At 31.9% G+C, this 108,235-nt stretch overlaps 1 protein-coding gene across 3 annotated transcripts; it reads right to left on the bottom strand.

Annotated features, from left to right (window-relative positions):
- Positions 1–489: 489 nt before the first annotated feature.
- On the bottom strand, positions 490–63,346 carry LOC129807449 (myc protein). Of its 3 annotated transcripts, XM_055856734.1 has the most exons (4): positions 40,273–40,537; positions 39,501–40,196; positions 31,678–32,798; positions 490–5,916 (listed from the first exon to the last, which is right to left on the bottom strand). In XM_055856734.1, the coding sequence occupies exons 3-4, from the start codon at positions 32,687–32,689 to the stop codon at positions 5,216–5,218; spliced, it is 1,713 nt and encodes a 570-aa protein (XP_055712709.1). In that variant the 5' UTR covers positions 32,690–32,798; positions 39,501–40,196; positions 40,273–40,537; the 3' UTR covers positions 490–5,215. The 3 variants fall into 3 exon arrangements, with proteins under 3 accessions (XP_055712709.1, XP_055712708.1, XP_055712707.1); XM_055856733.1 differs by lacking the exons at positions 39,501–40,196; positions 40,273–40,537 and adding an exon at positions 63,291–63,346; XM_055856732.1 differs by having other exon boundaries at positions 39,501–40,537.
- Positions 63,347–108,235: the final 44,889 nt, after the last annotated feature.

Raw genomic sequence — 108,235 nt, 5'->3', positions numbered from 1 at the left:
GAATTATTTCAAGAAAACAAGAAATTTAACGTCTTGAAATCTTAAAATATTGGTTCCAGAATTGCAAATCTTGATATCCACACGGTTTGTGTCTTGGATATACGATTCCAAGACATTTGACAGATTTGACATCTTGATTTTGATTTTTTGATTTCAGAATACCAAAATCTTGAAATTTTCTTGATCTTGATCTTGGTCTCAGAATTGAGGCCCATATCCAAAATAATATTGTATGTCTGGAAATCTTGCTTGCGGGATGCCTTTTAGGCTCTCTATGGAATGCTGTGCCAGTATCAACTATTAAAGTACTCACCTTGATTTTTACCACTTAAATATTGGGCATACTTACATTGCCTGTCTTTATGCTTACCATGCGTGATTAAAAATTTGAATACACTCCAGAGGCCTAGAGCTAAAGTAGACATTATCAAAATCGAACCAAAGCGAACAAGAACAAAGTGAATCATGATGAAAATAAAAAGCATGATCTTTCTTCCGTTTTACAAATGTATTTTCTTCTCACGGTTTTATAATTCAATATTACAGGAACTAAAAAGAAGAATACAAAAAATTCTGTATTTTCAATTTTTTCTCGTTTTTTTCTTTTGCTCTTTTTTTTTGTAAATTTCAATTTCACTATTTTTCTATTTCTTCTAATTTTTTTACTTTGTTTTTTTCTCTTTCTTTTTATTCAATATATATAAATTGTGAAAAAATATAAAATAAGTAAATATGTATTCATTTGTATTTTTTTTATTAACTCCAACAATCTATTATTTTTCTCATTCTTCATGTTTTTTTATATATATCTAAATAATTGTTTTGAAAAAAGAGTCAAGTTCCTTTTTAGTTGCTTCGTCACGCTTTTTCATTTTTTTTTTTCAATATATTTGTAAATCGTTCATTTTTTTCTTGCATGTTTTTTTTTTTTCTTAAAAAGCAGTATTTTTGTCAATTAATTGGCGACAAGAATATCAGTGTTAAGACTGCAACTGTTTTTTTTTGTTGTTTTTATTTTGAATTATTTAAAAATTTAAATATATTTCTTACATTACTCTTTTCAGCTTGTAGTCAATATTAGAAAAAAAAATCTTAATCTAAATATGCGTATAATTATTTGCATTGTATATTTTTTATCATTACTAAAAAAAAATAATAATTCTTAAATGTTTACACTAAAATTACTTAATATTCCAGGTACTTTTGATAACAGATGTTTATTTTTAAGAATTTTTTTCTCTTTTTTTTCGTCTCTTAAATTGTTCAATCTTTTTGCAGTTCCATTTGCGTCTTTATTTTCTCTTGGTTTTCTTTTTTTGCATTTATGTTGCATTTTTTTGTGTGGGGAAATTTGTGAAAAACTGTATGGATAAAAAATTGTCCTTTGTTTTCTCTATTTTCCTTTTAACTATTTTTTTTTTGTGTTATTCATCTTAAAAATGTTGAATAAAGCGAGGCAGTAATTTTTCTACACACGGCACATGGTTGCATATTTTATTTCGTGTTTATCATTTTCTTTTTTATTTTTTGTGTTATTTAATGTTGTTTTTTTTAATATGTTTTAAAATTACTATTTTGGTATTAGAAACTACTATTTCTTTACTCTTATTTAACACTTTTTTGTCGCCAATTAAATTTTGAGGGGTTTTTCGTTTTTAACTCTTTTTCTCGGCTTTATTTTTCTTTTTTCATTTTTTATTTACTTATGGTAAAACGCCTGAATCGTTGCTTAGGCAGAAAAATGCTATTGTTCATGTTTATTATGTTGTTTTTTTTGTTTAATATATAATTGTAGTAAAGGTAAAGAACACGAAGGAACGAATGTTGCGGAGGAATTCAATGATGTTTTTTTTTTATTATTTTGAAATACAAAATATGGGATGAATGTTTCAAGATTCTCCTGATTTAAAGCCAAAAAAAAAATTACAGTTTACCTTTTTCAACAAGAACTCAAACTTGGTCCCAATTTAAACCGAAACGAAACAGCGTTATACCATAGAAGTCATCAGTTTCTTCAAATTTTTGGTTTCTGTTGTATAGTCAAAATTGCATTAATTTTTTTTCATCTATTTTCTTTTCATATAAATGTATTTATTTAATTCACATAAAATTCCTAAATAGAATTACATAAAAATCAAAATCCTACTTAATATTAGTGAAAAAGAAAACGTTTGAAAATTAAAAAAAAAAAACGTCAAAGAAAAAATTCAAAGTTTCTTTTCCATTTCCTCGAATTTCATAAAGAAAACACATTTATGTCGATCTAAGTTTTTTTTTATTATTTCATCGCTATAATCAAGTTAATTCAATAAAAAATAGTAAGTAAAAATAATCACAATAAAAAAATTCAACTCAATTTTTTAAAATTTCTTCACCTACTTAAAAATATATATAGAATAAAAAATTCACCTTCATTATAAGTGTTATAAAATTAATAGAAGGGGGAGAAACGATGACATAGGGTAAGTGTGCCAAATTTCGGCATAGTTGCATGCAAGCGCCAATGTCTCAAGTTTTAAATGTAATATCTTTAATAGAAATTGATTTTTTCCATTCGTTCTATTTAAGGAGTGTCGCTTAGAACCTTGTAGACAGTTTATCGTCTATATTTGCTCTAAAATCATTCTTAATACATTTTAAAATGAATAAAAATGTAAACAAAGCTTTGGTGCCCTATTTCGGCCACCTTCATTCTCATAGTTTTTGCGCCATCTCGTTTGCCGAAGCTACATTTTTTGTTATTCTTTTGCATTGTATAATTTCTGGATTATGTAAAAACTAAAAATTCATGGAAATTTGAGGAACAAAAAAGGTGGTCGGAATTGCAAGCTGGCCAGAATTTGGCACACTTACCCTACTAATGAGCATAATATTTTATTTTAGCATGAAAAATTAAAAAAAATCAATGAAAGAATTAGTTCATTGACCAAAAAAAGGTATTTTCCAAATAAAATTTATCATTCAACGTAACTGCAAATGCAATAAAAAATGTGGCACTATTTTTACATTTTCTTTTTTTTTCATCTTTAGATTTCAAATCAACGAAAAAAAGTTAGAAAACAGGAAACAATTCAGCATTTTGAAAATGTGTGAAGTTTTTTTTAGCAATCTTAAATTTATAGAATTTCTATCAAATTTTTAATTCTTTTTTTTTTTAAATCCAATTCAAGGTATTTTTTTTAAATCTCTATCACTATTAAAATTTTCAATGTTTTTTTTTTAATTACATATCAACTACTTGTGTTTTTCTAAAAATGTCTCCCATTATTTTCAGCATTCTCAAAATTGTGTTTATCACTATAAATTTAATATTTTTTCGTTTTTACTTCCTAAGATAGTTTCTTTTATCTCTCTGTTTTATAATTCATTACCACCTTTTGTAAAAAAGCAAAACTATATATTTTTTTCTCAATAAAATATAATAATATTTGGTTTCAGCAAATAAGCAAAAAGTATAAAATAAAAATTAAGCAATTAAAAAATCGCTTAGTGGAAACATTTTTTCGTTAAAAAACATATTTTACCAATTTGAATTATTTTTCAGCATTGTGAGACAAAAAAGAACAACTAAATGTATATGTTTTTTTTTTAATTGAAAAAAAGAAAAGAAATATTAAATGCATTTGCTTTTTCTTAATTTACTTTCCCAGAAAAAAAATAAAACTCACTAATACCTAGTGAAATATACAGGATTCATGTTGTGTTAAAATATGTTTTTATCTCTTGTTTATATTTGATGATTATTAATTTTCTTTTAAAATTACTATCATTTCCAATTTCAAATATCATTTTTTTTTTCTTGTCAAAAAAGTGATAATAATTCACGATAATACCTACACTTCATCCAATTAAATTTTCTTTCAATTACTAATTAGCAAAAAGTTATTTTTCTTTTTTTTTCATCTTAAATATCTCTCTAAATTAATTCATTCCTTTTTTTTCTTCAGCAAATATTTACAAAGGATCTATATTTCTTCTATTCCAAATTCTGTTTATCTTTCTATTTATCATTGAAAAAATATACATTTTATGCAAAATATACTAAAATTCTAAAAATTGTTGTGTATGCAAAGAAAAATTTATCAATTTTATACTCTTTTTCTTTCTTTATATAGTGTCCTATCTAAGAAATATATTTACAAAAATCTACTTCAATGAGAATTTTTCTTCCTTTAACTCTTTCTCCAATATTCTTTAAAATTTTCTCTTTCTTTTCAAAATTCTATTTTTTTTTTAATAATATATTCTATACATTTAGAAATTGTCTTTTATCAGTAATGAAGTATATAATAGTTAATTAGAAAAAGAATAAAGTCTTTTCCGTAAATATATGTTTGCAATTTTTCTTTTTTAAATATTTAAATATTTGATTTTTATCTTGTCTATATTGTATTATTTTTTTTTTTCATTTAGAAAAAAAAACAGCGTCTCTGCAGTTGAAAAGAAATAAGTTATTTAAGAAAGAAAACTTCTTTCTTAAAAATAAATTGGCACTTCTATTTAAAAAAAAAATGTGTCCAAAAATCCATTTTTTTCTCATCCATCAATTTGTTTTTTCACCTAGTTATCTCCTATCTAAAAAAAAATTATTATTCATCACGTTTGTTTGCCTATCAATCTTAAAATATCAAAGTTCTAAATGAAAAAAAAAACTTTGGACACAAATATCTTGTCTAAAATATCTCCGATCTTCATTATTTATTCTTTTTATTAGTGAAGCAAAAATATTTATTTCAGAACGAAAAAAAAACTTCTTGCAAATAAATTTTCCTTCACTACCTCCCCTAAATAGCTTTTTAAAACTTTTCTCTCTCTTTAAAATGTGTTTTCCTCACCTAATAAAATATTTACATAATATTCTTATTTTTCATATTTTTTTTTTTATAATCAATGAATAGAAATTACTTTTCTTTTATAAGGTATAAATGCTATAATATTTCTATATTTACAACCCAAAATTAGTTTTTTTTTATATTCTTTTTGCTTAAAATTAAGTAGAGATCAATAAAACGTTCCTTGACGAACGTGCGCGGTTTAAAACCATTATAGAGATATGGTTTAGCAATATAATGTCTCATTAGGTTGTTGAGAGACAAATTTTTATATATGAGTTAACTCTCTCTTCTAACTCAAGCCTTCAATCCCGAATGCCAAAAAGAAAACCCCCAAGAAAAAAGTTTGAGAGAAAAGAAAATTCTCATACCTTATTTTTTTCTTAGTAGGCGTATTCAGGAACGGGGACATTGCTAGATGTCAGATGGCCCTTGATGGCTCTCAAGCGATTCTGAATATTGGTATGATGTCTCTTGAGGTTGTTTAATCGTTCATTCTCATTGTACAATTGCGTACAGAGAATGGCGGCTTCGCGCAAAATATTAACTTTGGGCGCTCTCTCATTGTCCCTGAGACTTGGGATTTGAGATTTCAGAGCCTCAAACAGATTCTTCAGCCCTATCCGCCTCTGACGTTCCATATCATTGTGCAAATTTCTCTTCTCAATTGAATCCTGCTCACAGAGATCTGTGCCCTTTGTGCTCTTGGAGCTCGACACACGTCCCTTCTTACCCTTGTGCTTTTTCGATGCCGGTCCATCCAATTTGGATCCAGACCTCTTGCGACCCCCATCATTCTTACCCTTTCTCACATTCTGTCCCTTGTACCCAGCCCCAGATCTTGTGGTCTGGACAGTGCCATACGGACTGGCTGATGGTACTCCATGGGACATTTTCGTGCGGGCAGAAATATGTGCTTGAGCCTCTACGCCATTCACACGCCTAGGCGGGATGGTTTTGAGACCACGTGGAGTTGTTTTGACTATCCGGTCGGATATTGTGGTCTGTATTGTGCGTCGATCCCTAGCACTCGGATTCGTTGGCAATGTCTTATCACCCACGGAAACAACATCGATTTCCTCTTCTGTAACGACAAGATAACAAAAAAAATCCATTGAGCACTATTATATAACTCTAATGGACCACAGGGGTCTATTGATCAAGAATTTGGAATGCTCTGGCTCTTCAGTCTTATACAAATAATGTTTCAATATAAAATAGAAACTAACACAGTTAGACTATAGATACATAGGGGAAGTGTGCCAAATTTCGGCCAGCTTGCAATTTCGTCCACCTTTTTTGTTCCTAGAATTTCCATGAACTTTTAGATTTTACGTACTCTAGAGATTATACAATGCAAAAGAATAACAAAAAATGTAGCTACGACAAACGAGATGACGTGAAAAAGGCATTTGAAGAATTCCCGAAGGGCAAGAAACTAGGAGAATGAAAGTGGCCGAAATAGGGCACCAAAGCTATGTATACATTTTTATTCATTTTAAAATGTATTAAGAATGATTTTAGAGTAAATAAAGACGGTAAACTCTTTACAAGGGGTTCCATGCAACACTCTTTCAGAAAAAAGAATAAAAAAAAATCAATATGAATTAAAAATATTGCATTTCAAACTTAGGACTTCGGTGCTTAATATACAACTATGCCGAAATTAGGCACACTTAGGGTAAGTGTGCCTAATTTCGGCATAGTTGCATGCAAGCGTCAAAGTCTCAAGTTTGAAATGTAATATTTTAAATACAAATTGATATTTTTATTCTTTCTTTTGTAAGAGTGTTGCTTGGAACCTTGTAAAGAGTTTACCGTCTTTATTTACTCTAAAATCATTCTTAATACATCTTAAAATGGGTAAAAATATAGAAATAGCTATATTTTTCGGCCTATTATTTCGACCTATTTCGGCCACCTTCATTCTCATAGTTCCTTGCCCTTCGAAAATTTTTCCAATATCTTTTTCACATCATCTCGTTTGTCGAAGCTACATTTTTTGTTATTCTTTTTCATTGTATAATCTCTAGAGTATGTAAAAACTAAAAATTCATGGAAATTCGAGGAACAAAAAAGGTGGCCGAAATTGCAAGCTGGCCGGAATTTGGCACACTTACCCTACCCTACTATTTTTAATTTTATTTTTTAGCTGAGATTCTTTACAATCTCAGCTTTTTCTTGTTTGTAATTGTTTTTTTCTCTTGCAATTGTGAGTTTAAAGATTAACAATATGGCGATTTGAGCTATGCTTATCATGTATAGAGTGGTGATGTGAAATTATTGAAGAAGGGGCGAGGGACTCCAGAAATGATCATTTCCCTATTATACATTATTGAAAAAGTGAGTAGTTTGAAAAAGTTGAGTGTAAATAAGATATTTACACTAAAAGCTATAATTCATGCGAGCAACACTAATGTCAACGATGGACCTTAAGGCTCAACAGGAGCAATTCAGACTACAATAGGTTATTATTATTACTCGTATCGAGATATTTTGTTGCAATATAGTCACATATAAATATATGTTATATTGTTATTATATCCCATGTTGGAAGAATCTGCCAAGTCCATTTGTAGATCATCCCAGTAGGGGACTTCTGTGGCCGATTTGACAATGCCATATGACAAATTGCGTTCGAATATCAGGAAAGCTCTTTTGAAAATGACAATCTCAGAAGTCATATATTTTAGATTTCTGACAATTCAAATGTCAATGAATTTCATCAAAACAAATCAAACAAATTGGACTGTATTTACGTCATATCATTAAGAGATTTCATTAAAAAAAATCAATAAATTGCATTTTCAAATTCATGTGATATGAGAAAAAAACTTCGATTGGCATTCTCAGGTTTCGAACTCACGTATGACAATGCCACAAAAATTACAAAATTCAAGAATGTGAATATTGATTTCATGAAATTTTCCTGATCTAAAAGATGAGCTGGAGCTATTACAATTAAATTTTTTCTTGATTCACCCCAAAAATGTGAACCAAAATTCGATAGGCAGATGCCAGATTTTATCATTATTTAATGAGTATTAAAAATCTCACTTTAAAATACAGTTTTAATCACCATTCGTGGAGATTATTAAAGATTCTGCCGTGACAGTATGTAAAAAGATAAAAAAAAAGAAAATGTCTCTTGTGAAGGTACACAGTATCGCTGATAATATTAATTTTGAACAAGAGATCACTGCCATATGATCAGGTACCATTGGAATGAAATATGGTGAAAAGAGAATGGAATTTTCGGGACATCTCTTTGATTTTTTTTTTCATTCAGTCCCTTTACATTTCAGTAACCCCCTTAATTGAGTTCATGCCAAGCTTCTCTTTTTGGTCAATAATCACTTGCCAGACGCCCAACAATTTAGCAAATTTTTATCTCGAGGCTCTTCCCTCTCTCTCTCTCGCTTTACCTCATCCCATTTTAGGGAGTTTGATAATCAAGCCATGCACACCAGAAAAGTCAATCGATGGTGAAAGAGTTGATGATGACAAGATCGTCTTTTAGGAAGAGTTCATGTATCTCTTGTCGTCCCATTGAAAAGGTTTCAAGAAAAAAAGGGAGAGAGAAGTTTAAATAAGACAAGACTAAGAAAGATATAAAGAAAACAAAAAAAAACTAAAGAATCCAAGAGCCTGGAGCATCAATTTTTTCGCAAATCAATAAGTGAGCTCCAGCCCGAAAAATGCGAAATCTCCGATGTTAAAAAGACGTTTTCATGATCGTTCGATCACCTTTCACTCATGGTTGGGACTTTAAACAATTTTTGCTTCCATTTTTCGCCACAACACTAATTTTTTCTTATGTTATTTCTTTTGCACTTTATATACTCTTTTCGCAAATTTTTGAACCATCTCTCTCTCTCTCTTTCCATCACACATTATAACATTCATTATAATACACAGAGAATATTCCATTGAGAAACATGATCATCACGATATTGCGGAGGATCACCAAGTGCGAGATCGATGGAGGATGATTTTGTGAAAAATGGCACGAAAGTAGCTTTGGGAAGATCAAGTGAATCAGTCATTCTTTCGACATGTTCTTTCACCCATTTGGCGCACATTCCTTGACCAAAGAACCCATCTACCAGCAAACTGCCCAAAAACTTGTTCGTTAAATTGGAATGAATCTGGGAATGGAATGTGGGGCCGTCAACTCTGGTAATCTCTTCTCTCCCTCCTTCTCAGCTCTTCTTTTTTTCCAGCCTGACTTTTTAAATGTTTTACGTAGAGGTATATCAACGAAAACAAAACAAAAAAAAATTAATGTAATCCAGCACAAGTAAATTTCCACTGTTGCACGTGGAAAATAATACGGGACTTGTTTTATAAATTCTCCAATTCTTTCTTTTTCTCTCTTTTACTGGATTTCCTGGTAAAAATTTAAAATGGCAAGAAAAGAGAAATTCAGGATTTTTTTCTTTGAATTCTATAAAAGTAAACCTCTGTTTAACCTTACAGACGAATTCAATATTTTTAATTTTATTTTCTTAAATAAATATATAAGATATTGCAAAGTATTTCTTTAATCCTTGTAGTATATTTTTATCATTTTTAGAAAGTTTTGTGAAGTTAGTCTTTCTTCTGACAGTTCAAGTCAGCTGTGTAAAGTTTCTTTTAACTGTTTCTTCTCATATTTCATTTTACATTATTTTTCATTTATTTATTTATTTTATTCACATATTATGCCTAATGCCCAACGCATAATAACTTTTGTTTTGTAAACATGTTTTTGATATTTAAATAAGAGTGAATGAAACCGAGATCTAGTCATTTCGCTCTCTCTCATAGAAAATTTTAAAAACATGTTTACAAACAAAAGTTATTGTGCGTTGGGCATTACATTCTTTCCTCATGAATTTTCTTTTTAAAACTTTTAAAACATTGTAAGGTTTACGAATAAAGTTGTTAACAAAAGACGGTAGCGTGTTTAAACATTTAAACGGTTTATGGATAATTTGAAGGTTTAAAGAAAATTACCTTGGATTTAGGTAGGGAAAGGCATTCAGGCTTCACCGGTTTCGCACAGACTCTAGCTTCGAACATTTCATATTTCCCCATATTCCTTTAATGAATTTAATCTATTTTTTTTTAGAAAATATGCAATTTAACGTAGGCTATTAAAATATATTACCATTAGGTCAGATTCATTGAAGCAATATGAGAGAAATATGAAGTGTTCGAAGCCAGAGTATGTGCGAAGCTTTAAAGCCTTCCCCTAAAAGGAACAACATTTTGACCGTGCTAGAGGAGCGCAACATTTTACAAATAATGCAGCTTTTTGCTTATTACGTCCACCGCCGTCTTAGCATTGGTATCCAACTATCAGATTAAAAACGATAGCTGTTTTGTAGCTTTATAAACCAAACAATTTTATCAAACAAGATTTAAAAAATTGCATCCGCCTGTTACACGTGATTGCAGTGAAAATATGCAGCTTTTTAAAATTCTCAAAACGGATAACAAAGTATTTCCTCTCACTACAAAAGACCCCAAATACATCACCATAAGAATTTCTATACCCATCTTTCACTTCTTTGACTTTAATTTTCGGTATTTGCACACAAACACAACATGATGAGGTGAATTTAAAAAGAAATAATAATAAAGTAATGGGGAGAACCTGAAGCAGCAAAAAAAAAATTAAGCAAAAAAAAGAAGAAGATGAAACCAGAGACTTCAGAAACTGTTCACCGGCCGGAATTTGGATGGTGAAAGGTCTCCAAAAAATTCACTGTGTAGAGATAAATAATAAAAAGAAAAATAAAGTCCGGTGTTGTGCGAAAGAGATAATAATACTGGGAAAGTGTGCAAGATATTCGTCCCGATTGCCAACTCATTGGATGATATTGCATGTGAGAAGAAATTTCAAGTTTGCAACATTACACCTTTTTCCATTCACAACAAAAATTTCATATCTTTCCTCTTCTTGTTTTTTTTTTCCATCGCATATACGCAATTTTCTTATAGTCCAGGATATTTTACATCTCTTTTTAAATACCTTTAGAGAAGACATCATTCTTACATTAAAAGATTTTGTGTATCCCACCACCCAGAAGATCTTAAACTCTTTCACTTTACTTGTTCACCTCTTTTCTTTTCTTCTCACTTGATAATCCACCCAGCTCACATCCGGGAAATTGTTGAGGAAATTTTATAGCATTTCTTCTTTTATTTCAGATCCTATACAAGAGTTAGAGGCAAAATATAAAGAAAAAAAAAGTCTGGTAATTTCACCAAAGAAATTCTTCATAGTCACCTTGACACATTCTTCTATCCGGATGTTCAAATGAGAATTTCCTCAAGCAATTCAACAGAGTCGATTTCACTCAGTATCTCTTGTCTTTTTCGTTAATTAATTACCAATGGCTTCAACATCAGCAGAACCAACAACATAAAAAAAGCCTCCCAAAATCAAGGCTTGTGCACACACAAAAAAAGCTGATTAAAAGAATATTGCAATCTCAATTAATTATGCTCTTTAATTAAAATCATTTCTACGTTCACCTCCTCGTCTCTTTCCAAGCTCTTTACACCATCTCGCTCCCACACTCGAAAAAATATGTATATGTGTGTATATTTTGAAAATGTACATTTTTCATGAGTTTGTATCAGTTTTTAATGTTGTTAGCTTTGATTATCATTTGAAGCACTGTGACTGCTTGAAACCAGTTACTCACTTGGCAACGAACTTTGCACACAAGAAATATTCTCAGCCAGACCGCTTCTGTGTCTTCAAGAAGACAGACCTCCCGTCTGTGTGAATATACTCCCGAAAAAAAAACCCACAGAAAAAAGTGCTCCCCCCCCACCAGAATTTATGCCAAAGTGTTATTAATGAAATTGCGAAACTAGCTGATTTTTCTTTGTGGGTGGCAAGAAATTTCTTCCTCCCAGGCATAAAAGAACAGAAAAAGAAACAAAAAAAAAAGAAACACATTCGCAATCTTATCTCTCAATTAATAGAGTAACAGAAAATAGGTATAGCCTAGGCTTTTATGGACAACTAAACATTTCACACAGTTCTAAAAGGCCTATAGGGGAAGGCTTTTAGGCTTCGCTCACACTCTGACGAAATCGGTGTAAACATTACCCTTTTTAGGTGTATTAAGGGTTAAATTAACCCTTTTTCATGTTAATTTTACCCGTAAAAAGGTGTAAAATTAACATTAAAAGTACTAAATTATTATATTTAAATATTTTCTATAGCACAGTTTCATTATATAGTTAATTTTGCTCCAAATAAAGCGAAAATCCATTCATATTCACAAATTTTAATTTATTAATTTCTCAGAAAAATTAAAAGTGTTCCTTTTCATCATCGAATTTTTCATCGATCGATCATGTTTTCCAATAAAAAGCATAATAAAGTGACTGTTGTTTATTCATTTTGTTTAACATTTATGCCATATTTCTGGCTAATTTTAGTTAAATTAAGTGCTAACCTTTATTGTTAACGGTACGTAAAGTTTTCAAATGAAATAATTACCTATTTCGTGAAAAAAAGGGTTTTTCTGAAGTGTCTGCAAATGCTTCAATAGGAGACTCCGGAAATATGATTTTTTTTGGAGATTTTCTTATTATTTTAGATGAAAGACAAGAAAAGATCAGGAATAAGAACAAATCCTGCACTCAACATCAACTCTACAAGGTTTTGGAAGCCTTTCGTCGCGGTTTCAGTTACACTGTTTGTCTCCAATTAGAAACTTTCTCTTGTCTGCATTGGGATTAATTTGTTTCCAATAGAAGCATTTTACGCTCGCGTATTTTTCTTGTATTGAAGAAGTTTTCAAATTATATCTAAAGAATTTTCACTAAACAGTAACATTCTAGAAGAGTCAAGGAGTAAATTTATGTAATTCTCTTCAGAAAAAATATGAACTTAATGTGTTAAATCTTCTGTCAAAGTTAAAACGTCTGGAAATGGTTTTGAATTAGGACATTTACCCTAAGTCTAGTAAAATTATCAGTTTTCAAACTTCAGGCACTTATTCTACTTTATTTTGAATCCTTTTTCTTGTGTAAAAGAAAAAAAATTATTTATCATTTATCTTTTCTTCAAATAAAAAAATATTTATAAAAAGAATAAAAACTCAAATTATGTCATCCAAACATCCCTGGCTGCCTCTATAGTCAGTACCAAAGAAGAATGATCCATGTACTGATTGGAATATTCTTTATGGTCAAAATCCGAGTGACTGTTGATCGCATTTTCCAATTCGCATTGTTGTTGAAATAATATCAATGTTCGTGGTACATGGGGACTTGAGAAAAATTGAGAAATAAATCACAACACGTCAATTAATCATTCTCTCATCACAATCAATGAATGAACTTGAGTTTCTACGAGGAAAATTGTTCTCTCAATTTTCATCTGTGATTTTCTCTCCTCATTTCACAATATGCGCCATACAGTTGAAGAATATAAGCATTAGAACGTCGTTAATAACGTATCGGACCGGCAAAGAGAATGTCATTGACCCATTTTTTAGTAATTTCATGTTTTTATATATATTCTCTACATTTTTTTTCATCTTACTATATATTACCTTCATTAGTTATTATTTTGTAAAAATAAATAGACACACGAATAATGTTTCATTGTAAATATTCCCATCTTATATACCCATTTTATCATTACATAACAATGCAAAAATCATGCTACAAATTCCATCAAATGCCACGAATGCAAGGTAACTTTTTCAAATAGTCATTATCAAAATGATATTTTTTTTTGAATATTTATATCTTTTTAGACATTACTAGAACAACTTTTGAAAAAAAAAAATTACGTATCTTTTGCCACCTCTTGCCATATGTGTATATATATACCGAAATTTGCCATTTTAAGTGACCGATAAAAGAGAGCGCGAGAGGAAAAAATTCCGCATAGCAACACCCAGAGCATTTCAATACTCCACCAGACATTAATTTTATTCTCATTATCAATGGGGCCACATACACCATCACCAGAAATCACTCACACACGACGCCCAGTGGCCCCAAAGAGTGAGCCAGAGCAATATTGTTACCTACTCCTCGTCTCTTACGAGAGGAACACGTGTACACCCCAATAAATGTGTAATGTTGGAGTATAAAATATCTCCCACCAAGAGATTTTCTCAGCTTCTTTTTTTTTACGTCTTGGTTGCTTTTTTTCTGTACTATATGGGGCCTCAACTACAATCTCCACTATTTTCTAATATACAATTTGCAATAAATCCACACGTATACACACATATACAATTACTATAATCCGGCTAATCTCGCGAATATCTCATTCTCTCTTTCTCTCTCTCACCCACAGAGCTACAGACGCCGGTATAATTTTATAAACTCAGCAAGAGACAGTTCAAAGCATATCAGATAACAGCATCCGTTAAGATCAGGTACTTTTAATGAAAAAAAAAATCCAAGTTCTTTCAGATGTACTGAATAGGTATTTAGAACGATGTCCCATCCAATTAATTTTGCAAAGATAAACAAGACATTATCAAAACTTCAGGTTTTCTAAATTTTAAAATTTTCCGCCATCTTGAAAATACTCATTTTCTATTGGTAGATTATTCTGGCAAGTAGGTAGACTGAGAGAAATCCGAAAAAGTTAAAATAACATTCCGAAAATGTTAATTTTACCCTGCAGTATTGATCCAAAATCGGTGTGAATGTTACCCTTTTTAGATGTATTGGGGGTTAAAGTTACCCCTTCTCATGTTAATTTTACCCTTAAAAAGGTGTAAAGTTAACATTAAAAAATGTTGAAATTTTTTTACACCTAAAAAGTGTTAAAATTATGAGGAAAAAAAGTTAATCGCACCCTTTTTTTTCTCAGTGTACTAAGAAAAGAAGTCAAGTGAATCTGGATTTGCCTGATAGCACACTACATAAAGGCCCTCCGGGTTTTAGTTAAATTTTCAAAAATATTATTGACATTCCGAGAGAGAGCAGAGTAGTTGAGAAAAGCAGCGTTTTCAGCACGACTGGTCAGCAGTTCTTGAACAAAAAGTGCTAATCAAATATATGAAAATAGCACTGCCTCACAAGTGTGTCATTTTATGGTTTAGAATTCAGCTGAATTGAAATGGATTAGAATTTGGTACTCGCTGTTATTATTATTAATCGTATCGAGATATACAAGGTAATTATTTAAACAATGTCAATTCTCGTAGTTGAAGAATCTGCTAGCAATCTGCTTCCGGAGTTTTGGGCGAAGGCGATGCATTGTTATTATTACATGTGAAAATTCTCTAAATCAGACATTCAGATCTTTGCACCGGGCGGGATTCGAACTTACAACTGTGAGAGTCGAGTCAGAGATCTCATCCGACCAAGAACCAGCGCTCTTGCCTATTGCGTCACTGAGATCCCCAAGTGCTTGCTGTGAAGGAACTTTTTTTTATTTACTTAGCTCCTTTCCACAAAGCTGTGGGACAATTTCCAATATTATGCCAGTTAAAAACGACTCATGCTCTATTAGTTCATGTTATAAATCCCCTTTAATTACGCTGAATACGAAGTGGATTATGGCAATCCTTCAAAATGTGAAACAACAATGAGATTATATTAATAGAAAAAAGGCAATTTCACTTTTTAATTGACATACAATCTATTAGTTTCAATCTGACCCAATTTTGAGGATTTACTTATCTTAAAAGTCCGGATTAAATGTCAACAAAGCATTATTTGGGTGGAATCGAGAATAATTTCAAGCAGTGTTTTATACATGGATATAATATAGGCCTCAGGCTGTAATATTTAACTCTCTTACTCTCTCAAGATACATTTTCCTCTCTCTCAAAAGTTTGATTTCGCAGATAATAATTTTTTTTTCACCTCTATCCAATTCATGTTTTAACAGCAGCCTTTAATAAAAGTTTAAAGAAAAAAAAATCACCAATAAATTGCATAATTTGTGCAGAAACTTATATACGTTATAATAACGTGGAAGGGGAGAATGCATAAAAAAGAAATATCCAAGAACAAAATCCGCAGATTGAGTGTTTTTTTTAATTGTTTTTGAGAGTAATGTTAAGGTAACTTGAGAGCAAGAGACCTTTGACTTAATACACCTCAAATTTCCCCACATCTGGACGACAATAAAAATCATGTGAAAGATTAAAAGGCATGATCATAAATCATTTTTAAAACAAGGTGGAACTGAATCAATTTTAGATGGTCAATTATTATAGCGTGTGATTTGTATAATTAATCCACTAGTCATTTTAATGTTTATATCCCTTAATATAAACTTCTCACAATATTTATTCCCTTTCAATCTATTTTTCTTTTTATTTTAACATCCGGAATTTGGCCTTTTTCTAACTTTTTATTGAGAAAATTTTCCATGTGGGAAAATATAGATTACAATCTGAGACAAGTGACACAGTAGAAATGATCACAGATTGAAATGCAAAATAAACATAAACAGAAATTTTATATTATATGCACGCTGAATCAATAAAGTGAAATCGAATTATATCGGCACTTTCTTTCACACGATCATACACCCATATCCACTGTCTCACCCATTCTCTCCATGGTGATCCAAATACAGGAATTCATCATCATAAATTGTGAATGATCGAAGAAAAAAAAAGAGGTGTGTGATTAATGAGTGAAAAATTGTGGAATTCCTTTGGACACCTTCCTCTTGATAAGATAAAACAAAATTCCCGCAACTTCACCGAAAGCATGACAGAAAGCAATGTGATGATGAAAATTGTATTAATTGATAGTAAAGTCAATTTATACATCATTTTTTTTATGTAATAGAGTTCCCATTTTTTTACTTTACTTTTTCTGCCTTTCTGTAACCATCTCAAAAATTTTGTACTCACACTATATATCTTGGCTATATTACAAGAATGTACTTGATAATTTCTTTTTATTTCTTTCCTCTCTTATCATTTCAATTTTTTTTGTCAGCACTTATGCTTTTTTTTTTTTTGAAACTTTTTCCCGGCATTTCTCTCCCATTATCTCTACGCGAAGCTACACCGGGCGCCTATTATGTAAGACTGAACTGGTCATAAGTGTGAAAAATTAGGTCACATATCTCTATCTCAGTCATTCTCGCTGGTATTTGCCATTCATTGATACAAAGCACATGAGTATAATGCCTCAGCAATAATTCAATTAGGAGATATTAATTTCGAAGGGGATTTCTCGACTCAAATTCTTTACCTTTTTTTTCATGAAAATCTAATATTTCAGATAGTTCGAAGCTTTAACCCTCGATATTCCTTATGAAAAACTTGAAAAACTTTATCATCATTCATTTTATCACCAATTTTATTTACTATCTGATTTTACTCATTTTTAGCACATCGGAAAAATACGAATATTGAGTATTTTTGCTAGTTTTCTCACCAAGAAAAGACATTCGGAGATCGGTTTCGAAGAACTTCCTGTTCGAATTTCAAAGTGTCTTGAGTGTTAATTTGTGAGTCTTCACTTTGTCGTGAGGAAAAATAAGCAAAGAGGCGTATAACATTCCTCTACTAATATAATTTTCTGTAAAATTAGTTAATAACTTTTTTTTAAACGTTCTTAGCGCGGTATTTCATAAATTCAAGTATCAACAATATTTTATAAATGAACTGAATGGGCCCAAACAGAAGTAGATTTGGATTCTCCAAAAGTGTCTTGGATAAAAGGTAAATGGAACTCTATTTGCACAAAAAGTCGTTGAAGTTCGAAGACTTAAAATTCAATTTCGAATTTTCATATTAAATTTTCGAATAAGGTGGGAAAATTTATCAAATATCACACCAAAAAGCTGGCAAAAGAGTTACTCAGTGATTACGGAGTGATTAAATACTGGGGCAAGAACAGTAAACGTCGTTGTTCTGTCTTTTTCCTCACAACAATGTGAAGACCGTCATATTTTGACACTTGAGCACTTCGAAATTCGAACAGGATGTAACTTCCGCCACCTTCCGAAAGTATTAAGAAGTAAGAATGGTCCAACTGGATCCCAAAAAGAAATTCTCGTTTTGGGATCTTCAAATAAATTTGCGAATTTTTCAAGATCTACTTCTGTACGGAAGGAATGGGTGCAAATACAAGTGAAGTCTCATTTTACAACAGTGTCTTGTATATTGGAATTGGAGAACAGTGGCGCGTAACAGGCGCTAGTGGCGACGGGTCCTGAGTAGCGCCGGTTAAGTAAGTAAGTAGTAAGTAAGTCTTGTATAAAGATAAATGGAACTCTATTTGCACAAAATGTCGTTGATGTTCGAAGAATTCAAGCTCAGTTTCGACTTTCCATACTTAATTTTCGCATAAAGTGGGAAAAATTTATGCACTAAAAATCTGCGAAAGTGTTACTCAGTGGATTTGGAGTGGGACAGGAATTTGACCGATTTGATATCAATGGCTACAATTGCTACAAAAGATTTTCAGTTTTAGCAGAGACACACATAGAAATTTTCCAAGATTCAACGGTGCATTTCGAAATACCGCTTTTTAAACGGAACCTTAATTAAAATAAACAACATAGCGTGAAAAAGTTAAATGATAAGTAAGAGCTAAACAGTCTTTATGTCATATGGAACACTCTAACCATCCTTTTCATTGGAATTTATCACAAGCGCCGGATAACCACTAAAGTGATAAGAATGTCAATCAAGTTATTTATAAAATTTCCTACCATTTAATAAATTAAAAATATTTCCCGCCCTTTTGCACCTTTTTTATTTCCATTTTTTTTTATTTCTCTGTTGCAATAAAATCTTAAGTGTTTCCTTCCTGTGTCATTTTCTCGAGTGCATAGTACACAAATTTATTTACATATACCCCTCCGCCCCCTCAAACATTCAATGTTGTCTTTTTTTTTTGTTATTATGTCCACGACAGCCAGAAGGAAATAGAATATATTTGTATAGAGTCAGAAAAGATCGAAAGAAGAGAATGAAAGGAGACTAAAAAAAATCACTTCATTCATCTGCAAAATTATGCTAATTTATTCAGACCGTGTCATTTGCGGGATAAACAGGTATTCCTTCCCTCATATATACAATGCATTAGAGTTCCCATATACATATTTTTTTTCTTATTTTCTTAATTTCAACATATATAAAATTGTGTGAGAAAAATCCCTTAATTACAAAATACAACCCCTCCATTTCCCTTTTGTCCCCTATTACATACAGCGGAATGTATTTCATGCCAATATCGATTTTTACTTCCGTAATTGGAAATCCATTGGTGGTACAATTGACAGAAAAAAAAGTTACCCATAATTTTGTTCCGATATATGGAAAATAATTGAAAGGATATATAGAATAAAGAGAAGAAATCCCCTTGTCTGACCATGACCCCGTGCAAGAGAAATTGAATGCGGGTCATTTATTTTGGTGGGAAGAAAAATTATTATGACGTGTGATCCTCTTTTGATTGAGTTGCAAAAAAAAATATATATATACACTTAGTCATAAATGAAAGAGTAAGGAAAAAATAAATAAACAATATGAAGAAGAAAAAAAAACATAGAAAAAGAAGATTCATCTGTCTCGTCTCCGTCTCTCCCGGCACTTCATATATATATAAAAATATGTTGTGCAGAAGTGTCGAAAAGCGCGACAAATAGTAACACAAGTCTTTGGATGAATGAGTGAGAAAAAAAATAATTATGCAAAAGTATTATAACAACACTAAAGCACAATATTTCAACATTCATCGAGCATAAAATTTAACCTCCAGACAGAAAACTTTCACTACACCATGCAGAGACCTTCCATTCTTATTTGAAATATTATTTATTTATATATATATATATAGATATATTACACATATAGCACATATATATTTAATAATAAAAAGGCTTTGAAAAAGTGCAAAGGTGTGTGAAAGCATTTAAAAAAATCCACACAAGAAATTAATTTAAAAAAAAGAAAAGTTTTTTTGTAAAATTTTATACTCTAAGAAACCTTCATTCAATCAATTAACAGTATAAGTGATAAAAAAAAATTGCAATAAATCAATTTTTAACAAGGAAATCCACTATTGAGACGATAATATCGATATCTTTCTTTCTCTTGCTTCTACTGCTTCTTCTTCTTCTTTCCATCTCATATTCACCTCTGACACTTTTATTGCTCTTTTCTCTCTATTCCCAATCTTTTGCATTTTCTTATGGTCAAATTACTTCATAAGTGAGGTGCTACATGGCATAGAAGTGTTGTGTGGTGCAAATATGGGAAAAAAAGAGGCAATATTGATTGATGGTGAAATGTAAGAAGCGTGAGAAAATTGCAATTTTTTTTTCACCATCAACAGATCCATTAATGTGTGGTATGCAATTTTAACACCATCATTACCATCTTCTATAACATTAATATTTAAAAAGCGAAAAAAATATCGCACTACGCTAATTTTAGATATTCCAAGTAAAAACAACAATTAAATTGGAAGACGAGTATTAGTTCCTCGAATAAGTTTCAGCCGTTAAGAAGTTTAATTAACCCTCTAACGGGTAAGACCGCCTCCAGGCGGTCTTCACAAAAATCACATTTACAGCGACAATAAAGGTTTTATTTATTTAAAAGTGCTATAGTGTCCTCGGTAATAGTCTTATAAACATCTCTTGAAAGTTTGAACTCATTTTGACTCTTAGTTTTGTTGCTATTCCCAGTATTGTGTGACAGATCAGAGAAAAAGCAACAAAAAATATTTGTGCAAAAAAACTCATTTCCAATTTCCATAAAAATACCGATTTAAAGTTATCTGACTAAAATAAATTTATTTTTTACTGAAAGATATGTCATTCTACTTTGTATATTTCATTTGAAAAATTTGAAAAAACTAAAAATGTGAATTTTAGAAGCAAAAAGAGTTTCAAAAAAAATTTATATTTTCTCACTTAGCGCCTAAACTAAAAGAGATAATGAAGAATGGATGGTTTTTTCGACTTTTTTGGATCATAATTATCCTAGAAAACATTATTTTAGAACTTTTCTTCGCATAACAAAGAAAACACCGTTAGAGGGTTAAGATGTGATGCAACTATCCAGGGTGAACTGCCTTCTAGCGGAGATATTGAAAAAATCTGTATTACTTAACTAATCTTATGCTAAGCGCACAATAACTTTTGTTTGTAAACATGTTTTCAAAATTGCATGAGAGAAAGCGAGATAACTAGATCTACATTGCATTCACTCTCATTGAAGAGTCAAAACATGATTACAAAACAAAAGTTATTGTGCGCTGGGCATTATCCTACGGTTAGCGAAATAGTCCAAAAAATGTTTTTTCCCGGTGCAGCGGCTGTGCAGTAATTTCCAAAACCAAGATCTCATTGATGAATATAGTATTGACAGCGTTGATTTGTCCCATAAAATTAATTAATAATTGAAAGCCTTTCCCTATCTGGTAATTCTACTAGAATTAAGTTATTTCACCATAAAACGGGTCATTGGCATACCCAGTTCCAAATTTCAGAATATTATCTATTCGCTTATTATAATTAAATAATCATGTCGATATTAGAAACTAATAGTCTTGCCCGATGAACTTTATATTTATTTTAATTTTTAATTACAAAATTGTAAATTTTACACACCATCTTTAAATACTGTTCGATGAATTCAAATATCTTCAATCCAGATTTTACGGCTGAAAACTTCTATATATACACGAATTGTACAAAATACCATCCAAATTTTGCTCAGTGTAATAATTTATAATTGTCAACTTCTTTTTAGTAATTCGCTCACGCCGATGGTATGAAGTATAATAAAAAATAAAATAAAACTAAGAACAGTCGACGTCAAACTCTGAGAACATTGAACTGAATCAGAATAGAAGGCAGTGAACGTAAGCAAAAATAAGCAAGAATTAAACATTTTTTAAAGCTCATATATGAGAAACCAATAAAGATTTTCTAGAATTATACATTTGGTGAGAAATAGAAGTCAGTGCAAAAAAAAAAACCTCCTGAATATACAAAAAGAAAAATATAAGTTCTATATGTAATAAAAATGTTCTAAGAGATATATTCGCGAATGTCTATGTGTGTAAATTTTGACCAAAAAAAAAACAAAATAATAATAATACACACCGGCAAAAGAGATCATCGAACGGACATTTTGCGGTCACATTGCCATTACTCCAAAATATTTTAAGCATATACAATGAAGTTTTTTTTTCTTGTGCTTAGTTTTGTATATGTATTAAGCTGTGCTGTCTCTCGCAAACACACAAAATTGCCAAAAGAATCAAAACACGTGTATGGATAAATTTAATGCTAGAAAATCACAGAAAAGTATAACCATGTAAGTGATTGTTGCGATTGTTGTATTTTTTGGTGTATAACTTATAAGGAGGTCGATAAACCGTTCAAAGTCATTCTATGTTGTCTCTTTTCTTCTTCATTCACTGCCTCTATATTTCCATTTTTGTTATCTTTTTTTTTTATTTCGCAGGACTATATTTAGCCTTTAAAACTTTAACCTTTATTTATTCGTTTGTTTATTTATTCTCAATCTCAACGTCGAATGATTGACAATCGAATGTTTTCGAAATTTGAAAATGTTAACTCTAGCAACATCTAGCGACAAAATAGAAAAAAATCTATGTTCAAAAGAGTTCATTACGCTTTTTACAAAATCCACAAATAAAAACAAAACTTTTTGGCACTTTCACACCCAAATATATAGGTCTATTTGGCTTTCATTACCTATTACATGATTCAATTAGCAAAACAAACTTTAAAGAAAAACAAATAATGTGCGGAAGAGTAAGAATGGGGATGAAGAACATGAGTATAATATCGCAATTAATGTGATAAAAATTTTCAATTTTCATCCCTGAAAATGGCAAAATGTCAAAAGATGCTCGAGTCAAATTCTATTCTTTTTTTTTTGTTTTCGAAACAAAATTAACCATGCTAGTAGGCCAGTAAACGCCCTCTACGTCCTGTTTCTTTTTTTTTTTTTTACTAAATTGGTCGCCCAAAATAAAACTTTCCCTGCCCAAAGTTTGTATTCCAGACGAAAGGGTGCAAATTAGCGAGGGTTGAGAAATCTTGATTATAATTCTATTTTGTTGAAAATTGGTATGTCAATGCCTTTGGTAACACCACCATATATATATATATATATATTTCGAAAGAGAGATATCATGGAAAAATCATTTCGATATTGTCTGGATGTGAGTGCGAGAAAGAACGAAAACATAATACACCACAGATGGGGGGATGAAAATCCCGAAAAGGAACAATTCAAACTGCGCCAGACATGTCTCGGATCCACCAGATGCACCCCCCTTACACCGTCTGTCCCTGTAGCGCCCAAGAGAAAAGAGGCGACCCAACCCCGTCATTAGACCCCTAACCCAACACCCAGACAGTATGCGTGTGTCTATTGGTGGTGTTGAGAATATTTTGGGAAGCACTGGAAATGTCGGCGGCAGGGTGGACTGTACGCTCTCAAGGTCTCCTCTTTGCCAAAATTGACAGAGAGAAAAAAAAAAAACGAAGAACGGACAAGGAGAGGAAACATGGGAAAATTCCTCAATCATCTCATTCGCACTCATTGATTTTCTCTTGCAAATTTCACACCCTTATGAAAAGCTACTTTTTTTTCTATTCCATCTCTATCAATTTATACCTCTGTCTTTGTTACACTTTCAACAAGAGAAATAAAATCCTCTTTACCCATCTTCCCAGGCTATACAAAAACCGCATCTTCTTCATCTTGCGCCAGACAGTTTCCGCGACGCCGCGTCGGTTTTGCACACAAGGAGTTCATATATACATATGTATATGTAGTATACATAAAACCCACGAAAAAGATTTCTTCTTTTCCACGCCAATCTCTCTCTCCTTATAACTTGGCAGACAGTGCGAAAGAGACCTAAGAGAAGAAAAGCCCCAAGTGATTCACGCAAGTAACGAAAAATGGAGACTCTGCAGAAACGGAAGAGCAAGTGAGACAACGGGAAGTGTCCAGGAGAAGCGCAGACGATATAGCATGGGAAACATAATGTAACAAGCGACTACATAAATTCTATTAAATATTCTGGCGAATGACCTTGGATATATTGCAAACACGTGGAATACAATTCTAACCGGTTGTTCCTAACTTGGCACCTTTGTTCCTCTCTTCTTCTATACATTTTTCGCCAGCTCTCCTTTTTCACCTATTGTCTTCTTCACAACTTCCTTGCGCGACCGTGGAAAAAAAAGTCGCTCACAGGAGTATAACTCAAAAGAATACACATTGCAAAATTGATAGCACAAAAAAAAAATAAAGATTTCTCTAAAAGATTCTATACCTCCCCGAAAATACCAAGAGAAAGATAGGATATACAAAAGAATTTTTAAAAACAGTAGGGTGAGTAAGGGTTGAAACGTCTGGAACCTTACCCCATTTTTTCTTCGTTCAAAAACCTTTAAAAACGAATCCCCCTGGGCATTGTCTCTCCCTCTTTCGCGAAAATTTAACTATTCAATTGCGTGCCAAAAAAAAACGCAAATTTTAATACGAATGGGAAATCAGACACAGCCATACTTCAAAATAATTTCCCATAAATTTTGTAAATAACACCAAAGACTTCTCTCAAAGCAAATCATCTATATACACAGCCTACAACTCATATGTCCTTTGTGAGTTTATTGCTTTTGCAAATAGACGCGTTTATTTAAGCATCTTTCAAAAACAAAAAAAATCTCGCACAGAGGAAATTTACACAGTGACACAACCCATAAATCAATTCAACAAGTCTTTTCTTGCCATAATCACAAAAGAAAGCGTTCTTGAACGCACTTATAGACAACCTAAGAATTAATTAAATTCTAGAGGACACCCTTACCCATCCTATAGGGAAAAATGCCCATGCTTCGTAAGATCCAAAGCTTCATAAGGACTCCGCAATATATTTCAAAAACTAGACACTTTCCCCTAGTTTTTAAAAAAAAATCGGTGCGATTAGTCATATTCATTCACTGAGAAAAAAAAACAGGGGTGCGATTAACTTTTTTTCCTCATAATTTTAACACTTTTTAGGTGTAAAAATATACCAACATTTTTTAATGTTAATTTTACACCTTTTTACGGGTAAAATTAACATGAAAAAGGATAACTTTAACCCCTAATACGCCTAAAAAGGGTAATATTTACACCGATTTCGGATCAATAATGCAAGGTAAAACTAACATTTCTGGAATGTTATTTTAACTTTTTCGGATTTCTCTCAGTGTTCAGAAACATAGGAAAAATTTAGTCATTACGAAGATTGGGATTGTACGAAGCATAAGCTGAGCACTTTCCTCTACACAGAAAAAAATATTTTGTAAAAATGTTCGTAAATATTTGTGAATTCCTATGAGGGAGTTACGAAATTCTCGTGAATCGTATAACCCACAAACTAGGTTCATAAAAGTTTGTACTTTTTTCACAAACATTGCTCGTAACATGATCATTTGACGAAATTTTTTGTACTTTAACAAACATTTGTTCGTAAATGTTCGTAAACACACAAAAAATGTTCGTAAAATTTGGTCATTTGTTCGTAAAATGTTCGACAGAAAAACAAACATTTACGAACAAATGACGAAATTTTACTAAATTTTTTTGTGTGTTTACGAACATTTACGAACAAATGTTTGTAAAAGTACAAAAAATGCTCGTCAAATGATCATGTTACGAAAAATGTTTGTGAAAAAAAGTACAAACTTTTACGAACATGTTTGTGGGTTATACAATTCACGAGCATTTCGTAACTAACCCATAGGAATTCACAAACATTTACGAATATTTCTACAAAATATTTTTTCTGTGTACTAGAGTTAATCCTTTACAGTTCAAAAATTATACAAAGTACGATTATTTTCCGTTTTTAGTTAAACGTCTTACTTAAATCTCCGCATACCTTCATGTGAATAAATTACTGCATTATTGTGCATTTTTGCAATTTTTATACTACTCTTCATTCTTATTTTCTCTCTCTCTGGATTTTTTTCCTATTCATTCCTTTTATGCGCCATATATTCGAAGTATGCACCTTTTGTGGATAAATAATAATAAAAAAAATGTCTATTTGTTATTATTCATAAACCACTGTGCGCACAAGTCTAGGCAATGGTTTAAGAAGAGAGATATGCTATTTAAAAGTCGTGAAAAATTCCACGATGGTTACTCCTTTTCATCTTTTATTTATTTCAATAAAGAATAATTGAACGATTCCCACTGTTCTTTGTTGCAATATATTTTTTTGAGAAGATCTCTAAACCACATTCGCGTCACTAAACATATTTTGTGATTTATACACAACGTAAATTTTCATTGAAAGATTTTCGCACTAAATTGAATTCTATTGGGTGATGTTGTGGTTTGTTTTTTTTTCTATCAATGCTTCCCGCAACTTCAATTTAGTATCAACATCGATATTTTGTGCTTTGTAAACTCTTTCACGTGTTTCAACGAACGAAGAAAAACTATATATGTATATATATATAAGAAAACTAAAAGATCGCCTAATGGGAATTTCAAGAAAATTTGCAGTGAGAAATATCTCAAGGACCCAAAAATAAGTCTTGAAGTACGGAAATCAGTTGAAGAAATGCGTGCGTGCATCACTTGGATAATCTATTTTAGATGAAATAACACACAACACACTTCTGAAACTCTGGCGAGTGTCTGGCCAGAAACATTGTCATTAACCATATAGTTTGCAATCCATCACAAAAAAAAAACGTATCCAAAAGAAGATAATAAAACAGGCAGAAATTCTCTTTTAATTTTTTTTTTACAAATGGAAATCAGAATTTCGATTGCTAATTTATTGTATTTGTCGTATTAGTTTTCGTAATTCGAAAAGGTAATTTTAAGACAGCATAATTTTAACAAACATCGAAGCTTCTTTGAACTTCAAAGATGACCATTGAATTTTACTGGTTTAGGTGTGTAAAACGGTTTTTAAACTTAACATTTTCATCCTGTAACACCTTTGTTTTTTAATAGCCGAAAGTTTTTTTTTTTAGGAAAATTTGACTTCGGAATTTGTATTAAGGGCAATTCTTCAAACAATTCTTGAAGATTTATTAGAAGTAACTTAGATTGGGCTTTAAACCCTAGTCCAAAGATCACATAACACGAGTTCAAAACAGAATTATGCCCTAGACACTTTTACGACTTTAATTGAAAGACGGCTAAACGTAATTACAATCAAAACTATGATTAGATTACATTTCCATCAGTTACTGATTAAACCGACTAAACCGTCTCTCGGCTTGAGCCGAGAAATGGCTTAGTTATTGGGGAACAAGTAGGAATTTAGTTAAATCATGTTTTGATTACAATCACGTTAAGTCGTCTCTCGGATTAAGTCGTAAGTGTGTCTAGGGCAGAGGTGTGCAAGAAACCGTTGAAACCGAATTTACGTCAAAAGAAACATGTACGTCTATGGTCAAAACGCTACTATAACAAACTTATTTTGACGTTAATTCGGTTTCAACAGTTTCTTGCACACCTCTGGTCTAGGGCAATAGATACCTTTGCTCAAAGTGAAGACGCATTTTTATTTGATAAGTTCGTAAAGTGATTCATAATTCCCTGTTCAAAATTTCGAAAATATCTCGAGTTTAGTCTTCACTTTGTGATTAGGAAAATCAAAGGTACTAAATTCGTAATATTCCTTAAGTATCTCTTTTAGCAACTTTTCAGTGCAACTTTCCTCATAAATTTGAGAGAAAATTTAGTTCGAAAATTTTATATTTAATTTCTTCTTCTTCATCTATTTTATGTTTTGGCTGTCGTTTCACTTAGCCAAGATATTCAGTATGATTTTTTCGAATAGCAATGACCTATATGTGCAACTTCTGCCAGTTAGCCGAGACACTTTCATACATGAATCTCCAACTGGGTTCAATTACAAATTAAGCATTATTCACATAAGTATCATTCAAAACTTAAGTCCGAAAAATATTTAGGTCTTATTCCTTTCGCCGATTGACTAGAGAACTTTGAAAGCTTCGAAAGCTTTAAAGCTCTAGCTCAGGCAATTAAAGAATGCAATTATTAATGTAAAATATTTTGTTAAATTGAATAATTAAATAAATATGCTTAATGCTCTGAAATTAATTAAATGATCACAATAATAGCATAAAAACGAACATAAAAACTTATAAAACATATAAGTGAACAACCATCAACTCTGTCTACTAAGGACGACTCTCACAGAGAGTGCATATTTTGAAAATTTGTCTTGCAAATGAACACCACGCTGACGCAAAAAATAAAAAAAAAAAAACAAAAGACAAAAAAAAAAAAACAAAAACAGAAAGGCAAAACGCGACATGTAGAATGTCTCATTTCTTATTCTATCCACTGTAATTTCTTCAACTTCTCATCCCATACTACAAATGCCATTGAAGTCAGAAGTTGGAGAAGAGGAAGAATTATCGTCTGGGCTCCCTATTTTTACCTCCCTTTTGCACGCGTTCTTAATATATATATATAGTTTGGGTTGCGCGCTATCTTCTCTGTCATACACTCAGCCGATATAGTAGCGCAAAAATTTCATACACAAGACACATTTTATATAGCCACATCAGCTATATAACTGCAAAGTGCGAAAAATTTCCCGCCAAAGATTTTGCATTGCGCAAGCGTTCTTCAAATGACGCGACCGCGCCTAATGACGTCATTCAATTCACATTAATTCACTCTCTCAACATTTTCTCAGAGACATACTATTAATACATCATATATACATTATTATTACTATCATTTTGCCGCAGATATATATTCCCCACTGCTGCAACCGACATTCTCATAGAAATTTTTTTCGTTGTTGTTACCGGAATTGTCCTGATCGAAAAAAAAGACACAGAGAAGAGATCTTGGCGTGATAAAAATGATTTTCAGAACATCTTGTGAAATTCTTATGCTGGAAAATTTTCAACACCTACGCACAGCGCACAAGAATCCTTTTTTCCCCACCGAAAAAAACCTACACGTGTGACTCATGCTGGTCAAACTTTTATCCGTCATCTCTAACCGCCGCCCAAAAGTCGCCCAGTCAGAATTACACAGCGTTGTGAAATTCTGTTCTGAGTGATTCTATGATAATAATAAAACCCCCCAAAAAAAAACTAGCCCGGTTCCGAGAATTTTTCCGAAGGGTGGGTCAGGGTAATTTTGACTGTGCAAAAAGAAAAAAAATGAATACTCACTCTTTTTTTTTCATAGGCCTTATCTTAATTTTCAGTCAATTTATCTGTCTGTAAAAAAAGGAACCTGTCCAGTAGACCCTAGATCACTTCTTACCCCATTTAAAATTCAACCCCTACTCCTCCTCTACCCTACCCAAAATGGTTCTGAAGAAAATTTAGCGCGTCGCTTGAATATCGATTTTGGCTCGAATTCCTCTCGTCGGCGTTCAATTTTTTAGCAGTGTGGTGTATGTATTGTGCTGAATACTCGTCTCTTTTGCCGGTCGCCAATTTCCAGGCATTATTCTTTCATCTCTTTCTCATAATACACCTTTTCCTTCTCACAAAACCCCAACACACATACACTTTGATATTTTCCAAAGTGCTGCCCATGGATATATATATATATATATACAATTTCCTTCCATTCATATATACAGTACCGGCATTCGATTTAAAATCACTATACACGCGCATGAGCTTCCAAAAAAGCTCTCTTATACACACATACATTCTCCCCAAAATGCGCGTGTGGTACTATTTGAAAGAAAAAAAAAGTATGATGTTGGAGACTCTCAATGTACATCAATATGATGTAGGTTCAAGGCCCTTTTGGCTCAAACCAAAAAGGCGGGAAACGCGTGTTAACAGTGCTGAACACTAAGAATGGGACACACCGGGTTGACTTGATTGGCAAGGAAGAAGATAGGAATATAAGTAAAAAACTTGCTGATATAACTCATAATAGCCCCTTGGAATTTCTAAAATTTTTCGAAATTCGCTTTTCCGAAAAAAATTTATTTCAGATGCTAAACCGATCCATAACCGATTTTGAACTTTTAATTTTGGGTCTCAAGTACTAAATCATTAGTCCAATAATGAAGTATTTTTCCTCCAAAAATTCTTTGACAATTGTTTTCTTGAACGAAATCATATCTCGGAAATACGAAAATCGTAAAGTTCAAAAAATCTATATGAATTACCGATTTTTATTAAGAATGACCACCTAGGGGGGTAGGAAGGCCATTTCGATCCCTCAGAATAAGACCCGAACAACTCGTTTTTTTGCAAAAATCGTTTTTTTCGCTTTTCGGGTACTCCTTGACACCCTCTACTTCCCCTGTGAATATTATACCGGAAAATAAATTATTCCCAAAGTTATAGCGCCGTTTCTAAAAAAGCAAAATCACACTCATTTTTCAATTTAGTCAGGATAAAAGCCGCATAACTCGACCGTGTGACGTCATCATTTTGCTTGTCAACAGTATCCCGGCTGATTTCACGACAATAGATAAGCTATTATTTGGCTGCAAATATGTATAGTCTTCAATTTGGTAATAACTAGTTAATAACTAATATAGTTAATAATAGTTAATAACTTTTCTATAAAATTAAAAGAAATGGATCAAAAACTAAAAAGTGGAAATTGAATACGAAATAGGCGTAAAATGCTAGCATTTTTTATCTGGAGTTTGACAGCTGTAATGGACATTTGAATGGCTTTTATTATATAAAGACCAAAGAAAATTTCACGATTTAATCCAGAATATAAATTTTTCGAATATTGCAATTATTTATCAAGTATTACTAATATCTTGATATTTTTGAGGTTCTCGAGTATTGCAAGTGTTGCAAAAACTGGATAAAAGCGATAAAATGCTAAATTTTATGCAGCTAACTTCTCCTTGTTAACTTTTAATAGGTTTTGTTGCTTGAAAATTGATTTGAAATAATAACAAGAAATATGTGAAAAATGAAAATAATAAAAATTAAATAATATAAGACCTATAGTTGGTGTAGTTACCCGTCCTGGGACCCTACTTCAGTGAAACACTTCCTCTAGGTTTGATAATTATATCTTTTTATTAATCAATTTTCACATGAAAGTCTCCTACATGTTCTTTCGGATAATTAGCCGCCATTCCACACTTCACTTCTTCTTCTTCTTCCTCTTCATGTTCCCCATCCTACACAAACACCAACTGATCGACATCTCCCCTCACTACAGTTTCCACAGGGGGAATTCTGTAATTGTCGTGGAACTGTCATGCGTGAGTTTGAAACCTGTCAATGCCAATCGAACTTTTGTTCTCATATCACATGCGTTCGAAAGTGTAATTAATTGATTTTTTAAAATGCGTTGAAAAAATTACTTAGTACAATTAGTATACAGTGATAGTGATGTGTATGGGAAATGATATCGAAACAATTTTGACAAGTGATGCGTGACCAGCCGGGTCTTTTGGCAGAGTGGGAAAACTTGAGTTGTTCGGGTCTTATCCTGAGCTTTTAATATGACAGCTCAGGAAAAATATGTTACAACTCGAAAAATATTGTAATAGTTATTAAAATACACATTATTTTGTGAAAATTTTATGGAATTAAGATAGCTATTATCGAATCCCTTCGTTTGATGTACAATATTAGGCAAGTGAAGTTAAATTAATTGATTTATTAGCAAATGCAAATCTCAGCTTTAAATCGCTCTCTTGTAAAGTTGGCCATTTGCGAGTTGTTCGGTTTATATTCTGAGGGATCGATTTATATGTGATTGCTATTAACTTCAGAGTTCGAGCAATTGAAATGCAGAGACATTGTCTCTTCAGGAAAGGTAGATAAAAAAAAAATAATTGGAAATAAAAAAAAATATATAGAAATCATGATGTCACTCACCGGAATCGGAAGGTGTCTGCACGCCCAAGCCGCTCAGATCGATACTCCGTGTGTAGCAATGATCACTGTGAGCCTCAACAATACCACTGGTGGAACCAGCTGAGTGTGATCCTGTGCTGGAAATCGATGACTGTGAAGATGAAATGGGTGATGAGACCATGGGGGGTGACACTTGACACGACTCCTGACGACTCATCGATGCAATAATGTCATCGTGATCTGTGTCTATGGCACTATCTTCAGCCTCCTCCTCTTCATCCTCTTCCTCTTCATAGTCTGACAATGTTTTGATATCCGTCAGCAAATCCGACAATGAATTGGACCTATAAGTTCCCATGAGAGCCTTCAAATTTTCACTCTTGCCATCTGATGTATCCTCAAGATGTTCCTTCAGCATTGTGATATATTTGACATCATCGTCAGAACTTGAGAGGTTCCACTTGTTAGATCCCATTGTACAAGCAGCCAAATCAAAGGTATGCTTAAATTCTGGCGGATCACTGTCAAGACTGAGGGGTGTATCGGGTCTAAGAATGTCACATTGCTTCTTAGTGCAACTTCTACTAACACTTGACATCATAGGACTCTTCTTGTTCTGCTGATTGTAACGCAAAAGTGAACTACCAGCCGGGATATTGTGGGATGATGTATTCTTAATCAATGTTTTAGGCTTATCTTCAATTGGTTCAGTTTTAACAGCTGTTGCCGATGTACTATGATTTCCCGGACATTTATCCTTGTCCGAGTGATCACCACATTGACCCGACCACATACAATCATGATTGTGCAACAATTGATGCTTCAATGACTGTGACAAAAGTGGTGATGGAGGTCTTAAAGAGAAAGAGGTCTCTAGTGGCCCATAGAACATACTTTCTGTATCCTGCACTGACGCCATAAACTCTGACGTTGGCAGATCCAACATATTGTACTCCCATTCAAATTCATGGGGTTGGTACGATGGTGTGTACAATTCTGTATCGTCCAACATGTTTTCTACTTTAACGGGCATATCTTTGCAGGAAATAATCCTTTTCAGATTTTTTTTATTTTTAAAATTTTATTTTCAGTTTTGGTAAAATACCAGTGAAACCGTTTAGTATTCAACTCTATACGTTGTCCTGGAATGACACCAAAAGGAAAAGGAAAAACTAATGTAAAGAATTGTTTTCGAGATTTTACCATCATACGAGCTTAGTTAAAATTCCGCTAGGGGAAGTTGCAATTTCAATTCTGATTTTCTCATTTTTTTCTAAGCATCTACGAGATCTACGATTTTCTTTCACATCATTCAATATATACATAAAACTTGTTTGACTTATTTGTTTATGAAATATTTTCCAGGAAATCTTTTATTATTAAAGGCGCCATCTGCACTCTATGTACACATATCAAATACAAATATTACCAATAAGAACAGGAAATATTCTGTTTTTTTTTTTTTGCACAAATATATATTTACAATTTGTACATATACAGCTTAAATGCTGTATCAAAATGACTAAGAACGAATCATCAATTCTAATGATTGTGTCTCACAAGTTCTCCGGAGAAGAAAAAAATAAAACCACCCATTCTGTTGATTACTCATCCAACAGACATTCTGCAGGTTCCAAAAATCATCTCTATATTCCCGTTCTTCAATTAATCAGTCATTTCAGAACCATTAAAGTGTCTTTTTCTGCGTATCCCTCTTTTCCATGAAATCCAATTTATACATTCACGAAAAATCTCTCAACTTGTTTATTATTCCAGAAACATTCGTATTTCCAAAAATTCCAAGAAAAAGAATGTGAAAAAAAGAGCGAATGGGTCAACAATATTACTGCAACCAATATTTGCATATTCAGTGAAACTCAGTGCTTCATGTTTCACACAAAAAAAAACGCAGCTATTCAGTTGAATTTTTTTTTTTGACAAATTCTTATTGTAAATTTTTTGCTAAGTGACCAATGAAAGCAGGATGGGAGGTGCACAAAAATTATGAGCAACGCACAACTACTTCTGTTTTGCAAACATGTGATCGACATTTCATAATGACGAGGAGTAGTGAAATCTAGTTCTAGTCATCTCTCTCACTCTAACAGGCAGTTTCGAAAACATGTTTTCGAAATTACATACGAAAGTAAGCGAGATGACTATAGATGTAGATTTTCACATTGTAGAAATGTCAAAGGTGGTTTTATAAAACAAAAGTTATTGTGCGTTGAGCATTAGATAAGCTTTTCGATATCCGACTGACAGCTGTCAAGACGGTTGATGAATTCAATTTTTTTAAGTACAGTTTCTCTGTGAATTGAAGTGATATTTTCATATTATCGAAGTACTTTAGTACATAATTGTAATACAAAGTGAAATGTAAACAGACCAAGAAGGAAGTTTTGTTGTTTTAAAAGAAAAAATAAATTAAAAGTACAAATTCATAAATAACATAATAAACACAAAATGGAAAACCCATTGACAAAATTCAAAAACTCTAAATGTCATTTTATTCCCCAATCAGGCGGATACCGAAGACATCTGAGTGTAATTGTCGTCAGCGCCACTTGCGGCAGAAAACAATGCCCTCACGTGGAGAAAAAAAGTATAAAGTCCTATAAATTTCCGACAATTTGCTTTTACTCATTTAAGATATGCAAAACAATAAATATTATTATTATTCATCGTTATACATTTTTTTACTTATCTTTCGCCCTTTGATATGACAAAACAGAATCAAAACAAAAATAAAAGTTAGCACGATATACAAATGCAAGTTTTCAGATATTGAAAAACAAACAGTGCAAGTGAGATGTAAAATGAGTAGGAGAATATTATCCGGTTTCGCCCATACTCTGGCTTCGAACACTTCGTATTTTTTGATATTTCTTTAATAAATCGTTCCTATGTTTTCAGGAAATGTGTAACTAGCTACCAAAGATAGGTCATATTCATTAAAATAATGTATGAAAAATATCATCAAGTGTTTGAAGCCAAAGGGTGTGTGAAGCATAAAAGTCTTCCCCTAATGTGATATAAATTCCCGTTTCCGTACCGGCCAAATACTAATGATTTTATAGATATATAATCGTTGTATTTTTCACATAGATTGATCTGTACTCGATTGTATGAGTTGGCATATATACGGCCTACTGACCCAGGGTTTCTGCCGTTTACACTCAGTCTCCGCATTAAGTCCTTCGGGATTATGCACCTGACGGAATTATGCACATACCTTTATGAAAATTTGCCTACCCTTGGGAGTCATTTTATGAAATCATTTTTGAAATACGCCTGAATGTATACTAAGTTTCGGCGCAGGAAATTTAAAAACACTGTGCCCTTTTTCAAAATAAAACTTTAATTTCTTATATTAAGAAATTAAATGAAGAAAAAGTACTGTTTGTTAATGCATTTCTATTAAACAGTTGAATTTTTTTGTTTAAACTACTTTTACTCCGCGCGAAATTCGTTCTACGCTCTACGGCCGATTTATTTCAAAGAAAGACCCTGGAGGTCTGCAAATTTTCCCGATGCGCAATGCCATTTCGCGAGTTTTTTTTTCGGTCCTGAAAATGTGCATAATGCCGGGATCTAGTGTATCTGGTGAGGCCGGTAGTGGTAAGACGACTACAGACCCAACCACAAAACAAATTTTGGCATAATAAAAATCTTATCTTAAATATCGTTATATGGTTTGGATATGTAACAGCACCATAAGGAAATTCCCTTAATTATGACATTTAATTCTCACAGAAAGTAAACTATTTTGCAAATTTAGCACTTACTAATGAATATTTGAGTCATTTCTCATAAAAATATTGCATTGTATCATGCAAATACTCAATAATACTAAAGATTTTAATTTAAAACTGTCTACTCGTGAATTCTAAGAATGCCCCCCTATGGGTGCATTACAAAATCCCAAATGCCAAGGTTACTTTCCAACTAAATTTTTAATAAGATCTATTTTGTGAAATGATTGAAAACCCGTTAGAAATTCCACGAATTCCTCTATAGTGAATTGTCAAAAAATTTTCTGTCTTTTCTCAACACACAGTTACGGCAAAAAGGCCACTCAATCAACTACACTAACCAGCGTCAATTAATTCTGAGAAATTAGCTTTGAATGAAGAAAAAGTTTTCGCGAAACATTGGCACGAATTTAAAAAAAAAAAAAAGATGCCAACACTTAGGTGTGCAGATTTGTAAAAGAGATCGCTTTCAAATTTACCAGGGAGGAGCGAACATTGTTACAGAAAACCATATATACTGAGATGTATCAAAACTCCCGTCTACAATTTCCTTCCACGAATTCTTTTTATCACACCGCGTCTCTGGTGCAGCAAAAAAAATCAGATTAGATTTAAATAATAAAACAAAAAATAAACTATATGTATAACTTATAATTTAAGTTAATATACCTCAAGTCTAGTCGTCTTTTTATCTCCATTCCTCTCCTTTAACGAGTTGCAAAAATTTTTTCCCCTTGGCCATCAATGAGATGGGAAAAAAAGCGACGTAGAGAAGATTTAAGCGATTTGAGAAGATGTTAGCAAAAAAAAATAAAACTCGAAGTTGACTAGAGGTCTTTCTCCTCCAAAGGTGAAATACTCTTAAGAGAGGCCAATGATGACCAGAAAAAAAAATAAGAGCCAGACACTAACGAAATATTGAATCTATACATCAAAGTCTGTCAATTTTGGGTATAATACACCTTGTCATTTTTCCTGAGAAAATCTTATGAGAAACTCAAATGAGATTAAAAGAAAAATCATCTCTCTATCTCTCCTCCTTCGACCAATTAATAATGCTTCACTCCTCTCACCAATTTATTCAAGTTAATTTTCTATTAAAATCTTTCCAAAATTATTTTACATCTCGATAACTCCTCATGTTACTTGTTGAGTGTCATTTTCTCTCTTTCATCTCATCAATTTGGATAATTTCATTAAACCCGCCCCTATTCCAGTGTTCTTGCATGGCATCAACATAAATGGAAAACAAACCACGAGAAACCCACATGTGAAATCCCACCACCACCCATGGCAAACATACTCTGCAATGTGGGTGATTTCCCAAAAGAGAAATTATCAAAAGACAACATATTTATTCCACATAAAATAACTTCTCCTTTATTATTTCCTTCATCTAACCCATTCCTCTCCCTTTTTCCCCCCACAAAACAAATTCATCAATATTTTTCGTAAAAAAAAAAATTGGCACATGCATCCAAAATAGCATGCAACCCGAAAAAGAAAAAAACATGAAGAAAACCATCAACATCAAACATCATGTTACATACACTCAACACAAGAAAGTCATAATCTCAAGTACAGTGCGAGATCACGGTCTGATTAATTTAATTTAATTAAGTCACATCATGTTTTATTTGAGGGGGGCTATTTAGACATATCATTTTTGCCAGGAGGTGCTATACCCAGAGAACATCAAAAACCTTACACCATCATCCATCTCTCAAAAGAAAAAGACAAACTCAGAGACCCAGGTTTATTATTGTGGATAAAAAGAGAGAAAACGGATTAAGCCAGAGATAACGATTAAAACTGGCAAAATTGTAAAGTTTTAAAAGCCACATAATATAGTAGGAAGAAGTAATGGTGTTACTTGCCCGGAAACTGTAATTAAGTCATAAAAAAAAAATCCTACCATATAATAATTGTATTAATATCCTCCAAAAAAAGAGACGAGTCTGGTAAACTTTTTTTTAATCAATTTTTTGAGATTTAGCAATACTTAGTCTAGACTGATTTAAGTATTAACCGAAAAATAGCTTATCGTAAATAGAGTCCAAGCCGTCGCTCGGCTAATCATCAGGTCTGCACAGAGACAGACCCTACAACAGTCTTTGGACTAGATGTTTAGCCCATTTCCCAAAGATCTCAAATTTCTAGACAAGAAAGACATTATGTTTTTTTTTTTAATTATCTGATAGATTTCAAAAATTTTGTCCAATGAAAAAAAGTCATATGTTATGTCATGACGATTAAGCTTAAGTCTGAAGGTCGTATAACCATCCTAATTTAATAACACCTAAAATTTTGTCTAATACAATTTCTGGTTTAGGGCTATAAACGCTATAATGGTGCAGAGGGACATTTTGGAATTTAAAAAATATTAAGTTAAGCAATCTGAGAAAGATATAATTAAATGTTTAAATCATGCTTACACAGCTCTGTTATCCTTAATTAAAATATTAATATTATCTATTTTTCAAGAAATATTAAAACTAGCTATTTTCAAACCAGCTATTATGAAATGTATAATCACAAATGGTGATAGATAACTCATATTTATTAAAAAAAAATGTCAGAAAAATTTGAAATGTTTGAAACCACAGTGTGTGCGAAGCCTGAAAACCTTCCCCTACTAGCGCCGAATTTTATTAAATTAATATAAACATACTATTTGCAAAATAAGTAAAGATAAAATTTTTCGTGTGATTTCTCATTAAATCATTAATGTAATATTCGTTTCAAAGTTCTATGTCAACATCTTTTAATCTCTACAGTCCTTCTATAAAAATATTTTTCAATACAACCTAAATGTCTTATTAATTTTTTTTCTTAGAAAATTACATGAGTCAATGGAAATCATTGATTATTTTAAATCCCACCTTTAATGAATAGTCTGCGCGTTAACTTGACAGCACAAGATCCAAGAAGAAAAAAAAGTCTCCAACCCACGATCAATTTGGAGAAGAAGTCAAAAAAAAAGAGCCTATCAAATCTTTCCATCTGGAGCAGGATCTTGAATATTTTCACCACAAAGCTTGATGGGTAGTTGACGTTGCAACCGAAAAAAAACCGTCTCAGATAATTTATGCGGATTACATATTGGCAAAAATTCAGACAGTTACTTTTTTCATGTATCTTTCATTAGAGAAAGGCACATGAAATTTTTTTCTTGTTCCATCTTCAACGATCATCATCTTGTGGTTTTGGCTGAGATGAAAAAAAAAACCGGAAAAAAATGTCCAAGAATTTTTAACTGTTGCTTGGGCTTAAATAGGCCGGTTGGAAAGGAAGTCTGATTCTTGACATCGTTTAGAGAGAGACAACAAGACAATAAAAAAGTCTCCACATCCTTTTAAGTAATCAACCAGATGTCAGGAAAAATTGAACTGATGAAATTTTTTTTCGTGAATCTATCACTGAGGGAGTATGAGAAAAATCCCATGAGTTTCTCATAATATTCTTCATCTTTGGTCACTCACCCTTCTTCCTATTCTGGGGGCCTTAACACATGCGCATATCAAAAATCGCGAAAATTTCTCCCTTTGCGGCATTTTTTTGCCCATTTAGACACTATTGAAATTTGTCTCCTACCATACCACTTTTCCTCATCTTAAGATCATATTTTAGAATTTTGAAGAAAAAAAAATGACATTTTGAGCCCCCTTTTGACATGGAATTCCAGCTGAGGTACCTAATATTATGTACTTTATAGAATAGCAAAGTGGAAACTGGCGAACAAGGCACAATCACTGAATCTCTCTGAGAAGTCTCACACTCTATCTCATTCTTCGGCATTTTATAAATGACTAATCGTAAGTGTGTGAAATACATTCACCTGTGCAATATAAAAGACTTCAGCACACAGGTAAATTCAAAATTGCCACGTTAAATTGCACACGACAGCAACAATTTCAGAATTAACCATTAGTCACTCTTTGCTGTGCCCAGAATTCTATGTCATGCTCATACATTTTTTTGCACATCTAACCTCTCGTATAACTCTCCATGAGAAAAATCTCCAAAAAAAAGAAACTAATTTTCTGCTAAATTAATTGGCAATTGAAATTTTTCAAAATTTGACATTACCTGATTAAAAAGGTAGTTTTTTTTTGAACAATTCCCAATTGTTCTCCAAGTAAACTTGTTTTAATAAAAAACTTAGCACTTTTTTCCAACCCAGATAGTATGGTTGAAAATTTTTAAAATAAAAGTTTCAATTATTAAAAAATAAAAAATTAAACTTTTTCTTGTCCTATTTCGTATTGCAAGTGAACTTCTTATTCACCAACAACCAAAATCAAGTGTCACTTTTTTTTATTTTAGTAAATCCGTCTAAATATTTTGCAGTGATTAGTCACTTGTTTTGTGTGAAATGTACAATTGCTTTTCACTATTGATTTGCACTTTTTATCGTAATTCACTGCAATTGTGGCCACTTTGCTAGGCATATCAAGAACTTTGCCGCCCAAAGTGCTGGAGAATGTCTGTATTCCGCCCAGTTTCAGTTAGTTTTTTTTTCTTTCAGATTTTTATTCTCTCACTCTGTGACATATGCACTCACGAAAAAACAAACTTTATCCTTTGCTTCCTTTTGTCTCTAACCGCAAAATTTTGCAGGATTTTTTTGGCGGTATTTTTGCTTCTCAAAACTTGAACTGAGAATGTCTCCAAAAATAAAAGAATCTGTTAAAATCACTACAACTGTCCAGAACTTTTACTTTGAATAGATGCTTATCCAGTTTTGTTTTTTATCTTGTTTCTCAAAATCACTTTTCAAAGGTCCTAAGTTTTTCAGGAAAATAAAAAAAAACTAAAAAAGCCGTAGAAAACTTTTCGTAATTAGAATCTCACAATTGACCTTATTCGATGACGTTTCGAGAATCGACACTGCAGATTTTTCATTTGTCGGTAAACTACCAAATTTTCTTGGTCACTACTGCGAAGAATCTATCCGATGAGCAAATTTGATGTGCAATAAAATAATTTTTTTTTCTTTAGCCACTTCCCAAATTATTCACAAATAGGGAAAAATGGGCACGTTTCGGGGAGCAACCACCAAAATTCGTCCTTTCAATTTGCGGTCTGAAATGCGACTGAGTAACGAGACGATACCGAATAAACGATTTTGAGAAAATTCACTAGCTTGGAGTTGAACTCAAAGCCGCTGCTCTCTAAAAACCCAACACACACACAAAACCGCTCGAGCACGTCATCTTTCTGTCTCATTCACTCTGCTGTGTCTACCAAGTATCTCTTGCACGCGACATCTATATTTATATACAGCGGAGAAGAGCAGTATATTTCCACTTGATATTAAATTCCAATTCCCACATATATCTCTCCGGTAATACAAACGCTCTCCTCATATTGCCATCTCCCTTAGACCTTACCGCCAAAATATCCACTCCCATGCATTACTCTCTCACAAGTGCCGGTATCGGCGCCACACGATATGTGTGGGAAAGAGACAAATGTACCTTACTCATCCTTATTCATACACAACCTACATACTTGTGTGTGTATAGTGGCGGAGGCAATACACTATCAGACTACAAGGCGTAGCCGGCATTGATAGAACTTTTCACAATCATCTTTTTGACCAAAAACCTTTCTAAAACCACAAAAATTTCCTTTAAACGTCAAAATCAATTCATAAAAGCTCATTTTGGAGCACTTTTGACAGCTGTCTCGATCATTTTTCCACATTTTCTCCTATTTCACCATCCTACTACTTCACCAACACAATCCCATCATTACCGCTCGTGTGGGAAAATCGTTCTACGGTGCCGCCATATGTCAGCCGGCAAATTGTATATAAATAATTATTTTAGCACACATATACAGATTTCGATGGAAAAATTCTCAGAGAGCTTTTGACAGTAAATTTGAAAGGAGAGATAAAGGCAAGTACTTTGGCATGAAAGAGACAACAACAATCCAACACGCTTTTTTTCGAAGCTCCCCTGAAGTAAATAAAATTAAACGAAGAGTAGCCGGCATTTTACTTACGAAACTATTCTCTTCTTCTCTTATTCCCCTATCACCTCCACGCTCCACCCGCTAACTCAAAAAAAAAACTTTTATCTCTCAGAGACAAACTAATTTGTGGATTGTGAGAACTTTCTGTATTGGCAAGTGTCATGAAAAAAAAGAATTAAAGATTATCACACAACAAATTAATAAGATACGACAGATTAGTGATAATAATTTTGTCGTCTATCTCTTCAATTGCTTTAGTATAAAAAAAAAAAGATTTGAAGTGCATGAAAAATCCAACACATGCCGCTATTTTATTGCTGAAACATCAACAAAATACAATGTTGAATGGAAAATGAAATACAATTTAGTCGAGAGAAATATAAGATTGCTTCCTAGATTTTCCGCATTAGATCAACATTCAAGCTAAAGACGCAAAATGTAGTCCGTAATCAGACACGAGTTGAAACCCAGAAAATCTTTTCAGATTCCCAAGTACAAACATCAATGTATGTGAAATTTTCCCGCCAAAATATACATATGTATATAATTTTCAGGATAATGCCATTTCAAAGGACATTTCATGTTTATCAGAAAACCGTTTTAATCACTTCGGTAAAAGTTTCGTTTTTCGAAAACTTCTTCTCCGCGTATCATTAAAAGGAAATTCTACGAAAAATGTTGAAAGTTGTTTGAAGTTCATGCATTTGGATCTTTGGATGATATTTTAGTTTAGTTAATTGATTCCTACAGTCAACAATGGCAACTTAAGGGGTTACGTGATGCAAAAAAACAAAAAAAAACACCATGTTCTCTGTGCTTTTTTCAACATAATAAATATTTTAATCTAAAGTTGTTAATTTTCATTAAAAAAATCTTAAAAAATCAGCCGTTGAGACCTGATTTTCGGTTTTTTTTTTTGAATAAAAAATATACTTTAGTAAACCGTTCTTGTCGGTCAAAATGAACAAAACTGCCTCGACGCGATTCTTTACTCCCAAAATTCAACCACAATCGAATTTTCACACATTCCGGATTGCAAGCAGCCCGAGTTGCACGCATTTCGAGGTCGCCTGTAAAGAATCTCAACTACCATAAGCTTATCTGGGCTTATCACTGGTCATTTTCTATTTTAAATATTCTGAGTGGGGAAGACCAACAAAAGAAAAAAAAGTTCATTCAAATACAAACACTACAGAGACAGTCCGGTCCATTTGAATATTATAAAGGCCCAAATATACTCAGGCTGATAAATTTTTACTGCTAAATTTTACAGGCTAAATATTCTGAAGGATCAGCCTGAATCTATTTGGGACCTAAGGATCGGGGTACAGTGGGTTATGCCGGCTTCAGACTGGAGGTTTAGCCCAGTTCCCGAAGGACTCAAAAATCTAAATAAAAAGCAATTTAATTTGATTTTTTCAAAATCTAATGAATCATTTGCCCTTATAATTCAATCCTAAACAACAATTTTCTAAAAAATCCTGCCTGAAAAGGAATTAGGGGAGTTAAGCCAGATGGCTAAGTCTTAGGTCTGAAGCCCGCCTTAGTGTAGAGACGGACGGGCCTTACGACTTAAGCCGAGAGATGACTTAATGGAAAATGATAGAAATACAGTTTAACCATTATTTCGAATAAAATTACGCTAAGTCGTCTCTCGGCTAATCCTCAAGTCTGTCAAGGCCTTTACAAAGATCTCGATCTCAGATACAATATATACTAAAATTTCATCGAAATCACTTCATAAACACTGAGATCGATCGATGCCATATGGGTTGAGTTATTGAGAAAACAAAATTGGTGTTTAACCTTTGCCGAAAACCGCTTGTCGATATCTCTTTCCGTTCTCTCTCCAGAGATTCGAATCGATTTTTGGCGCATTCGTGATCTATGAATGTCAAAACGTCTAAATTTAAATTAAAAAAATATTTTTTTTAAAATAAAATTTCTTTCAATGCGTAGAGACCATCAAATGAGAAAACAAAAGGAAAAAGAAATAACTGGAGGTAAAAGAGTTATTGTGTAACAAGTTACTCATTTGTACTTAAAGCATTAAAGAAAGGGTCCTTTTTTCAATCCAAATCATGATTAGGGGGAAGTGGGGCACCTTTAAAAGTGGGGTACCTTTGAAATTGGGATTTTTCACCTGCACAAACAGATTGAGAAGCTAAATTACATATACGACATAGCTCAGTTAAACTTATGTATAGGAGAAAAATCCTAATTTCAAAGGTGCCCCACTTTTAAAAGTGCCCCACTTCCCCCTAACGTAAAAACCTAAGAATTGTTTTACAAGTGACTAAGTTTAACTGGATGGCGTTTACATTGAAAAAATACATGGCGCTTATTTTAAACACTGTTATCTCTCCATTTTTTTATAAAAAAAATCAGACAATGCTACATTTTATTGCAGCTATAGAAGATTTGCTCAATTCGCAGAAATGGAATTATCAGATTTTTTCGGCTTTTGTCACTCTAAATCTATCTAAATTAATTACAATTGAGATCGTCTCGTGCGTAATTTTCCAAAGAGGTGATAACACTCAATTCAAAGGCACTGACTGTTGCTTTGGTAACAGTTCAAAGGTCATCAGACCTAATACAAGGTGAATTTTAAGAAAATTCAACCTTTCTTATTTTAATTTTTTAATAAAAAAATTTCTAATACTAATAAGAGTTCATTGCGCTACAGGCTTTCATGGAGGAAAAAATACACCCATCGTTATTGTGTGAACATAAAATATTGATATGTAATGAAGGAGGAAAGACTTTTAGAACATTAGCTATGTATTATACAAAATTGTAACGCCTTAAGATGAAAAATGTAATAAAGAAAAGATTAAACTTCTTATTTATATTAAGTATGTATGAATAGTCAAACTGTTAAAGGACAATAACTTCGCATTCTATAGACAATTTTATTTGTTATGCTTTTGTTTATTTGTAAATAGAATATTCAAAAAAATATTTTCCTAAAATTATTTTAGCAACCCTAATGCTCAGCGCACAATAACTTTTGTTTTGTAAACATGCTCTTGACATTTCAGTGAGAGTGAATGAAATCTAGATCTAGTCATCTCACTCACTCTCATTGAAAATATTGAAAACATGTTTACAAACAGAAATTATTGTGCGCTGGGCATAACCGTGGTATCATATTTGATCATTAAAATTCTTATACCATTACAAATCAGATTTTCAGGAAAATTTCATGAAATCAAAATTCACATCTCTTTCTCTCTCAAAAGCTTTATATGCCTGTCATTCTTTCGCACTCTTGCTCTTTTTTTGAACATCACAACAAAATAAATTTAGTTAATCCAATTTTGAGACCGTAAAGCCGTAATCTGATACTTCTCAATATGATTTCGATTGGAGCTTTCATGGCACCTAGTTCCCAATCCCAAACCTCTTTCCAAAACAAAAACAAATTTCATTGTGCGTTGGGCATAAGAGTCGGATAGACTTCTGCAAATAATTTTAGAAAAAAAACAGAAGTGAATTTCGACTTAATGAAATTTTCCTAATCTAAAACGTGTGCCTCAGTCATTACTGATTACTATATTGGTTTTGGTTCATTATTTTAAAAAGATTTTTGCAAGTTAAAATACGAATAATTCATCTGTAAACTAGATAAAATTATATGTATATAATAAAATATTAGAATTATTTTATCAAAACTTTTACACACACGACATAAAATGATTTTTGTTCATAACATTTCAAAATTTTATTAGTCCAACAAGACTCGGTCTATTCATGTAATTTGTTTTAATTATTAATCTTGGTCATACTATGTTAATTATACTTGAACGAATTAAAACCACGAGTTTAATAGCTATCTATATATATAAAAGTTTCAAATTAATGCTAAGAAGTACATATCTCACTAAAACTTCTGTATATACATATCTATTTAGTATGAACTTTAAAAGAAAAAATTGAAAATAAACCAACATTCACAACACTGTTCACACAATACTGATAACATTGTCTAGAAAGTACATGTGGGAATATTTTATATTCTAGTCTCCAAAATCTCGGCCTCAAGAAAATAAACTAAATTCGAAAAATCACTTATTTGGTAAAGAAAATACTGAAGTGAGGAAAAAAAGTACAAAATTTTCTCTATTGCTTAAGACGCTGAATGAAACACATTCACAGCTTTAATTTTCCCGCATTGGGGAAAATCGATAAGAAGCACTCCACCCTTCGACCGCCTAGATCCTCTCACAGCCTTCTTTTGGTCGGGCCTCAACCCCGTTTTTCCTACCAATCCTCACGTGCACATTGTATACGAAAATTTGGGATTTTAGTGTGTGTGCCCGAAAAGTGATCTGTATTGGTTCCACCTAAAGACCCAATCGAAAATTAACAAAAAAAAAATATCTTCTTAAAATATTTAATCACAATATTTTCTATAGATTAATCTCTATAAATTTTGAAAAATTTATTTTGGTAATTGTGTATTTTTTCTGAAGTGCTAGAATTTTAATTCTTCTTTAGACAAGCTTACGAAAAGCAGAGGTGTGAAGTTACTCCCGGAGTACAAAGTCACTTGCAGTTATCTTAAGGACGATAGGGACATCGGTTTCCCAAAAAAACTTTTTTTCCTGCGGCCTTCTAAAGTTAAGTTTTACTCAAAAACATCGGAAAAAGTGATTTTTTGCGATCCTCGATTTTTGACCCTCTCGTCCTTAAAGGGTTAACAATAATTTTCTGTTTTAATTGTTCTAATTTATAAATTTAAGCAGATTTTGTCTTCCAGATTTGATTATTCTTCACAATCAAATTAATTTAAGTTTTAAGATTGAATCTATTTCCCAAGTATTGATATGGTATGACGTAGGGTAGACAATTTAACTAAGGTTTCGTATTATTTCTTTCAAAATGACACTCTACTGAGATTTTACTTGATTCTTTTTACATTATTAAAAAGTTATTAAAAGGGATTAAAATACTAAGACATTCGAAAAATGTAAGTAATCATATCTCACCTAATGTCGATATGTACGCCGCATATTGATAGTTCTTTGTAACATTCAAGAAGTGATTACGTATATAAAAATTGACTATATAGGATCTTAGTTTATACTCAAAGTTAGCGTTCTATTTCTTTTTATCTGTCCAAATTACAATTCCTTTTTTATTAATTCGTTGTAGGAATATGTAATCATAATGAATGGTAGAGTCTGTAGTAGTCAGACGTCGCTCTGCTCCATGATGTAGCAACAGAAGCCTGCAGCAGAAAAAGGAGAGAGAACTCACGAGAATGCCGGCTAATGTTCTCCCCGTCTGCCAGACGATGCTGAGAGGATGACGGAGTTGAGATGGAAGGGGGGTTGATGGGTGGCTGAGAGTTGACTCGGGAGAATTATTCCAAAGGATGTAGGGGGTTCTAGTACGTCGCAGGACACCCACCTCGGGACAGATTTGGCGCATTCTGACTGCGTCTACATCACTGTATGAGGCAAAAGCAATATATTTGGCGCGCGATTTTCATGCCTTGGTGGAAAATTTTTCTTCTCTTATACGATGATATGGCTTTCAAGACATTGAAGATGATTTTTTTCTTTACCGCCATGTGTCCCCCTCTGTCCCATGGCAAGCCATTCAATATCAATCTCTCTCCCCACAACAAATGTGGTGTATGTCAAAAGGGCGAAACATCAAATATTCCATAATATATCCCCGAAAGGCCATCCTTATCCTCGAATTTTAGGGGAGAAGGTTCTTTTGCCTTTCCACCTCCAACGTCATCAAAATAACACATGAAACCCAACATTTATAGGGGAACCACAATAAAAGAAAATAATCCTAAATCTCTTATTCATAGCACTATTCACGTACAACTTTTTTTCTTTATTCATGTCCTTTTACAATTAAATGTGCTTTTTTTCTTCGCCAAATCCATCATATTCCTCCTTCCTTAGCTACCAAGAAAAATCACATCTTCCTAGTAAAATGCAAAGTTTAGTGTTACAGGGATTAAATCCCAAAATGCATTAATATATTCTGTCTACGTGGTCTAGGTACATCTTATAAGTCGTTTTCCTGCTCAACTCCTCAGGTAGTGTCTTAAGGGTTGGAGTTAAGGTGAGAAATATTGTGTGCAATAATGCGAAACCTCGTAAAAACGTCTTCACTTAGGTAAAAATTTCTCAACTGAAAATTATTGTCATAATCATTAAGAGAAATTACTCAGACTTTAACGAACTTTTTTTTTTAATGTCCAAGTAACGGACAGAAAAGAAAATAATTAAAAATATGTCAGCTTTTAAAATCACGATTTTTATTTTAATCAGTATTTCAGTGCTAAAGCACCTCCCCAAAGTGTCGCTTGAATCTACAATTGTCGTAAGTTAACGATCACTTAAATCAACAATTCTTTTATAGTTTGTGTATCTCTATATGGTTACAAGAATTGGTGATAAAGATGATGCTTACGGCAATTGCTGATCCCTGGAACTTTAGGTACAGATGAGGCGTTTATAAATTAATTTTAGTTTGAACTTTACTATTTTTCGTCTACAAAATTGATAAAGATCCGTTAAAAATTGACAATTTATGCAGAAACCAACTAAATACTTCAAATTAAATGGATGAAAGAGCAGAGAATTTGATAAATTTGATAGACCAATCGAATACGTTAAGATCTCACTTGATTATCTAATATCATAAGAGATCGGAAAATATCAAATGCGATTTCGTCGTTGCAAGTATCTTCTAAACTAAATTATTAATTTATACAATTACAATGAGACTGGTGGAAATAATAATGTCTAACACGGTGATATTTTTGCAATGTCCTTTGAATGTAATACCTTTTTTGACTACCTCTTTTGTAAGAATATTAATAGACGATATAATTCTTATATACTTTAGGCCTTTGCTTGAAACATTCTCATTAACAGTCTGTCAAATCAAAATCAACTGAGTTTGGGACAAATCTATCAAAAATAGTTTTAGGGACGCAAACTATGAAACTGAATGTGGTGATTTATTTAGTCATTAATAATCTCTTATTTCATGTCATTATTCTAATTTCACAACTCAGAGAGAGGAGTCAGTAATATACGAATTTTATTAAAGCATTTGAGCTTTTTGACGTCACACTGTTTGCCCGTTTGTTCCGTCTCTCTATCCGGGTGTTGTCAGCTCTAGAGGCCAAAGGGTTAGAGATAGAGACTTGGGACATTCGAAGGACCCCCGCCCCCCATAGGTCGACACTGTGACCATTAACATTCTCTTAATTTACCACTCCTCCCACCCCACCAAAACCATATTTCTTTTGGGATTGCTAGATAACGTGTCGTGCGATTGTTTTTATTTTTGGAAATATTTTAGTGATTACCCAGGGTGCATTTCGCCCTTTCACAAAAATACCGCAAAATCATTCCAAATAACGGTTTTTCAAGGTCAAAAGTTTAAGTCTCTTAGAGAGTGCATTTTTCAACCAAATGGTTTCATGTTTGGGCTCGTTGGGAAATGTCTTGGAATTCTTGACAATCTTGAACCAATTTAAATCGGTTATAAGCCGGTAATGAACCGCTTCATAACCGATAACTAATTCTTATCGGAAATTCAATTTATATTACTCCCAAAGTCTTTTGGGAAATATCATTTTGAGAGATGTCGCATCATTTATCGGTAAACGATAAATGATGCTAAAGTATTTTTGAGGTAGCATCTAAGTCACAAGTTCGGGCACTTCGTACAGCCTGGGATGCTTTGCCATCCCTTTTAAACTACTAAGCTACTATTTTAAAGATAAAATTACTTTCTCATAGATATTATTACCCTATTTTTTGAGTAGTTTTACTAAAAATAGGTACACTGAGGGAAATGGATCTGGGAGCCGGGGTTAGAAAGAGGTGTTGAATATGCACCATGGCAATCGGGGTTTAGATTTACACCAAAAGAGCGAGAAAAAAGTGAAATTCACACCAACTTTAGTTTAGAAAAATTAACTCCGCCAAGTGTTATATCCACACTGTTCATACAATTTGTGAAAAGACACACAAAAATGTAATTTTTGTCAATCAAAAAAGGCGTGATCATGTTTTATATGAATTTAGTACACTTTTATTTCATTATGATATGAAATAATTATAAAAAATATATTTTTAAAGAATATAATTCGCTATAGAAGATTTAAACCCCATCGAGTGCAAAATTTACACTGCTAGCAACAAAAATAAAAAAGTACAAGACGGGTGTGATAAGTATACTTAACAAGTGGTTTTTGAACACTTCATTGGGGTTGTTGAAGAAAACGACGCCAATAATTTTTCGCATTCTTAATATTTGGTTAGTCTATCCAGAGTGTCTATCTGAAAAAGTGCTGTGTGTCCGTGAAGGTTTTTCCCTGGTGATTTTATGGAAATATTGTCTTTTAGAGGACAAATTTCTACATGAAAAGGACGGTAAGTGTGTGAATTTCTTTAAGACGTGGTGAAAAAAGTGAAATGTGTGCCAAAAAACAGAAAAAAAATTGTTTTCTATAAAAATGTTGATTTTGTGCTGCTTGTAACATTTTTATTTCTGTGTGTCTTTTTTTAATTATTGAACGTTATTTATTAAGTTATACGAGAAAAATGTATTATTTTGATTATCAAAATCTGCTAAAAATTAGGTGTGATTCGTACATAATCACATTATATCTCTTTTTTTAATATTGTCTTCGTAGATTGAAGATAAAATTGTTGCAAGAGAAAGCATGTACAGTGAGTGTCAATAGTTTGTTGCCTAATGGATGTTTGAGAAATCAAGTGAAAAAAATGATAGAAAAAAATACTTTTCCAAATTTTTCTTTTTGCAGATGAGTTCCTTGTAATCCGTAGATATTATTTATAGTTTTCAAAAAAAATAATTAATTTTATTTCATATCAAAAATAATTGTTTTCCAAAAGTTGGTCATTTTTGAAAAATCAAAAGTTTGTTGCCTCATTAAAAAAACTAATTCAAAATGGTGAAAACGTGCAACCAACTTTATGTAAACCGGTTACATTTTGAGCTTATGTCATTTGATAGGCAAATGGTGGATTTGTACATTTTTAAGGCTGTCAATGGTAAATATATAGGTGTAAGAGTGATGATAAATAACAAGAAATAATCAGTTTTTTGATAATTCATAATTTAGGTTATAATGGCAAATTACAAAAAGTTGAAAGGTGGGATATTGTCCAGAGATACTGCTGGAAGGAATCGGCGTCGCTTAATTGCCAAATTTTATGGAAATTCATGAAAAGTTATACATAAAATGGTCAAATATTATAGTTATGAAGCACGAGTACATCTGAAAAACGCTACTGGTAGACCCAGGGTTTCGACTCAGAAAGTCGATAACCGCATTCTAGGTATCTCTGATAGTAACCCCATGATGTTTGCTTCAAAAATTCAGAGTCGGCTGGTTACAGACGGCATCCAGGCTTCAAAACCAACCGCAATTTAATGAAAGTGGTAAGAATAATTACTTGGTTTGCAGGTTTCCATTGGTAAACAAAACCAATCTGGTTAAAAGGTTGTAAATTCACTTGGAACATGCTAAAAACGTAAAAATACAACCTCTTACGCAGTTTGGTTTTGCTTACCAATGGAATCTTGCGAGCCAAGTACCTATTCTTATATTTTCTTTCATTTTGAGTTTGATTTTCGAAGCATTTGAAGCCTGTATGCCTTCTGTAACCAGCCGACTTTGAATTTTTGAAGCAAACATCATGGGATTACTATCAGAGATACCTAGAATGCGGTTATCGACTTTCTGAGTCGAAACCCTGGTTCTACCAGTAGCGTTTTTCAGATGTACTCGTGCTGCATAACTATAATATTTGACCATTTTATGTATAACTTTTCATGAATTTCCATAAAATTTGGCAATTAAGCGACGCCGATTCCTTCCAGCAGTATCTCTGGACAATATCCCATCTTTCAGCTTTTTGTAATTTGCCATTATAACCTAAATTATGAATTATCAAAAAACTGATTATTTCTTGTTATTTATCATCACTCTTACACCTATATATTTAACATTTACAGCCTTAAAAATGTACAAATCCACCATTTGCCTATCAAATGACATAAGCTCAAAATGTAACCGGTTTACATAAAGTTGGTTGCACGTTTTCACCATTTTGAATTAGTTTTTTTAATGAGGCAACAAACTTTTGATTTTTCAAAAATGACCAACTTTTGGAAAACAATTATTTTTGATATGAAATAAAATTAATTATTTTTTTTTGAAAACTATAAATAATATCTACGGATTACAAGGAACTCATCTGCAAAAAGAAAAATTTGGAAAAGTATTTTTTTCTATCATTTTTTTCACTTGATTTCTCAAACATCCATTAGGCAACAAACTATTGACACTCACTGTATGTTGCGAATGCTAAGCCTAAGAAATCTACCGCTTTTGGAACTAAATCTCATTACAAGCAGCATATAGTATCTGAATTTTTCACGATATCTTTATAGTTTTGTTATTGGTTACTTCTCATAAAATTGTTTGAACTTTATTTACAGTTTTGATGAAAATATACCCTGTTCGAGAGGTTTTTTTTTATCGGAAAATGATGAGATGTTTACCTCTACATAAAACAATATAATGCAGAGAATGGATTTAGAATCCTCGTCGTAGATATTGACATCGATATGCTGAAGCTGCTGCGACTGCGGGATACACTCTACTTTTGAAAAGTTCTGGTATGTGATACGTTTTTTTTTCAATTTCGTTTCTAACTGTTTGTCTTTCCTATATTTTTTTTAGTTGAGCATTTTATTTTATTTTAATATAGTTTTTTTTTTAATTTTGAATTTGAATTTTGTTTTCCAGAGTCAAGGAACATTGTAAGTCTTAATGGTTTGCGTAGGCTTTTACCTATGATGGTCTTTTCGTGACTAAAAATGGCATTAAGAAAAAGAGAACTATTGTGTACTCTCCGGAATGGCAAATTCTACGCACGCCAGTCTTAAACGACCTCTACAGGATCTTGCAGCAGTGACTAAAGATAACTAATGTTCTATTAATCAGCTGGAGAATAAGTAAGATTTTAAATTGTTTTCTTTGTGTAACTTTAGAACAACATTCTTTTAAATTATACTTATAATCAAAATTACTTTTTTTTAATTATAAATTTAATAACATTTGCATACAAAGAGCAAACATAAGGATATAAATTATTCAAATGTGCATAAGAAAATAGTGGTCACAATGAAAAGGTCTTTTAAAGTTTTCAATTAAAATTCAAAGTTTTGTTTTTATTATTATTACTAAATACTTTAAATTCTTAATATACTGATAGTTTGAAAACGAGATTCTATGGCAAAATTTTATTCGTATGATCAAATAAGTTTACTAAAAAACATGTCACTTTATTATAAATTTAATATTATATTTCGTGAAAGGTCTTTGTACAACCCCTAAAAAAGACATTTTTGAGTAATTTCTTACAAAACATAGTTTCTTAAAATATTTGGAATAAAATGAGTTATTTAAAAAGCCTTAAATTTTTGAAACAAACAGGGGAATCTGTAAAAATAAGTAATCCGTCCCCATGAAAAAAAAACGAGAAGATGAGAAAAGGATTTCTGGAAAATATTATATAATAAGTTTCCAAAATTACTGTTAAAACAAAAGTGTATAAGGAAATGAAGTATCAGATGTATTTATATAATACTACTCATATTATGTTATAAAAAAATGATTCAAGATAAATTAAAGAATCTTTAAACCAACTACAGTTTTTTAATGGGATGAATGGAGAATGTGCACCTCGAATAAAAAGGAGTAATATGTGCATTTGAAGAGGTTTGTATATTTTAAATATCATTAGTGTGAAAATAAAAAAATAAATCGGGTGTAAAATTCACACCCGATGGGGTTTAATTTTTCTACTCAATCTTTTTAACCCCCGCCTATTACTAAATTTACTACCGGAGAGGTTTGGTTGATTCAGGGTTAGAATTTGGTGTGAAAAATAACCCCCGATTTGTGCATATTTCACACCCGTATTTCTCTCAGTGTAGGGTCGAAGGAACGTATTTAATGTATCAAATAAAATTCAAATATTGTGACGATTTTTTTATATTTTGCTTTTTCTATAAGGATATGTGTTAAAATTTGATATCACAAATGACAGAAAATAGGGTGCCATTAGGTCATGAATCGATTTCTTAAAGTGGAAATTGCTGTTCCTTTGACCCTATATAGATGACAAGTTGATCTGATTGTAGATAAGCTCAGCACTTTATAATTTTATCGGACATAAACTAAATTAGTTAAAAAATAATCAAAAGATTTCTTATTACGTGTTACAAAAATTAGTTTACTAGAGAACCTCCACGGATTAGAAGATTTTCAGAGAATTGTTACATTTTGATAAAAATTTCAAATTAAATTTATGTATAATTGGATTATACGAGCTTCTAAGAGACTTTATATTTTATTATATGGCCCCTACATACGGGAGAAACGTATGTCTATATTTGGCCTATTTACAAACGTAGGTAATTTGCTTCAACATGGACATAAATTTCTCTAGTGTGTAGCAGTGAATAGAAAAACGAAAAATATCGTATAGGGTAAAGTGATATAAGTTGGACATAGTGTTACAAGTTGGACAATTCGCCGGTACAATTTGGACACGGTTTTTTTCTTGATAAATACAGTACAAAATTTGTTTTTAAGCACAAGGAACCAAATTATAAAACTAAAGCATTAAAAATATACAAATAAAAATGAAATACTAAATTTATCAAGAAAAAAAGCCCTGTCCAAATTGTACCATTGTCCAACTTCTACCACTTTACCCTAGATTCATGAATATTTTATTTGATTTATGTGGCTTTATCATAAATTAAAACATTTAATATTATGTATCAAGTTTTTGCGACTAAAGCACCCCTGGCGTATGGTTATGTGAAATTTAAATGTTCTAAATCTGAAAGTTTTTTTTTTGTATTTTGTGAGAACTTTTACTGGTGTCCAATGTGATATAATTTAGTTTCATACAACCAATATGGAGTAATTTTGGATTACATGGGAACTGCAAGCTACCATCATCTAGGTGAATGAGGTGAATTCTAATTTTATAGATTCTTAGGAATCACCTAATTTTGATATATTTGGAATAGCTCTATTTAAGACTATAATTTTTGTCTTTTTCGTCCTAATCAAATTGCACCAAAGCAGTCACATGACAATAGTTAAGAGGAAGAAAATTCTTGCTCATTAATAGTTTTATTGACAATGCATAAAGCCCATAAAGCTTATGTTGTCATGAACATGTTATAATGTAAATACATGACTTTTGAACTTCATCTAAAGTTTTAATAATACTTAACATCTACGTAACACATTTAATTTGAAGACTTTTAGACATTATTAGGGAAAATAGATTTTTTTTTCTGAAGTGGAAGCTGCATAAATTTTCCATTCACGTTGTATCTACGTCAAGGGACATACATAGCTATGTCACTATGAGAGAAAATGGGGGAAAAAAACGGAGAATCGCTGCCTCCATACTTTGGAAAATCTATGAAAACTGGGAGATGTGAACTTCCTCACTTTACACTGCGTGGGCAAATACGACTTTGAAGACTTTGAATGTGGGGTAAAATCGTCTCGATTTACTTTGTTGGTGCCATACGAGTGAACAATAAGTGTGAAAGTTGTAGGTGGATGGTGAAATTACACAATTTTCTTCTTCCCTCAAGAAAAGAGAGACATGCTATAAATAGGACAATAATCTTGAATGAAAATTGTATCTTATTTTGTCCTAAGAATTTCTCCATTAACCTCTTTTGTATACATTATATCTTTAGACGTAATAGTGTTTCAATGTTTTTACCAATTTAAGAAAAAAAGAAATAAAATTATAAAGTGTAAAAATACAAAACATTTCAGATAATTCTTGATTAATTTTACGCTTATGAATATTGCAGAAGGCTCAATAAGCACTTCTGTAAATAATCTCAAGCAGAATTTCAGCAAGAGCAACATATAAAATTCTCTTTCAGATGATGGAACCCCTATTGAATAAAATTGCTGCACATATTGATAAGCAATTTCCGGGTCACGCAGTGCAATTAGATTTGTAACCCACGCATGCAATTGGGCGTGGGTGTAATTTGGTTTATATTTTCTCTGCGCACTTTTACGACACATTTTCTGCACAGATTTCTCACTTTCTGTCTCCCTCATCCTTTTCTGGATAAATTTCTTCAGTGTTTTCAGCATAGAACTGTGCCACAACCCTCATAGCGCATAAGAAATCGATGGCTAATGTGGGAGGATAACTTTTAACTTAACGATACCATATGGTGTCTTTTTCATCAACAATTAATATGTTATTGGGAAGATGATATACAGCAGAAAGTTTCAAACAATATCACAATTTGTGGTTTAATTTGGATTCCTTTTCTTCTTGCATTTTATCATTTCATACAGGCAAACCTTCTTTAATCAAACACCATCAAAAAAGGAAAAATATTCCCCTTGAAATGAAAAATCCAGAAATGAAAATTGTTTAATGCACAAGAATGAATTTAATATTTATTAATATTTTATAAAATATTGCTCTACAACAACAACAAATGAGGAAAGTATTACTGTATTTTCTCCATTTACTCGTGCTACTTTCACCCCCTTCAATTTGCCCTTAACACTCCCCACACAAAAAAAATCGAAGGAATAAAAACCAATAAAATTTCCCCTTTTCAGGAAGTTTGTATTTCGTCAATTTTAAATGAATCTACATCCACCTTACCTCATTCAGATCGTTCCTCGTAAAACCTAAATTAATTTTGACACAACAAATGCATTCGTAAAAAAGCCTCAATTATTAATAAATACTGTTATTAGTTGAAGTATGGGGTATAAAACAGAAAAAAATATACTATTAAAATTGCCCTCCCTCTTCTCTAAGACATTGCTTATTAATCGAGTTGAGTATACGCTAAATAAAAACATAATAAATTATAAACAGAAGCAAACTGGCGACACCTCTTTATTTGTGTAAATATGTTGTTTCCACCCTTTAACACATCTATATAAATTTCCTCATTACCGTCTAATTAATGTAAACAAGATAGCGCCTGATCCCTGCATTTAGAAGGCGGCAACACATTAGGTACATATTTTACTATTAGCAGCTTTTTTATTGTCTGTAATCATAGTTTTTTTTTTAAATTATTCAAATATTTTCTACTTTTAATTTTCACAATTATGCCCAACGCACAATAACTTTTGTTTTGTAAACATGTTTTTGACATTTCAATGAGAGTGAGTGATATCTAGATCTAGTCATCTCGCTCATTCTCATGGGAAGTTTTGAAAACATGTTTACAAACAAAAGTTATTGTGCGCTGGTCGTTAGGCTTAAAATATCCCGTATAAGCCTTAAATAAAAAGAAATAGGGTAACATAATTAAAGTCAACTAATTAAAAAAGTTAAATAGTTTTCCGTTTATTTAATCTCCTCAGACCCCACAAGCACAATTTCCTTTGATTTTTTTCTAGAAACTGTGAAAAAGAAAAAAAAAGAAAAATTTTGACATATTGTTTTAATCGTTTTAATAGTATGCATATTTTCTGTCCGTGTTCTAACTGCAAGTGAGAATTATGTAACACCTCGATTTTGTCACAATATATTGACTTCAAATAAGTTTTTAGAAAATGATATTATATACACTTCGTAAAATTATTAAAATATATTGCGCTATACGCAATTTTTTTGAATAATATATTTTAGTTAGAATCTTAAAAAGGACAGATAATCCTAACCGGCTTATGTAGGTGAGATTCTTAACGTGAGCTAACTCGGAGTGCATGCAAATTCGATTTAGAGCTGAAGTTGGGAGACGCCATTCAGTTATCTTGAATCAAATTCGTGAAATTATACAAATTTTGTATTTAAACCAAAATATCAAGGATTTGGATGAACTGGCACAAAAGTGATATATGGGTGAAATGTAGACCAGAATGTTCTCTATAATTTTGCCGTAGAACTTGAACTTATCGATTACTCAGAAGTCAAGATAAGCGAGGTTTTTTGTTTCTTAATTTGTTTTTTCATCCAGAGTGCCCCAAGTAGTCATTTGTTGAACTTCAACTATATCAAAGAATTGTTGTATTTTGCGGGACTTTCCATTTAAACCCCTATTTTAAGTGTCTTGGTGGAGTAGAGGCAGTCAAATTGGCATCTGAGTGATTTCAAAGCGTTATTATTGGAAAAATCAATTTTTTCACACTTAAACGGCAAAATCGGAGTGATAGCGTAGTCTGAGTGGAAAATGATGTATGGACGAAATGTAGAGACAAATGTGGTCTACAATTATGTTGAAGTAATCATCAAAATCGGTTCAGCGACAGTCGAGATAATTGAGGTTATGTGATATTGAAATTGGTTTTTCGACTGTGGCGCCCCTGGTGTTGGTCCCACGAAGTTCAAATATTCTAGAAAGTTGTAGCATTTGGTGAGATCTTTCGTTTAAGCATTCATTCATCAAAATCGGTCACATAGAACCGGAGATATGATTTTTTGAATTTCGTGAACTTTGACCCCTCATATCTCCGGTTCTGTTTTAACCACAGCGCGCATACGCACCATTTTGGAAACGTCCTAGACTGGACTACAACATACTAAAATTTCATTAACTTGCACAATGCCGTTTTTGAGAAAAGTGACTTTGAATTTCGATGAATTTTGACGCTATCACAGCGCCACCTGTGGTGACTTTTTGAACTTCCATCTGAAAGTGCTCATTGAGACGAAACCAAAAAGGTAAAATTTAGGTCGCTATGTTAGTTAGAACCGGAGATAGAGGCCGGTCAATGTTCGAACTTTGACCCCTTATAGCTCGGGTCAGGGGTTTTAGATCGACTTAAGGTTTTTTTTGTTTGATAGGTATAATCAACGGCTACAACATACTAAATTTTCAGCCCGATGCACAATGGAATTTTTGAGTTATTTAACTTTTAAGATTTAAAAATTTTCTTTTAAAAAAAAGCGCCCCTAGCGGTGGTTTTATGAACTTGCGATGTTAGAAGGGGAAGTGGTATTTCACGAGAGCTTTCCAAAAAGCCCTCACTTTTTAAATTCTGACAATTAGAACCGGAGTAATGGCCATTTTAAGAAATTTTTTTTGGACCCTTATAGCTCGGGTCAGGAGGGTCGTGGGACCTTAAGTTTGGTATTGATGGAAAGCTCTAAGGCCCAGCTATAACATACTAAAATTTGAGTCCGCTGAATGCCATAGGGGCGGAGCTATTGAGAAAACAAAAAAAGGGGGGTCTTCAAAATGGCGGAAGGAGGGGTGGGGGGTGGGGGGTCAATGCACCATGTTGCAATTTTCACCCGATATATAACCTTTGCCGAAAACCGCAAGTCGATATCTTTTTTAGTTTAGGAGCTATTAAGCTCCAAAGAGCGGCCGGCCGGCCGGCCGGCCGGGAACGTAAAATAGCCACATATATAATATATTCGTGATCAGGAAGTGGCGAAACACATTTTGGCCAAGTTTGAGGTCGATCGGACGACATGAAATTTTGTTAGGATTATAGTAGGTGAGATTGTTAAGAATCTCACCTAATATAGAATGAAAGATTAACAAAAACAGAGATTGTAAAGAATCTCAGCTAAAATCATTACGAACTGATTTAGATAAAGTTGATTTTAAATCGAATATCGATTTCCTTTGTAGGCTCAAATACGTTTTAGGAATATGAATAAATAATTCAATTTTAATAAATCTTTAAAAATTAAAGAATTCAATTTTTCCTTTAACGAATTCAAATGCTAATTAAACGTATCAATTTTAATTTTTATATTTCAGCTTTTGTAATTGATCTCTCGGCGTCCGTCATCGTCGTATAATTCCATCACAAGTTGCATATTCAAATACTTTTGGATAATAAATATAAGACATTCATACTAACAGAACCTATTGAAAGATAAGGTAGCCTAGCTATTGATGACTGTTGGGATTCAATAAAATTTAATTTATCAAAAATTAAAGGTATTATTAAATGGTTTAACACGTCAAAGCGATTAAAATTATGTTACTCTGATAGATAATTGCAATGATTCTGAAGTTGCTGAAAGTCTGGAATTCTGGACAGTTTCGTTTTCATGCCAGTTTTATAAAGAAAGATACTACGTTCATTCCAAAAGCATATAAAATTTGTCGAAAGATGAAACTAACCCTTTCTTAAACTGTTCCATCTTCTCTTACCGTCCTTGTAGATGAATGGTAAATCTAATTTAATACATGATTTTGAACAATTCACAAAATCTTTTTCATATTTTCATTCCATTTCCTTTTACTACTATGCGAGAGAAATATTTCATGACATGTTGAAATGGAAGGACATTTTAATTAAAAAATATTTGACGCAGAATACAGCTCATTTTTCTTCTTGACGGTTATAAAATGTCACTTTCTTTTATATTTTATGGTTATTTGTTTTAACGTTAACAATAAGTACATTTCCGTCAACATTCATTTAAACATACGAGTGCATTTTCCACATTCTTTTTTTACTGTACACGTGTAGATAATGAAAATTCCAATTACCACCCTGAGTGAGAGAAAGGATAATATTGCAAATACATTATAATACAAATTATTTTGCGGTTAAGTTCTCAGAAGCAACAGTGTGTAATTCTTTTTCCATTGAGACTTTATTAAGTTAAATAAATTATTTAAAATTACACCTGAGTGAAAGAGAAAAATTGACACTGTAAAAATGTGCCTCGGGCCACCATTTCACCCAAATTCGTCTCTGATTGCACTTGATCTTCTCAAGAAATTCCAAACCTTGATATTACTTTTGCAGAGTAAAATTTTTCTTGAAGTGAAATTATTTAGTTTCTATGCGGATATATTTCACATTTTTGAGTCTGTTTCGCTGTATAACAGATAAATTACAAAATCATTTATTTGCCAATTTTTTTATGCTGATATATACCCAACATTTAATTTCTCATGTGTGTATAGTATACTTCTTTTTGTTCCATCCCGCCACATTTTGCCATTGAAGTTAAATTGATAGCAAAATGAGCATCTATCTTTCTTCGTGAATGAGCCTTTTGGAAAAAAAAGATCTCCATCAAAAATAAGAAAAAAAAGTATTATGAAATGTTCTGGACACAATCACTGAACACAATTCTCACACAACTCAAGCCAACAGGCATGTGAAGATCTTTTTTGGCCAAAAGAAATCAAGGAAATGCCTCTTGCTCATTCATTTTTTTGTTCATCCTCTGTTATCCCAGAAGCAAAAAAAAAAAACAGAATCCAGAGAAATTGACCAATGAGAGAGGCAAAAAAGCGCAAAAAGAAAGATCGTGAAATTTTGCGATTTAGAGTTCATCTTGTGAGGTCAATAATTGTCTACGTGTGTGTATCTGGAAGTTGATTTTTTTTTTCGACAATGCTTCTTCCTCGCGAAATTCATTATGACTTGCAAGAGGGTGATTATGGACTGGGAGATATGAAAGGCAAGAAGAGAGGTGTGGATTCAGGCTCTGATGGCACGAGGGCAATAGACGATCAGCATGTGGTCGATTCATGGATGATGATGATAATGCGGGAGAGCCCATTAAAATATCTTTACACATGTTTCCTCTAACAAGTTTAAAATCTTTTCATCCATCAACATTGTAGCACTGTCATGCAGAAGTTTGGCCACTATTACCACCAAAATTCTACTATGATAGGCACTTGCCCTCATCTTTCATTGAGAGTTCAAAGGACTTTAAAAACTAAAAATAATAATAACGCGGCACGACTTAGCATAGTGGGACTAGGTCTTCTCGTAAGTGAAATTTCTAGGGAGATAGGGTCGCGCATGCCGAGCTCTGTGCAAAATTATGCGTAGTGAAACTCACTGGATAGTATTGTAAGTACCTCCAATGCCAAAGAAATGTTTCGTTACTTAAAGGGGAGTCGAACCCGGGACATTTACATAATAGAGCTAGTACTCTAGTACTAAATTTCTTACTTAAGCCTAAACCTATTAGTATTAAAAATATCTAAATTGTAACAATCATAACTAGGGGAAGATCTTGAAGTCTCGTATTGTTGCACCTGAGTAAAAGTTAATTTTTTTTTCTAAGTTACTAAAAGAATCTAATCCATTAGACATATTGCCTAATTTATTTTAATATTGATTTTAAAACGCATGATACATCTGACAAAACGTTTGAAGCAAGTTTGTCAAAGTTCCATCCAAAACCCGATGTGCAAAATTTTTGTATACGCCGAAAATGAAGCGTTTATGAGTGGGAAATCATAGTTGAAAGCTTCGTAAAAATCGGCACTAGATTTTAGTTTACTTCTAGAGGAAAATAAGGATTTCCAGGGATTTTGTGAGGTGGAATTACGAAAGTAATAAGAAATTGTTTTCTTTCTTTTTATGTAAAATTGATTCGGCTTATGCGAATTCGTATTACGTATAATGTATATACGTATTACGTATAACGTATAATACGTATGTACTCGTATAACGACATTCGATAAAAAATCATGAAACTTTGATATCATTTTCTGTACGAAGCTGCACAAGCTTCCTCTACTTGATAGAAAATCAAGAAATGATGATTGTAAATGTTATAGGACAAAAACTTAAATTAAGTAAAAAAAATAATTTGATTAGTATAAAATTAAATTTCGTTAAAAACAATTAAAATTAGTCGGTAAAACCTGCGGTGCACTTTTGATCAGGAAAATTTCATGAAATTAAAATGCAAATCTCTTTCGTTCTCAAATATTTAGAATATGTTTATCCCACTCTTTAGTATTCTTCTTCTTTTAACATCACAACAAAATCGATTTATTTCAGTCCAATTTTGAGTGCGAAAGAGTGGATTGAACATGCACAAAACGTTTAAGAAAGAAAATTATGCGAATTTCGATTTCATACATTTTTTTCTGAAATGATGTATACCATGGGCATAAAAATTTGAATATTATCAGGAAAAATTATTATTATTTTTAGTAAAAAACTGTCATATTTATAAAAAGAGATCAAATTTATATAATTAATGAATAAAATAGTTGAAGGTAAGGTAAAGTGAAAACCAGTTTATATTTCAATAACCAAAACTTGAAAGAAAATTTACTTGTTTTTAAAATTTTAAATTAAGTATTGCTGAAATTTGGTTTTATGCTGACCAAATCTTTTCTTAGTACCATGTTCTTTAATACCATTTTCAGTGGCAAAGAATTTCCATTTTTATTTTAGTATAGTCATGTTTTATATCAAATTTGTGATAATTTAATAAAATTTGGAAAGGTTGTACAGTACAGACAAGTACACAGAGTCTTACGTTGTAAGCAAAAAGATACAGGTAATGTATAGAAGTTTACAGATTTTAGATTTTCGTTATATCAATTGATAGTTCGAAACTTTTCGATAAGTGATTAAAGAAGATTTATAAAAGGTAAAAAAGGTCTATTATTTATATTGGAGTAAAGTGGTTTCAGACATTTGTATTGTCTTGGAACGGAATTTCAGTTTTAATAAAATTGAAAAATACAGTAAGCATTATGAAGCTAACGTAAACATAACATAACGTAAAATAATATAAGACGTTGGAATATTATTATTTTTTAATATTATATTAAAGTTCACCGTGTAGGTTCAATGAGAAACTGTCCCGAAAAAGAGGTTTAAACTAAAACATTTAAATCCCTTTCTATTCTTTTTAGCCACAATTCTTTTTAACCTTAGCTTCTGTAGACCGGTTTATTTTAATTTGTCGATCACAGATCAGAAAAGAAGCCACGTATAATTTAATTTGATTTTTTCTTTCAATTTCAAATTTAATCAGCAGATATTCTTGACGGAGAGATTATAACTTTACTAATTCTAATTTAGAAAGAGCTTTAACTTACGAAAATTAGGTCACGCCCCCAAGATGATTCGTCAAATTCAACTGGAAACAGTGCTGAAAACAGAAGAAAAAATATAATGAAATAAATGCAGAACGAACTAAATTTTGATGGATACCAAATATCTATAAAATTAATTACATTTACAAAAATAAATAAATTAAATTATATTTCAGTAACTTGAGAGCAAAAACAAATATACACTTAGGGAAAAGTAGTCTCCCTTCGAACGTTCATACCTTCGAATAATGTGAATTTTCTTTAAGTTTTCCTAAGAGATTTAAACATTTCTATGAAAGCTTATTATCAATTAGTGATAATTATGGGACGATCATCTGGAAATCGCTTAGGAAAAGTAAAAGAAATTCACATTATTCGAAGGCATGAACGTTCGAAGGGAGAGTACTTTCCTCTACATACTATTAGCCGCATCTAGAAAATATTTCTCTAATTACGTGCTTTAACTTTTTTTTTATTAAACAACAAATTCGCTAGGGGTGTGGCTAATTTTTTATATGTGGGGCTTTTCCGTTTAAACGAAAATTTATGTATTAAGTACTTCTCTCCTCTCGAACGCCGCTTGGAGAGGCATCGATTCCCTGTATGAACGTTCTAATGCTAAAAACTGATATGCACCTAAGGGCCTAAATAGACTATATCTAATCCTCGAGAAAAATTATTATCCTGTAAAATTTGCCAAGAAAGTTTATAATCATGCTTATGTTCATCAGTTAAATTTTTCTTTTCTTAAATTTCCTTTACTTAATCTTTTATTGCGAATATTGTAGAGATTAAATATTATCGAGAATCAGCCTCAGTCTATTTGGGCCCTAAGCAAAGGTATCAAAGCGAGGGTAATGTCATTAGAAAGAATGCTGAAAAACATTCTTACAATCCTCAGCAGCCAAAATCATTCCTTATGGCGCTGGCACACCTTTTCAATTGAGTGAATTTCAATCGATTAAAATTTTACCTCTTACTCTATCAAAGTGAAATAAGATATATGTGTCTCTTTCTGTCAAATGAAAATTGAAATTTAATTTTAAATTCAAATTTCAAATTTAAATTTCATTAGACAGAAAGCGACACCTATATCTGATTTCACTTTGAAAGAGTAAGAGGTAAAATTTCAATCGATTGAAATTCACTCAATTGAAAAGGTGTGTCAGCACCATTAAAACTCATTTCAACACTAAACCTACCGACCGTTTTTGGTGATTTTTCCCAATGCGGTCGGACAAATGACAAATCACGGTAGGTAGGATACTCAACAAATTTTTTCTTGGAAAAGAGGAAAAAAATTAAAATTTTAACACTGAAAAATATATTACACTAATTTTAAAAAATTAATAAAGTTTGATAGCGGCATTGCATCGTTTAAATATGTGTTAATTTCAAAATGTTTTTACACCGGTTAATTTGACCGGTCTTGGTAGGTTTAGTGTTAAGGGCCTTGGTATATTTAATCCGCATTTGGATCTGGCATCTGATTATTATTATCGCTTTCTTTATAATAGCTTTTCACATGTAAATTACAAGGAAATTAATTCAATAGGCAAACACAGTAATTTCAATATGATAACATTACGTACATACAGGCTTTAAGTACAATAGTTTAGTAAATTTATCCAATATAAGAATGCATGTGCATAAAGTTACATAATGAAGAACTTTAATTTGTAATATTTTGGGATGTTCTGCTCATATTTCGAATATTTTAAAACGAGATACTATAATATTAATTTTGACACTCACATGATATTGATGACATTTTTTATTGTGACTTCAATTTTGACGAATTTCATGCAATATCAGGGGAAGTCAAAAAAAAACCAGAGATTATTCTCCCATTGAACTCTCAAAATTGTAAATCACGTGTTTCTGTAGACTGATAACTTTTCTAATAATAAAACCATAATTGAAAATCATCATCCGCAAAAATGTTATAGATTTCATTTAGACTTAGTTCCCAACAACTGAAAAGGAAATTTTCGAAATTTTCCAAAATAAATACAGATATACAATAATAAACATATTACAGATAAATTCAAAAACAGCACTGATGTAAATGCTCAGAATTATCTTTAAATTTTCAGTCAAAATTTGGTGTTTTTCCAATATTATTTTCTACAAAATTTCCAATATGGCATTATAAAGTCGTATCAATAAGTTTTCCATCGAAAATAGTTCGGGCATTAAAGTCAAATAACTTGCTAATGTTACGTATTAATTATGTGAGATGAAAATTTTATATTGTGATTTGATAGTCTGATATAACTATAAAATATATGTGAATTGTATAAAATTTTATTATTACGTTTGTAATTAAGTGGCAAAATCAGTGTCAATAAATGTCTCAAATGGATTTAAGCTTGAATAATATGAATAAGTTAGGAATTAAAGAAAAAATATTATATTTGATATAGAGAGTAATAAAACTGAATAATTTAGGTAATTTAAATGCTCGATTTTTTCAACCCGCATCAAGCACAAGGGAATAAAAACGTAAAGTAAAAGAAAATCGTAAAAGATCTCAACTTTGAACCTCCTACGTCTTATTTTTTTTATTTGTGTTGAAAAATACATTTTTAATGTGAATTCTCAGTATAGAATGAAAAGAATGCGAAGTATTAAAAAAAAATTGTTTATCGTCGTATGAAATGATTGTTTTGTATGTCATTTTTGCAATATTGCGAAATATTCTGTGAATAATTGATTTAGTGGGTTTTCGGTCTATCTCTCTTCTTGGGGTACTAATTGCGTCACAATCTTCCTTTGCGTCTCGGCGGGTTCACAATTAAGTAGGGGCCAGCAATTGAATAGACGACGACAATCAAGACGAAAGTGTGTGAGTGATAAAAAGGTTCAAGCACCAAGTTCAAGGACACCATTATAGCGCCAATTCACTCTTATTTTTTTCTCTCCATTTCTCACTCTTTCCTCCTCTTGTAATTCTTCGTAAGAAGTCTAATGGTGGGGTGAAACCTTACGAAAAAAAAATCACATTATGTTGTAGTTTATTCGCGAATAACTCACACACAATGAACTCAGGTGAGAATGAAGTTCGTGATTTCGTGAGGATGAGGAAGAAAATCTCGCATGAGCGAAAGAGGTGTTATAATGGCTAAATTTTTTTACGAGAATGTGAAAGAGGTCCATGAATTTTCTTGTTGTTAAAGGTCCAATAACAGATTAAATAAAATAGTATGACAGTATAGGAGCGATAGGAGTGTAGATTAATTAAGCAGTTCGATTAAGTTATGATCCACGAATAGAGTTCAAGACCCATTTATACAGAATTTTGACGGCCGAATTCTGACATTTTAGGTTAAAATGGGGTGGTAATTTAGAATATTTTCTAAATTAGAATTTCGAGATTTCCTCATTGTTTCAGATGGGCTCTTTCGTAGTACTCTTTCGTAGTATTTTTCATCTTTTCGCCTATCTAAAACAAAGAAAAAATTTCAAAATTCTAAATTAGAAATGATTCCAAATCACTTCATTTTATCCTATCTATTCTATTACATCTTCTGTCAAAAATACGAATTACTTAATTTAATTTTATTGTTAATGCCGTATGTGACTTCTGTTTCAACAAAATGGTATGCAAAGTATTAGGTATTATCAACTGCCTTACGAGATCCTCAACACTATTATTTACAATAGGGGGAAGTGGGGCACCTTTGAATTGGAGAAGCTTTAAAAATGGGTTTATTTTTCTTATTTTTATACGGAACTAGACCTTACCGTGATATAATTTAGCTTTACAAACCCATTGTGAAGATAAATTGCATTATGATGCCATAATTTCTTTTAAAAAATAGGAGAAAAACAATTTTTAAAGGTACCCCAATTCAAAAGTGTCCCACTTCCCCCTATACTGGAGTTCCTACTGGAAAGAGTTTCGCTCAAGAAGTAACTTAGTGATATGAATTGACTAGTGAATACACCAAAAAAAGGGACAGATCTGAAAAATAGACAAATTATTATGTTGTAAACGTTATTCTTTTCATAATTTACTTTGTCATTATCTTAAGGTAGTGCAAAGTAACCTGACAGCGTTCCTTAATGAAAGTTCTGAAATCTGTCCAAACTGAATTAACATGAAATTCACTAATCCAGTTAATGAGCTCCTTTATTTCTTCAGGAAAAAGAATGATAACAATAATTTTGCTAAAAACTTGACAAATTCCCACGAACACAAGAGAAGATCCGACAACAACCATAACATTATCTCCATGTGTCTCATAAAATGCATTGAGAACCAGAGAAATCAGAAAAAATACCATTATTCCAGGAGCAAGATAGATTCGAATGAGAAATGTTTTGATTTTCAAATTCGATTTGACTTGCAAGATTTTCAGAATTAGAAATATAATTTTCTGAAATTTCAAGTAATTTAATTGAAAATCTTCTAAAGCAATTTTGGAATCTTTTTGAGACATGTTCCAATTTTAAAGAACAGAATCAAACCAACACTTGTAGATTTTTCTTGAAAACTAAATGTGCTTGATTTGATATTAAGAAATTCAAACTTAATTGATTTTTTCATCATAAAATATTTACATGGAACAAAATTTATTCTTGAGACATATATTTTGAATAGGTAAAGTTGTTTTCTAAAACCCACTGAAAAACCATAGCATACAACTAAAGAAAAATTGTACTTTCAGGCGATCTGCTATGTCTAATGCACTTTATTCAATAAAGTCTTAAACATAGTATAATAAACTTTTATATTAGGGCGTATTTTGTGAAAAACTGAACCACACTTTATTTAACTTTCTTGGGTGTGAGAAACTCTTGCATGGAAAAATCAATCAGTGGAAAACTTATTAATCGTCGAAAAGGATTTTGGGGGATTTTCCAAATTTTACATACAAAACATTAAATGAATGATTTTTTTAAATAAAAAAATCAATAAAATCCTTAAGTCGACAAAATTCAGTCGTTTAAATTACCACAAAATGCATTTTTACTATAAATTGATTCATAAAAATTTTCCAATAACCTTTATGAAGTTTGCTGTCTTCTAGAGTTTTAATGTTTTGGAAGATGAATATAACCAACGAACGGATCATATTGGTAGATTGGATGATGATGTGGACTAAAAGTAGTCCTAAGCATCGTTTATGGCTTATCGAAAGGAGTACCTAAATATTATAGTTTATTTTTTTTTAATTTCATGGAGCCTAACATTAAAGATATTTTTTCGAAATTTTTAGAGAAACTTATTTTTTTCATCTCGATGGATAACTTTGGCAATTTATAAGCGATTTTTAGACTAGAGGTCTAGCATAAATCCTGGATAGCAAATAACTTAACTCCTTTCATGAAGAATATAACGGATTAACTTAATACACAAGTCTAAGTTAAAATTTTCCAAAAAACAAAATCTTAAATAATAAGAAATTAAGTCATACATGATTAGGGTGTTAGGTCTTAAAGTTTGTGTGATGTAGACTTCATGTATACTACAACGTTGAAATTGAATTTCAGTTTAGTACCATTCTAGTGGATACCCGGTGATCAAGATCAAGGTTTGATAACTAGAACTCTGAACACAACCGATTATAGGATCAAACAGCTAAATCAAAATCTAATCTAATGCTATGAAGTGTAATCAAGACAACTATGTTCTTAATGACGACAGACGCAATTCTATTAAAGTTTATCCAGAGAACGACCTACACGCTAAAAAAATGAAAAATTTATTTCAAAAGTGCTTTTGTGATATGTTATGTAAATTATTCAATTCTTCGTTTGTGAAAAAAGTTTTAGTTAATGTGAGTTAATTGTTTTTTCATTGACTTTAAACAATGAAAACTAATTTAGTACCGTCGTTGCGGGTGACTTTGCACTCGGGGGGTGACTTTGCACTCTGCTGTCCGTAAGACTTTCATAAATTCTAGCACTTATTGATACACAGAGAAAAATTTTGAGTTAGAAAAAATTAAGAAACGTGGTTTTGAATCAAGAGTACAAGAATTTCAAACTATTTTCCCCTATAATTGAGATATTTTGCGCTTGAATTTCTCTAAAAGAGTATGATAGTTTAAAAAATAGAATAATTTGTGCTTAATAATAGGAGAACAGTGGGTTTGAATTTAGCGAATCGCAGTTTTGAACACTGCTAGAGCATACAGAAGTTTTAAAGTTAGAAGGTCATTGTTTTGATTTTAGAGTATAGAGAGGATTCGAGTTAAGACTATTGTGGTTTTGATTTTAGCGAAATCATGGTTTCAAAATAAGAGTATAGCAGTTTTGAATTCTATTAGACTATTATGGTCTTGATTTTAGAGTATCATGGCTTTGATTTTAGAGTATCATGGCTTTGATTTTAGTGTATTGTGGTTTTGATTTTAGAGTATTGTGGTCTTAATTTTAGAGTACTGTTGTTTTGATTTTAGGAACTTATGGTTTTGATTTTAGAAACTTATGGGTTTGATTTTAGAGTATTGTGGTTTTGATTTTAGAAACTTATGGGTTTGATTTTAGAAACTTATGGTTTTGATTTTAGAGTATTGTGGTTTTAATTTTAGAGTATTGTGGTTTTGATTTTAGAGTATTGTGGTTTTGATTTTAGAAACTTATGGGTTTGATTTTAGAAACTTATGGGTTTGATTTTAGAAACTCATGGTTTTGATTTTAGAGTATTGTGGTTTTAATTTTAGAGTATTGTGGTTTTGATTTTAGAATCTTATGGTTTTGATTTTAGAGTATCATGGTTTTGATTTTAGAAACTCATGGGTTTGATTTTCGAAACTTATGGGTTTGATTTTAAAAAAACCTATGGTTTTGATTTTAGAATATCATGGTTTTGATTTTAGAAACTTATGGGTTTGATTTTAGAAACTTATGGGTTTGATTTTAGGGTATTGTGGTTTTAATTTTAGAGTATTGTGGTTTCGATTTTAGAAACTCATGGGTTTGATTTTAGAAACTTATGGTTTTGATTTTAGAGTATTGTGGTTTTAATTTTAGAGTATTGTGGTTTTGATTTTAGAAACTTATGGTTTTGATTTTAGAGTATCATGGTTTTGATTTTAGAAACTTATGGGTTTGATTTTAGAAACTTATGGTTTTGATTTTAGAGTATTGCGGTTTTGATTTTAGAAACTTATGGGTTTGATTTTAGAAACTTATGGTTTTGATTTTAGAGTATTGTGGTTTTGATTTTAGAAACTTATGGGTTTGATTTTAGAAACTTATGGGTTTGATTTTAGAAACTCATGGTTTTGATTTTAGAGTATTGTGGTTTTGATTTTAGAGTGTTGTGGTTTTGATTTTAGAAACTTATGGGTTTGATTTTAGAAACTTATGGGTTTGATTAGAAACTCATGGTTTGATTTTAGAGTATTGTGGTTTTAATTTTAGAGTGTTGTGGTTTTGATTTTAGAAACTTATGGGTTTGATTTTAGAAACTTATGGTTTTGATTTTAGAGTATTGTGGTTTTGATTTTAGAAACTTATGGGTTTGATTTTAGAAACTTATGGTTTTGATTTTAGAGTATTGTGGTTTTGATTTTAGAAACTTATGGGTTTGATTTTAGAAACTTATGGTTTTGATTTTAGAGTATTGTGGTTTTGATTTTAGAAACTTATGGGTTTGATTTTAGAAACTTATGGTTTTGATTTTAGAGTATTGTGGTTTTGATTTTAGAAACTTATGGGTTTGATTTTAGAAACTTATGGGTTTGATTTTAGAAACTCATGGTTTTGATTTTAGAGTATTGTGGTTTTGATTTTAGAAACTTATGGGTTTGATTTTAGAAACTTATGGGTTTGATTTTAGAAACTTATGGGTTTGATTTTAGAAACTTATGGTTTTGATTTTAGAGTATTGTGGTTTTGATTTTAGAAACTTATGGGTTTGATTTTAGAAACTTATGGTTTTGATTTTAGAGTATCATTGTTTTGATTTTAGAAACTTATGGGTTTGATTTTAGAAACTTATGGTTTTGATTTTAGAGTATTGTGGTTTTGATTTTAGAAACTTATGGGTTTGATTTTAGAAACTTATGGGTTTGATTTTGGAAACTCATGGTTTTGATTTAAGAGTATTGTGGTTTTGATTTTAGAAACTTATGGGTTTGATTTTAGAAACTTATGGGTTTGATTTTAGAAACTTATGGGTTTGATTTTAGAAACTTATGGTTTTGATTTTAGAGTATCATGGTTTTGATTTTAGAGTATTGTGGTTTTAATTTTAGAGTATTGTGGTTTTGATTTTAGAAACTTATGGGTTTGATTTTAGAGTATTGTGGTTTTGATTTTAGAAACTTATGGGTTTGATTTTAGAAACCTATGGGTTTGATTTTAGAGTATTGTGGTTTTAATTTTAGAGTATTGTGGTTTTGATTTTAGAAACTTATGGTTTTGATTTTAGAGTATCATGTTTTTGATTTTAGAGTATTGAGGATTTGATTTTAGAGTTTCATGGTTTTGACTTTAAACTCTAAAATCAAAATCATGATACTCTAAAATCAAAACCATGGTACTCTAAAATCAAAACCACAATACTCTAAAATCAAAACCATGACACTCTAAAATCAAAACCGCGATACTCTAAAATCAAAACCATAAGTTTCTAAAATCAAAACCATAAGTTCCTTAAATCAAAACCACAATACTCTAAAATCAAAACCATAAGTTTCTAAAATCACACCCATAAGTTTCTAAAATCAAAACCACGATACTCTAAAATCAAAACCACAATACTCTAAAATCAAAACCATAAGTTTCTAAAATCAAAACCACAATACTCTAAAATCAAAACCACGATACTCTAAAATCAAAACCACAATACTCTAAAATCAAAACCACAATACTCTAAAATCAAAACCACGATACTCTAAAATCAAAACCACAATACTCTAAAATCAAACCCATAAGTTTCTAAAATCAAAACCACAATATTCTAAAATCAAAACCACGATACTCTAAAATCAAAACCACAATACTCTAAAATCAAAACCATAAGTTTCTAAAATCAAAACCATAAGTTTCTAAAATCAAAACCATAAGTTTCTAAAATCAAAACCACAATACTCTAAAATCAAAACCACGATACTCTAAAATCAAAACCACAATACTCTAAAATCAAAGCCATAAGTTTCTAAAATCAAACCCATAAGTTTCTAAAATCAAAACCACGATACTCTAAAATCAAAACCACAATACTCTAAAATCAAAACCACGATACTCTAAAATTAAAACCACAATACTCTAAAATCAAAACCATAAGTTTCTAAAATCAAAACCATAAGTTTCTAAAATCAAAACCACAATACTCTAAAATCAAAACCACGATACTCTAAAATCAAAACCACAATACTCTAAAATCAAAGCCATAAGTTTCTAAAATCAAACCCATAAGTTTCTAAAATCAAAACCACGATACTCTAAAATCAAAACCACAATATTCTAAAATCAAAACCACGATACTCTAAAATCAAAACCACAATACTCTAAAATCAAAACCATAAGTTTCTAAAATCAAAACCATAAGTTTCTAAAATCAAAACCACAATACTCTAAAATCAAAACCACGATACTCTAAAATCAAAACCACAATACTCTAAAATCAAAGCCATAAGTTTCTAAAATCAAACCCATAAGTTTCTAAAATCAAAACCACGATACTCTAAAATCAAAACCACAATACTCTAAAATCAAAACCATAAGTTTCTAAAATCAAACCCATAAGTTTCTAAAATCAAAACCACGATACTCTAAAATAAAAACCATGATGCTCTAAAATCAAAACCGCAATACTCTAAAATCAAACCCATAATTTTCTAAAATCAAAACCACGATACTCTAAAATCAAAACCACAATACTCTAAAATCAAAACCATAAGTTTCTAAAATCAAAACCACGACACTCTAAAATCAAAACCACAATACTCTAAAATCAAAACCATAAGTTTCTAAAATCAAACCCATAATTTTCTAAAATCAAAACCACGATACTCTAAAATCAAAACCACAATACTCTAAAATCAAAACCATAAGTTTCTAAAATCAAACCCATAAGTTTCTAAAATCAAAACCACGATACTCTAAAATCAAAACCGCAATACTCTAAAATCAAACCCATAAGTTTCTAAAATCAAAACCACGATACTCTAAAATCAAAACCACAATACTCTAAAATCAAAACCATAAGTTTCTAAAATCAAAACCATAAGTTCCTAAAATCAAAACCACAATACTCTAAAATCAAACCCATAAGTTTCTAAAATCAAAACCACGATACTCTAAAATCAAAACCACAATACTCTTGAATCAAAACCATAAGTTTCTAAAATCAAAACCACGATACTCTAAAATCAAAACCGCAATACTCTAAAATCAAACCCATAAGTTTCTAAAATCAAAACCACAATATTCTAAAATCAAAACCACGATACTCTAAAATCAAAACCACAATACTCTAAAATCAAAACCACAATACTCTAAAATCAAAACCACGATACTCTAAAATCAAAACCACAATACTCTAAAATCAAACCCATAAGTTTCTAAAATCAAAACCACAATATTCTAAAATCAAAACCACAATACTCTAAAATCAAAACCATGAGTTTCTAAAATCAAACCCATAAGTTTCTAAAATCAAACCCATAAGTTTCTAAAATCAAAACCACAATACTCTAAAATCAAAACCACGATACTCTAAAATCAAAACCACAATACTCTAAAATCAAAACCATAAGTTTCTAAAATCAAACCCATAAGTTTCTAAAATCAAAACCACAATACTCTAAAATCAAAACCATAAGTTTCTAAAATCAAAACCACAATACTCTAAAATCAAAACCATAATGCTCTAAAATCAAAACCGCAATACTCTAAAATCAAACCCATAAGTTTCTAAAATCAAAACCACGATACTCTAAAATCAAAACCGCAATACTCTAAAATCCAACCCATAAGTTTCTAAAATCAAAACCATAAGTTTCTAAAATCAAAACCATAAGTTTCTAAAAATCAAAACCACAATATTCTAAAATCAAAACCACGATACTCTAAAATCAAAACCACAATACTCTAAAATCAAACCCATAAGTTTCTAAAATCAAAATCACGATACTCTAAAATCAAAACCACAATACTCTAAAATCAAAACCATAAGTTTCTAAAATCAAAACCATGATACTCTAAAATCAAAACCACGATACTCTAAAATCAAAACCACAATACTCTAAAATCAAAACCATAAGTTTCTAAAATCAAACCCATAAGTTTCTAAAATTAAAACCATAAGTTTCTAAAATCAAAACCATGGTACTCTAAAATCAAAACCATGGTACTCTAAAATCAAAACCACAATACTCTAAAATCAAAACCACAATGCTCTAAAATCAAAACCACGATACTCTAAAATCAAAACCACAATGCTGTAGAATCATCACCACAATAGTCTAAAATCAAATCCCCAATACTCTAAAAGAATTCAAAACCACAATAGACCAACATCAAAACCAAAGTACTCTAAAAGCAAGACAATAATATTCTAAAATCAAAACCATATTAGTCTTAAATATTTCAGATTAAGCAACATACTTCAGTGGAGATGAATTCCGATTGGAAAAGTTTATATAAAATATCGAAATAAGACAGACTATGAGAGGTTCTAAGCCTTGATACTCTAAAATCAAAACCATTATACTCTTAAATATTTCAGATTAAGCAACATACTTCAGTGGAGGTAAATTCCGATTGGCAAAGTTCATATAGAAAATTGAAATGAAAGATGCATATGAGAGTTTCATGGAAGTGAATACGCGCGCATCATATGCATCACGTGGAAAAAGGTAAAGAATGAAATATATAACATTCACAAAAAAAACCTCAAATTGCCTTGATTCAAAACCTCAGAATACTCTACTTTCAGAACCACCAAACTCGACAATCAACACAGCAAACACTCCAAAATCAAAACCATGGTACTCTAAAATCAAAACCATGGTACTCTAAAATCAAAACCACAATACTCTAAAATCAAAACCATAAGTTTCTAAAATCAAACCCATAAGTTTTTAAAATTAAGACCACAATACTCTAAAATCAAAACCATAAGTTTCTAAAATCAAAACCACAATACTCTAAAATCAAAACCACAATACTCTAAAATTAAAACCACAATACTCTAAAATCAAAACCATAAGTTTCTAAAATCAAACCCATAAGTTTCTAAAATCAAACCCATAAGTTTCTAAAATCAAAACCATGATACTCTAAAATCAAACCCATAAGTTTCTAAAATCAAACCCATAAGTTTCTAAAATCAAACCCATAAGTTTCTAAAATCAAAACCACAATACTCTAAAGTCAAAACCATAAGTTTCTAAAATCAAAACCACAATACTCTAAAATCAAAACCATAAGTTTCTAAAATCAAACCCATAAGTTTCTAAAATCAAACCCATAAGTTTCTAAAATCAAAACCATGATACTCTAAAATCAAACCCATAAGTTTCTAAAATCAAACCCATAAGTTTCTAAAATCAAAACTACAATACTCTAAAATCAAACCCATAAGTTTCTAAAATCAAACCCATAAGTTTCTAAAATCAAAACCATGATACTCTAAAATCAAACCCATAAGTTTCTAAAATCAAACCCATAAGTTTCTAAAATCAAAACCACAATGCTCTAAAATCAAAACCACAATGCTCTAAAATCAAAACCACAATACTCTAAAATCAAAACCATGATACTCTAAAATCAAAACCATTTTTGCTACAAATTCAAAACTATTTTTCTCTAAATTTAAGAGTAAAAGAGTCTAGATTCAAAGATACTGAATTTCAAAACCATCGTACTCTAAAATTTAAGAAAATGCTCTTATAGAAATTTTTTCTTAATTTAAGCAACATTTAAGCAAAAAATTGCTTGGAGCAAAATCGAAGCCTTATTTAGAGTATTTTTTTCTTGAATCTAGAGGGTAATTTTTCTCTGTGTAGTCTTCGCCGATCCGGTCTACCATGTCAAAGTATATAGGGATATGTTATGTACCAAGTAAGGTACAATGATCCTCAAAAGGATACTTGTAGTTTCAGTAACAGTCAATGAAATGCAAATATAGGTATTTTGTCAAAAACCGACTCCGTGAAAAAGTTATCTGAAGGTGCAATTCCAAAATCGATTTCAGAGTAGCAAATTGCCCAAATCCAATCTAAATTTATCTGGCTAGAATAATCCACTTCGATTTTGTTGATTATTTTTATTAAAATATTTTTTTCCCTATTATCTTCATAAGACCGCATGATTTATGTTATAAAATTGCATATAATGGTCTTTCTAAAGCTTTATTATTGAAGTATTTGGCTAAAAATTATCCAATTTTGTGGGAACTTAAGATAAAATGACCGAGATCTACAAGATGGTATGGTCGCCATCTTGATTTGACGTTTCTGTCCGCCATTTTGAATAACTGTCAAAACAAAAGTCTCATCTGATTGAGCTGAAATTTTAGTATGTTGTAGCTGATGCCAAGGCCTTTTCAGAACATATATAAAATCCGACCTAGGTCAAGTGGTTGTCTGGATATAGGAGCTCAAAGTTCAAAATTTTGACATTTTCATGAATACAGAACTACAGGGAGCTTCTTTTATCAAAACCATCACAAAAAAGACAGCGATATCGTTAGGCGATGAGATCTAACAAACAAACAAAAAGAAAAGTAATGTTTTTGTTTATAACAGCGCATTATTTGAGAATCTTATAAACTGTTTTCGCAAAGATGAAAAATAAAAAAAAAATATTAAATGCACTTTTCGTTTATTTTTTTTAATTATGTTAGAGTAAATAAATATATAAAATTAAAGACTCAACTATTTTTAATGGTTACTGATGCATTTCGTTTAGGTTTCAAATATTGAAGATTAAAAAATAAAGAGCGCCAAAATATGAGTATTACAAAATTTTAAACTTTGAGCCTCTGTATCAAGGTAAATACCTGACGTAGATTGGAACATAGATACGTTTTAGAAAGGTCTTGACATCAGCTAGAACATACTAAAATTTCAACCAAATCGGACCAGTTTTAGGGTTTGACAGTTATTCAAAATGGCGGACAGAAACGTCAAATCAAGATGGCGACCACGTCATCTTGTAGATCTCGTGCATCTTACCCTTAGATGTGAAGATCTTCATTGTCGTTTATTATCAGAAATTGTTGATTTTTTAAAATTTATTAAAAAGTGCAAAGTCACCCGCACCTTATCCCCAGTGCAAGCCTTTTTTCTTGATTTTTTTAAACATAGTAAAATTTTATAAAATTAATGTTAGTGGCACGAAATCCATTCATTAACAACTGAACACAAATAATTTTATCCATTCACCCCCCTCCCTTCACTTTAACTGTCCATTTTTAGAGGGTAAAGTTGAAAAATAGCGAAAAAACGTGCAAAGTCACCCGCAACGACGGTAAACAACAAAATAATGTCAATTTGCAGTTAAAAAGTTGGAAATTTCGTAGTTGAGAAACTATTTCACAATTATTGAATTGGTCATCATAAATGGTTATCATATCATGAACATTGGCTAGGTATTGATAAAATTGAAAATAAAAGTACAATTTTAATTATTTTTATTGTGAAATAGAGAAATCTGTTACGTAATTTTATAGACCAGTAAAATAGACTACTTATTAGATGCATATTGAGGCTATATTCAATATTTTTTGAATAGATTATTTTAATAAAAGAGATGAAAATAATAATTTTAAGCATTATATCGTTAAAGAAGAATGATTAACAAGAAAATACTTTTCATAAATTTTTTTTATGGGGATAAATAACATCCTTGTGTGTTATGAATGAGACTGCACAAATATGGAAAATGATATTGCAACGTAGTATTTTGTTTTTTTGGAAAAATCCCCATTGTTTAAACAGAAAGTAAGTGCGACACAGAAAAGTAAATAATGATACAAAATCTTATCAATTTCTTTGTAATCTGAAATGATGAAAATAAAAACATCAAATACACCAATAACGTCTCATTTTCCTACCCTTTGCCACTTGTCCTCAAGCAAAAATAACAACAATAAACATTTCCAAATAGCATCCTAATCAGGTGTCTTGCTTTGTTGATAATACTATGAAGCTTTTATTTTCTACGTCCCTCTTGTGCTGTATACTCAACCTTACTTCGTACTATATACTATGTCAGTAAATGAGATAGTAAACAAAAAAGTACGACGTATTGCAGTGGAGGAAGCAGAAAAATAGAACAAGAAAGTGGGTCAGGTGTGTGATAGAGTGTGAGAGAAATAATGGTGACTTTATTGCGATTTGATAAGGAACAGCAAGTTTGCAATATGAAATACTCTTGGTTATATATTTCGCAATTCCATTAGATTGTACTACTCCGAACTTTAATTACACTTCAAGGCTTTCCCACAACAATTGCCATAATTCTAAGGCTTTGGAGCACTTGAGAGAAAAATTGCAACTATAGCATGAAGTGAATCATAGAACACTTTTTTGTTTCTTGAACCCCATGAACCCCTGCTTTTGACTTTTATTATGAAGTTTTGCTTTTCATCAAATTCCACATATACCATACATTATTTATTGGCTTAAATTCCATATCCATATAGAAAATTGCCCATGAAATTCTCTGTCGTCAGACAGAAACTCAATCCCTGATTTGGTTTTTAATTGCAAATCTTTGCTGATTTTTCACCAAACAAAAGAGACATGTGCAAGATATACATTAAATTTTTTCGCAGCAGACTTGTTAATTTAGCAAATTCCTCAATCACCTCGTGAAATCAAACACCAAATAATTTATTGTAGGAGATATTGTAACACCAAATTACTCACTATCGACTCTATTTCCTGTTGAATAAGCAGAAAAAAGGCAAAAAAAAGAGACGGTCACAGATCAACTATTTTTTAATGCCTTGAAAAATTTTGATTAGATATTTACAGTGGCAAGTCACTAGGGGTTTAACCAATTTTCTCAGAAACCCAAGTCTCCAGATAAAAGACCTTCCCCTTTGGGAATTTATGGTTAAAAACGCCAGAAACCACATAGCAAATTTCACACTCAGACGCATTAACTTGTAAAATCAATTGGAATTTTTTTTCTTCATTTTCTCCAGACAACCATAGAAAAAAGCATCCAAAATGTTCTACAAGATGATTGTTTAATACAAAATCAATATGAATTTAAAAAAAGACTTATTTTGTGCCCTTTTTACCGTCTTCCCACGAAATTTGATAAGAAAATCTAATTTGTCGCTGTAAATTGATTCTGAAATACTCAGAGAAAATCCACAGTTGGTGTTCCTATTTCTTTTCTTTTCTTACTTCCATGACAATTTTCTTTGTAAGAAAACATTGAATCGAGAAAATTTCTCATACAGAGCCATTCCAGACAAAAGAAGTTCCATTAGCATTAGGAAGAAGCATTGCTTTTCAAGGAGCTTTAATTCAGAAATTGAATTGTTTTTGTGGTTATTTTTTTTCATGAACTTATTAAGGGAGCTCTGTGTAATGCCCAACGCACAATAAGTTTTGTTTTGTAAACATGTTTTTGACATTTCAGGGAGAGTGAATAAAATCTAGATCTAGTCATCTCGCTTACTCTTATAAAAAATATTGAAAACATATTTACAAACAAAAGTTATTGTGCGTTGGGCATAATACATCTATTTAGTCTTTTTCTGTCTTTCTTTTTTTTGTCTATTTTGTATTTTGATATGTGTTGGTTTTTCTGTCTGTAACCCTCTAAACTATTTTAGTCAATTATGACGATTATAGGCCTAACAATTAAAGATATTATCTTAGTTAGAGATTTCGATGCCATACGCATTATCTTTCGTATCCCTACCGCTACCTACCTATCCCATTGCTGGATATTGTAAGATTTGACTTAAAGCCGCCTTAAGAGAGTTTATCCTTTCGAATCTTTTAAGTGGTATCCCGACCGAAATTTTATAATATATATACACCATTAGCCCACAATTTTTTTTTACTTTCTTAGTGCAAAGTTCAAACCGTAAATATGTCGCTTTAAACCAATCTCAACCAAATTTTCTTTCTTAATAACATAAAATTTTTAGTTTCAACTGTTATCGTGTTATGTGAAAAAGGAATAAGTTTAAAAAAAATCTTTTTAGTTTGTTAGTTAGCTCAATCATTAGACATGTAATATACAGTTCATTTTCGTAAATCAATGAGAGTTTTGAAGACGTATTTTCTGTTTCTTATGCGGAGGTGGGGGTCACCCTAAAGTCCCAAGTCTCTAACCGTGTGATTCCTACGTCTGCTAATGGCGGGACCAGATACCCAGACTAAGAGCATGGCATAGGGTCGAAGGAACACCTCTTTGACAGGGAACCCCTTATGACACTTTCGTCAAAATGATGTTATTTAGTGTATCTGGTAAAATGCAAGAAATTTGATGTTTTTTCTGTAATCTACCTTTTCTTATAAAAAGAGATGTTCAAATATCATATCCTAAATCGATACTGAAGGGGTTAATAAGTATGGCATGATAAATTCTTAAAGTGTCAATAGGGGTTCCTTTCACCCTAATTTCTCTGAAATAGTTTCACGGAGATTTTGCTGAAAAGAGTACGACAGAGAGATATGAGGTTTAACTCGGTAGAATTCCAGCAGTAAAATTGATACTAAAAACGGCAATTTAGAACATATTTTAAAATGTCAATAAAGTTAAATAGCCAAAAAAAGCGAAAGGAAGAAATTCTTGAATTTCAATAGCCAAACCGATTTGAGCTTATAGAGCAAACAATTGATCCGATATTAAAAAAAAAATGTAAGAAAAAGTGTCGCAAAATAGGATCATTTTTCACAGTGTCTGAAATTTAAAGAAAAGTGACAAAACTTCCTCTTCTCACTTAACAGCTGAAGAGAAAGGCAATAAAAAAAGCTATTCAGAACTATTTGTAAAATTTTTATACTTCACCCCTAGATACTCAATAAGTTGTCCTGTTTCATTTGAAGTGTTAGAACCTTCTTGGAAGCCATAATTCGCTGATACTCCATAGAAATTTGTTCAGAGGGTCTTCTGAAAGATAATTTGTTGTCTCTTAGCAAGACAAGTTAACAAAAAATCACAAGTCACCTTTTACAGAATTCCCTTCTTAAAATTCTTCTTTTGAGAGACCTACCACAAGACATTTTACTTCGCTACCATCAAAACATTACTTCAAAGATACTACTGAGAATTCCATTGCTTCTCTCATCATCCCCAAGGTCTTCAAGGGTGAAGGAAAAAAATCATTTAACGCCACATGACTTTCTTAGTGTTGTAAACTTAGAAACTAACAAAAAAAATCTGTCGATAGAGAAAAGGCAAGCGTCTCTAATCATTTTAATGACGTATATTTGGAATCCTCAACATTTCATCCACCTTTCCTTCCGCATCCATCAACCCCCAGAAACCAGGGCAAGATGTTTCAAAAATATACTGATTCCTTGCAGGTGTAGACACCGTTAAAGATATTTTCTTCAACATTTAAATTTTATTCCATATGAAGAATTGAGTTGAAGCAGGTGTTTCCATAATCCCCATTTTACAAAAGCCATTGGAATCTCTCTATATATATATTGTGAGCCATCAGCAAATGTCCCAACAAAGAAAAAAGTCTACACACATATTGTTTCAAAATTAAGGGCAAAGGGGACTCCTGAAATGTCTCTTGATTTCCTATTTCTCTCTCATTCATTCAAGGATAAAAGGTTCAATTGACTTTTAAATTTTCTGAATATCTTAAGCTCATTTATCTTGAAAATTCTTATCATTATCAGCCACTTTATTTTAATTGGTTCCAACTCCAAGAAAAGGGTGATTAAAAAGAGTTACCAGAGTATAAAGACCAATTTTGTGCCTTCGATTCCAGATATCAGTAACACCTCGATCATTTTAACGATTTTAACCATATATGGATATTTAATTGAAAAATACTAAAACATTAAGATCAATTTTCTCTTAGTATCCAGAAATAAAAACAAGTGAAAGGAAAATTTAGAGTAGAAAGTACGTGAAGTAAAATATTGGCAAAACATCATCATCATTATAGGCTTCACGGGCGCGCGGCGGCCAGGGCCATATGGATATGTTGGCAAAACAGGGGTGAAATGATAACTTTAGATCTCGCTAGTATCGATTCGACACTATCGAATCTCTAGTATCGTTAGATCCAAATGATGAGATGAAATGAGTGTCGGCTCTTCTCGCATTGTCGACTCGTTATTGTGACACTTTGGGACAGTGAAATGTAACTTCACTTTCGCTTGTTTTCATTTTGCAATCTGAATTATTTCAGTGATTTTATTGCCTTAAAAGTTAAAAAAATGAACCTAGAAAATATTTTTCATGAAAAGTGTGGTAATTGAGGAAACCCAACATTCTTTTTGAACGAGAAGACACAAAAATTATGGGATGAAAATAAGTCTTTGAAGCTTCCGCAAGATGTGTAAGGAAAAAAATCATTTATACCTATATAAAGTCTATCTATTAAACATGTCTTTTTTATTTGCCTTAGATTTTTGCAAATTGAAGACTTTGAATGACTTGCTGCACAAATGCTGCTGAGGAAATGATTACAGGAATTCCAGAAATTATGGAAATGATATCATCCTCTGTTCCATCAGTGCGTAGATTCCTGTTGGATTGTGGTATTTTAGAATTGCCAAGGAAGGGCAGAACCTCTGAAAAAGCTAACGAATCTATGGTCATCTCCAATAATTCACGAGTTAGATTCAATTTAACCACACGGAATCCATGAGTTCTCCGTCAACTTTTTGGACAGTACCTTTATACGTTGCAACTTCAATCACTGAGTATGATAGTTGCAGCCTTTGATGAACCCTTGTCAGTCGGTGCAAAGATATCTTTGTGGTAGGCTGAACACAATCGACAGAATGTAGATTTTAAGATTATTCCACGCAATTCTATATTTTATGGAGGACCCATAATAAATAAAATTTCCCGAGAACTGATCGTTTTTAATAGAATTTAATAAAGATATAACAAAAGAATAAAAAAAAATATTTATTTATTAATAAAATGCAAAATGTTCACTAAAATTGACTTCTAGAGTACAAATCGATAGCTCCAGAGCTGTCGATAGACTAGTAGCGATAATTATCGGCACTAGCGACATAAAATGCAAGTTATCATCTCGATCGCCCATAATAATCGACACTCGACACTAGCGATGGGACAATTTGAGAGAGTTATCATATCACCCCAGATATTATTTTCTTCCCGAGTCCTTAATGGCCTTCACACACAAAGAAATTTATGTCTATATTGAAGAGTTCTTCCTATACACGCGTAGGGAATTTGCTTCAATATGGACATAAATATCTCTAGTAAGTTGAGGCCATAAGAGGCGTTGTAGAGTTAATAACTATGTTTTATAGGAAATTTTCCGATCTACAGATTTTTCGAACCTCTTTTTCATATGTTTTGAAAATAAATGCACATTTAAAATTATTTTTAGTAAAAAAGTCTTATAAAAATTTTATCGAAGTATGATTTCCTATGAACTCCTTAGAGTGTGAGGATTCGAAATAGTAACTTAAATTATCTCGATTCCATATATTGCTCTCTCTTTTTGTCCAAGAAACATGATAAGAAATAATATTCTAAGCTTAAATGAATGCAACAATGAGCAGATAGAGATGTAACGCAAGAAGGGTCTGAAAAAAAAATTTAAAAAAATGTACATTGAGCTCTCCGATTTGGAATGTCAGAATGTCATCAGATGAATTGGAAGAGAGACTTTGGTGGATTACGCGTGTGTTTCCAGGAAAAAAAATGCCCAATACAGAAAAAAGTGAAACGGAAGGTCAGTTCGGTGTTATCAATGACACGAGGAGTGAGATTATAAAATAAAATTTGTCAGTATAGCGTCAATATGTGGCACAAGTGATGTAAAGATCACAGAAAGAAGACGTTGACGACAAAAAAAGTGTTTCCCATATCAATTGAAATTCAGCTACACTCCTATTGAAATTTAATTGGGTTACGGATTCCCTTAAAACTGGAGCACATACGCTGAAATTTTTTCCAAAGTCATGCAAAGATAAACACAGAATCTACACACGTAAATTCACAAATCATGTGAGTTTTTAGGTATTACAAATTTGTGGATGAAAAAAAAGCCAGTTATGTTACAAAAAGCGATAGTATGGTAACAGAATCTTGAAAAAATATTAGAAATTTTATTTTCGTTTAATTGTTGTAACATGAAAATTTTTGTAAATTGAAAAATGTAATTGAAATATTATATATATAATTGAAAAAACAGACATTATGTCAACATTAACATTTTTCTTTTTTTGTATTAAAGGTTTAATTTAATACAAATTTTAATTAAAAACTAAACTAAACTCATAATTGGTAGTAGGGAAAACTGGGGCACTCCGGGCACCTTTAAAGTTTTTGAGCCTTATTTATTATGTTTACATAATCATGTACCGCCTATTGCTCAATGACGGAGTTGTTCCAGTCTGAGATAAGCTCAATGAGCTTGGGATCTGGGGGTGAGGCATGGTTAAAAAGGAAATCTTCAAAATTAAACTTTTCTCCTTTTCACCTATTTTTAAATGGAACTAGATCTTAGCATTATACATATAATTGAGCTCCACAAACCAATTTTGAAACTAAAATGCATTATGATAGGGTCTTTTAAAACATGAGAAAGAAGCCCAATTTCAAATGTGCCCCAATTCAAACACTGAGAGAAATCCGAAAAAGTCAAAATAATATTCCGGAAATGTTAATTTTACCCTGCAGTATTGATCCGAAAACGGTGTAAATATTACCCTTTTTAGGTGTATTATGGGTTAAAGTTACCCTTCTTTCATGTTGATTTTACCCTTAAAAGGTGTAAAATTAACATTAAAAAATGTTGATATATTTTTACACCCAAAAAAAGTTAAAATTATGACGAAAAAAGTTAATCGCAGCCTCTTTTTTTTCTCAGTGAAGGTGTTTTTATTCCCCCTATTAAATATAAAGGTTCACCATAAAGCTTTGAAAATATGGATCATATTTGATCTCCAAGAAATTCGAAAAAAACCTTTCAGGATTTCTTGATAGGTTTATTTCGAAAAAAAAAGTTCATTGCCAAGCTTTCAGAGGGTCAAATTAATATGGTCCATATGATTAAAACGTTTACTGTGAACCTTTTATTTTTTTATTAATGGCATTAATTATATAGAAGATGGTGGGGCAGGGGCAGTCAAACGAAGGAGCAGTTTAAATTTTTGCATGTTTTTCTCACATTTTGAAAGGAATCAAATAAAATCTTTATTTACTAAAGCGGTACTAAAGTCCTATATTCATATACGAAATCATTTCATAAGGCTTCTTGTTTGAATTGTATAGTTAATTTTATAAAACTACATCAAAATAAAACTTTTTGGTATCTCATTTTTATCAATTTCTGAACCATTGCAGTTAATTTATTGAAAATATAATTGATTTTTACTAGTGGTTTCACGGTTATAAAAGGTATTCAGCATAGGATGAATTCTAAGATGGTTCTGACAATTTTGATTTTTGTTCTGAAAATACTAAATTTCAAAAATATCTTTCCTATTTCCTTTGTTTGAGATGAATTTTAGTACATTCAAAACAAATCTATTAATGTTTTATATTTATAAGTAGTGTATTCAAATTGTAAATTTAATTGTATTAATTAAGCAAAATATTTTGTACTTTTGGAAATATTATAAAGATTCATGATACAAGTTTTAAAGCAATAATCATTTCGAACACTTCATATTTTTCCCATATTTTTTTAAATGAATCTGACCTAAAGGCAAATTTTAATAGTCAGCCTTAAGTCACGCATTGTCTAAAAAAATTCAGTCAGATTAATTAAAGGAATATGGGAAAAATATGAAGTGTTCGAAGCCAGAGTATATAAGAAGCTTTCCTCTATTTCAGGATTGCAAAATACTTTGCATTTACAGATAAAATTATCAAAATTGAGCAAATTATTGAGCAACTATGACAAAATCTTAAGTTTGTGGTTTTATAAAAAAAAATAGAATGAAAATTCTTGAAGTTCAATTTCCAATTTAAGGATGAATCTGCATCACTCTCCCCTGTGTACTTTCAATTTCGGTGCGGTTGTTTAAAAATTAAACTTTAAAAACTATGGAAAGAAATTTTTATTTGATTTGTCATTTTCTTTCTCCAGAGATTGCAATTGTCTCAATACCAAGTAAATAAAGGATAGTTGTTATGAGTTTCCCATTTTTTCTTATTAAAATAGATCTAAGAAAAAGAATAATTATCATAATGCACATTTACATATTAATGTATACATTAACCTTCGTATTATATAAAGTTAACAAATATATACATAATGTACCATAAATGCTACAAAGAAATAATATTTTCCATATAGTGCACAAAGTTTGTGTTAGGTCAGAGGTTAATTGCTAGACATATAGAGTGTGTGTGAGATTTTCTTTGTATGTTAAGTTGAGCGGAAGTGTCAATTGATATGGGAGACTCTTTTTTCCTTACCCTTTTATTTTTTTTTCCTCTTACAATCAATATGGCCATATTTCATTTTATATGTCATTAAGCGATAGACTAAGAAAAAAAAAGAAAACAAGGTCAATTTTCTTGTTTCCTTGTCTTCTTTCCTCAACAGATGGCCAATATATTCATTGATGCAATTTCTGAATATTTTTTTCCATCATTGACGTCTGAATGCTGACAATTTCTCCACCTTGACTGATGATAAGGATATATATTTTTTTTACTCCAGACATGAATTTGCCAATTTGACTTTAAAAAACATATTCTACGCATTCATTGAAGGGATGATGATGGGAGAAAAAAAAAGTATAAAAATCTCTTTGAAAAATTATCCATCAATCATAGCTGGTGTGACAGTTTCGAGTGCACAAGAGACACAATCTTCATTTTATGAATCCTAAACTCATCACCAGTCAACTCCTGAGACCTCAGGATCCATCCACATCCCATTGTACAGGAATTTATGCACTTTTATTGTTGTACTGGATGTTTTTATTTCATATCCCAACCCCAATTGATGAAGATACCAGGGAAAATCTTTCACATTTCACTCATCATTCTTGTGAAAGATTTCTTATACAACCCAGTACCTTTTCTTATTGTGCCAGATGTTAAAAAAAAAAAAACGAAGAAAGCCAAAAGAGGGTGAAATGGCAATCGTGTGTAATGGTAATTAAATGTGGCGAGTCATTGAAGGGGATGAGATTTCACATACAATTCACTTTCTCTGAAACATCTATTTCATTTCACTTCCTCATTCTTTTAGTATCTTGAAAGATGTTCACTTTCAGATGAATATTAAAAAAATCAACTCATGGGGCTTTACAGTTTTGATTAAAAAAAAAAAAAACAAAAACCGTAAAGTTTCGTAAGATATTCACTTTTCTTAAATATAAAAATAAAAACATTGCGCCAAGATCAAACAAATGTGCAATATGTTGAGGTTAAAGTGAAACAGAAAAAAACAGCAATTTTTTTTTAATGTAAATACAAAGAAAGGCCAAAAAGATCCCTGAGAAAGGAAATAGATTTCTATTCATAGTCCCTTTTGCATTTTTGGACCAAAAAAAATTTTGCATTATTATTCTCAGACGTGACAAAGCCCTACTCATTTATTTCTTTTTCACAAATTATTCCTTTTCATGCTGAGAAATGCAACTTTTGCAGTCTAACACAAAAGGATGAACACGACAAATAACACAATTGACACAATTTTTGGGATGACCAACCCATTTAATGGTTAGAATCTGCAAATAAAACTTACGATTATTAATAGCCTATCATTAATTACGTAGAGCTTAAAAGGACAAACCGCTTTCATTGATGTTACTGCAAATGTTTTTGATGTAGTTTTTTTTTTGTATTTCACAGAATCAATAGCAAAGGTGCGAATATAAGGGACACAAATGTGTTATGTTATCAATTGAAGCGTAAATACGATTTTGCTGTAAGTTTTTGCACTACAAAACCCCAAAGAATTTGTCTTGGACGTTAAAGGTAAGAAAAGGTGGGAAAAGGTAATGCAGTTAAAAAAAAACCAGCCTATAATACCAATTTCTTACATTCTCTTCAATCTTATCCATTGATTATATTCCATAGGAGTGAACAATAAAAAGAAAAAAAAATATTTTGACAGGGTCTCACCCTTTTAGATACACTCGCCTTGACAAAATATCACCAATTGTGTGTTAAGCCGAGAAATGAGATTAAAATTTATTGTATTGCACATCAATTTTACATGCTGAGGGAGAGCATAAGTTAGTATAAATAAAAAAAAAGATTGCATTCCTATTTACAGTTCCGTTTCAAAAAATTGCACAAATTCACCAACATTTTGATTACGGATTTATCTAACTTTCTTTGGAATGGGAAACTTTTTAGTATATTATCGAGATATTTGTTTATTTAGAATTTTTCTCGTGGGGTGGACTCATAACTTATGTACGTTATACACTATGGACAACTTTCAAAAGTCTTAAATTTTTACGTAAAACGATTTCAAAAAATCATAAAATAAGCAGTTTAATTACGTATTTAACAATTTTTGATTTTGTGATTTTTGAGAAATCTGTTTTATATAAGAATTTAAATTTTTTGCAAGATGTTCAATAAGTGTATAACGTCCATAAATGATGATTTCACCCTATTGGAAGGATTTATTATAATGTCCATAAAAATCGTTTTTGTGAGTAAATTCTAAGACAGAAAGACATTTAAATCTAAAATAATTTTTGTAATCATCTAGCTACATCTCGGAGCAGTTTTCAAAAACGCTGTTTCAAAGAAACAGACTTTTTCAGTTCTAACACACTATCCTAATCTATCCAAATTTTTTAAATTCTTCTTATTCATAAATTTTTGATAGATCTTTGAAGCTAAGTGTAGTGTATATGTTTTCATTCTAATAATTTTTAGGAAAAGAATTATAAGTTTTTGAGGTCTTTGAAAAAATAATTATAAAAAAGATATACTTTTTTGCGATCTCTTCCTGGACTGGAACCCTACAAAATGTTTAAGTTACTAAGTAAGTTCTTTTAGATCGGAAGTAAACTTTTTAAAAAAATAATTTAATTTGGCTTTTGGTTAATTTAAATTGGCTTACTGGATGTCTTAGAGGCCAAATAGATTAGGGTTGATCTTCGAGAATATTTAATCTGTAAAATTTGAACGTAGAGGGTTAGAAAAATTAAGCAAAGAACCTTGTAATCGATGGTCCTAGGTTTATTATATGACAATTAGAGATAAATCCTTGCTGCTAAATTTTCGATGCTAAATATTCTCAAGGGTCAGCCTATGTCTATTTGAATTCTTACTGTCCAGAAAGACTTAATGGCTCCGGCACACCTTTTAGATCAGGAAAATTTCATGAAGTCGAAATTCGCATCCCTTTCTTTTTCATATGCTTTGCATATGTCTAACTCATTCTCTCGTACTCTTCTTCTTCTTTTAAACATCACTCCAAATTCAATTTAGCTCAATCGAATTTGGTATGCGAAAGAATGAGATAGTCATATGCAAAACATGTGAGAAAGAAAGGGTTTCGAATTTAGACTTTATGAAATTTTTCTGATCTAAAAGGTGTGCCTGAGCCGTAATGGATGTATATAGTAATATACTTCAACTTTATGTCCTTTACGTACACAAATTTACATCACCTCAATGTGGAGTGGATTTCTCATTTTTTTTATCATAAGTATCTGAAAACCTATAATTCTTATATCTGATTCTCTCTTTATAATTTGTGCAAAAATAGCAATATTTTCCGGGAAGCTTTAATGAAAAAAAGTGTCATTAAATTTGAGGTGTTATATGGAAAAAAACAATGATAAATCTCGATGAACGAAAAAGTAATAAATAAAATATAATTGTGGAAATGTACAAGAAAAATGTGGCTTTTCGCAAGAGGGTCATCAAAATAAAATATTTCATTCATCAAAAGACCGGATACATCACTGAATTATAATACATTTATAAATAGAACCCTCATGTAATGAACACAAAAATGCATTGGAAAGTTTTAGTCACTGTTTTTCGCAAGTTTTTACACTCCACTACTTACATATTTATTTTCCTCCAAATGGCAAAGCAATTATTGTGGAATTCAGACTGTTATAGGATAGTTCCAATTTCAAGTTATTGCTTTTTTTTTGAACCCATATAGTATATGTATAAAGTATAATGCACTTTGAGTGACTTCTCTGGGCGCCTAAAATAAGCGTATATGTATGTTGAAAAACAGAGAAATTAATTCGATGTCACTCACAGAGACAAGTCATTCTGCGAATGTGATATGGAAAATTTTCAAGATAGAGACCTAGATTTTCCTGCAGTCACTTTATTTGTGGACTTTAAAGCACGAACTGAAGAAATGCTAGCGGAAAATATATGAACTAGTTTAGAAATTCACCATGATATAGAAAAATTAAATGCATTGCCTCAACTTCCACCTCTCCTTTTTCCTTCTTATAAAAATTAAACAACGTTATAGTGATATACCTGCATTTCATTTTGTTGTGTCATCAAGGCAGAAATACAAAAAAAACACAGGTTGTTAGAATGAGAAAAAAATGTCGAAATTAATGTAATTTACTTCTAGCTCATCGACACATATAAACATAATTCCGTATCTTCCCACAAATTTCCTGGTCTGGGCACCTGTTGCAGTAACATTTTAAGGAGTTGCATAGGGGAAAAGGGGGCAGTATAAATTTTTGTAGTACACTTTTGAAAGGAATAGAGTAAACTCTTATGCACTATACAAAAATTTGGCGACATAATTTGGCGCATGTCAATACTATCATGATTAAATGGAGTCGAATATTTTACAGACAGAAACATTATTCTCTTTTTCTCAAAATATCTTATTAAGAAATTAGACAAAATGCTTAATTTAAAAAAAATAATTGAAAAAAAAAGCATTAGCAAAACGTTTCAGGCTTTGCGAAGTGCTCGAACTCGTGACTGATGCTATATTTTAAAATTACTTTTGCATCATTAAGCGTTTACCGGTTCTCAAACGATTTAAACCGATTAATAAGTCATTCAAAAGAACACGTCAACTGGTATTAAGAGCAATAGAATTGATTTTCAGTCAAAAATTGCTTATCTGTTTATAACCGGTACATTTCCGGTTCACAACCGATTTGAACCGATTTATAAATCACATAAAACATTTCCTTCTTAAATACACCTCAGGAGTAATATAATTGGATTTCGGATAAGAATTAGTAATCGGGAATGAACCAATTTGTTATCGGTTCAGAACAAGGTATGAGTCGAGCCGGAGGGATCTATCCGATCAAGAGCCAACGGCTTTACCTGTTTGACACTATTGAAGTCATACTGTATATGTAATGTCGCATATTTCGCATAATTCCTAATATTGCTAATAATTATGTATTCAAAAGGGGATAACTTTCAACACGATTCTGATTACTTTAGGTCGTGATAGTACGAAAGGTACTTAAATCTACTTGTAATTCACATGTACTTTGTAAAACAGTCTCAAAGTCCAATTTGAAATTCATATGTGAACTGTCCCGTTCTCCCCTATATCGACCGAGACGGAGTGAAAATACTTAAGAAACGCGCGATTCTCTTGCAAGATCTCCTTTTTTCCTGTGTTTTTTTTTATTGTTTTCTTTTTAGCTTTTTCTTACAATATAAGCACGCACCTCAAATTTGATGCACATTTCTTTCTCGTTCACTCTTACAACATTTTATCCTGCTTGTACAATTTTGTGCAGAAGACACAAGAAGGTGATCAAAATACAGTCAGTTGTGTTTATTTTCATTTTCATTTCTTTCGGGTCAAAAGAATGAGAAAAGAAAGAAATGAAAACTTTTGCTCAACACACCAAAAGAAATCCTCCTGAAGAAAACACATGTTGTCCGCCGCGGTCAACAAAATAAATTTGAGCAACAGATGCTGATTGTACCACTCTTTTTTCTTCCCCCCCCCTTCATTTCCCCTTATGTCTGTTCAATTTTTCCCCATTCGCCGCAACAATATCATTATTATTAAGAATGCTATTAAAAAGAACACTTCCAAATGATGATTTCTACCACAATTTCACTCTATATCGGGATCCTTTATCCCCTTCCTTTTTGCCCTTTCTTGGTGTTGTCTCACAAAAAAAAAACAGAGACTAACAAGTGTTATCGTTCATAAAAACGCCTAAAAATTAATAGTAACAACTTAGAGATTAGGATAAGACGCTTAATTAGTGATTCTTTCATTTGTAGGGATAAAAATTAATCAATTTTGTCGTTTCATTCCAGAAAAGATTAAAAACAAGAGCAGAACTAATCTTTATTGGTCTTAACGATTAGAGTAGGAATTTATTATCAATATTCTTAAAAAAAAATTGTTCAGATTTGTAATGCTTAGTGTTTTATGTGTAACTATTTTGGTTATATTGTTGCTTTTTATAGTTAAGAGCGTCATTGTAGGATGTTATATAAATTTAATTTAGACTAAATTATAGTCTTGATTTTTATATAAAATTTACATAAAGTTTTTATGAAATTGACAAAAAATCTGAAAGCGCATTTCTAAGAATAAATAATTGCTATAATTTAAAAAAAAGAAATGAAATAATACTAATTAATGTAACTGTACCAAATTTCGCAATAGTTACATAAAAGCGCTAAAAGATTAAAGTTTGAAATGTAATATTTTTAATACAAATTGATTTTTTAGGAGTGTTGTTTGATAACTTGTAGATAGTATATCATCCTTGTTTTATCATTCTTAATGCTCAGCGCACAATAACTTTTGTTTGTAAACATGTTTTCAAAATTTTCTATAAGAGTGAGCGAGATAACTAGATCTAGTTCTCACTCACTCTCATTTAAATGTCAAAAACATGTTTAGTAAACAAAACTTATTGTGCGCTGGGCATAATATTACACATTTCAAATTAATAAAAATATAGACATAGCTTTGGGTAGTATTTCGGCCATCTTGATTCTCATACTCTGAAAAAAATATCTCGTAAATAATCTCGTAAAAAAATTGTAAAATAAGTCAATTTATATGGAAAAGTAACAAGATGTTTCGCTACCCCTGTCGCCATAGGGATTCTCGTAAAATCTTTTCATTTTCAACAAGATTTCTTGTTAAAACCGAATCCACCAAATTTAATTAAAAAAATCCTTGTAAAAGTTTTGTCAAAATCTCGTTTTCATGGGAATTTCTCAATAGATGGCGTTTCAAAATATATCGTTTTCTCTTTCATTTTTATCCCTTTCTCTCAAAATGGTCTTAGAATATTTTCTGTCAAATTGTTTATCAATTTGGTGGATATAATAATCACGATTTTCATGCTTTTTGTTATATATAGCAATTATAAGCCGGTATGCTGTCTGCAGGAAATGGTTAGATAGGACTTTAGAGACCATTTCCGACTACAAAATCGTCATTTTTTGGTGAATAAAAAAAAGAATACTGACAAAATTTTTACAAGATTTTGTATATTTTTAGTAAAATATGTGCAGTATCCGGTATCAACAAGATATCTTGTTGAAAATGAAAAGATTTTACAAAAATCCCTATGGCGATAGGGGTAGCCAAACATCTCGTTACTTTTCTATATGGGGCAACAAGATTTTACAAAACTTTTACGAGCGATTTTTATCAGAGAGTTCCTTGTCCTTCCGGAATTCTTCCAGTCTTTTTCACATCATTTCGCTAGTTCACATTTTTAGTTTTTTTTCGCATTGTGTAAACTCTAGCTATACAGTATGCAAAAACTAAAAATTCATAGAAATTTGAGGAACATGTGCCCGAAATTGTAAGCTGGCTGAAATTTGGTACAGTCAGTTACCCTATTAAAATCAAAAATTATATTGACTGTCAAATTATTTAAAATTCATTTTTAGTCTTTTTAACTCAAAATTATTTCTTTTGTGGCTGTCCTCCTGCTGACTTATTGTAACCAAATTTAAAGCTAATGCTCTTATAATTATTATTTACTAATTTTGTTCAGCAAACTACTCGATTACATGAATAACGTAAACGGTCTAGTAATCCAGGATTTCTGCCGATTACCTATAGGGATGCTGGCAATGATAAGTTGACGGCACTCTTAACCAAGTTACCATTTGGAATTTTGAGATTTCCTCAATTTTTTCAATGAGTAAAAGAAAAATTCAATGAAGAAGTACTCTTAAGTTTTGGACTTTAGCTATACCGTGATCTTCTTTTTATTCTTTGTCCATCTGAAACATTGAGATAATCTTAAAATTTCAATTTAAAATGTTTGACCAATGCAAACAACAAGCGGCGACACATAGCATTGACGTTTATTTTCACCGTGGAACATTAGAAATTGTTTCGGTTTTTGTTACTTTTTGCTCTATAGTTTTTGTTACTTTTTAAGGATTTCTGGAGAACAGAATTTTTGTAAAATGCTAAAATAGATAGCGGATTCGTATTCAAAGAATATCCAGATAATTTGGGAAATATTCACCAGTGCATCAAATTTAAAATAAGTAACTAATAATTGATGTCTTCTTCAAGGAAAATATTTCAAAAATAGGGCTAAAAATTTCGATATTTTTTATTTCCTAAATTCCTTGTTCAAATTCTAACAAACTTACGACATAGAAGACCTATGGAGGCTATCTATGGAAAAAATTTAAGCCGCTATCTTATTTATCTTGGAAGATATTGAATTTTAAAATTTTCGATTTGTGACTTTTGCCCCAGTCTCCCCTATAGTTTGACCTGCCATTGGCATAGTTGCCCCTAAAAATTCTAATGTATAGAGAAAATAATTTAATGAATCAACAAATCACGCGTCAAGAGTTAATAAATTTGCTCAAGAAATTGGCAAATCAAATTCACACTTTATCATTTTCTTGTCAATTTCGCAGAAAATCACGAGGAAATATTCCGAGGGTTTTTGACTTCAAATGTAAGAAAGACTTTTAAAAATAAATGTGAGAAAAAAACGTGTCTTTTTGAGTATCTCTTGATATAGAAAATAGTATATATAGTTTTTTTGTGTGTTTCTTAGGAGAAAAAAAATCTGCCTTTCCGTATATATTTTGTCTCCTTGCTCAATTTAGAAAAGTCACCACACATTGCCTAAGAATATAATTAATCTTGTGTGTGCTAGGGAGGCAAAACCTCACTCCTTGGCGTTCTTTTCTTCCTTTTCTCTTTCTCTCTCTCTCTTTCTTTCTTTTCTCTATATGTGTAGAAATGCTTATAACATGAAACCAAAACACAAAAATCGATTTAGTTCATTGACCGAATATTGGTTTGGTGTATAACGCAAAATGTCGAAGTCCGGCAAATTTGCTATGTAGTTTCATCATCATTTCAACTGAGATTAACAAACAAATGGATGCCTTTTTTATTACATCTTACCCTAAAACGTTAATAATAAACGCACCACACAGGCCAAAGTCATGCTTTCCATATTATTTGTAACTTCTCTCTTTTTTTTCGATACGACTGTTTAAGGATGATGATTCTGGTAGAATCATGTGGTTAAAACACTTTTAACGAAAATTAAAATTAGAATGTGAATGAGATAAGACCGCAAAAACTTTTAAGTCTCTTCTTGTGGTGTTGAAAAATCTCAATTGTGTTAAAGAAAATAAAATCTTCTCCACTGAAATTCCACAGTAGAGTGCAAGATAAAAAAGCTTCGTAGAGAATGCAAATGTAAAGAATTAGAAGAGACGTAAGAAATATCTCTTAAGCATGAAAATATCTTATGTTGAGTGAAGAACAAGTGTGAAAATCGGTCAAATGCTTTTTTGTCTACAATCAAATTCATCAAAGTAAAGCAAATATATTTTTCTTTTTTTTTCTCCCAATTTTTCCCTCAACAACTCTCTACACAGGTTCCCCTATTTTCAGCTTTAGACACTCCTAATAGTTTGTCCACCATTCATTTCCATCAAACATTGACTTATTTTGAGAGTAAAAAGAAAAAAAAAACACTTTGAGCTATTCTTGGATGTTCTTAATTGTCTCCAATACGATCTTTACGCACTTTTTTGTCCATCATCCAAACACATTTCTTTCAATTTATCGCCCTCCTTTCTCTCACCTTAAATAGCCCTCCATAATGTCACAGCCCAATGTAAGATCTATAGCCACACAAATTGTATCCATGTATATTTTCGAGGTAAACCCCAAGAAACATTGAAAAATTTCCAAAATTACTCTATATGAGCGGAAAATTTTCTTGTTGAATCACTAAAAGTTCATGTTTTGTTTTTATTTTAGGAGTGGGTGGTAAAGACTGGTGTATCATTTGTTAATAGAATTATATATGAATTGAAAATTTATATTTCTGAAACTAAATCAGGATTTTGACATTTATTTAAAACGGCGGACAGAAACGTCAAATCAAGATGGCGACCACGCCATCTTGAAAATTAAAGGTCTCGAGCAATTTATCTCAAGATCTCATACAATTGGATAATTTTTTTCAAATGCTCTTCTTTGCGTTTTGCCGTTTTGCGTACCTAGGAAGAAAGTATTGAAAAAAGCATTTTAATAAAACAACATCAGAATGGGTTATTCCAGCCAGATAAATTTAGAATAGATTTAGGAAATTTACTACTTTGAAACTGCTTTCGGAATTAAACTTTCAGATAATTTTTCCATAGAGCCGTCTTTTTTTGTAGCAAAATTTCTATATTTGGATTTTACTGACTATTACTGAAACTACAAGTATCTCTTTGAGAATTCTTGTATTCTACATGGTACATAATATATCTCTATATACTTTGACATGGTAGACAGGATCGGCGAAGAGTATCTATGTTACTCCAGAATTAATTAAATTAATCACCAGAATTAATCAAAGTCGTACAGAGAGCAGAGTGCAAAGTCACTCGGGACGACGGTAAGTCCCAAACTAAAGGAGCGACAGTATGTCATGAAGACGTCGTTTGAACGTCATTAATACTACGCCAGCAGAATGACTAGAATTTTACTTAGTAACCAAAATAGTAAGATTAACGTCGAAGTGTCAACGTTACAACTGCCATTAATTATGACATAATTTACGACTAAAATTGAAAGATAAAAAAGACGAACATTAGAATGTAGAATAGCCTAATTCAGAACCTGCTTCAAATGGAATTTTTTCACAATTTCAAATTGGAATACAGAATTTTATTTTTCCTTAGTAAATAGGATACAGTACAGTTGCCAGTTGTGAGAATCAGTTTTTGGTACTTGGGCTGTTGCTGTTACTCAATTTTATTGCTGGTTACATTTTCATTATGCAAAAATTTAACAAAAGAATTATTCAAATTCAATATGAATTAGGATAAGTACAAGGAGTAAGTTTATTATTTGAATTGCCCAAAAGGGCCAGGAGGATTTTTTAAAATCAAAAGAAATCTACTAATACTCATCTTCTTAGTTTCTTATACTTACACTCCATTGAGAAATAAAAAAAAATTAAAAATTTTACTCTTCACAGTTTCTTTATCTTTTCCTTTGACACTATATTCTCTAAGCATAATTAACCGTCACAAGAGGAAAAGACTAGCATGAAGCTGAGAGAAGAAAGCCTCACTAATGATGCATAAGTAGCATTCTAAATAGATGAGATGCTATGGAGAAGGTATACAAAAAAAGGTGGAGAAGCAAAAAATTCGGTCACTTGAGAGCAAAATTGAAAAATAATTGACTCAAGAGGGAATCCCAACTTTACCTCAACAACAATCGTGTGATCCTTTAATTTGTCATCGAAGCAAAAGGAACACCAAGTTAGAGAGAAAGCGGTCAATCATTGAAGTTTAAATTCGTTTTCCTGCAGCGAGAGCCACTCGAGAAAATATCAAGAGGGGTTGTAAAAATTCAAGTACTTCGAGTCTTTTCCATGTGGTTAGAGATACGACCAAGAAAAAGCAAAAAAAAAAAGACCCTATGGAAGAAGACACATAAAAGACTTATGAATAAATGTTCTTTGAAACTATTGAGGACACCACCAGAGGAGGCAAAATTATTCTCTTAAAGTTTAGTCAAAGAATAAACCTACCCGGAAATACAAAATATTTTCTCACTTCCATTGAATTGTAAAAATACAAGCCTCTATTTTTACAACTTTTCTATCTTCTTGCCTCCTTTTTATCCTTAACTGTAACTCCTTTCAAAGTTTTCTCTATTTTCAATGGAAAACTGCAGTTAAACGAGGAGGGTTGCAAGAAATGTCAAAGATAAATTCTCGTTAGTCCTCTTTCTCGACTTCTTTCACTTATATACATCTTGAAATTGCATAAATAGCAAGATGAGTGAGAAATACTCTTTAACCCTTCTAAAAGGGTTGTTAAGGGGTATGTCAAGATTTATAATTTGTGTGGACGACAATCGATTAAATGATTTACTTATTGCATTTTTTAGAGATTTTCATCATGTCACTTTTTTGTTTTTCATGTTTGGCAACAATTATTTAAAAGGTTTCTTTCAAATTTGAAAAAACTTGAAGGAATTCAATTGCACATATACTTGCAACCAGAAAAACTTCATATTTTCAAAATATTTTGGTAATAATCCACATTTGAACTTGTTAAAAAGAGACACCTGAAATTCCAATCAGTAGTGTTGTAAATTATGAATTCCATTCGGTACGGTACTTTTCCCTTTCAGTGAATTTTGTATTTAAACTCGTCAAAGTGACAAACTAATGCTAAACTGGAACTAATTTATAGAGGTTGTGATTCCCTTATTGTAAATTCGGTTTATAAGCCATCTTGAATTAAACTGGCGCCATTACTGATCAATAGTTGCCGTAACATTCTCATCACAATCTTATAACAATATGAAAATAATTATACAGAGAATTAGTGACGAGTAAATTACGTCAATTACAACGATATTTCGAATTATTTGATAAATGTGAAAAATGAAAAAAAAAACACAATGAAAAATAAGACTTATTAGCTAGACTACATAGAAACAAACAGGAAATGATTAAACTAAATTATTCTAAAATAAAAAAAATATTAATAATAAAGAAAATCATAAAGCAATATCTTAAAAATAAATCGATGAATTTTCAAGTTTGAGTTTACAGTGCCCGCTTCGTTATCCGGATGATTGGGAGACAATATGACAGACGTCCGCTTGGTAATTCGGATGGATTTTTTTGCGAATTGAATTTGTTTAACGTCTCGAAAATATAATACAATTTTTTTTGTAGAATTAGAATAAAAGTTTTAAAGAAACTTAAAAAGACATAATTAGAGAATTCTATGCTATTATAGTTAATTTATTAAACAAAAACATCACAGGATATTTCATTTTTATTGCTGAACACACATGCATGGGGTAAGTGTGCCAAATTCCGGCCAGCTTGCAATTCCGGCCACCTTTTTGTTCCTCAAATTTCCATGATTTTTTAGTTTTTACATACTCTAGAGATTATACAATGCAAAAGAATAACAAAAAATGTAGTTTTGACAAACGAGATGACGTGAAAAAGACATTGGAAGAATTCCCGAAGGACAAGGAACTATGAGAATGAAGGTGGCCGAAATAGGGTACCAAAGCTATGTCTACATTTTTATTCATTTTAAAATGTAGTAAGAACGATTTTAAAGTAAATAAAGACGATAAACTGTCTACAAGGTTCTAAGCAACACTCCTAAAGTAGAAGGAATGGAAAAAAAATCAATTTCTATTAAAGATATTACATTTCAAACTTGAGACTTTGGCGCTTGCATGCAACTATGCCGAAATTTTGCACACTTACCCTACATGATCTCAAAATTATTTTAAATGTAACCGTCGATAACTCGTCCGGATTACGCCGATCCGGATTAGAGAGCGGGCACTTTATTTTAGTATAGGGTGTATAGGATCTTTTATTAACCTAAAACATCTTTAAAAAAAACATTTGAATTACAATACTTGATAATTTGTATAGAAAATTGCATGTGAACAAGCTAAATATTCTACGAAAATGGCAGTTATAAATGTATAATGGATCGATCAAGAAAGCTCTAGGTCTAGACCTAACTCTTCACTCAGGGATTCTTTATTCCATGAAGGTAATTCAAAAGAGTTATTAAACTCGGCAAAACAGACCGATTTTAACGTCTTATCACTTGACGGATTCATGATTGTAGTAAATTTACTTTGTTAAAATGAACTCGGTCAAGATTATGAGGTGATATGTGAATTTGAGAGAATTCAATGAACAATTGAAATATGATTTTTTTGCACTAGCCTGTGAAAACTGTCGACATGTCCTTTTGGAGGAAAAGACACATGAAAGTGATAATACCATTGACAGATGCCACACAAAGCATTACAAATCCACATACACTCGTCACTGCCTGGTGGTGTTGCTTGTGCAACTAATTTAAATTGTTGTCATTCACATAACAAATATTCATATGACAACAATTTCTATGTTTTCAGTACAATGTATGACAACTGAGTTACCTTCAAATGTTTAAGTCATCCCTAATTACAATATAAATCCTTCAAAATGTAATTTTAAAGGTATAACATTGAGTCCTTTCTAGATCTTGACACAACCACCAAATATTTTCATATTGTTGTTGAAGGGTATGTTAAAAAGATTTAAAAAAAAAACTAGGAGTATAAAAGAAATTTAGATATTTTAGCCTGCAATATCCCTCCACTGTCACATATCATCCCAGCATGTCTTTCGTAAGCTAATGTTTTATGCTAAAGAGGATGAATCTTACATTAGGGTTTGAACTAGTTTCACATTGATCTTTCTATGTTTGGAATATTTTTCTTTTGCATTACACAATATAAGCCACCCTATCTTACAGCTCTTCCTCTTTCATCCTCTGTCACCTCTAACGCAAAGGGGATGCTCTGTACTACTCTTCCCCCTTGTGACTCTGTGCGGTGTATTAACCCTCATTGCCCTTTTAGAAGACAACTTAAAGATCTGCACTTTGTGGGTTATGTTTAATCCATTCATTATAAATTTTTATATTTCCGGGATCTATCATGCAATTCAGGATATCTGGAAAGGTAATTCAATGCAATGCAACTTTTAAGAGTATTATAAAAAAAAGTTTCTACATCACCACAGGCTTACAGATTATTAATATTCTAATACTAAATAACCTCTACTAAATAATGTATTTTTCCACACCCTGGAGACCCCTTTTAATAAACAAATTTTCGTGTTTCAAATGATTTCTGACAAATGAAAATACGCTGTTTGTTCGTCCATCTATCTGTCTGTCCATCCGTCAGTGTATCCGGCTGTTACCATGCTTAGAGGCTAAATGGTAAGAGATAGAGACCATTAACATGCCACTCATTCTCCCCTCACCCCTCCTTTACCCCTCCAAAACTATGTTTCTCGGCATCATCATCATTTTCAACCACCTATCCTTATTGGGGTACATTGGGACAACCAAATTAGCGGTGGCAGCCAAAATCCCGAAAGCCAAAATCCGGAACGCCAAAATCCCGAACGCCAAAATCCCGAAAAGGCCAAAATCCTGAAAGCCAAAATCCCGAAAGCCAAAATCCCGAATTTTCAAAATCCTGAAAGGGATGAAATTATATAGAGGAAAATGTTGAGAATAATTTCCCAAGACACTGAAGATCTCCCTTTGCCTAGAGCAGCACGTGCGTGCAATCATGGGAGCAGCTATGACAATTTTAAGAATTCGGGATTTTGGCGTTCGGGATTTTGGCGTTCGGGATTTTGGCTTTCGGGATTTTGGCGTTCGGGATTTTGGCGTTCGGGATTTTGGCTTTCGGGATTTTGGCTTTCGGGACTTTGATCGGGACTCCCAAATTAGTAGCCCATTCTTGTCGATCTTCCGCCAGTTCAGGACGATGTTCGGATTCAATCCCAAGGCGTTCCAAGGCAAGATGCTGAATTTGATTCAGCCACCTTGTCCTAGGTCTGCCTCGAGGTCGACGTCTCCTCACAACGGCTTGCATAGCTTTTCTATGGAATGATTTTTCGGCATTGCTCGACAACGCGTCGTGCGATTTTTCCGTTTTTGGATGTGTTTTAAATATTATCCCAGGCGGATATTTCATTCATATACGAAAATGCCGTTGATCATTCCTAATAACGGTTTTTCAAGGTCAAAGGTTAAAAAGGCTCTAAAGAGCGTAGTTCTGAACTTAATGGTATCATGTTTGAGCCAGTTGGAAAAGTCTTGGAATTTATGATAAGAGTGAATCAATGACATAATGGGATCTAAACCGATTTATAAGCCGATAACAATTTTTTATCCAAAAATCAATTAGGGGAAAGTACCCATGCTTTGCACGGTCCCAAGCTTTACAATGACTAATTTTTTTCTATGTTTCTGAATAAATACGACTCTGCAATATATTTTAAAAACAGGACACTTTCGTCTAGTTTTTGAAATACGGAAGAGATGAGTCACATATATTGAAAAACATACGAAAAATTTAGTCATTGTAAAGCTTGGGACCGTGTAAAGCATGGGCACTTTCCCCTACATCAAAGTCATTTTGGGCGATCTTTTAAGTGATTTATGAATCGGTTAAAATCGGTTCTGAACCGAAAAATGGTAAATGCTTATAAAATACTTCAGGTATGTCATCTAAGTCACGAGTTCGAGTATTTCGCAAAGCATGGAATACTTTGTCACCCCTTTTTACTCTATCTTTCAATGAAATAAAAATTATGTAAAAGACAATACAGGGTTGAATTAATTCTTTTCTTTAATTTCTTTGCCTTTCAATTGACAACAGTGACAGAAATTCAAGAATGTTCTCAACTATTCGCCATTTATTCCAGTTCAATACACCATTTCCTTTAAAGTTTATTTAAGAATAGAATAAAGGGGTTATGCAACTAGAAAATTTAAAATACTTTTTTAAGTCGTCATTATCTCTTTTCTTCTAACTTCTTGATTGCGACTTTCCTTTAAGTTACAGCAATTGGCAAATATTGCATAGGGTTTCTTTTTAGTCTTGATATTTTGTGGAATTTTAGACAAATCCTAGGCATATAAATAACCCATGATTTGAATCACATACCCATAGTGGTGCAATGCGGCATCGAGAAGAAACAAGGAAGGACGGGTAGTATTGCACAAGGAAGAAAAATATTTAACATTTCTTTGACATGGAGGAAAATGTTCATCATCCCATTTTGCCCTAAGCAATTGTACCCCATCTCTGTCACACATTTTGTCCCAGGAGCTTCTGGCAACTTCCCTCTCTTTAAGGTGGCATCAAAGGACATCAAATGTGATCTAATTTATTTTCTATTGTGTAAATCTGTTTCTTCGGCAGAAGGAACGGAAAAAAATCTCAGCTTCTTCCCATCTCACTCCTTCATCCCCCTTTGCCCTGAATGTCCTTCTTTTCCCAACCCCTAGACAAATATGGTATATTACTTTTTGAATTTTCTTAAGGTAATATATACGAAAGCCTCCACTATTTTTTTTTTAACCAACAATGTTACGGGGATTTTGTCTTTTGTTGCCCAGGAAAAAAAATCCAACCCCTCTTCACAATTTCTGAGCACAAACTTTGGTAAGATGATGAAGTAAATTGTCGCCTGTTGAACACGTGGAAGAAAGGAAGGACACAAACAAGGCGGAAGAAGAAATAACAATATATTTTCATCCTTCGAAATCCAACCATTATTGTCAAAAAAAAAAAAATAATGCGCAATGACAAAGTAACAGCAATATTAAATATCATAAAATTCAAGATGATTTTAAACAGACTTATGGATGAGAAAAAATAGTATATATTGCAAGACCTTTTTTGGCGTCACAGAAGCAATTAAGGCCTTATCATTTGCTACTTGAAATTTTGTATTTTATGACTCTGTTGCAATTATTATTTCAAGAGTAACCTTCTTAGGAAATATTGGCATTTTTCTCTTTGTACATGAGACCTCATGATTTGTGTTCATTTCTTGTCTCCTTCATTGATTTATATAGAGTAAATGATGATTGACAAATGCTCAAATGCTTCAAAGACGCGCCATGGGACATTACGTTTAACATTTATAACAGATTTCGAAGGATTTCTATGACCCACAAAAACCACCTAAATTAACACATAAATTACCAAGCAACGACCAAAGTGAGACACTTCAAGTTCAAAAAAAAATTCTACCCATAATGCTATTGTCATTTATCCAGATCTAAATACTCGATAGTGAACAAATTCCCTTAATGAACCATTATGTTGCACATATCTTGCAATATATGAAGTAAAAAGTTCTTCAAAGAGAGAAAAATTACACAACAATATTGCAAATGCATTTTCTTTCTCAACGAACCTCCAGATGTCACATAAAAGTGAAATTCACGTGGTAAACTTGTGACCAACAAAAAAAAAGTCGCAAGAAATTGTTCAACAGAAAGAAAGAATAAATTTCTTTTCACTTCTCATATGCCAGAGAAAAAAAGGACAGATAATCCTAACCGGCTTATGTAGGTGAGATTCTTAACGTGAGCTAACTCGGAGTGCATGCAAATTCGATTTGGAGCTGAAGTTGGGAGACGCCATTCAGTTATCTTGAATCAAATTCGTGAAATTATACAAATTTTGTATTTAAACCAAAATATCAAGGATTTGGATGAACTGACAGAAAAGTGTTATATGGGTGAAATGTAGACCAGAATGTTCTCTATAATTTTGCCGTAGAACATGATCTCATCGATTACTCAGAAGCCAAGATAAGCGAGGTTTTTTGTTTCTTAACTCGTTTTTTCATCCAGAGTTCCCCAAGTAGTCATTTGTTGAACTTCAACTATATCAAAGAATTGTTGTATTTTGCGGGACTTTCCATTTAAACCCCTATTTTAAGTGTCTCGGTGGAGTAGAGGCAGTCAAATTGGCATCTGAGTGATTTCAAAGCGTTATTATTGGAAAAATCAATTTTTTCACACTTAAACGGCAAAATCGGAGTGATAGCGTAGTCTGAGTGGAAAATGATGTATGGACGAAATGTAGAGACAAATGTGCTCTACAATTATGTTGAGGTAATCATCAAAATCGGTTCAGCGAAAGTCGAGATAATTGAGGTTATGTGATATTGAAATTGGTTTTTCGACTGTGGCGCCCCTGGTGTTGGTCCCACGAAGTTCAAATATTCTAGAAAGTTGTAGCATTTGGTGAGATCTTTCGTTTAAGCCCTCATTCATCAAAATCGGTCACATAGAACCGGAGATATGATTTTTTGAATTTCGTGAACTTTGACCCCTCATATCTCCGGTTCTATTGAAACCACAGCGCACATACGCACCATTTTGGAAACGTCCTAGACTGGACTACAACATACTAAAATTTCATTAACTTGCACAATGCCGTTTTTGAGAAAAGTGACTTTGAATTTCGATGAATTTTGACGCTATCACAGCGCCACCTGTGGTGACTTTTTGAACTTCCATCTGAAAGTGCTCCTCGAGACGAAACCAAAAAGGTAAAATTTAGGTCGCTATGTTAATTAGAACCGGAGATAGAGGCCGGTTAATGTTCGAACTTTGACCCCTTATAGCTCGGGTCAGGGGTTTTAGATCGACTTAAGGTTTTTTTGTTTGATAGGTATAATCAACGGCTACAACATACTAAATTTTCAGACCGATGCACAATGGAATTTTTGAGTTATTTAACTTTTAAGATTTAAAAATTTTCTTTTTAATAATAGCGCCCCTAGCGGTGGTTTTATGAACTTGCGATGTTAGAAGGGGAAGTGGCATTTCACGAGAGCTTTCCAAAAAGCCCTCACTTTTTAAATTCTGACAATTAGAACCGGAGTTATGGCCATTTTAAGAAATTTTTTTTGGACCCTTATAGCTCGGGTCAGGGGGGTCGGGGGACCTTAAGTTTGGTATTGATGGAAAGCTCTAAGGCCCAGCTATAACATACTAAAATTTGAGCCCGCTCGATGCCATAGGGGCGGAGCTATTGAGAAAACAAAAAAGGGGGGTCTTCAAAATGGCGGAAGGAGGGGTGGGGGGTGGGGGGTCAATGCACCAAGTTGCAATTTTCACCCGATATATAACCTTTGCCGAAAACCGCAAGTCGATATCTTTTTTAGTTTAGGAGCTATTAAGCTCCAAAGAGCGGCCGGCCGGCCAGCCGGCCGGCCGGCCGGCCGGCCGGGAACGTAAATTAGCCACATATATATTCGTGATCAGGAAGTGCTGAAACACATTTTGGCCAAGTTTGAGGTCGATCGGACGACATGAAATTTTGTTAGGATTATAGTAGGTGAGATTGTTAAGAATCTCACCTAATTCTCTATAGAAATAGATCAACAGAGAAGAAAGTTGTTACGAAGAAGCATCCAGAGACCAAAAAAAAAAACTATCCTCTTGCACTTTTGCTATTGTTATGATTTTCATCTTGTCACAGGTTCTCCAGACAAATTTTGCAAGCTGCAACATATTTTTGGTGCTCCAGTGAAATCGTCCCTCAACATTTTTTTTTGTTACCTGAGAAATGCAATAACACCAAGCATAATCTCTCTCTCTCTCTCTCTTTTTCTCTCTTCAAAGAATCCCCAGATAGGTAAAACAAAATATTCACAAGAAGTTTGTGAAGAAGTAAAAAAAATCGAAGATGGTAGCAGGAAGGCAGAAAGGTGGTTGATTTGAAGGAGACGCATAAGAGTGGCCCCCATGAAAAAGCCAAAACATCTGCCACACTCACACACAATCACATCAAAAAAGTGTCCGGATCTCTTTGGTCTTTTCCATTGTTGGATCTTGGATCTTGCTATTATTACCATTTTTTTCATCTTATTTTTTTTTTCACTGAGGAGTACCTAACAAAAAAATTAAGAAAAGGTTCTTATAGGTGCGCTTCCCCAAAACACAATGAAACCCACAGAGTTATATAGTACAAGTTAAGAGATTTTAAGATGAGAATCTTGGTAATCGTGGTTAGTAAAGAAAGTATTGGCTAGTATTGAATTTAATTGTGACGTTGACTTCACGATTAGACAAAAATGGTTTGAGGAAACTGGGGCAGTAGTAAACATGGGGTAGTTGTAAACACTACGATTTTTTAATCAGATATTAGACTTCAGCAGACGAGAGCTACATATTATGACTCCATAGATACTAAAATGAGTCAATTAATTGATGTAGAATGGGTAAATTAATTAGAAGTTAACAATTCTTCTAGAGAGAGAATTTTTCAGTAGTTTTATTCAGTAATATGTTTTCTAACTAAGTACATTAGATAGTTTCATTCACTAGGGGAAAGTGGTCTGCCTTTGAACGAAAAATGATGTTCAAATGTTTTTTTTCCCATTAATCAACGTTATTCGATAAGGATAAGTTTTCGAATTTCGTATCCCAAATGGTAGAGAGTATGGTGTCAATACGTCCTGACACGAGTTCTTAAAGTGTCAATAGGTGTTTCTTTTTCACCCTATTCATTCACAATTTCCACGAAGAAAAGCTCATTTGGAAATGTTTTGGACTTTAGGGAATTTTTGTGTAAAAATTCTCGTCATGTCGTTAATGACTAATTTTATATAAAAAGCATATAAACTTCTAAAGGGAGTTTGAAAGAAGAATTGAAGTTACTTTTGGTATCTTTTCCTTAAAAAAAGTTTATGAGCTTTCTGAACCACTTGAAATTATCAAAATCAGATTAAAAGAATTTATGCCGAAATTTCAATTAAAAATGCAATTTCCTCCAAGGAAAAGTATTCAGATCCAAAAAAAAGTTTTTGTATGGATCAAAGACTTTTTAATGGAGCAAATCTAAATTAATTTTTTCTCTAAATATCTAGAGATTTTGTATTCTATATAAAGGAATATTGATTTATCCATTTCGACATATTAATTAATGCATTAGCTGATATAACTTTAAATTTGGATCCCACTAACTAAAATCATTGGCTACGTTCTTGCTGAAGAACGCGCTAAAATATGAAAAAAAAACAAAG

This window comes from Phlebotomus papatasi, chromosome 3 (assembly GCF_024763615.1).
Source record: "Phlebotomus papatasi isolate M1 chromosome 3, Ppap_2.1, whole genome shotgun sequence".
NCBI classification, from domain to species: Eukaryota; Metazoa; Arthropoda; class Insecta; order Diptera; family Psychodidae; genus Phlebotomus; species Phlebotomus papatasi.
The sequence above is the reverse complement of the archived record's forward strand: the minus strand, read 5'-3'. Positions and strand labels throughout refer to the sequence as shown.

Excerpts from the sequence above, each read along its gene's own strand:
- LOC129807449 (XM_055856733.1), bottom strand. The coding sequence starts at position 32,689 with ATGCCCGTTAAAGTAGAAAACATGTTGGACGATACAGAATTGTACACA. Across the intron at positions 5,917-31,677 it reads GCAGACACCTTCCGATTCCG|AAGAGGAAATCGATGTTGTT; the intron begins GTGAGTGACATC and ends TTGTCGTTACAG.